General features: G+C 46.1%; 1 protein-coding gene across 1 annotated transcript; it reads right to left on the minus strand.

Moving 5' to 3' along the window:
• Positions 1 to 58,567: 58,567 nt before the first annotated feature.
• LOC119381987 (MAM and LDL-receptor class A domain-containing protein 1-like) lies at positions 58,568 to 87,443 on the minus strand. Its single transcript, XM_037649733.2, has 7 exons — positions 87,362 to 87,443; positions 80,524 to 80,605; positions 76,360 to 76,485; positions 72,762 to 72,909; positions 68,801 to 68,912; positions 63,460 to 63,556; positions 58,568 to 58,644 (listed from the first exon to the last, which is right to left on the minus strand). Exons 2-7 carry the CDS (start codon positions 80,585 to 80,587, stop codon positions 58,568 to 58,570), a joined length of 624 nt encoding a protein of 207 aa, XP_037505661.1. The 5' UTR covers positions 80,588 to 80,605; positions 87,362 to 87,443.
• Positions 87,444 to 103,466: the final 16,023 nt, after the last annotated feature.

Here is a 103,466-nt window from a genome sequence, read left to right on the forward strand (position 1 = left end):
AACTTCGGCGATGGACATTCATGTGACGCGGGCTACAAACTTACTTCAGTCTACATTGGGTGCTACGGGCGCGAGAGCGACGGGGGTGTTTTTGCAAAATCAATTTGGGTAAGCTTGTCGACTGCGGGCAACTTCCCTGCCAGCAGATCTTCCATTGGTGGTCCAGAGCTTCCATATGTATTTGTTGCCGACGACGCGTTTCCCTCAAGCCAAACTTAATGAAGCCGTACGCTGCATGCATGCAGCAGGCACACCAAAAAGAGTTTACAATTACAGGCTTTCTAGAGCACGTCGATGCATTGAGAACACATTGGAATTATGTGTGCCCGTTGGAGAGTCCTGAGAAATAGAATGAGCCTTCTGCCGGATAATGCAGTTGCAGTTGTGTCTGCTTGCTGCTGTCTTCACAATTACCTCATGCAAGAAGGGAGGCATGCTGGCAGTTATTGTCCATGGAACTTTGCAGACACCATTGACAGCTCAGGAGGAATGGTGGCTGGTGATTGGAGAAATAGTGTTGAGGGATTACCTCAAGTTGTTCGGTCAGGGATCAAATATCCATTCCAGAAGAGCAGGCAGATGTGCGGGATAGCTATGCCAGTTATTTCCATGGGCCTGGCGCTGTCGCATGGCAGTGGAAGTGAAATTTCTGTCGTATTCAAACAGTCAGTTTTTTTTCATTAGCAATGCGAACTGAGAAGTTGCGGTTGATGCAATGTTTTGACTTTCCCAGAAAGGAGGAATAAATCTCTTTCCAAGACTTTATTGCACATATTGTCGTGCAAAACCAATAACAGGCCTGTTTTACCTGCCACACTGAGTACACTTGCACACCTAGGAGATCATCATTGATGCCGTAGGCCATGAAGCTCAGGGCATATTATTTGGGCATACAAACCTTTAAAACACCACTAAAAAGCGAGGTGTCTGCCTCATCGAGTACACCAGGTGTAATATCCGCAGCATAGTTGACATTGTAATAATGTAATACAGACTTTGTAAAGGGTACATCTGGTAAAATATCACACAGCATGGCTGACGCTGTAATATAATAATGTCATACAAGCGTTTGGAACGAATACATCTGGTAAAATATCACTCATCATGGTTGACGCAATAATATGATAATGTAATACAACACTTTGTATTGAGTACATCTGGCAAAATATCGCACAGCATGGCTGACGCTGCAATATAATAGTCTAATACAACACTTTGTATCGAGTACATCTGGTAAAATATCACAAAGCGTGGCTGACGCTGTAATATAATAATGCAATACAACACTTTTGCTGGACCTACTTCTGGTTTGTTTCTGCTGCGGCGTGATGCAGTAACGCCGTACGTAGTCCTGTAGTACCAAGGCATTGCAACATTGTACACTTGTTCCGGCTTGCTCGGTCACCCAGCCTAATCGTTTCAGCAGCCTCGCCAGCTTATGCATTAACCTTGCATTGAGCAGCACCTGCATCCTGTGGCAAGCATTTGGTCTGACGAGTGCTTCCACTGCCACCACTCCCAGTTAACAAATGATACAACATGAAAACGTTTTAGTGGGACAGATATTTTTACAGCAAGTCCACATATACATTTAGGAGACTGACCATCATGAATTGATGAAGAGAACAGCTCATTAAGTACCAAATTATGCAACAGCTCGAGTGATATGAAAATGCTTGGGCCTCCCAACACATTTTACTGGTTGTTCAGAGTATAATGCCTAAAACCTTTATTTACAAGAGAAATTAATGTTCAAAACTGGTATATCACTGCCTGTGTGCCTATCTTTAGTGAACACGAAAAAAAAAAGTAAGTGCGAATTCATCCCACATGTTCTGCAACAGGGCCAAAGCAGACCACGTAGGCAGTCCTGCTTGTTGCAGACCATGTAAGCTTACAGGCGCTTTTACTCGGTAGTTGATGGAAATGCAGCCTCAACCAGCATAGCATGCATTTTTAATTTTAAATGCGCTTTGTCTTTTTCATTATCTTAGCGAACAGTGGCTTGAGACCAGAAGAAATGCTTCATCCCCATCGTCAGCTGAAGAAGTCAGGTGCTGCATGTGTTTGCGATTATCCATGAGAGTTTTGACCATCAACTCATCGAGCTCACTCTGCTTATTTCTTTTAGCAGGGCCTCGCTTTGCTTGTTCATGAGGATACGTTCGATCATCGCATGGAGCGCTGTCTGTGTCTTGTTAGAAGGGCAAGCAGGGGTTTCAGCTGTTCATTAGGGACATCATCATTGGGGCTTTCTACACCGACAAAAAATGTGTCACAGATGTCTTGAACTGTCGTGCATGTGTTGTCAGGATCTGATGAGCACGACAAAAGAGCAGGCTGTACAGGGACCGGGCGTGCAGCTGCTTCCATACTAGACACCGTCCTAAATGAAGAAAGTGAGACACACTTTATTAGAAATAGTTGATGTCCCCACGTGGTGAAAAAATTTACATTCCATCAGTTAATGTAATTTCGGAGATATGTGTCCACATACATAACTTGACATTACACAATTTGATCTTTGTGTACTGTGCAGCAGCGACATCGGAATGCCAAAGCAAGTAAACACAATCTCTGCAATGCTTTCACATTAAAGAATCCAAACCATTTAATGCCAGAAGAGTGCATGTTAACTGCTTCAAAGTGATACGCAGCATCAAACGATTATAAAATAACACGTAATGTTTGTTCATTGCTGAATAGTAAAATTCTCAACACACCTACAGCTGGCAAAATTTGTAACTACAGATTCAATAAATCTAGCCTATCATTTTACAGCCTACTAAGTGAATTTTAGTAATAGTATCGTTCCTAAATGAGTGATATGTCACAAAGTAAAATGGCACAAGTGACAGACTAGGTGCAGCATAGGTCGGCAAAAAATGTGGAGCTCCCTCAGACTCACTCACCAAACATATCTTGCCTTTAAGGCTCACTCGGACACGGACACACCAAAAAATAATTCACTCGGACACAAAGAGACTCGGACTCATGACTCAATCTGAGTCTCAGTGAGTGGACTCATGAGTCCGTTATCCTATGATTACCTTTCTGCACCACAGTGTCAATGCTCTTTAACAACATCTTGCATAATCGGTGCTCAACTTAGCTCATTTTGATCTCGTACCTTCAAGTACGAGTTATCAGAGTTAGAACTTCAGTAAGGACATTTTTATTGAAAGAGATGATTACACGAGCTATTTTTATCAACAAATTTCCCGTGAAAGCATTTGCAGGAGGCCTAGGCACCTCCTCCCTCTCTCCCTGCGTAACTCATGCCTCTGATCAATAACCATTGAGCTGACGTTTGAACGATAGCGCGTGGATGTGTGAGCAGACGTAAGTACAATGTGAGCCGACATAAGACTGATAGTAATGCTGAGGTTGAGGTGATAGGACCAAAGGTCGTCAAAAAATGTGGAGCTCACTCAGACTGACTCATGAAATATATTTTGCCCTTAGGGCTCACTCGGACTCAGGCTCACCAATATTTTCTTCAACCGACTCACTCGGACTCAGACTCAATATAATTTTTCTCAACCGCACTCACTCGGACTCAGACTCACAAAAACATTATTCACCCGGACTCACTAAGACTCAGACTCACGTCTCAATATCAGTCTGCGTGAGCCTACTCAAGAGTGAGTTTGCCGACCTCTGGGTTGCAGATCCCTCGTGCACAATCAGAGCCCAGTACAAAACATTCTAGTAGCAGTCCATAAGCAATATCAGTCATAATTTGACAAAAGCATGCACGGGAGGAAACGTACACGTTGAAACAAGAGAGAATAAATACATCTCACGCTCTGCTTTGAATGGCATCCCCCAAGAACATCAGGTGCGGCATCAGGACCCACTGCTTTCCAACTACTTCTGCTCCGCTTCCCGACTTGCTCCGGATTTTTCTTTGCCGCAGAAACTTTTGCCTCAGGTATGTCCATCGATGTTGGATCTCCGCGACTGTGTATAGAAACGCAGCGAACAAAGGATTATATTCACCAACAAACAAATGCAAAACCTACATGAAAGTACTGCATATGTTTCACGCCCTCTTTAGGCTGTCTATATGTATCAGTACCATAAACCAGAGAGCATGTATGAAATAATCACTCGGGTTCGATGCTGCACGAGACACAGTATTCTGTCTTTACGAGTCGAACAGTTAACTATAGGCGGATGTCTCATATGCCATAAACTGTTCCACAGTAACCGAAATGCCGGCGCGCATTATAGTATGAGTGCACCGAATATATCATCCGAACGCTGTTAACACTCAGTCGAAATTCTTTTCATGACACTCCATTTCCACGTTTTTACGTTTGCATTACGTGGCACTCACATCTTGTAGCACGCAGGTGTACCGACGATCGCCCGAACGTCGCCTGTCTTCACCCACTATCTCGTATTTAGCGAACGATACAGTATCAAAACGTTTCGGCGTCAAACACACATTTTTACGTGAAGTCACGTTTGCTGCTGAAGCCTACGTTTCATGTTCCCGTTGCTAATATAAACTGTCTCGCAAAACACGCGCGCAATCACGCTCACGCGAGCACCACCCCGACATAAACTGTAAATGACGAAAAAACTTACCGTCACGCTTGAGAACGCCAGATATTTCAAGCCAGGCGTCATACCGCAGTTGACTGTCACGATACGCCTTGAGGCGTTGGTCATACAGAACAGGTCTCTGGCGCACTTCCTCGATAAGAAGCTCGTCTGCAGAGATGCTCGCCATGTCCACGCCAATTACACAGCACTGGCAGGATGGACAAGAGCGCAGACGTCGTAGCTTGAACACAAAAGGCGCACACACCGCAATCAACACTGCGCACACACGTGGAAACCGTACGAGGGTGCTTCATACGAGCGCCGTCGCAGCTCGAACACGAAACGCGGACACACCACCATTGAGCACAATCTTCCGAGCAAAAGTGAAGGCACATTAGCGCCGTGGCACGTTCAAAACAACTGCACACACGCCACCAACGCGCAGGGAGTCCACGGCGGCGGCCGTTGCTTCTCCCTGGGGATGCCGGACGTTGCATCACCGGAAAAGGACAACCGAAACCGTGGCGCTCATTGGCCGCGTCGTAACTGCCGTAGCCGTACGAGGCGTAAAAGTAGCGGGCCTTTCAACAATTACGTTCGCGTACGTAACGACTGTTGTGCTCTTAATGATTGATACGACTGCAGTGTGAACGATATAGTTGCGTTTCTTGCGCTTGCGCTTGCGCTTCTTGCGGAAGATCGGCACGTTATGCGCGTAGTCTGAACGTACCTTAATCGTGCATGAAAAAATCTGACGTGTGCCCGTTAGATTGGTATTAATACGAGTGAATAAAACACATAATTGCACCGTAGCAACATAATGCACAAAAAAGAATGTAAATAGCAAATGTGTATTAAGAAGACAACAAATCTGCTGAGACTTGAGATCAGTCAACATGTGGCCTTGTATGAGGCAAGCAGTCCAATATGGAAGCACGGGGCCACTGGTTGCTAGCTGCGGTGGTCTCTGCCGAAAGCAGCACTGAAATCTTGCCGCGTATCCGTCTCGCACACGATTATGACTTTCCGCCACTCATGTCCACACACCGACACTTCATGAAGAATCCTGCTGGAGAGAGCGAAAGAACCTGCTCCGGCAACAACGATAATCTATCCGTCGGGGCGGCTACCCTGCCTCGCCTGGTCAAGCGAGACAAATGTGCCTACAAGCGCCATCAAACATTACAAGTAACAAATTTCAAAGAAACTGTTCGCTAAAAGCGTGATAAGTGGGTATATTTCAGAAACAGTGGATACCACCGGCTGGAACTCTGTGTTGTTTTAGAAGTCCTGTACAGGCCCGTACACATCAGCTATTTCTATATCCTGTACATACCCATTACACGAAGCATGTTAACAAGCATATTATGGTATGAGGACAGCTGCCAGAACAATATTTTAGGAACTGAAAGTAACCTGATTTACCGAAATTTTTTTCTTAAATACAAATCATACCTCAAGACCCAAACACAATTTGAATGACGTTGAAAGACATTGGAAAATGCTTACAACTTACGTTCCATAAAGACATTTATGCGGGTCGGGTTGGTGCCATTTGGAATGACCTGAAGACGGAGATTGATCGATCTGAAAAGAAAGCGAATGAGATGTGCCAACATGCGATATTACTTACTGCGTGTACGCACTGATATATATAGATATATATATATATATATATATATATATATATATATATATATATATATATATATATATATATATATATGTGTGACGAACCACATGAGAACGGTGTGGTGCGGTAGTAGTGAGAGAGGAAGACGAAGTGTTTAATAAACATGGATCTTCGTACAGCCATCATGTCTCCTGCGTTACACTAGTCGACAGGATCTACCGTGCCCTTCATCATGGCAACATCCAAGAAAGTCATCAACATCCCAAAGTTCTCTGGAGCACCCGAGGACGTCCCCTTTGACAAGTGGCTCCGGCTCTTCGATATGAAGACTGCGGCCGCTGCATGGACGGAGCGAGACAAGCTGTGCCACTTCTCCGATTACGTTGAAGGTGAGGCTTTCCGCTGGTTCCTCACCGAGGTGTTCGACACTGACGCGTCTTGGGACAGCTTGTCCGAATGCATGAAGCAACGCTTTACAAGCGCCGTAGCGGATCCTTTCCGTCAATTCATTCATTGTCGGCTGAGGCCAGGCCAGAGCCTGAAGGACTGCTATAACGAAAAAACGTGTCTCGGACGCCTTGCCGACCTAAAGGACGCACACCTTATTTCCGGGCTCAATGACGGCCTTCCCGCCGATATGGAAATGGCTCTTGCTGGGCTTAACCCGTCTGCACCAGCGACGTGGCTTTCAGCTGCGCTGCGCGTAGAGTCAACTTTGCAGAGAGTTAAAGTACAGCGCGTTCTTCCCAGTCGAAACACGCAGATCAACGCTGCAAGCGGCAGCGCCCGTCAGCGTTCACCTAATACGCCGTTACGAACACCCGCTTCTGAATGCAGACACTGCGCAATGGATGGCTTACCCAGACAGATGCAATGGCACAATGAAAGCCCACGACGCGCAAGCATTTCCGCCCTCTGCACCGACCAGGGAAACGAGGAGGGCGACCCAAAGCTCATGTAATTCAGTTTGATGCACTCATTAACGGGTACCCTGTCAGCGCTACTCTTGATACTGGAACTACGATCACCTGCATCAACGAAGCAGTGCTGGAGGCTCTTCACCTACAAATAATGAGGAATTCATGCATCTCAGTTCAACAAGTCACATCATCTACCAAAACTTTGGGTCGCGTCAATTTAATGATACAGATAGGAAAAGTCACAAGGGAAATTCAGGCACATGTTCTACAAGACATGAAGAGCAACTTACTTCTTGGCTTGGACAGTGCCTGTCTCTTAACTTGTCCCTGGACCTTGACACCCTGACTCTACGCCAAGAGAATGACATCCTGCATCCTCGTGCACCAAACCATGCCACGGCTAATATGGACGCTTCTTTGCAGGAAGTCGAAGTTTGCGATTTAGTGCATCTAAATGAAACTCAACAGTTCGCATTGAAGCAGCTTGTCCATAAGTACGACGACATTTTTTCCAAGTAACAGACAGACATCGGGTGCATCATCAGCGAAACGCATCACATTCTTCTCACCAACAATGTTCCCATCCGCAGGGCTCCCTATCGATGCTCAGAAGCCGATAGCGTTGAAATGGACAGACAGATGAACGACCTTCTTGCGCAAGGCGTCATACGACTGTCTACATCACCATACGCTGCACCTGCACTTCTGGCAGAGAAAAAAGGGGAAGGACGCACGCGTTTCTGCATCGATTACCGCAAGCTAAACGCAGTGACGGTGCCCGACTATCAACCCATCCCTCGCATCGACGACGTTCTCGATTGTCTCGGGAAATCTACGTATTTCTCGACATTAGACATAACGTCTGGTTACTGGCACGTGAAGATGCATCCCGAAGACATTCCAAAAACGGCATTTGTCACACGTACCGGTCACTACGAGTGGCTTGTTATGCATTTTGGCCTACAGAACGCCCCAGCCACTTTCGAACGGGCTGTCAAGTTCATATTGACAAAACACCGCTTGACGCACGTCACGAATTACTTTGATGACATTGTTGTCTATTCCGACACGTTCCCAGACCACCTGAAGCATCTAGAGGCCGTTTTAAAAGCTTTCAAAAGCGAATTCGTCAAGCTGAAATTGAAGAAATGTCAATTCGCCCGAACCTCCGTTGAGTTCCTGGGACACAGGGTATCGAACGGCACGGTCACTCCGAAACAAAGTAACGTGGATGCAATCCTACGGTTTTCGACACCATCACGCCCTAAAGAGTTACAGCGTTTTCTCGGCACTGTGAATGTTTACCGTCGCTACATCGCCCGCTTCAATGAAATTGCTCACCCACTGACACGCCTGCTCAGCAAAGACGCCACCTGAAACTGGGATTCGGAGTGTGAGCTGGCTTTCACTCAGCTCAAGAAATGCGTAACAGAAGAGCCCATCCTTAAAATCTACGACGCCTCCAAACATTGCGTGCTATACTGCGATGCGTCCAACAAAGGTATCGGCGCCGTCTTGAAGCAAGCGGATGATGAAGGTCGCGAGCATCCCATTGTATACCATTCACGCAAGCTACTCAAACACGAAATCAATTACGCCATCGCAGAACTTGAATGCTTAGCAATTATTGACGCCATTGATAAATGGCACTGCTACCTACACGGGAAACCTTTCACTGTGATCACGGACCACGCGGCGTTGCAGTGGCTTAAAAACATCATAAATCCCCAAGGGCGTCTCTTCCGATGGTCCTTGACGCTCTCCATGTACGACGTGAACATCAAGCACCAAAAGGGCATTGACAACATCGAAGCCGACGCACTGTCTCGAAACCCGATTATTCAACTCCTATCTGCTGAACAACTGCGAGAGCATCCCCACGAAAAACCGCCTGGCAAGCATACCATTGAGAACGGAATGACCATAGTCACGCGCAGAGGGATACGAAAAGTCTACGTCCCCTTTGCTCTCCGATCTTTTCTTCTGCAGAAAGCTCATGGCGCTTTCGGTCCCGTCGGTGTAAAGAAGACATTGCGGCTTCTCTCTCCACAATACTATTCGCCTGACATCGTCAGCGACGTTTCCGAATACATTCGACACTGCGATACTTGCCAGCGCTGCAAGAAGCCGAAGACCGAACGCTTTGGTTCCTTGGAGTCTTTACCACCAGCGGAACAACCATTTGATTTTCTGGCCATGGACACTATCGGAGGTTTTGCCAACTACGGTTCCTCCAAAAGATTTATCCATTTAGCCGTTGATCATGCCACCCGGTATGTGTGGGCTTTTGCACACAAGAATGAGACCTGCGACGCCTAAATCTCTTGCCTGAAGAGTATCTTCGCTGCTGGAAAGCCTCGGAAGTTTCTTTCCGACCGCGGCACAGGATTCACCGCCGGCAAATTCAAGCAGTTCCTCAAGCACAAAAACATTCATCAGTTTTTACGAGCTCACAACGCCCACAGTGTAATGGCCTAAATGAGCGCACCAATCAGTCCATCGTAACTCGCCTTCGCTGCAAGATTAATGACGAACCCGGAAAACCATGGACGCGTCTCCTCTCTGACGTTATCGACGAGTACAATAGAACACCTCACGAGGTCACGGGCTACCCACCCTGTTTCCTTATGTATGGCACACCATCGTACCCTTGTCTCCTCTCCGACATTGCCGAAAACCTGCAGGACGCTCGTGCAAACGCGGTCCGCAATTCACTAGCATATCACGAGAAAAACAAGCTTATATACGACAAGAAATTCATTCCATCGGAGCTTCAAGTGGGAGACTTCGTTCTATACGAAACACCCTGGCACCCAAACCGCGGCAAACTTAGTGCAATAATGGAAGGACCGTATACGATAATACGCAAGATATCCACTGTTAACTACGAGATCGACCACAGCGTGGCTCCACTCGGTCGCCAGACTGACATCGTTCATGTGGGGAGATTAAGACGATATCACCCGCCCCTGCATGACGAACCACACGAGAACGGTGTCGTGCGGTAGTAGTGAGAGAGGAAGACGAAGCGTTTAATAAACGTGGATCTTTGCTTTGTACAGCCATCATGTCTCCTGCGTTATATATATATATATATATATATATATATATATATATATATATATATATATATATACACATATATATATATATATATATATATATATATATATATATATATATATATATATATATATATATATATATATATATTGTGGCGAAGCAATTGGTACTGTTAAACGGTTGCGTTCTCCAGTGGCTCCTAGTGGGTCGTCCTCTTGTATACGCCGCTCGCCCTCGGAGCCCGTGCTTTGGCCTGGACTGTCGCCATAGCGAATTGTCACCGAGTCCCGTCCAATAAACCGCTTAACAAATTGGTGGAGAGTGCTGTGCTCCCATTCGATGCCTCTGGAGCTTCGATCCCGTACCCTACCAGCTACCATGCCTCAAGACGCCGCCCAGCAGACGCCTCCGCCTACACCGACCTCATGCCCCGGTGTCCCTCGTATCCGCGACCCCCCAGTCTTCAGTGGCGCAGATGGGACCGACGTGGAGGACTGGCTCGCGATCTATGAACGCGTGGGTGTCCCCAATAAATGGGACGAGGCGGGAAAATTCACCAACTTGGTTTTCTACCTCGCGGGTGTGGCCGGCCTGTGGTACAACAACCACGCATCCGATTTTACGACGTGGTCCGAATTCAAGACCGCCATCATCAACGTGTTTGGCCGCCCTCCCGTTCGTAAGCTGCAGGCCGAACAGCGTTTGCGAGAACGAGCTCAGCAGGCCGGCGAAACCTTTACCAGCTACATTGAAGACATCCTCGATTTGTGTAAGAAAGCCGACGCCACCATGTCGGAATCTGACAAGATGAGGCACATTATGAAAGGCATCGACGACGATGCCTTCACGATGCTGCTCGCCAAAAACCCCAGCACAGTGGCCGAGGTCATCACGCTCTGCCAGAGCTACGAGGAGCTGCGCAGGCAGCGGTCGATGACCCGTCGCTCTCCATCCCGCGACGCCGAGCTCGCTGGCTTGTCGACCATATCCGACCACTCCTGTTACTGTTACTCCTGTACTGTTAAACGGTTGCGTTCTCCAGCGGCTCCTAGTGGGTCGTCCTCTTGTAAACGCCGCTCGCCCTGTCGCGCTCTCCCTTGCCTGACGACAATGCCCCCTGCTCAGTATCTCACATGGCTGTTGCTTCAATCAACGGTCACACCATCGCTACCGAACAGCGCAAGGATAAATGGATCACCTCGCTGATCGACTTGCTCACTGATCCGTCGGCAACACCATCCACTCGCGCGTTGCGTCGTCAAGCCCACCATTTTGCCGTTCGTGACGACCTCCTGCACCGACGCAATTACAACGCCGACGGCCGCCAGTGGCTACTAGTAATACCCCACAGTCTGCGTTCTGAAATATGCGAAGCCTTCCACTCTGACCTGCAATGCGCGCACTCTGGGGTATCCAAAACTTACCACCGCATAGGACAACGATACTTCTGGCGTGGGATGTACCGCTACGTGCAGAAGTTCGTTCGCTCCTGCCTCGATTGCCAACGCCGAAAACCTGCAACGCACGTGTCGCCAGCAGGTCTACAACCATTACCTTGCCCTAACCGTCCGTTTGGGCACGTGGGAATCGATTTGCATGGACCCATTCCTCTGACTTCGGCTGGTAACCGCTGGGCCATCGTCGCTGTTGACCATCTAACGCGATACGCCGAAACCGCCGCCCTCCCAGCGGCTACAGCGCGCGATGTTGCCTCCTTCCTACTACACAGATTCATACTGCGTCACGGTCCACCCCAAGAGCTTCTCAGCGATCGAGGCCGTGTCTTCTTATCGGAAGTCGTGGAAGCCATTCTGAAAGAGTGTCATGCTGTTCACCGCAAAACTACTGCTTACCACCCGCAGACGAATGGTCTAACTCAAAGCTTTAACCGCACGCTCGGCGACATGCTGTCAATGTACGTCGCCGCTGATCACACCAATTGGGATGCCATTCTGCCCTTCGTCACCTACGCCTGTAATACCGCCCCTCAGAGCACTACTGGTTTTTCACCATTTTTCTTACTGTACGGAAGGCACCCGTCGCACACCATCGACACGATACTTCCATACAAGCCGGATCCATCTGAGTGTGCGCCTATTTCTGACACAGCCAGGCTTGCTGAAGAGTGTCGCGAGCTTGCCAAGACATTTACGACGCAGGAACAAGAGCTGCAGAAGAGCATTCGCGACGGCACCACCACTTCTGAGCCCACGTTCCTCCCTGGAGCGCTCGTATGGCTCTCCGTCCCTACCACTGCAAGTGGCCTCTCTTCAAAACTGCTGCCGAAATACGAAGGCCCATACCGGGTCGTCGAGCGCACATCCCCGGTCAACTACTTGATCGAACCCATCGAACCAGCTTCGGACATGCGCCGTCGAGGACGCGACATAGTCAACGTGGAGCGCCTCAAGGCCTACTATGACCCACTCATAGTGACGAGCTGTTAGGTCACCGGACGGCTCCCTTTTCGTACCCGGGGTAATTGTGGCGAAGCAATTGCTACTGTTAAACGGTTGCATTCTCCAGCGGCTCCTAGTGGGTCGTCCTCTTGTTAACGCCGCTCGCCCTCGGAGCCCGTGCTTTGGCCTGGACTGTCGCCATAGCGAATTGTCGCCGAGTCCCGTCCAATAAACCGCTTAACAATATATATATATATATCTATATATATATATATATATATATATATATATATATATATATATATATATATATATATATATATATATATATATATATATATATGTTGTGATGAGGGAAGAAGAGGCTGAAGTGGGTTGTGGGTTACGGGCTTACGTGGTACCGAATTGTATAAAACAGCCGGCCCAGCGAACTGGTGCTTATTCTGTCGCTCCTTTTCCAATGGCGCAATCGCGAAACGCTGTCATCGGATTACGTCAACCCACCTACGTCCGTGCCACTTCAAAGCGGAAGAGTGCTCCCGGAGTCCAAGCCTCCACGGCGGCTCCATGGCAGTACCGCGACGCCGACATTGCCCGGTCCTCGGGCATTGTGACACAATAACTCATCAATATGGCAAGCTGCTCTCCTTCCGGCATTCGGTGCGCTGCACTTACACTACTCTCTGAGACTGCAATGCCAGAGTGCCATGGTTATAAGGAGGACCGAGTCACCTGGGTCGGCACCGTCGACTCTGTTGTGCTGAAATATTTTTCGCCAGAGTCCACCAAGAAATTCGTCATGGAATGACGTGTCCGAGGAGCTGCCCAAGCCTGGCATCGCTTTCAGGGAAGCACGTATGCCTAGTGGCCCACTTGCACGTATGTCTCGTGGTGTGCCAGTCCCTTTTGGCAACGCTAAGGAGGTCCCTGATGAAAGCGTATGTTTTCACGAGACTATCATTATATTACAATGGCCTTCTGAGTCGATGATATTGCTCGTTTCCACCGCACCTGAACGGCTGTGTGCCGCACGCGGTTTTAACACGGCCGCATCTGCATGACACTCGCTTCATCGAGATGCGGCCGCGCCGGCAAGGCCCAGCAGAAGACATTCCCATCTATTTCTACGATGAATTACGCCTCCTGCAAGCATGTGACATAGCCTGGCCCTCTGCAGCAGCCAGACATCACTTCGTCGATGGCATCTACGGCTCGACGCATGCAGCCATACTGTCTGTATATACAGCAAAAGATGGCTTCGAGAGTTTCACCCGCAGGGCTGCAGAGTCGCAGGAAACAGCCCGACGGCGCGTCCCTGCAGTTTCCGCTCAGACACACCGTACATTGCCACGTGGTTTCTGTTCTGGCAGTAGCTGCGGACATCGATACGAGAGCTACATACAAGCTCCGCACCAAGCAATTCACCACCAAAGGCGCCCTCTCCCGACAGTTTGCGTTCGTGTCGACGGCATCGTGGAGCTGACGGCTCTGGCGAATAATGTCCAAGGCTCAGTCCGGACGAAGAATAGGAGCCTCAGGTTTTGTGTCGATTATCGGGAGTTTAACAAGCACACCATCCCCGATTCACACCCACTTTCCCGCATCAACGATGCCGTTGACACTTTACGACACTCTAAATTGTTTTCATCGCCCCGCCACGGTGGTCTAGTGGTTATGGCGCTCGACTGCAGACCCGAAGGTCGCGGGATCGAATCCCGCCCGCGGCGGCTGCATTTTCGATGGAGGCGAAAATGCTTGAGGCCCGTGTACTTAGATTTAGGTGCACGTTAAAGAACCCCAGGTGGTCGAAATTCCCGGAGCCTCCACTACGGCGTCTCTCATAATCATATCTTGGTTTTGGGACGTTAAACCCCAGATATTATTATTAAATTGTTTTCATCGCTTGATCTTCGTGCTGGATACTGGAAAAGTAACGTCGCTGAAGAAGAAGTGTTCAAAACAGCATACCGGACACCTTCCGATCTCTACGAGTTTAACCGCATGCCTTTTGGGCTGCGAAGAGCGCCAAGCACATTTCAGCGCACGATGAATATTCCCTCGGCGCATTGGAGAGCATGCTTCTGTCGTGTATCTGGACGACTATTGGTCGTGGGGACAACAGAGGAAAAGCACAATCGGAACTTGAAATTCTCTAAATGCTATCCGATTCCGGATCCCGATTGAACCGGAAAAAATGCAAGGTGCTCACAGCTACGATCCCTTACTTGGGACACACCATTTCTGCAGATGGTATTCAACCTTTGCCTGAAAGAGTAGTGTCACGTATCTCGACAGCGCTTGCAATGCGGAGTGGAGTTGGGAGAGAGAGGGAAGAGAGAGACTCGGGAGACACCGTGGTGGCGCGGCAAACCAAACTTTAAAAACACACACCACTGCAAACAAAACTTAACACGCACTCAAAATATACAACCAAAATCTACAAGTGCGGAAATGCAAAGTTAGTGCGCAATCATAACATTACAAAACATTCGAGCTATGTCTAGCTCCTCCCAACTCAAAAGTCTGGCCACTATGGCCTCTCAGTCAGTCGCGATACCGGATCGTGGTGTCCGATGACTCAATTCAGTGCCCAAGTCGACGCGCTGTCCCGTCGTCGAAGCTCTTGTCGACGTTTCATAGTCGCCGTCGTCGATCAGACGCCTCGCTGATCGTCTTCCTCGCCGACGTTTATTTCCTCGTGGAGAACATCGGTGTTTCCCGGCACTGCCTCGAACTGTCGACGTGACTCTCCGGTCATTGTCTGTGGGTTGCGGTCTCGTCGAGCTGGGGTAGTGGCGCAGGTGTCACATGAACTGCGTGATGAGGCTGCCGCAAGCCCGGGAAGCCTCCCTCGGTAGACACCAAGGTCGGCGGCCAAACTCCCGGGACAACGCCACGCTGCCTCCAGAACTCGGCTTTGCTGTTCCCATCGCGGGCGCGACGCTGGCTTGCACCAGCTTGCCTTGCACCACCTCTACCGAACAATGACTGCTTCTTCTTCTGGGTCTCTCCCTTCAGCTCGGGTCGCGTGGCATGCGCCTTTCTCCAGCCAATGGTACTTTTCCATTCCGCGCACATCATCAACGCATTCCGCCGTCCGGCACGCGCCCCGTGCCCCTTGACAAGTAGCAGCGGCAGCAAACTTCCCTACTCCGACTTCTTTCAAACAGCTGCAGGTATTTTTAGGTCTCGCGTCGTACTTGCGCGAGTTTGTTCCCAAAGTCACATCGAGCGCAGCTCCACTCACGAATATTCTTAACAAAGCGTGCACTTTTACGTAGGGCCCTTCACAAGATACCGTCTCTCAAACCCTCAAGCACCGTATGACACAATGCCCCGATTTGAGTCAATTCCAGGACAAATGGGACAATGAGGTTCACATTGACGCAAGCTAGATTTGTCTAGGAGCGCTCCTCCATCAGCGCGATCCAAACGGAGTTGAGCATGTTGTAGGCTACGCCAGCCGTAAGTTTTCAGACGCGGAACTTCATTACCACTTGGAGTTGGAGTGCCTGACTGTTGTCTGGAGCGTGGACGAGAAGTTCCGTCACTACTTGTTGGGCCGCAAGTTCACGGTGGTGACACAACACACTGCGATTGTGTGGATGTTTGCTAAGCAACAACTGAAGCACAAGTTCGCCCGCTGGATGAACCAACTGCAACACTACACTTACGACGTGAAGCATGGAGCAGAGGCGCTAACCAAGGTTGCCGAAGCGTTGTCGCGGAAGGTTTGCGAGGAAAACTTACCAGAAGCCAAAGAAGGCTGTATTTGGTTCTCGCAGCAAAATGTTTCCAACTCTCAACGGTACCATTCAGATTCGGCAGCGACAATAACCTCCCTCGAAGACACGCAGAGGAATTCGAAGTTTGTTTTTCGCGGAAGAAGATTGTATCGACGCCATTGGACCAGCAACCAAGAACGCCACCTTTTATTGATTCCATTGACCATGCTTTCCGAAATCCAGCACATCATCCATGATGCCCGGGAAGGTGGACAGGAAGCAAAGCCTCCCACTAGTCTTCTAATTGTTTCTCTGCATTCACTCCTTCCTCTTCGTTTTCGCTTGGGGGTTATGATGGTACGTCCGGATTGTTCGTGTATCCCAACACCATGTGGCGCAGGGTATTGCGGGTGTCCGGTGGGCAAAACTTGCAGTCCCGCCTGTAGGTCCCTGGATACATTGCGTGCATCAATGTTCCGTGCGGGTAAGTTCCGGCCTGGAGTCTTCTCCAGGTCACTGCTTGCTCCCTACTCAGACTCTTGTGTCCCGGCGGGTACTGCTTCCTCTGCTTCCTGTAATGCGCCAAAATGTCTGAATACTTCTTCGGTATGCGCTCACCGTCGTTGTTACTGCCGTCGGTACGTGTACTCTGCGTGTCGGAGATGGCTCAGCGTGCATGATCTTGAGCCGCAGCGCACGCCGCCTGGTTCCCCGCGAGAGGCTCGTGTCCCGGTGTCCAGAGGATGGTGGTTTCTTCCACCTTCGTGCTCTTTAATACATGAAGTGCTGCCTTTCCGATCCTTCCGTTCATGTACCTTCTGCACGCTTCTTGCGAATCCGCGAGCATGGTAACCCGCGTCTTCTTGCATGTAGCGATGGCCAGGGCTATGTCCAACTCTTCCGCTGTACTTGCGTCCTTAGCACATATGGATGTTGCTGTCAGTTCTTTACAGTTTTCGTCGACCACGCTGATTGCAAAACGGTCATTTGTAATGTAAGTCACTGCGTCCGTGTAGCTCACGTCTTCTTCATTGCTGTTGGTGCGTTTTAGTGTTTCCTTTAGCAGTTGTATCCTAGCGCGCCTTCTTCCCTTGTCGTATTCAGGATGCATGTTTCTTGGTATATTGCTTATGTTTAGGTTCTTTCTGATCTCGTGCGGGATCTCGGAAGTAGGGCTCCACCCGTATTCGTCAGCTTCAGTCTCTCCAGCTGGTTGACATTGTGCGCTTCCACGAGCTCTTCGCATGTGTTGTGCACTCCCATTTTAAGCAACTTTTCCGGGGATGTGGAGGGCGACAGGCCTATGACAGTCTTGTAGGCTTTTCTGATTAGAGTGTTTATTTTAATCCGTTGACTGTTCTTCATGTCTACGTACGGGGTCCCGCACGTGATAATGCTTTTGATTATCCCTTGTATAATTTTCGTGCAATCTTCTTCTTTGGGTCCGTGACTTTTGCTAGTCACTCTTTTGATCACATGACTTACTTGTTGCACGGTTTTCTGAAACCTTTCTATCTCTGCTCCCCAGCCCCGTCCGTTTGAATCAGGAGTCCCAGGATACGAAGCGTTGGAACCTGAAGAATTATGACGCTTTATACCTTCACTTCCAGGTTTCGTGTCTGCTGTGGTTGTCGGCCTCTTGGGCGCTTTCTTAGCACTAGGAGCTCAGACTTTTCGGGTGCGCACGTCAGTCCACATGCTTCCAGGTATCTTTCTGTGTTGTCAACCGCTTGTTGCAGAGCATCTTGCTATTGGCCTGTGGATCCTCCCATAGTCCTGATGGTGAGGTCGTGAGCACATATTTCATGGCCAATCCCTTCTATTTCTTTGAGTTCCTTTGGTAAGGAGCTCATTTCCCGATTGAATAGCATTGGAGAGATAACGAAGCCTTGTGGCGTACCCCTCGGCGGTATTTCAATTTTCTCGGAGCGCAAGTCGCCTATTCCCACTGTCGCTGTCCTCTCTTTCAGAAAAGCTCTCATGTAGTTATACACTTTTTATCCGCAGCTATATACGTTGAGGTGTTGCAGTATGGCTTCGTGCGACACGTTGTCAAAAGCCCCTTTTACGACTAGTGCGACGATGGCTCTCTGTGTGTGCGTGTCCAATTTGTCGATGACTTTTTTTCCTTGATCTGCAGTAAGACGCCTTGGGTGGACAGGTGAGCTCTAAATCCAAACATGGTTTTTGGGACATGTCCGCTGTCCTCGAGGTATTCATCAGGCGGTTGTACACCATGTGCTTGTAGAGTTTTCCAGCACACGAGGTTAGAGATATGTGTTTTAAGTTCTGAACCGTGATGGGCTTGTTGGGTTTAGGAATCATGATTACTTCAGCTTGTTTCCATTCCACCAATCATTGACGTACTTTAAGAGAGCGTCTAGAGATGGTCCATCTATATTCCGGAGTGTCTTATTGTTTATTCTGCCGTTGACCAGTGCCGTGCTGCGGGTGAGCTTACTGGGTACTTCTATATCTCTGTCACCGTGAAGGGTCGATCCAGTTCTGTGTTTGGGTTGCCTGAAAATTCGTCAAAGCGCGAATGTACATTAATGTTCCGCTGCGTACCAAGGAACATCTCCTTCACTTCTTTGATGATGTCTTCCGCTTCCCCCGGGTGGTTGCGTACGAGTCTGTGTGCTTTCTGTTTTGCTGCGCTCTTGGTCCCTTTCTTGCCAAGAAGAGTCTTGAGTATCGCCCAGGTACGCTTGGTGCTTAGGGCTCCTTGAAGCTTATTACATACGTTGTGCCAGTTCTTTCTTTCCAGTTGTACAGAGTACTCTTGTGCCTCCTCGACCAGCTTGGAGATTCGAACCTTGAGTTTACGGTTCCACTTTTCCTGTTGCCAGCGTCTCGTGAGTCCTCTCAGCGCCTCCCACAGGTGCAGTAAGTGGGGGTCGACAACGGGGGTGTCTCTCGACAATTAGATTACCCTCGTGTGCTTCTCCGTGCTTTCCACGACTTTTCGGGTCCACATTTCGATGTTGTCTATCGTAGCATGAACAGCGCTCTCGTCTTTGCGAAAGGCTTGCCAGTACGTTATCATGGCCTTTCCGATCTTTGTCGCCGATTTGTGGTGTGGGATCATCGTTTCTCTTATGAAATGGTCGATGCCCAAATGCTGTTTCATACAGCTCCACTCATAATGTTTGAGGCCTTTTACGAACGCGACGTCAGGACTGGTGTTTCTAGACACACTGTTGCCAATGCGCGTGGGTGTCTGAGGCTCGTTGAGCAAGGTAATATGGTGGTGTTGCGCCACGTTGTGTATATCTACTCATTTTTGCTTTGACGCCGTATAAACCCAGGCTACATGGGGAGCTTTAAATCACAATTTTTCTGGGGCACAATTTCATTGAGGGTGTGCTCGATGCGGTGGTGGATGAAGTGTTGCTGAGCGTTGATTGTCTTTTTCGTCAGGATTGCTGTCCTTTTTTGCTGTCGCTGGCGTGAGTGAGGTAAACATTCACCTTGAAGTCTTCAGCTTCGGTTTCTTGTAGGGCTAGAACGCTGGGTCCAAGTGCATGCATAATTGTGAAAGGTTACGCCTCTTACTCCGTATAGAATGACAGATTCATTGCCAAATTTTAGCTGTCGGTGTTGCTTGTCGTCGACTTTCTTCTTAGTTGGCCTCGCCATCTTTTTTGCTTAAGGTTCGCAGGATCTCAGCTTGACTCACTGAGTACTAAGGCTTCTTTCGGGCATAATCTCTTTCTTCCAGCGTGTCAATGCGCTAACTGAAGCTTTCCCCCGATTGCGTCATTTTATTCTCTAGTGCCCGAATCTGATTCTCCATTTCGCCCTTGAGAGTTTGGAAACCAGTTTGTAGCAGCTGAGTTACCGTGGTCTGTACAACCTGCGATAACTTGCGCATGATGACGTAACTTTCAGGGGTTACCAGGCTAACGCGGCGTCATGGATAACGAGCATGCCGACCATGCGGTTAAGAAAGCTCACGAAAATGGCGTGATTTAACCTATTCTACTGCCAAGGAGGGACGCAGCAGCAAAGATTATTTCCCAAGGTTATGATGTCGCAAGATCTATCTGGAAGACGCCCGGCTTACTAGACACACGAGTTCACGATCTGGAGCCGTGTCGACGACTCAATATTCCTGCTGGGCTACCCCGATCCAAGACGACCGTTTTCTACTGCTTGTGCCTTGGCGTGTCCTTTACGAACGTCCTTGCTTACAGCATCGGAATGGAAGATAGAGAGAGAGAGAATTTGACGAAAAGGAAGATGCAGGGATCGAGGTTAACCTGGTAGTAGTAAGCGGTTTGCTACCCTGCACAGGGGCGGGTAAATAGGGGTCGGATGAGGCCAGAGAGAGAGTGAGATAAAATAACAACCAGACGAAAAATTTACACATGCACACATATGCAGGACGTCGTATCAGAGCCGGTTGAACGCTGAAAGCGCATTAGCACCTGCATAGCCTTCTTCTGTGATGTTATTCCAGTGCGTGGCACAGGATTCTTTCTTCCGGAATGGTTAGGTCGTCCAATTTATCAAGCGCGTTGAAAAGCGACTGTCTGCAAACAGTACTGTAGACAGTCGCACAAAATATGATGAATCATTTCATCACTTCCGCAGTGGTCACAAGTTGCGGTGCCAGCCATTCCTATGCGAAACGTCTACGCATAGGTAAATGCGACACCCAATCATAATATGCACAGAAGGGTAGCGTCACCTCGGCGAAGCCTTGTAAAAATTTGAAGGCTGAAAGTTGGGTCCAGGGCATGTAATCGTGCGTGCTGGAAGTGCGACTCGTCTCACTGCGACGTGCTGCTTTGGCGAGCAAGGAACGAAGCTTCCTAGCAGTGTCAGTTCTGGAGAGCGGTATTAATATTTTATTCTATTCAGTATGGGCGGAACGGGTAGCTTGATCAGCTCTTTAATTGACGATAACCCTACTGTGACTTGGAAGCCATTGAAATGTTATTCCATGACCTTTATAAGTTAAATGGTGCGTCTCTGTATGGCGTGAATGCAGCTGTATGCGACTATTGCGGCAGTGACGAAATCATCGCACACATTCTACGCCATTGCCCTAAGTACAGCTCCCAGAGAAAGTTCCTCTCAACAGTGTTCGTTTTTAAATGCGAAGCATTTCTTAGCGAACTTTTGCGATATTGAGCGTATTTGTCTATCTATCTATCTATCTATCTATCTATCTATCTATCTATCTATCTATCTATCTATCTATCTATCTATCTATCTATCTATCTATCTATCTATCTATCTATCTATCTATCTATCTATCTATCTATCTATCTATCTATCTAGCCGCCTACGACTTTGTGCTTTCCTGGCCGTTTCGTTAATCGGATGTATACCAAAATTGGTTTGCCATAACATGGCCTTATTACGGACGTAAATGACAGGACATATCATGAAAATCATGACACGCATGTCATGAACAGCATGATTTACATTCCACGGCCTTTGGGCTCCCTGGCCGTTCCGTTAATCGGATGTGTACCAAAATTGGTGTGTCATAACATGGCCTTATCACGAACATAAATGACAGGTCACATGATGAAAATTATGACACGCATGTCATGAACAGCATGATTTACATTCAACGACCTTTGGGCTCTTGCGGCCGTTCCGTTAATTTCATATATACCAAAATTGGTACGGCGTGACAAGAGTTCATGACGAACATAATGACAGGTCCTAACAAGCAAATCATGACGCGCAGCATGATTGCAGCATGACTGCAGCATGATCATGATGTGCAGCATGATTTACATGACATGGTCTCGGGGCGCTCGCGGCCTTTAAATGAAGGGATACATAAGAAAACTGGTATGACGAGACATTTCTGTATGACGAACATAACTGACACGTGGTAACATGAAAATCATGAAATGCATGTCATGTATGACATGATTTACATACCACGCTCATGGCGCACTAGCGGCCGTTTCGCTAGATCGATATACACCAAAATTGGTACTGTGCGATGTGACTTTATGAAGAACATGAATAACAGGTGGTAGCGTGAAAACCATGACATCCATGACATGTATGCCATGATTTACATGCCACGCTCATGGTGCGTTCGCGTCAGTTTCGCTTGCGTGATATACACCAAAATTGGTGTTACGCGACACGACAGTATGACGAACGTAAGTGCGACGTGGTAGCATGAAAATCATGACATGCATGTCATGTACGACCTGATTTACATGCCACGCTCATGATGCGCTAGCGGCAGTTTCAGTAGATTGATTACACCAAAATTGGTATTGCGCGATGTGACTGTATGAAGAACACGAATGCCAGTTGGTAAGATGAAAACCATGACATGCATGTCATGTATGTCATGATTTAATTGCCACGGTCATGATGCATTCGCGGCCGCTTCGCTAGCTCGATGTACACCAAGATTGGTATTGCGCGAAGCGACTGTATGACGAAGGTAAATGAGACGTGGTAACATGAAAATCATGACATGCATGACACGCACGACATGATTTACATGTCATGCTCATGACGCGCTCGTGCCGTTTCGCTTGCTTGACATACACCAAAATCGGTATTGCGCGACGCGGCTGCATGACGAACGTAAATGAGAGGTGGTAACATGGAAATCATGACATGCAGGTTATGTATGTCATGATTTACATGCCGCGCTCATTGTGCATTCCCGGCCGTTTTGCTAGCTTGGTATACACCAAAATTGGTATTGCGCGACGCCACTGTATGACGAATGTAAATGAAAGGTGTTAACATGACAATCATGACATGCATGAAATGTACGAGATGATTTACATGCCATGCTCATGGCGCAGTCGTGGCCGTTTCGCTAGATTGATATTCACCAAAATTGGTATTGCGCGATGTGACTGTATGAAGAACATGAATAACATGTGGTAACATGAAAACTATGATATGCATGCCCTGTATGTCATGACTTACATGCCACGCTCATGGTGCATTCACGGACGTTTCGATAGCTTGATATACACCAAACTGGTATTGCGCGATGACACTGCATGATGAACATTAGTGACAGGTGGTAACATGAAAAACCATAATATTCATGTCATGTATGGCATGATTTACATACTCTACTCATGGTAAACTCGCGGCCATTTCGCTCCTTTGATATACACCAAAATTGTTATTGCGCGATGTGACTGTATGACGAACATAAATGAGAGGTCTTAACATGCGAATTATGTTATGCATGTCATGTACGGTATGATTTACATGCCACTGTCATGGTGCTCTTCCGGCCGTTTTCTTAACGTGATATATATCAAAATTGGTATGGCATGACACGAGTGCATGATGAACATAAATGACAGGTCATGCATTTATATACCAGAATATGCGTTTCATTGGCATGGTGTACACTAGATCGTGCATGCATGCGTGCATGGCAAACATGTGATATATGGTGGACTAGATTTCATGGCATGAATGATTTCATTTGGCTCAAGGACAAACAAGGCGATGTATGCAGCTCTTTGCTGGCTGCTTCGCATTACATCGATTCCCACAGTGCGTGGAATCTGCCGAATTTTTATACAATCATTTCACTAATGCATGACGCCTTTTTATGCCACAAGACGTCGTCAACAGTTACGTTCTTTTGAAGACATGCAAATTATTTTTGTCCTACACTAAGAGTCCATTTCAAATAAATAAAATTTATTCTGCAATATCACCGATCGGGTGATACAAGTAATACATCTCGCGCATGTTAAGATCGAAGGAAGCTTGCCTTCTGTATAAAAATTATTAAAAACATGCATAATGGGCTGAACAAAAAAGAACCTTCTACTTGTCAGTGTAGAGCATTGCACGTTCCCGGGCTGACCCGAGAGCCCGAGCCCGGCCCGGCCCGAGGGCTGGGCCGGGCCATCCGAAGCGTTTTACGGCGGGCCCGGGCTCGGCTTGGGCATGAAAGTGTGGGCCTGGGCCGGGCCGGACTCGGGCCCGCTCATTAAAATGCCTAAGTTGGGCCTTCGAGCACACGCGAACGTTATGCATTGCATGGTCTAAGGCATTCTGTGCCAAGCTGAAGTGACACTTGCGAAGAGCTGGCTCTTACTCTTTGTGAAGCTTAGCAAATAAAACAGAAAAACAGGGACTGAATTCACAAAGCTTTCTCTGGGCGACGCGATTTCTTAGCAAAGAATTCTCGTATCTCGAGGGAGTACGACAGCAATGGTACGAATTTAACTTACTCGCCACTTTTGAGCGCAAGGAGGCAACGCGAAAGCCGGTAAAACGACAAGGAAAGAACGAATTGCGCGCAGGTGATAGCAACGTAGCACGCGAAGCGTCTAGCATCGAGTGTATACGATGACAGCGAATGTATTTTCGCTGCATCTCAGCTTCCATTTCTGGGCTCTGCTACAGCGCTTACGCGTTGCCGCGTGGCAGCAGACGTCCTGGGGTCTTGCGCGAAGTCAGGTGCTCGTGTTTCATCGATGACCACAGCTAACAAAAGTCTAGTTGCTCGATGACGTTAATACTCCGTGCGCTATCTCGTCAAGTGCAGGCGAACAACGCTCCAGATGCACCGCATCTATAAAACGCGCATAAATTGAAACATTGAAGGCTTGAAGATGTGACCGAAGCGTCTCCCCCCTGTTTACCACAACCAGCTTAGTTACATTTTCATGAAGCTGCGCTGCCACTCAACTAATTAGGCATGTTCGAGCACGGTATGGTGGTTGCCATAAAAAGGGGGTTTTGTAAATAGCCCTAAAATGTTGCATTTCTTAGAAAGGTTTCAGTACAAGACATAGGAGCGGCTTTTGATCCTACGGAGAAACTGTACAGAAATACATGTATAAAGCAGCAGTAAGAAAGGTATCATGAGCGTAGTGCCACAGGTTCAACTCTCTGCAGCATATTGACAGAACCGGAATGCGAAAGCAATCGTATAGGCTTAGATATGTGAACGCGTAAAACGAGGAAGATTCGTCGGCAGGTTTCAACATATGCTAATGCTTTTCAGAAAACACGGCGCAGTCACTTCTCCCTTGCGGAGTTTGCGTGAGCAAACATAAATGAAGCGGCGCTCAGTTATCTCGGCCTGAAGTGACATGACTGTACGTGCGCCTCGATTCACAGGGCGCGCGTGCTGCGCGTTCGCACAATTCACAAAAAGAAAAAGAAGAGACGGCTTTCGCGTTAGTTACTAACGTCTATGTGAGCGAAAGCCATAAAAAAGCGGGCGAAAGTATGAACAAATTGAACATTCAGTTCGTGAAAGTGACATTAGTGACAGTCAATTAGCGATAGTTGATTAGTGATGTGGCACTCGATAAAAGTGTACGGTAATATAGCCACACTAGATGGCTTTAACCTCCGAGTCACCTTAGGCGAATGCATTGGGATCCCGAGTTGTTGTTTTTTTTTGATCGACTTTCACCGGATGTCTTGCATTAGGTGTCTATCGAGGGAAAGATAATATATATACAATGTGTAAAGGCGTTTATTGACGGCGGGATCGACGGCGACGATGCGCAGCGACGACAGTAACAACAGAGCGCAGACTCGCAGACTCTCACGAGCAAGAGCACGAGGGGCATGCTCTTCGAGAAGAGGCGAAGAGGGCGACCCACTAGAAGGCGCTCAAGAGGACGGCCCATTACAGTGTTCTAATGCTTCTGTACAATTACTCCGGGTGCGCAAAGGGAGCCGCCCGGCGACCTAACAGCTGGTCACTATGAGCGGGTCATGGTAGGGCTTGAGGTGCTCCACGTTCACAATGTCGCGCCCTCGACGGCGCATGTCCGAAGATGGCTCAATGGGTTCAATCAGGTAGTTGACCGGGGACGTGCGTTCGACGACACGGTAGGGGCCTTCGTATTTGGGCAGTAGTTTGGAAGAGAGGCCAGCTGCAGCGGTCGGGACCGAGAGCCACACGAGCGCTCCAGGGAGGAACGTGGACTCAGAAGTGGTGGTGCCACCGCGAATGCTCTTCTGCCGCTCTTGTTCGTGCGTTGTAAAGGTCTTCGCAAGCTCGCGACATTCTTCAGCAAGCCTGGCTGTGTCCGAAATAGGCGCACATTCAGATCGATCCGGCCTGTAGGGAAGGATGGTGTCGATTGTGTGCGACGGGTGCCTGCCCTACAATAAGAAAAATGGCGAGAAACCAGTAGTGATCTGAGAGGCGGTATTGTAAGCGTACGTGACGAAGGGCAGAATGGCATCCCAATTTGTGTGGTCGGCTGCGACGTACATTGAGAGCATGTCGCCGAGCGTGCGGTTAAAGCGTTCGGTGAGGCCATTCGTCTGCGGGTGGTAAGCAGTAGTTTTGTGGTGAACGACTTTGCACTCTTTGAGAATGGCTTCGACGACTTCCGACAGGAAGACACGGCCTCGATCACTGAGCAGCTCCTCGGGCGGACCGTGACTCAGCATGAATCGGTGGAGCAGGAAGGAGGCGACATCGCGCGCTGTAGCCGCTGGGAGGGCGGCGGTTTCGGCGTATCGCGTTAGATGGTCAACAGCGACGATGGCCCAGCGGTTACCAGCCGAAGTCAGAGGAAGTGGTCCATACAAATCGATGCCCACGCGCCCAAACGAACGGTTAGGGCAAGGTAATGGTTGTAGACCTGCTGGTGACACGTGCGTTGCAGGTTTTCGGCGTTGGCAATCGAGGCAGGAGCGAACGAACTTCTGCACGTAGCGGTACATCCCTCGCCAGAAGTATCGTTGTCGAATGCGGTGGTAAGTTTTGCATACCCCAGAGTGCGCGCATTGCGGGTCAGAGTGGAAGGCCTCGCATATTTCAGAACGCAGACTGCGGGGTATCCCTAGTAGCCACTGGCGGCCGTCGGCGTTATAATTGCGTCGGTGCAGTAGGTCGTCACGAATGGCGAAATGGTGGGCTTGACGACGCAACGCGCGAGTAGATGGTGTTGCCGACGGCTCCGTCAGCAAGTCAATCAGCGAGGTGATCCATTTATCCTTGCGCTGTTCGGTAGCGATGGTGTGAACGTCGATTGAAGCAACAGCTATGTGAGATACTGAGCAGGGGGCATTGGCATTGTCGTCAGGCAAGGGAGAGCACGAGAGGGCGTCGGCGTCAGAATGCTGGCGTCCGTTGCGGTAGAGCACGCGGATGTCGTAGTCTTGCAGGCGAAGTGCCCAGCGGGCGAGACGGCCTGAGGGATCCTTCAATGACGACAGCCAGCATAGTGCATGATGGTCGGTGACGACATCAAATGGGCGACCATACAAAAAAGGTCGAAACTTTGTAAGGGCCCAGATGATCGCCAGGCACTCTTTTTCCGTGACTGTGTAATTGGTCTCGGCTCTGGTAAGCGTACGGCTTGCGTATGCCACGACATATTCGGGGAACCCTGGTTTGCGCTGCGCAAGGACAGCGCCGAGGCCTACACCGCTGGCGTCCGTGTGTACCTCCGTCGGGGCCGCAGGATCGTAGTGGCGTAGTATGGGAGGAGACGTCAACAAACGACGGAGCTTTGCGAACGCGTCGTCACAGTCGGACGACCATGAATTAAGGGGTCCATTACTTCCAAGGAGCTTCGTCAGCGGCCATATGATGGTGGCGAAGTTTCGTATGAAGCGTCGAAAGTACGAACACAGTCCTACGAAACTGCGCAGTTCTTTGACGGACGTAGATATGGGAAATTCGGCCACGGTCCGAAGCTTGGCAGGATCGGGAAGGATTCCGTCCTTGGACACGACGTAGCCGAGGATTGTCAGCTGCCGTGCTGCAAATCGACACTTCTTCAGATTCAGTTGGAGGCCTGCGTTGCGCAAACGCGTCAAAACATGCCGCAGACGTTGGAGATGCGTCGAGAAGTCCGGAGCGAAAACGACGACGTCGTCCAGGTAACACAAGCACGTGCGCCATTTCAAGTTGCGCAGAACGGTGTCCATCATGCGCTCAAAGGTCGCGGGCGCATTACACAGACCAAACGGCATGACGTTAAACTCGTACAAGCCGTCGGGTATGACAAAGGCTGTCTTCGGTCGAGCATCATCCGCCATGGGTACTTGCCAGTACCCCGAGCGCAAATCAAGAGATGAAAAGAATTCGGCTCCTTGCAGACTGTCAATCGCGTCGTCGATTCGCGGCAGCGGGTAAACATCCTTGCGAGTGATCTTGTCGAGCCGTCGGTATTCCACACAGAACCGCACGGAACCGTCCTTCTTCGCAACGAGGACAACGGGAGACGCCCATGGGCTGTCCGAGGGCCGAATAACGTCGCGTCGAAGCATATCGTCGACTTGTTCATTAATGACCCGGCGTTCTGCTGGAGACACGCGATAGGGACGTTGCCGCAGTTGTGGTTGGGCGCCAGTGTCGATGCGATGCGTAACAGCGGAAGTGCGGCCGAGAGAAGTTTGCCCGACATCGAAAGAAGAACGAAATTCTTCCAGCAGGCACAGAAGTTGGGAACGCTGGACCGATGTGAGGTTGTCAGCAATGGAGGACCTACACACATCAGCAGGTGACGAATCGGACGTGTAAACAGCACTGAGCGTGCGGGAGCTGGCGCAGTGCGTGTCACCCGGTGCGTCTATAAATCCTGCGTCTTCGAGGGGTTCCGCTCTGCCGAGACATTCCCCTCGCACCAACGTAACAATGAACGGGGATGGGTTTGTCACAAAAATATCCGTGTCGCCCTGAGTGATTTCCACGGTCGCAAATGGCACCAGGGAGCCTATCCTAGCGAAAACGCGGTCACATGGAGAAAGAAGCGCAACGGCGTCGCAGAAACCGGCGCAATAGACTGACACAGCCGTTGACGAATTTGCAGGAACTGCGATGTCGTCTTTGACAAATACCTTGGTCGCAGCCGATGAACTGTCTGCCGGCGTCAAATCTGAGAATGGTGAAAGCTCGATTTCGGCTGGCGCGCAATGAATGACGGCGTCGTGGCGGGAGAGAAAATACCATACCAGGATGACGTCGCGAGAGCATGAGGAAATTATGATGAATGCGACGGCGTACAGAGCGTCCTGAATGATGACACGGGCTGTACATACCGCCGTCGGGTGAATACATTGGGCGCTGGCTGTACGGAGGGAAAGACCGGAAAGTGGCGTCGTCACTTTTCGTAGCAGGCGGCTTAGTTTAGCGTCCATAACGGATACGGCGGCTCCAGTGTCGATAAGGGCAGATGCGCGAACACCGTCCACAAAAACGTCTATCACGTTCGATGGGCTTCGCTGAGGGCTTTCGCAGTTCGATAGCGTCGCAGCCCTTGCCTCGTGGACTGCGACGACTAGTTTTCCTGGTCGCGTGCGACCGAACGTGGCCACATCGGTGACAGGGAGCGGCGTCGTGGTGACGGTGAACGGCGGGTAGGTGCAGCTGGACGAGACGGCGGCGACGGAGGCGTAGGTGGGTCGTAATACGGCCGGTTCGACTGGATGGTGGCAGGCGACACGTCTCTAGGCGGCTGCACGCGATTGCAATAGCGCGCCACGTGGCTGGCGTAACCGCATGCGAAGCATATGGGGCGGTTGTCAGGTGTGCGCCATCGGTTCGCTGGGGCAGGGCCCGCCCAAGGTGCAGGACGGGATTGACGGGGCGGCAACTGATAGGACTGCATGGTGGGCTGCAGTCGTGGCCTGTGCGCGACGTCGGCGTAGGCTACAGGTACATCAGCTTCGAAAGAGTGAGGTCGAGTGGAGGCTTCGGCGTAAATGTGTGGGGCAGCCGTAGCGACTGATGGGGGCGGTCTTGCGACAACTTGGGCGTAACAAAAGGTGCAGGAGCCGGATGATGCTGGTGGTACTCGGGCATGACCTCCGCGATTTCCTGCTCAATTGCTCGACGGAGGGGAGGCAGAAGGGTGGTCGACGGCTGTTGAGCGTACCAAGGGCGAGCAAAGTCCAGCAGAGAGAACTGGCTCGCGATTTCCTCGCGCACGAAGGTCTTGATCTCTGCGAGCAACGCGGAGTGGTCGGATATGGTCGACAAGCTCGGCGTCGCGGGATGGAGAGCGACGGGTCATCGACCGCTGCCGGCGCAGCTCCTCGTAGCTCTGTCAGAGCGTGATGACGTCGGCCACTGTGCTGGGGTTTTTGGCGAGGAGCATCGTGAAGGCATCGTCGTCGATGCCTTTCATAATGTGCCTCATCTTGTCAGATTCCGACATGGTGGCGTCGGCTTTCTTACACAAATCGAGGACGTCTTCAATGTAGCTGGTAAAGGTTTCGCCGGCCTGCTGAGCTCGTTCTCGCAAACGATGTTCGGCCTGCAGCTTACGAACGGCAGGGCGGCCAAACACGTCGACGATGGCGGTCTTGAAAGCGGACCACGTCGGGAAATCGGATGCATGGTTGTTGTACCACATGCCGGCCACACCCGCGAGGTAGAAAACCAAGTTGGTCAGCTTGCCGGCTTCGTCCCATTTATTGGGGACACTCACCCGTTCGTAAATCGTGAGCCAGTCCTCCACTTCGGTGCCATCCGCGCCGGTGAAGATAGGAGGGTCGCGGATACGGGGGACACCGGGACAAGCGGTCGGGGCAAGAGGTGGCGTTTGCTGAGCGGCGTCTTGCGGCATGGTAGATGGCACGGTACGGGATCGAAGCTCCAGGGGCATCGGATGGAGAGCGAAGTTGTGGGGACGGTACAGCACCTCCACCACTTTGTAAAGGCGTTTATTGACGGCGGGATCGACGGCGACGATGCGCAGCGACGACAGTAACAACAGAGCGCAGACTCGCAGACTCTCACGAGCAAGAGCACGAGGGGCGTGCTCTCCGAGAAGAGGCGAAGAGGGCGACCCACTAGAAGGCGCTCAAGAGGACGGCCCATTACAGTGTTCTAATGCTTCTGTACATTGTGTATAACAAAGAAAACGAGCCCTTGAAATTAACACTTCTTTCCTTCATTCATAGCGAGGGTCTCGTTCTGGCAGACTTCATGCTTTCAGGTAGTATGCGAGGGATTATTGGTCAGCTGTCAGCTCGTAATAGGTTCACGTGCTACATGACGCCAACAAGGCAGAAAAAGAGTGTTCCACACTCGCCGTCATGGCTACTGGTGGCACTGACTGACGCTCCCACGTTTAAATGCACACATATACCCTATAAAGTGGACGGGGGGATGGCCGCCGCGGTAGCTCAGTTGGTAGAGCATCGGACGCGTTATTCGAAGGTCGCAGGTTCGGTCCCTGCCCGCGGCAAGCTATCTTTTCGTCCACTTTTCTTTGTTCACAATTACCTTACATTTATTACTAAAAACATCCCCTATACTTTCCTTGGCATTATTGTCTGTTAGTTCTCATTAATATTGTGTATTACAAAGAAAACGAGCCCTTGAAATTAACACTTCTTTCCTTCATTCATAGCGAGGGTCTCGTTCTGGCAGACTTCATGCTTTCAGGTAGTATGCGAGAGATTATTGGTCAGCTGCCAGATCGTAATAAGTTCACGTCCTACGTGACGCCAACAAGGCAGAAAAAGAGTGTTCCACACTCGCCGTCATGGCTACTGGTGGCGCTGACTGACGCTCCCACGTTTAAATGCACACATATACCCTATAAAGTGGACGGGGGGATGGCCGCCGCGGTAGCTCAGTTGGTAGAGCATCGGACGCGTTATTCGAAGGTCGCAGGTTCGGTCCCTGCCCGCGGCAAGCTATCTTTTGGTCCACTTTTCTTTCTTCACAGTTACCTTACATTTATTACTAAAAACATCCCCTATACTTTCCTTGGCATTACTGTCTGTTAGTTCTTATTATTATTGTGTATAACAAAGAAAACGAGCCCTTGAAATTAACACTTCTTTCCTTCATTTTTATATATATATATATATATATATATATATATATATATATATATATATATATATATATATATATATATATAAACGGCATGCGGAATTTCTGCGCACCATTTATACATGGTCAATAGAAAGTTCGCTATTTATTTATTATAAGGCTGCCACAATATATTGCGCTGACTGTATGTATACTAAGACCGCACAAGGTATGCACAATCAATTAAGTTATAGAATAAAGCCACAGAAAAGGTACGCTCAACTTTCAATACATGAGACGGTCAATCCCCCCGTAAAATTATAGTGGTAATGAGAAGTACACATCTTGGGTACAGAAACGCAGAACTGATACTTCTAAGTGTTATGAAGATTTACGTTAATCAGTTGCGCAAGAAATAGTGCAAGACTTGTTGTCCATAATTTTCAGGCGTCGCTTTTTAGACCATAAGAGCACGTACATAAAGAACTCCGACTCGCTGATTTGCTGACACGATATCTGTGTATGAAGAATTAAACATCTCTACTTGCCAACACATCAATATTCACTGCTGATAAAAGGAATTAATATCTCCTGCTCTCACCTGGTAATGCACAGGCGTTGTACTCGATGTCATCCACGGCAAACATTGACTGATCCGGCTGATCGTGAAAACCGCTGTAATATAACTGAAAAATAGCAGTGATACAGATAATTACGATAAATGCGAAGAAAGAACTTTTTCTGTTGAGGTTAAGCGCATCCAAATGCACTCCGTTTATTTTCTCAGAGAACAATATTTTGACGGTAACGCCGTCTAGTATGCCTACAAAGTGACACCTAGACGATGGTGTGTACGTCGACATAACATGGGCTGTCACAACGTTCGAGCACTGACGCCAGTTTCATCGCGAAGAGAGAGAGAGGGTAAAATTATTGGCTCTACAGGTGGTGTTCTGCAGAGCGCCTATGGGTGGCCCTCAGTCTAGGACTCCCCCGGACTTAGCTGCCCGTCTGGCGCGTTCAACAAACCAGCTTCTCTCCCCTTTCTTGCCCGGACATTTGTCTGCTCAGATATGCGTTATCCTCTCCCACATCTTCTCTAGCATCTTCCTCATCCTTCTCTCCTTAGCTTTTCTTTCTCTCTCCTTACTACACTAGGCTTCCCTCCCGCCTATCTTTCGCTTATGCGCTTTCGTTATGCACTTGCCCTTTCCCAGCTGAGCTATGCTGCAAATATCGCTGTGCACAATCTGGAGGTTAGCGGGGTTTGCCCACTTTCTGTGGCACAGACCCGCTAGGCTAGTTATAGGCAGCTTCATCATTTTTCATTATACTGGAGGTGAGTAGTGTGGCTTGCCCAATTTCTGTGGCGCAAAATTTAAGTCCGAACATCGCTCTGTGCAAATCGGTTCGGCTTCATGAGCTTTCAGTTGGCAGCCAAAAATGTCACTTGGAAGTCAATTCCCGTCCTTTTGTAATCTCCCTTCGTCCTGTGTTCGCGGTGTTTTTGCCACATTTGAGTTATAAGCTTCGATGTAAATTTCGTTGGGCTCGCTAACGCGGTTGCCTAAGGAGACGTAATGGCGAAGGCCATTGGCATGCGATCATATTTCTCACCGTCTCTATCGCCTCGGTGTCACGCTTTCGCAAAGGTGAAGTGAGTGCCAACCAAGCGCCGGTTTTTCTTTTCGATGTGAACCAAGCCCAACAAACGAACGACGACCACGTAACCGAAACGTAGCAGGCCACTCTCGCCCTCTATGACCTAGACGACCAGCGACAGCTCATCGCCAGGGCCAAGGGAGCAATGGAAGCCAGAGCGTTTCTTGATAAGGAAGCGCTCTCACCTCAGGATGATACTGGGCATCGTTCGGGGCACTGTTTCGAAAATAAACGTTCATTTCTCCATCTCTCATACACACATGCGGACGCCGCAAAGACCAAGTGAACAAAGTGCACGCGCAGCGCCCGCCATGATAGTTACGTCATACTTTTGATAAAATGTGTGTTGTCACCAACAAGGACACCACCGTATGGTCACATTCCTCCTTCAACCACTTAAGACAATACTAATAACCACTAGCTGACACAGGTGCACAGCGGGCTCTATTCCGGGTGTCAGATGTGCATACAGTAATTGTTAAAGCATTTTATTACGACAGCAATTATATGGACAGCCTCGGCTGGTTTTTGCCGCCGCCGTCATGCACCGTATATATATATATATATATATATATATAGTCAAGTAGATCTTCCGTCAGAAGTCACAACGTTGTTTATTTCGACGTTTCAGCCAGAGTCTGGCCTTCATGAAGGTCAGACTCTGGCTGAAACGTCGAAATAAACAACGTTGTTTCTTCTCACGGAGGATCTACTTGACTACTTGCAACGCTACGGCCACTCCACCACGATGCCTGCCTATATATATATATATATATATATATATATATATAAGTTATAAGTCCCAAAGAAAAATAATGCAGAAAGATGGTTCCGAAGCCCGTAATCGAACCAGCGGCCTCTCACTCCGCAGCGCGTGGCACCAACCACTACGCCACAAAGCGCACATAGCTCAGGGAGCTAACGGCAAGCGTTATATACACACGACTCAGAGACGACAGGCGCTTATAAGCGTTTCTTCATTACCAGCGAGATAGCGCGAGGAGCGCCACCGGCCCACTTAAAATTCGTCGGCCAGCTCGCCCGCTTCTTCTAATATTTGCGCAGGGAGAACCTTGCCCTTCCGCTCTCTGCTCGCTCGGTAGTTGCTGCCGGGGGGGTAGATGTGTTTGCAGCGTAGCAGCGCGTCAATCACGGGCCGATTTTCTTGTTATCGCATTCATTGCTCCGCCCTTGCGGCGAAACTGTGACTTTTTTGCGCCTATTTGATATGTCATCGTGCAAAGTAGACGTCCGGATCTATTCAAAAAGGTTCCGAAAATTATTGATGATTCCAAGATCGCGGTTCAAGCGTTCGAGAGCCCTACCAAACTGGAAGGCATTCGGTATAATTTGAACAAATAATTTGAAAACTTCTGAAAAATTAGAATACACATTTTGTTGCGACTCAATCTGCAACTTAAGGTACGCAGAATCTATTTTTGTTTGCCAAGTAGAAATACCAATATGAAGGCTCCAAAACACATTGAGTCATTTTTGTGGAAGCTTTTTCAATATGACTTGGGCTCGTTCATCGTGAGCGGTTCAACGAAAAAAATAATAAAGGAAAAATTTCGGTTTTCTTTACTTACGCTGATTTCTGACCGATAACGGCCGATTTCCACCTCAGCTAGACCCCAGATTCTTTCTTGGGGCGTCTCGCTCAGCGCACTGAGTGTCCACACGGGGAAGGTGTACCCGTCTGCCTTCATGTTCAGGTCGACGTCTAGAGCCGTTCCTGAACAAGTGGACGAGACAAGTATAAGCGTCAAAAGGCCGTTGATGTCTTCCGAGCATGTCAGTTGTGCTCTACTGTGTGTAACTCAGCTTGAGAGTGAAGAGGAGAAAAAAGACAAGCAAGCAAGCAAACAAGCAAGCAATCTATCTATCTATCTATCTATCTATCTATCTATCTATCTATCTATCTATCTATCTATCTATCTATCTATCTATCTATCTATCTATCTATCTATCTATCTATCTATCTATCTATCTATCTATCTATCTATCTATCTATCTATCTATCTTATAGCTGCCTACGTGTTTGTGCTCTCGCTTTAGTTTCATTAAGTTGATATATGCCAAACTTGGCATGACACCCCATGAGTATATGACGAATGTAAATGAGAGCTCCTGACGTGAATATCATGTCATGCGCCTCGTGACAAGCATGGCATGATATTGGTGCTCTCCTGCCTCTTCTAATGCCTTGATGCATACCAAAACTTATATGACGTGACACGAGTTGAAGACAAACAGAAATGACAGGTGATAGCATTGAAATTATGTAATGCTTGTCATATAGCTCATGGCAAGGTATTGGAAACTCTCGGAGCCACTTCACTGCCTTGATATATACCAAAAATTTCGATCGCATGATGTGATGTTTGAATAAGAACTTAGATGTCGTGACATGGATGCTATGTCATGCATGTCATGTATGTCGTGGCATACATTGTAAGTTGTTGGTGCTCTAGTTGTCGTTTCATTAACTTGGTGTGTGCTAGATGCAAGGTATGTGCCAGATGCAATGTTACTGAGGAGGCAGCAATCGCTAAATGCAGTTGCACCAGTAAACCTTCCATTATTCTAACTGACAAAGAGATAGGTTACCTGAGTTCTTCAACACATGTAACCTAGACATAGGTCCGGTTGAATTTCTTCATAATTTTTTGCTATTATATTGCTCTCTTTTTTTTGCTGTTATCTCGGTTACTGTTTCACTTCCCGAATTAATGCCAAGTGAATAAGCTGTGATCACGTGCGTTATTTTGTTTTCTTTCATGTATTGTGTTAATTAATGTTAGTCGTAAGTCACCGCACGTCGTCGTCGGTTCCTAGTCTGTGTCGCTCCCACGTTGTTGGCGTAGTTGTGTGCCAGAACTGACATAACTTGACGTTAGTGCGTGACAGTCGTGTATTGTAGGTAATGACATGAATAGTATGAGGTGCATGACACGTACACTAGCGTATGCAGCGGCGACTTTTCTGTGTGTCAGCGCGAACGAAGTTGCAAAAAATTATTTTTGGTCGCGTGCTTTGAGGGCATCCTCTTGCCCTCACCCTTTTTGGAACATAATTCCTTCATATGACGAAGTCATACACACTGTTGAAAAAGGTATTAAAATATTAGTAACTGCAGCGCTTACTAACCCCTTGTCAACATTACTGTGTCGCTAACGTCCTACTAATAAATTAATACGTACTACACTTTCAACTGCAATAATTCACCTTGCGTTCCGCTTTTAATTTCAACGCACTGCGCAAAAATTAAATTAAAGTTCAAATATTACTTTATAAGTTATTTTTTGTTCATTCACTAGCCTAAACGCTGCCCTGCCAATATCTGCAGGGACATGAAAGCAGCATAAGAAAATACAGGTAAAAGATTGAATTAAAATTCAATAGATTCAGGTAAAAGATGTCACAGAAAATCCATCGTAGCAATGGAACATAAGGGCTTCACGTTTAGAACCGTATGGTCAGATATTGTTGTAATGTAAGAGTAATATGATGTGGAAAACGAAAAAAAAACATTTCTCTGTTCATCTCAATTTTGCTATATTTTTGTGGATATAGCTTGAGACCAGAAACAACCTTTTTATAGTAATGGAGCAGCCTTTGTGTGTGTTAGACGGCTGTTAATTAATATACTGCTGGAATAATAAAGATTACCACCGATATTTAAAGTTACTGTGTGTTACAGAAAACTGCTATTAGCGGTTTGGTTACTATGAATACAAGCTGCACTGTCCGGACGTCTTTACTCTTAGCCTTAGTTAAATGCGAAATCTGAACGTAGAAGGAGGTACCTGGCGCTCAACCCTTCATTGTCGTGTGTCACTGACTAACTGAAGTTATATGGAGCAAAGCCTACCAGAGGTACACCGAAGATGACAGACCAGGTTTTAGCGATTGGTAGAAACTTATGAGCTCATAAGACTCAAATTTATCCAATGTATAGTTAGCATCAGGAAGCAGGTAGCACTTCCACAAACGCACTCACCATTCGACTTGTAGTTGAACCAAAACGAGAGGGTGCAAAATTTGTGAGTGTTCCGGATGACTGGAGAATCGATCACTGCGCCCACACGTCTTTTACCGGGCCTCGTAGCATTCGAAGAAAAAAGCAGGTAGTATCCTGAAACGCAAAGAAATGCACATTCGTTTATCTATATCTGCGCAGTATTTTTAATTGTTTGCGCCAATTTCAACAGCAGCACGATACCAATCCCTTCAAGTGATTGTGACTGTGTTAGAGGTGATGTGTAATGATCTTGCTGCAGGACGGCATAGCCTCACCGACCCGACTCATGAAGCTATCACTTCAAACCTTGATGCCTTGTTTCCTTTTGTGCATGTTGCGTTGCTGAGCGCGCCAATTTGATGGCCCAGTAGTACGAGAGATGTGGGCAATTTTTCCACGTTTTCAAACTTCTCCATTAAAATTCGATTCTTACGTAATCATTCGTCCGCGAAAATTCAATTTTCGCAGGCGCACGCAAATTCAAATACAAACAGGTCATGCGTACATTTTGGTTCTTCTAAAGAAAAAAAAAGAGATATATTTATAAGTTTTTCTAGCTAGGTCGGAGCATTTCATTAAATTCGAAGGTTCTCCGTTTACAAAACATTATTTCTGTACAGCAGGCTTCAATTGTATTTCTCATACGAAACTTCACATGACTGAAAGTTAATGTTATAATATACTCACTCAGTCACTACTGCAGCTGTCGGGAAGGAACCACATTTACATATGTAATGTAGTGTGGTAGAAGAGCAAAATAACAACCAGGCGTCACACAATGCGAATTGCGCAACAAGGGGGTTTTTGAATGCTTCCAACCCATTACAAAGGACTCTTCCATAATTCTCCATCTCGATCAGCCACAGCGTCAACAAAGTGCACATAATGCCGTAGAGGTGTTTAGCGGGTACCACGGTTCTCCGCAGAATGAAGAAAAATTGCATAGAGGCTGCTTCTCTACATCACAAAAATTATGATTTGTAGCGCAGTGGGTTCCTCGTAAGTGCACTTCTATTGGTTGCCAAGGAAGCCCATAAGGCTCTTATGATCCATTTCCTCAGGGTCTCAATAAAGTTAATTCCCTCTCTCTATCTCTTTCTTACGTTAGCGTATGGTATAGAGCGTGGTGGGAGAGTGAAATAACGACCGGGCGTCACAGAATGCGAATTGCGTAAGTAGTCTGTCGTTTCAAGCTTCCAACCCATTACAAAGGGCTCAGAAATAATTATTCATCGTCATCAATCGTCGCATCAACAAAGCGCACATAATGCCTTACAGATGGTACATCGCTTCTCCGCAGAATGAAGAATAATGTCGTGGTGGGTGCTTCCCAACATTACAAACATTATGATTTGGGGGCGTAGTGGGTACGTTGCTAGTGTCGTTTCCCCATGAGTGCTTATAACGGGCTTAGAAGTGCCGCTCTTCCAGCTTTCGCTGTGACTGTGGTGCGCTTTCCGTGCAGGCCTGGCGTTTTTTTTTAGATACGTACACGACTACTTAGTAGTTATATCAGATTTGAGTTCCACAGATTTTGAGAATATTGTCGGTATGATCACCAGTGTATTTTCCATTGAATCACGTGGTCTAACCTTTACAAGTGAGAGGCCAAGTGACAACAGTACGCAATTTTTAGATCTCAAGCTAACCTTCAACAATCACCATGTTTGCTATATGTATACGTAAACAAGTGCAGTGTGCGCGCTGTCATAAGGCTTTCTGCCTTATGACAGCGCGCACAATAAACTTGTTGAAAGCGTGATTGCGATGTCATGTGCGAAATCAGCACTAGCAAAAAGCTGCCTACACACCACTTCAGATAGTCTGAATAACCAGTTGCAACGTTTAGACGCAGCGGGCTTTCCCTCCTTTCTTGTGAATGCTGTCTGTGAATCAGTTTTACAGGACATAGAGAAAAAGGAACCTGACCTCCAAAAAGAAAAAAGATAGACGAAGACCGCAGGTGATACCATACATCCATAGATTCTCCCACAATCTTAAGAAGATTGCCCACAGGTATGACATCAAAGTTGTGTTTTCTGAGCTATGTAATTTAGGTCAGCTTCGTCTTATGCTCACCAAAGAAAAGAAGAAATCCTGCGCAAAGAAGCATGGTCATCGTTACACCGATTGTGTGACTCACGTGGTATACAGGATACCACTCAGCTGTGGAAAAGAGTACATTAGGCAGACGGGCCGATGTTTCAACTGCAGAGCACGTGAGCATTTTTTAAATGTAAAAAACAGTTCAGGCGGACATCTTACAGACCACTGCAATAAGTGTGAAGGCACACCGCAATTTGATCACGCGACCTCTATCAAACATGCAAAGACAAAAACAGAAATAGAAATAATAGAGGCAGCTCACATTAGGAAATCCGGTATCAAGAGTAAGTGCGCCATGTGTGTATCTAAGTGACAAAAAGATGCAGATATTGTACGCTCCCTCCACGATGCGTTAGAGTTGTTGATAACATTTGCGCATGTATAAAAAAGCGGCATTCGTGCTTTTCAATAAATCAGTTGGAACTCAGCTCCAGTTTATGTCGTTTTGTGTCTTCTCTTGTCTTCGTTTCATTGCGCCGCACATACTCGATATATATCAAGACATGGGCCGACTCGCCCATGAACGGATCCTTCATAATAAATGCCACCGCCGCGGCCGGGATCGAACGCACGACCTTCGGGTCAGCAGCCGAGTACCGTAACCACTGTGCCATCGCGGCGGCTTTGCATGCCACGTGGATTCTGGTGAAACACAATGAATGCTGGGGAGATGGCGACATGAAAACTTCTTTTTGTTCATTGCTGCTACTCTATTCACATTATTCTTCTTTTTGTTTTCATTTTCATTACATATATAATGGATGAGTCGTATGCTGTCTAACGTCAAGACAGCTGTTTGCTTTCCTCCGACGAATGTGACATCGATTATGGACTAGATATCGCAAGAGATAGCGAACACTATGCAATGTATATTCCCTATGGCCACTTTCAAAATTTCGTTAAACAGAGCTCTACGAATAGCACGAACAGTTATATGTACGAAATGTCCCATAGGCAAGTTAAACTTTGCAGGTTTGATTTTATTGGCATATGTTATTGTAGTCTTGTATCATTGACCGTTCAGTTTACCTAAGACGCCGTGCACTGACGAGCATACTTTTAACTGCAACAACACATGCTGTATTCTGTTTCAGTTTCGTGGACATCTGTAGTAAGCAGAAAAAAGCCCTAATACTGAATAGATAGCAAGTTAGAAACAGTATAACCAGAAGATTTGCAAATCGATTTTAACTTTCTGATTGGAATTTTGCTCAGCTTCGTTGCTTCAAAAGTTCATTAATTAATTTTTACTAATTAAGCATTCAATACTACCTCAAAATATACTGTTACTTACTCGATGCAATATTCGGCGAGAGGCATTTCTTCCCATTGTTATATGGTGCGTCGGAACACTTTAAAACTTTGGAGTTAGCTGGGGCGCCCTGTATATGTGCAGCCCTTTCTCCTTCGTGCTTAAGCGGGTAAATGAGTGGATACAGGCAAATACAGTGTTTATAAAAAATTATAAAAATACAATAAGCACATATACAAACGGGCTTTTCATGTTCTTACCCTCATGTGAGAAAAAGCGCACTAAGCTCGCTGTTCTATTTCTGCGCTCTGATTGAAATTTAAGACATAACGCTGCTAAAGGAAGCTGTTTGTGTACTGACAAACAGAAGTCGCCATGCCGAGACGCTGGCTTAAGTCGCACCATTTTGTTAGACAAATTTCAACCGATTCATTTGCTTTGATTCTCAAGGCTTTTGAATACTGTGGAGGAAAGCAAGCAGAGACGTAGGTTTCGCATGTGCGGGGTATGGGGTACAGTGAAGCCGGTATGCGGTGATTGGAATGGGAGTGAAGTACGCAAAATAATTTTGCCACTCCTATTATAAACATTGAAAGTTTGTGCAACGTTCAGTCCGGTATAATAATGAATATCTTGGAAACAATTCAGCCGCTAATGAGGGCTCTTCAGATAAGTGGGCGCGCTGGCGGCTGCAGGAAGAAGAGGACAACGAAGAACGCAGCACTCTGGCTTGGCACGCTCACGCTCGCCGGAACAGCAGGCAGTCGGGGCGCAGAGCTTGGCCGTTAAAGGTGTTTTCTGTGGCTGCGCCCGTGTTCTTGTTCCTCTAATACACTGGCGCCCTACTTGGAGCGCCAAATCAGGGCAGGTGGTCTGCAGGAGCCCTCAGAGAGGACACGGGGGCAGCAAACAACAAAACAATATTTACTCTTCGTAGGCTTGAGCTAGACGGACGTTCTTCGCAGCTGCCCGAGCCACACGCTGCAGGCTGTTCCTCTTTGTGTTTACAGCTCAGTCGGAGCACTGCTCTCTAGAGTAATAGCCACAAGCGAGGTCGGAGGCTCCCCCTGGCAAAGCTCGGGGCAGAGGGAACTGAGTGCCCCTTCTGCCCCAATCCGGTAACACAATCCTCTGAAACCAGGTCACGGCAATGTGCAAACAACAAAACAAAAACAAGGCTGGGAATACAATAGAACACAATCCAATTAGTGTATACGCTATTAAAAATAATTAAGAAGAAGAAACACAAGCATTAGACTGCATGAACAAGAGCACGAGTCTCCGCACTTTCAAAAAGCATCAGGAAGAGCACTTCGAAAACGAGTGGGTTGAATTCTTAGTATGCAACATTCGGAGGAACGCCCGGTTGCGGCCTCTCGCACAATATTGCATAAGAAAGAGCGAACGTGTGTTTTCAATTTTCCAGCTCACCTAGTGTGATATTGTCACCTCGTGCCTAAATTTTTTATGCCCAGATATGATGTGTCTGGTGACGCTCTGACAGTACTGGCCAACTTTCAGGAACTGCACGTGTTCTAGTAATCGCGCTGCAGTTTTCACGAGCACTCACCGGTGGTTTTATCGTCCGCTTTGGTGGTGGGGGAGTTCTCGACTTCACCTATCTCTTGGCGGCGCCATGCTGTCGTGCCGCGGTTCAGAGTACCGTCGGCTTTCCAGCCACATAAGCCATTGCTGAAGTCGCACTGGCCACAGTTCCGCTCGTCGTCGCCGTTAGCACAGTCTTTCACGAAGTCACAGACGTGCTCTATCGTGATAGTCTGGTTGCCGCAATCGAACCTTTTTGTTGACCGCACTGTGTAGCGGGAGAGAGAGGGGAAATAAGATGAGTAATGCGAGGTATATTTACTCCAAACAAAGGATGTCACGGATGAAACCGCTGTTGAGTTTTGAGGAAAACTCAAGCTTGACAAAGTACTTCATATTTCAAACACCCAAACTACAATTTACAAATATCCACTTTAGAAGTCGTGAATCAACTTAAATGTCATAAAAACGGGTGGAGACGGGAAATGTGTACATGTATTTGAAGCTTTGTTTGAGTTTTAAACGAAATCTCTAAAGCTCAGGGATTTACCGGCAGACTTACCAAAATTAGCAAAATGTATTTAGGCACTTTAAAAAACACTACTCATTGCCTGAAAGAACGAATTATGCTTTGATTTATTTGCAGAAGCCTCAATAATCATCATAAGCAGGTTCTACGGCTACTGCAGTATGAAGGACTCTCCCAATGATATCCTATTTACCTTGTCGTTAAAGAGGTCTTTCACTTTAATGACCAAATTTGAAAATGTTATCGCCATACCCAGCCTACTTTCGTCCTGAGCTGCGCTTCTCATCTCTTCGTATCTATTCTGTAACTTTTACTGACCATCCATTATCTATTCTTCGTGTGAAAAGACATGACCAGGCCCCCTATTTGCCCTTATTTCTAACTGGGATATCGTCTACTCGTATTTGTTACATGGTCTACTCTGCTACCTTCTTATCTCTTCATGTTAGGCCTATCATTTTTGTTCTACCGCACTCAGTGTCCCTTTGCCATTTTTTGGGGAGTGTTGGTAAATTGAATATTAAACCATACTCAGCGCTAGCAGATAAGGATGTAGGAGAGAAGACACCACATTGCGCTAGAGTGCGGTTGCGCACCAATGTATGATTCATGCACTGTTCTGGCAAAGCGCAGAGATAAAGATGTTCGATCGATTAGTAGAGCCCAAGCTATCTCTCGCAATAGTGACACGTGTGTAAGTGTCCCATCAATTGACATGTTACATAAGGAGGCGGCATTTCTGATTGGCAAGTGATTGAACGGATGTGGCCCCACTATGCATGGATAAATAGATGGACGTTTCCAGGAAATAAAGTTGTTAAAGTTAGCGCATTGCAGTGTCGTCTCTCCTACGTCCTTGTCTGCTAGCGCTGAGTGTGTTTTCAAATCAAGGGTATTTCTTTATATATATCGAGTTCATTTGTTGTACTCGAAGTTTCTGCCCCAAAAGCTAGTGATCCCAATTGGTGAACGTTTCTAACAAGTTTCGCAATCTCGAAAAAGAAAGCCAGAAGGCCTTATTTTTAGGCCAGGCGGTCGCATGCGGCGAATTTCCTGCAGGGATGGTACGCTTTCAAGCGACTGTGTGCTTAGTTTTTCGCAGTGCCTAGCTGGAAGATCGTTTTTACCTATTTCACCGTTATGTACCCGGCGGGAGCACTTCTACTCTTCACATAGCAGCGGCGGATGCTAGACTATTTCACTGGACTACCACTTTTGTTGGTCGGTGCAATCGCATTCGAAGCAGTCGGTGGCTGAGAAACACCGTTGGTGCATGTGGAAGCTGCACTACATCCGACAATGAGTCGGCACACCCTAACACGAAGCAAAAGGCAAGGAACGGAACTGCATCGGGCGGCTCCCCGATGCCAGCGTGGCCAGTGCTCTACACTGGTATCGAGACGCTTTAATGATGACCTCCAAGATTGAGCGCGATATCGGAGGCCATGCTTTAGCTGCGTTGTCAACGAATCGCTGTCTATCGGTGGTAGTGTCATGACATATTACTTCACTTTGCTCACACACGACGGCACCGCACCGCCCCACCCAGCCCGACCAACAGAGAGCTCAGTGCGAGATAGAGAATGTCAGAGATATACGGCGCGTTTGTGTAGTGTCGTACATATGCCTCGGTGGATTTTTTTTTAAGAAAAAGGGAAAAAAAGTCTCGGTGGTGTATTCGGTATAGCACCGGGCGCTTATTGCTGCGGACCTAGATGCAGTTGTTGTAGTGGTTGTTGGGAAAAAGGAAGAGGCGCTAATTTCTGTCTGCCTATAGGCGACACGGGTAAGCGCCTATTGGGGTAGGGCGATGGGGATAAAAAGAAAAGTAGAAAGAAGAAGGAAAGAAGTAGGGGCATAGCAACGGAGAAGAGAGAAATAGGAAAGATGGGGTTGGAGTCGGTCACAAGAGTTCAGGGACGGGACCACCATCGGCTAGAGGCACCAGCACATCGGTGACGGAGCGGCGAAGCTCCGGTCGGTGAAAGGCACACGGCGTAAAGGACGAGGCAACCGTCACGGGGCGTCGGTCGGCGAGAGGCACGAGTACGTCACGGACGGGCGAACCACGATCGGTGAGTCCAGGGCATCGTGGGCGACGTGACCGTTCTTCATGAAATCCTCCGAGCAACTCCTAGATGTAGTAGGTTCGTTAGTTGATCTCACGTAACTTAGTGATATGCTCTGTTTTACTGCACTGTCTCCGGGAAAGGCAGTCGTTCTTTCTGTTTGCTTGCCTCAAAACTGACAATGCAAATGATAATACCGCCTTATGGAGAATGTGTGGAAGCGGCCTTGGCAGGTGTAGCATTTTGAAAATCGTTCCGCCAATCTGCTATATTTGCGATTCGGGCAGCAAGATGTGCTATATAAACGAGCTTTGCTACAGAAGCATTCCGCAGTGGTTTCACATACTCTTGGCTTTCAACATGAAAGTGTTTTATGCCGAGGTCCACCAAGACTTCAGTGATGTATTTCCGTCACGGATATGACGTTGATAAAATGAATGCTAACGAATTAGAAAGGAAGAAACTTGAAAAAAAGTTGCGTCGCCGGGAATCGAACCTACTAGATGTGGTAGGTTCGATTCCCGGCGGCTCAACATTTTGTAGCACATCTTGCTGCTCGAATCGCAAACATAGCAGAGTGGCGGAACAATTTTCAAAATGCTACATCTGCCAAGGCCGCTTCCACGCATTCTCCGTAATGCGGTATTATCATTTGCATTGACAGTTTTGAGGCAAGCAACAAAAAAAAGAACGACTGCGTTTCCCGAAGACAGTGCAGTCAAACGGAGCATATCACTAAGTTATGTGAGATCAACTAGCGTATTTGCGTGCATAATACGAGCACTCGTTGCATTGGCTAAAGATAGCTGGTGTTCACCTCGTTCGCCTAGCGACGCTTCCCTGCTTTAAAAAATCCTCACGTTTTCAACATAATCCGAAAGCAGGCCATCGGGCGGGGCATCTGTCTCCGTATCTTGCAAAGTTACTTGCAACCCACAGCATTCTCCCCCCCTCCTCCTTCATCAATTATAGCTAATGTGGGACAGTGCAGGTAATGTTGGTTAGTATTGGATGGACTCGCGATATTGTAAGCAAACTGTCTTGATGATTCGCACTGTGTTCAAGTTTTCTATACACAAGGCAGCCTGCCATCGCAAGACTAAATCGGTCATTTTCAACCTCTCTCCTTCTTTTTTGGCTAATGTTGGTTAAATGATTCCTAAGATGTAGGTCTAATAATCATGGTAAGTCAAAACAGTGGAATGGGCACCATTGGGCGGGAATCGCAGCCGAGGACGACAAAGGCCTGACCGGGGTGAGATAATTAAGAAACTTGCAGACGAAAAATGAAACCAGCTAGCGCGAGATATACTTGCGAATGGGAGTGTCCGCAGCGGTGATACAGTTGTTGCGGTGCTTGCTACTGAGCGGAAAAACGCAGATCCGGTCCAGGATGCGACGGTGGCATTTCGATTGAGAGAAACGCTAGAGGCGCGTGTGCTTTGTTAAGGCGCAAGTTGAAAAACCGCAGGTTTGGGAATATTCGGACCTCTCCACTTCAGCGTACCTCATATTCATATCGAGGTATTGGTGCCTAAAACCGCAGTAATTACTACTAATCCTCCTGTACAGGACGTCACTCATTCTTTACTGGTGGAGAGATTGCGGTGACGACTTCCATGATTGCCGATTTTTGAATGTTTTTAGCAAGAAAATGAAGATGATAACTAAGTGTGTAATCGTTATTCGAAGGTAAGGAAGCGTATAAAACTAATGCTTTTTCGCTGATAAGCATAACAACCTCATTATCAACAAATTAATTGACATTTGTGCTCAACGGCGCTAACCGCGTAATATGTAAACCTAATGTATTACTAGTTACTGCAGTCCATACACTAAATTATTTACTTCCAAAATAAATGATAGATGTTATTACACCTTCACTGGACTTTTTTCTACAGTTACTGAGCATACGTCCATTGATTCAGGTGAGCACGTGTATTTATGAACGAATAAAGACGATTTTTTCAGCGGCTCGTTTATATCTTAGACACAACCAAATGCCTCGAACAGATAGTCAGCCTAGAGGAGGCACACAGTGCGTTGATTGTTGTCTTTAACTGTTGTGTACTAATTGTGAGGTAAATTGAAATGTATGCACCCTTTCCATATTTGTAAGGCTAACTTTCCTGTGATGCAGTTAGCCCAACTAATAGCGACAAGTGTAGTTTGCTTGCGCTATGACGCGGTAAATGTAGACTCAGATGTCTTTATATAAACACACATAATAGAGATTCCCCAGCCCGTGCAACCACGACCTTCTCTCAAGTTGAAGCAGAATGTGTGGCGTCATTAGTTCGGCGACTGTGGGGAGCCGGGAAGAGCACTTGCGGATTGTCAAAAGGTTGTATGAAGTGGACGAAAAATGCCCTCTCCGTCAGTGGAATTTGAACGTAACGGGCAAAAACAGCGCGCGGAGGAACGGGACGAAGAAAAGGACGCACCGAACAAGCGCTGACTCTCAACTGTGATTTATTGGCATACGCAGATTATTTGTACACAAACGATAAGCATAAAGAACATGCGCAGAGGAGCTGGCAAGCGACCATAACTAGGAAAATAGAAAAGGCTTTTATACTGTGAAGAGACTGCGCAGATGCGACAAAAGATCAAATCATACAAGCGTTACACCGATTAGATTTACTTCTTTTTCGTGCAATGAAATCGATGTTTGGCTCACGCAGGACTCTCCTTCTTTTTTAAGGCAGAAAGCTTCCACGAGTTTCCGAGTCGCTTGATCACTGTGTCTAAAGAGCACTGTAGTATCACTGAACAGTGGCTTGCACCCACACGTGTTGCAGAGCGAAGGCAGGTTGGCATACGTGCAGGTCTTGAAGGTTCCAGCATGTTCTTTTAGCCACATGGAGGCAGCGCCCCGTTTGCCCGATCTGCACTTTTTTACAGGTTAAGGGTATTTTGTACACTTTCCCTTGTGCATAGGGCACTGCTGCGTCCCTCTGCTTCATGCCTCATTTAATTTCAACCTCGCCAGCGCAACTATACCTGAAAAGCACCTAGAGATCCTCAAGCTCGGTCCAAAATTTTGCGTGCAACCGAGGCTCAGCACCATCAAAAACTGTTTGTAAACACGTGATGGTCGATGAGCGGTCGCTGTGTGTATCTGAATGTGCAGATGTCATTATGCATAGCCTTAAAGAGAAATATAATTATAGGGCCACTTCCTCTTGCTGGTTCCTTGCGAGAAAAGACGTTAAAGCTCATGACAGCGGCAAAGGAAAGGTTTTGTGTGCTCTTGACCGAGGGACAGTTTTAGAAGCCTCTGCAGCGCTCATGAAGACCTTCCGGTTAGTGGCAGGACAGCCGAAAAAGGTTAAGGAAAGAGCAAAGGACTTTTTGCAGGGAATGAACCTGCAACGCCCGTCAAGAAGTGTAGCGAAAGCTCAAAGGTTATGCTGAGAACCGTTCTTCTCGATTAAGACCCACAAAGCGGAGCAGCCTTTTCGCACTATCGTTTATGAGAATGGCACGTGTCAGGTAGCTGTATCAACCTTTCTGCAGAAGCAACTCGAAAAATTAGTAGTGCAAGATCCCTTCATAATAAGGAACTCGGAGGTAATTGTTGAACATTTACGCCGTAGAATGTTTAACGGATGTACTGCATTCGGTGTTGATGTTGTACGTTTATATTGTTCCTTTCCACATCGGGAGCTAATGAATTGCGTGAAGGAATGAATTACAGAAAACAACGATGACCAAAAATTCGAAAATAAATGTGGTTTGAACGTCGATACGTTTTTAGAGTTACTGATGTTTTATTTGCAATCGACCTTCATTGTGTGGGAAGGGAAAACGATGGTCCAAAATGCCGGGTTATGCATTGATACTAGAGTTACTGTATACGCTACCTTTAGGTAGCAGCGTTGCGCATCTGTCTTCCAAACGCCGCTGACAACCATGCATTGCAGAAAAGCTGACGCTTGGGCCAATTTTTGTGTTTCTCTACGCCGCCGCTGCAGCGAATCGGATTGACACCAGACATCGACAGTTAAGTTAATCACAGGTCTTCGACACGCCAAATTTGTCGATCAGCGACACGGTAGGCATGTCACCTGCAAGAAAGAAGAGCGGCTTCTCCGCATAGCTGTCGTTGCTAGCCAGACCTATGCGCAACGCTGCTACCTAAAGGTAGCATATACAGTAACTCTAGCTGGCACCGCTGACATTTTTGTCATTTAGCGACATTTTCCTAGGAAAAGTCGACTCAAGACTAGCAAAGAAACTTGAAGAGGATGTTGTTCGTGTAGCCCGATACGTAGATGATTATTTAATTGTAGTGTCCAAATATGAAGCGTCCCTGAATGTTGATAACATTCTGGAGGTCTTTCGATACACTGGGACGGGGCTCAAGTTCACCAGCGAAAAACCTTCACAACACGCAATATAGTTCCTAGACCTAAAGATAACCTTTTCTAACAACCACCCTTGTTGGGCATATAACCCAGATCTGTAAAACCACTCCTTAATTCTAAGTCGGGGCATTGGAAAATAGGAAAAGGGCATTGCTACGCCGAGCCTCGGGGCAGCGATTAGGAAGTCGTGTAGGCACCAGGGGGAAAAAGCTTTTCTGAGCAGGTGGGTCTCTTCAGGCAGCCGGTTTCCCGACTCCTGTAATCACTTCCGTCTGCGAATGAATAGTGCGTCACATTAAAAATGTACTGAAAAATGTAAAAAAATAGCGGCCCAAAAAAACAAGATGTGCCACCATGCCCTACAAGCACAGAATGGCACATGGGTTAAAAAATGTGGCATCCCTTTACGATGTTTAGGTACTATCTTCAGCCGAAAGCAATTAGGAAAATTGTGCTCAATGGTAAACAAAAAGCCTGAAAAACTGAGGTCCAGCCAAATTAAATGTGGTGTGAAGCATAGGGCCGCAGCAATGCCCTGCGCACAAGGGGTAGCGTACAAAATGCCCTTAACCTGAAAAAAATGCACATTGGTCAGACAGGGCGCTGCCTCTATGTACGGCCAAAAGAACAATCTGGAACCTTCAAGACCTGCACGTATGCCAACCTGCCTTCGCACTGCAACACGTGTGGGTGCAACTCATTGTTCAGTGATACTACAGTGCTCTTTAGACCCAGTGATCAAACCACTCGGGAACTCGTGGAGGCATTCTACAATAAAACAAGAAGGAGAGTCCTGCGTGAGCCAAACATCGGTTTCTTTACACGAAAAAGAAGTAAGCCGAACCAGTGGAATATTTCTATGATTGGATCTTTTGTCTCTCCTGCACAGTCTCTTCATGGTGTAAAAGCCTTTTCTATTTTCCTAGTTATGGCCTCTTGCCAACTCCTCTGCGCATGTCCTTCATGATTTTCGTCTGTTTATAAGTAATCTGCATATGCCAATAAATCACAGTTGAGAGTTAGCGCTTGTTCTGTGTATCCTTTTCTTCGTCCCGTCCGTCTGAGCGCTGTTATTGCCCATTATGTATCAGCAACTAGCCCAACATTCAGTTTTGCTGCGGATTTGAACCTACAACCTTCGAATTAAGTTTTCTGTGTAAAATTTTTACAGTGTTTGTGAACTTGAGTTCATGCCAGCTTGCGTCACAATCAGTTAACTACAGTTAAAGACTAGAATTAAAGAATTTTATAATTTCCCTGACCGAATCTTCTGTTCGGTTCATTCAGGTATAGTTTAGTTTCTTTAAATTTGTATCATAATTACTACACGGCAGTTAAAGACTGAAAATAATGTCCCCTACATTCCTTGGCCTCACTTTCTGTTGATTTGTGCGTCTAAGAACTTGATCAATCAGTTCCCCTTTTTTTCACACACACACACACACACACACACACACACATATATATATATATATATATATATATATATATATATATATATATATATATATAGATATATATATATTATAATATATATATATATATATATATATACAACGGAGGCGTTGTCAACAGTGATATAAATATTTATTTCCCAACAGTTTCGGGAGGGGCCCTCCCTTCTTCGGGGCATGAGTTAAAACTGATGTCGAAGTTCGGTCTTGCTTCTTGCCGCGTTGCTCTCTCGCCTTCAAGGACATTTGAGAAAGTGGGGAAGATAGATGACGAGAAAAAAAAGGGAAAAGAAAAAAAAGGAGAGAGAAGAACACCGACGAAGTCAGAAAACGAGGCGAGGAAAAGAAAGAAAGAAAAAAAAAACGCTAACTGTGTATGGCATGAAGTCGTTGAAGGTGTTTCTCGGTTCGCGTCGGGCGCAGGGCCACCCAAAATTGTTGTCGCGGAGGGCAGAATGAGGCACCTCTTCGGGATAATTTTGTTGTCAGGCCTACCGGTATCGAAGAATATGCACCGATATACATGAATTTGACAAACACGCAGAACACCTAAAGAATTCCCTTCGCAACAAAATTATCCCGAAGACATTATTGACGATGCCATACTACGTGCTCGCAACGTGAACCGTAATGACATAATTAAGGAGCCAAAAACAGTATCCAAAACAACTTCCCAAACAAATCTTGTACTAACTTACTCCTCATCGGTGCCACGAGTTAACAAGATACTTTCCCGCCACTTCAACATAATTAGGCAAAGCAAACGACTGACTTCCATCTTCGCGGAGCCACCTCGCGTGGTGTACCGCAGGGATAAAAACCTGAAGGACATTCTTGTCAGAGCAAAAACAAACCCCTCCAAAATTGAGCCAGGGTGCCGCCCCTGCGGAAAAGCTCGTTGCAAGGTATGCCCACACATGGTCACAACGAGTGAATCAAAGGCAAGCTTCTCAGATTTCAAATTCAACATCACCCAAAACCTAAATTGTGACTCCAGCAATGTGATATACATGTTACATTGTAACGTCTGCAGGCAAGAATACATCGGCCAAACGGACACGCCATTTCGCCTACGGTTTAGTAATCACCGGTACCACGCCACTTCACTGCCGAAGCTACCCTTATCCAGACATCTGCGCTTACCAAACCACAGCTTTGAAAATATCGGCATAACTCTTTTACAGCCCGGTTTCCAAAACACGCACGCGCGCGAACAACGTGAGGCATATTTTATCTTTAAATTTAGAACATTAACAGCCGGCATCAATGAGGACCCTGGAAGACTCTCCTGCCTCCGAGAGATAAGCCAAAATGAATTTGGCAACACTGTTTCTTGACTGGTTCGTACGAGTGCAGTGTCGTTTACTTTCTTGCTTTTCTTTTCTCCCCTTTTTTGTTTATTTTTTGTTCATGTTTTTTTACTACTTGTACAATGTAAAGTGCTTACGCTTCTCTACCACTTGGAGCCAATTCACAGGGAGCGGGCGGAGATGAAAGGTGGTATGCCGACCCATTAAGGGGACGCTCTTCCCCCAGGTGCCTCTTTCTGCCCTCCGCGACAACAATTTTGGGTGGCCCTGCGCCCGACGCGGACCGAGAAACACCTTCAACGACTTCATGCCACACACAGTTAGCGTTTTTTTTTCTTTCTTTTCCTCGCCTCGTTTTCTGACTTCGTCGGTGTTCTTCTCTCTCCTTTTTTTTTCTTTTCCCTTTTCTTTCTTTTTCTCGTCATCTATCTCCCCCACTCTCTCAAATGTCCTTGAAGGCGAGAGAGCGACGCGGCAAGAAGCAAGACCGAACTTCGACATCAGTTTTAACTCATCCCCCGAAGAAGGGAGGGCCCCTCCCGAAACTGTAGGGAATAAATATTTATATCACTGTTGACAACGCCTCCGTTGTATTATACCCAGTACCCGAGAAGAACTGGCCCATTGAACCATATCTACACACACACACACACACACACACACACACATATATATATATATATATATATATATATATATATATATATATATATATATATATATATATATATATATATATATATATATATACACCCTCCGAGGTGGCTTTGAGGAAGTGTACTAGTCCGTAGATATTATAATATTATTATTGTATCCTATTCAAGTTCATCTCTCAGTGATACAGAGTTCCGACAATTTCGGACTACGGCAGAAAATCACGTTTGCCGCAAACCGGACCACCGATCAACATGTGACCTGTTTCTTTCGACTTCGTTGCTTGTTCACAATAATTCAATGAAACGCCCAAACATTTTTTTTTACTGCTTACTGTTTTTAGAGCAGTCCTCGCTGATAAGCACGTCATCGATGGCCACGAAACCGTCACCATCCGTCACAGTTTCAGCTGAAATGGCATCGTCCTGCGGAATGGAAAAACAGGACAGCAAGAAATCATGTAGTGCTCACGTGCCTTGAAGCAAGTTCATCATGGGCAAAGTGGAAAAACATCTTTCGACTCCGATAACCACCATTTGATGTCTTGCCGCATCGCGTTCCCACACTTACGTAGGCATACGTATGCTCGGGAAAGTTTAGGCGTACACCTATGTATTGTTTCCTGCTGCTTGTGTTTTAGCACTCAAAACACTGTCATCTTAAGGATGGGCCCTGCATTCTTTGGGTCACCTAGAAATCGCTACATCGCTACTCATCGAATTATTAAAGCTCCATCTACATATGCTAAAATTTAGACATCGTCTGACAGTAAAGCGTTTTCAACGCCCAGAACTTACGCTTCAAATAACGATTCAACAGTTCCACTATAGATGAATGGTCCCACAAGCTAGACCCGCACCGGCGTCTGTCGCGACGATTCACGCAATGTTAAGCCGCAATAATAGACTAGCAGTGAAAGTGTTTGAGCAAATTGAGATCGGGGGTGTCGATTTGATTCCTATCTAAGGCGGTGTATTTGAAAGAGGGGAAAACAAAAAAAAAGTTGACTAACGATTACGACAATGCCTAACGCTAATTCTGAGTGCAGCTTCATGTTGGGGCAAAACCAAATGTGTGTAAAGTTTTCGGTTTCCGCAACGTATAACTACGCCATAAATCACAATTATAGGGATGTAGGACAGCACCCATTACGCCATTATTCGTCTACCTGCGGATAAGCGAGGTATCCACTGCACATCTGTGAGGTATTATGTGCACTTTGTTGACGTTGCACGTGGCTGATGACGATGAAGGATTATGACCGCAGGTCGGCAAACCTGCTCGTGATTCGACTCACTCAGGCTCCCTCAGACTCAGATCGGGCCGGAAGTCTGAGTCTGAGTGAGTCCGAGTGAATAATATTTTGGTGAGTCTGAGTCCGAGTGAGTCCAGTAGAGAAAAATATTGGTGAGTGTGAGTGCGAATAAGGCATAGGTGCAACAAAGATCTCTCGAGTGAGTCCGACTGAGCTCCACTTTTTGTTGCCGGCTTATGGTCCTATCTACTCATATTCAGCATTACTATCAGCCTTATATCAGCTTACGTTTATACTCAAGTCTATTCACACATCTCTCAGCGCACTGGCATTCATGCGCCACCTCAATATTTATTGATCAGAGGCGTGAGTTAACGGAAATGGTGCCATGACCTCCCCCAAAAACACTTTCATTGGAAGTTCTTGATAAAAACACCTCGTGTGAGACGCGTATTTCATAAAAATGTCCTCACTGGATCGATATACGATAAGGATGATATATGATATATGATGATAACTCGAACTTGAAGGTACAAGATCGAAAGGCGTATCCTAGAGCACTGATTATGTGAGATATTGGCGTTAAAGAGGATAGGCACCATGATCGAAAAAGCTAATTTTATGTCAACGGACTCATGAGTCGACTCACTCAGGCTCACTCATACTCAGGTGAAGCCGTCAGTCTGAGTCTGAGTGAGCCTGGCTGAGTAATATGTTGCTGAGTTTGAGTCTGACTGAGTCCAGCTGAGAAAAAGTTTAGTGAGTCTGAGTCCCAGGGAGTCCGGCTGAGGAAAAAATTGGGGAGTCTGAAACCGGGTGAGTCCTCAGAGCGAAACATGTTTCGTGAGTGAGTCTGAGTGAGCTCCATTTTTTTTTTTTTTGCCGATCTATGATTATGGATGAGCACTTTGGAGTGGGTGCGAAGAATCAGACCACAATGTAGTAGCGCTATTCGCATTGCGTGATGACCGGTTGATATTTTACTTTTCTGCCACGTTATATTACATAGGTTAACGCGATTCCTTGCCCGACGTGACGCCTGTGTAGGGTATTTTTGCTAATGCGTCTCAAGCACCAGCGTGCTTGAACGCAAAGCAAAAAGACATACGGTTGCAGCGCAGCAGAACGGTAACATGAGCTGTAAAGATGTTGCCTGTAAGGTGTTAGTCCTATACTCTTCTTTCACTCAATGACTTCACAATGATGCAGCAATTGGCCGAACAATGAGCGCTTTTTAACATGTCGGTCGTTCTTGTGCGGGCCTGCAGCCTCCACTTGTATTCAGAGTTCCGGTGCTTATCCAACTACCGTATTTTACACGATTGTATGTCGACTTGAATGTAGGTTGACCCCCCAAATTTGCTCGGCAATATTTAGAAGAAAAGCTCGAGCGCATTTCATAAAGAAAATTTCTTTACGCTGTCGCTGAAGAAAACAAACTAGAATTCCGGTGTGCAAAAATATCTTCACGGCAGCGCTCCAGAGCTGTGCAGTAAAAGCTACCGACGCGGCATTTACGGGGATCATTTTCATTCCGCGAATCGTTGCTGTCAGTGCGGGTTACAAACGAGAAAATACGGTATATGTTACAGATAGAGCCCGAATGCAAACATAATGTCCTAACCGTGCTTCAGCAAGCCTGAGTTTATGTTGGTTTCGGTTTCAATTCTGAGTCCACATTATAACCGAAACTAGTTTCAGTTTCAATTGTAAGTCGGCCACCCCAAATTCGGATTTCCAATTGAGATAAAATGGGTCGACCCACAATCGTGTATATACGGTATTTCAACATTGCCATCTCGCCCACCATCATGTGCACTTAGGGTATGTGCAAATTTCCGCCCTGCCGTTCTTGGCAGAGTAAGACAATGTTCACAAAAGATTCACATGTTCTAAATATCAAGACTTGAGAACCAGGCACATCTTGTCAGGTCCCTAAATAAATCTAATATTCTAAATGTGCCCTATCGCAGGGTTGATATGAAGGGTTGGTGAATCAAACAGACCGTGGATGTGGATTCTTATTTCATAGTTTCTGCAAGCATTCCTGTTGCGTCGTGAGTTATTTGGTTTACTTCATACTACAGAAGACCTACTCAATACTTATAGCATCTTCGTGGCTTCAAGAGCCGCTTCCACTACAATCCTTCTTACGCGAGCTCTACAAAAGTATGTATGTTAGAAACCAAAATGAAGATGGAATCTACATTTTTTATTAATTTTTAACTACTCAAAGGCATGTCCGTCTTGTGAATTTGATATTTCTGGAATAGCAAGTGTACTGGCTCCATCACCAAAACATAAAATAGAAGGACGAATGTGTGTGTCCTCTATAAAGATTGGTGATATGTCTGCACAAAGTTGTACTAGTGGCGCAAGAGCCCATGTCCTCACTCACCATTCCCAGTGTTTCATCCCACTGATAGCGCTTCCATACACCCTGTCCTTTGGATATAAGATCAACTTGAGCGTAGAGGGCCACACTCTCTTGGAGTTTGGGCAAGAAATACCAGAATGACACGCACTGGTAGAGCAGAGGCTCAAGCAACGAAAATGATGTTTTGTTTCCTTTTGTGCCAGGAGACTCGAAGAGAAGATAGTAGCCTGCAGCAAATGGAATAAGGACATGGTGCAGCTAATATCAATGGCATTTGTATTATATAGCAAGCATGACGACGTGCTGATGAACCGCAAACCAGGAAAAATTCTTATAAAACTATTTTCCCTAGCACATGAAGAATTTTCCTTTGGCAGAGAATTACAGGAGCTCGTAATCTGAGAATTCAGCTAAAATGAAGCACATAATGCACACTATCGCTTACATACGTACCTTTGTGTCCTGGCAGTTTTAAAGAGAAAATAATTTCATCATTCATCTGCACATGTTCTCGTAGAGGATGCCCTAACTCATGAAATTATAATATTGAATTACTTACGTTATGGATCCCAAGCATCGAAACCTGAAATTTGCTTTTACGCTGCAATTTACACTACATTTGGGTAAATAGATGATCATTGCTTCAAGGCATGAACAGTTCTCTAATTGTGGGGCTTTTGATGTTCCGCAAGAAATTATTTGACCCGCGAGCCGGCGAAGAGGCAAGATCTCGATGTCCCCACCTGGGAGGCCTAGGCCCACTCAACTAAACTGCTGGTTTTCAATAAAAATATATTCCTCCTCCTCGTTCAAGCTGTATTAAGGTTAAGGTTTCACTGTTATTGAATAACGTCCCCATGGTATTGCAGTAGTAAAAGTAGCAGACGTACGTCATAACTTTTTCACGCTTACCATCCTCAGTCTGCGTCGTGTGATCTCGAGGTAATTTGTTGAAGTGTCCAGCTCGTTCCACTTTAAAGGAAGCTCCATTGCCTATGCACATTTCAATGATTGAAAAAAAATATCAGCCAAACATATAGATGCTGTACACATCTTAATAAATATCTACACGGCCATTAAATGTTAGGAAACAGATCGTTTTACAAGTGGCTTCGCAAATAGATATTTAGGTTACGTTCGTTTGAATACTCGTGGGGCGCAGAATTCCTATAGCTTGATTGTAAGTTCAACCGAGATCATATTGATTAGCGATGCCAGAACGTTGCTTTAAGTTGCGCATGCCCCATCAAACTTATTGTTAGGAACAACCAATATTACTTTTACCGTATCAGCATGAAATAGATAAATAACTGAGTAAGCTGCTACACTGAACAATAACGTGAAATAACTAAGTTCTATTGACATTTAAAATAGAGAAACCCGAGTGTACAGCTGTCACTTCACAGTATGTCGGGCTCAGAGAGGGTCAAAATAAGCCATTTCCGAAATTAGAAGTCAATGTTAGAAACAATCTGTGATTTCGACGTGCTGTTGAAACATGCGTAGAATTTCAAAATTATCTTTAATCAATAACAGGCATTGTGTTTTAGGATTCCAGAGCTCAGCCAGAAAGATATTCGGTAAAGTAGCGTTCAGAAAACCAGAGAATGTTTTAAACTGTAAACATAGTACGGTTATTCATAAACTGAAGTGTTTACAAGAAGCATACTTTCTAGCCGCAAACAATGCTTATCAGAGGAATACAAAACTAACAGTTTTACGGCATAGTTCACTGCACCATATGGAGCGACAGGGGGTTTCTTGGCGCTACCTGATATGTTTTCTGGGTAATTTGCCAAATAAATAAGCACCAGTATCGTTCATGTATAAAATACTATCATGGTTATGTTTTCAACGAAGGAACAACGCATGACGGATAATAATTTCTCAACGCAGTAGACGTTACTCTTCACTGAATAAAAAATATCAATATAAAAAATCACAGGGAAAAGCGTCTGCTCTTACCGTTTTCTTTAATTACCCAGGGCAGGCATTCTTCTTCGAATGTGCAGTGTTCTAAGGAGTTTAAAACAAAAATGAGGTGTTATTTACACACACACACTTACACACAATAGTCATGCGGCAAACAACATAACTGATTTATTTCAGTGCGTTGAGTATTGCTGACACACTGAATACCAAATTCCCCTTTCGTCATTGTCTGTCGGTACAAAACGAATAATTTATTTAGAGTGAATGCACAGTCTTTAATATTATTAGCATAAAATTTCTGCATACTAGTTAAGTGTTTACGGCTGAGGTAACTTTTACTCTAAAAATGCTTGTTTTAGCTAACCCGAATGCAATGTTGATGAAAAAGGATAAGGCGCCACAGCACCAGACTGAAAAGATATTTAGGATGAAACGTACATGAGTAAACAGCATACTGTATAGCTGCATTTTTCAAACTTTTTCATAAGTGACAAACGCAGTGCCAAAAGTTACATTTCCGGGGGGTGTTATGACGTCTAGAAAGTGACAGTCAGTTCAGAGTCTCAATACTGAGACCTACAGTCCGAAGGTTATGCTAAGTATGTTCCACGAAATGAAGCCTACAATCTCCTGCGCTGCCTATGCGGGTTAAATGGCGCCAATAGACTTACAAGCATAGTAACTTCTGTGTAAAGGTTTTTTTGTAACTGAACGTTAATGCCATCGAAATCAGTATGCACGTGAGCATGTTGATTGTGAGTAGAATGTACTGTTGCTTTCATGCATTCGATCGAACAATGCTTTCAATCTCGTTCAGAAAGCTGCGAGATGTTCGGAGAACTACCATGATCCCAATAACAGCGAGAAAAACCACAGGTCACACAGGAAGGGAACGCGCACAGTGTTCTGTGTGTGTCCTGTGGTTTTTCGAGCTGTTATTCGGACTTTTAGAATACTACCAGCCGAATCGGGGCCGAAGTGTCGGCACATTAGGTGGGGAATTGATTGTACTTCAGAAGTTGTTAGCGCAAGACGGCGCCTATTCAAACATTATTTCTGTGAGCTCAAGCTGTTCACTAGTATAGTACATTCGGTGATTTTCGGTTCGGGTTTTAAGCATTGGCTCGCGAGGGAGAGAAATTACTGGTATTTTTTCGGCTGCAACGTGTGATTCAGTGTCACGCATGAAATCTACGGAGCTTTGCCGCTGATGTTCACCCGTGATTTGAGGTTGGGACAGACATTCATTTCTGAAACCCATAATGCAGAACTGCGCACCGTTGTTTAGGAAATAAGAGAGAAAAAAATCACAGCATATCCATGGAGTGAATGATGATGAGTGGGCGAAGCTGCGGAGGTTCATCGGTAAACCGTGAATCTTCCGTGAATTCTGCCCAGTACATCATCACCGACGTGAGATCGGGCGCGTTTATACTAAAGGTACGATGAGAGTTATGACTACTTGCAGCTCCCTTTAATTTTATATGTACGCTGTGAATTTTCATTGTTTAGAAAACCATTGCTTTAGAAAACATCTGGCGTCTTTCATTAAGCAGCTGGCGTCTTTTCGTTTTGCTTTAGAAACAGCTGGCGTTCTTTCGTTTGGCTTTTAGAAAACATCTGGCGTCTTTCGTTGGTTTATTTCATCAATCAACGGCGTTTTGAACAAAACTTTTATTGTTTAATCACGCACAGGAGAAATCTCACTAGGCACTACCTTGGAGGTAAACAATGGCTGCTAATGGGAATGAGAGACAGAAGAAGTCGGCTTTTAGCTAACACTTACACTTCTACTTCTACTAACGTTTCCTACTGGAACATGCCAATGGCTGCTAATGCGGAATGAGAGACAGAAGAATTCGGCTTTTAGTTAACGCGCACGCTGCGAATTTTTTATTGTTCAACAACGCACAGGAGAAATCTCCCACCGGCACCACCTTGGAGGTCAAGATCTGGTACTAGCGTTACGACTGGTTACGCACTACTACGACTACGAGGGACAAACGGGTGCCGCCTTAAGGAGCTTCGCCCCTAAAAAAGCCAGCGCCAAGGAGGAGCCAGCTTCTCGAGATATCAGTACGCACCACACCGAGTGCCAGGCCTGGGTATGTCTTTTCTCATTATAAAAACCGGACGATATGCCCGGTGGCAGTTGGAGCCAAATGTCGAACACAGTGGCTCAACAACTCACCGCTTTGGGAATTGAACCCAGTACCCCCCGCAAGTGGAGTCAGTGCTTGTGATTTGCAGTGCCACCGGGCGTCCACCAATTTTGCCTGCTGTGTAGGAGTAAGCCTATTCCATTCAGACAGTGCGGACACCACCTACGGTCACGGCCAACCGATAAGCAGCGTCACGGTACCTCCTGCTACTGGAATTCGGACTCGTATAGATAAAGCAGTGAACTGAGAACTGTGTGATAGGGAAAGCTTGAATTGTGGACCAATGAAAATGCATTCATTGTCTGTTAAGGTAACCAAGAATAAAGCTTAAAGGGGAACCAACAGACAATAATCATAATGAAGGTATAGGGGACATTATTGCAGTACTTGTGATATAAATGCGAAGACATTAAAGTGAACAGAGACAGCTTGGTTCCGGAAGGGACCACACCTGAAATTTACGAATAACACGTCCGATACTCTACCGATTGAGCTACGGAGGCGGTGATCCCCCATCCTCTATATAGGGTATATCCGTGCATTAAACGTGGGAGTGCCATGACGGCGAGTGTGGAACACTTTTGTTTTGCCTGCTGGCCTCACGTGGCGATATCTTGAAAAGCTGGCAGCTGAAGAATAATGCCTCGCATGCCACATGAAGGCATGAAGTCTATCACAACGAAACCCTCGCTATGAAAGAACGAATGAAGGCGTATGTGAGCGAATAACAACTCAGGTGGGTGGAGAAAATATTTTACTAGTTAAATTACCTAGTCTAGTGTCTGACCGCGCAGGAATACACGAACACATCCAACTCAATGACCCAAAACATTTGCTCTCACAATGCTGGGGTCATAGGATAGCGAGTCAGCCCTCTCCCCTCTTGTCTGCCGAGGTCAGCTGCACTACCACCAGAATTATGGCGACGTTTGACTGCAAACGTACGGGTTTCGTCGGAACTGCCACAGGAGGTCAACAGAGCGCCTCCACCTACTAAGACCATACTGCTTGTTAATCTATGGTAACAGCGGTGCTGCCCGACCCCGCATCTGCGTTATGGTGTCGTCTCTCAGTGACAGAGGCTCATTGTTTTGTGTGTGATCGTCTGCGGTATCTGCAATACATCGTTCCCGTCATCAAGGCTCAGGTTCCCATGTTGGAGTGAACGTTTCCCGAGATTGACGTAACAATCTGCAACGTTTGCAGTTCCAACCGAGGCTCGTTTCGGAAAGGTGAGCTCCCGTCTTTCTCACCTTCCAACAAGCACGTGTAATTTGCCCATGCCATCCACTTGCCCAAGTTCTACTCCGCTGCGGAGCGGCTAAAACCCCCTGGCACCATTTATGGAAATTCGGCGGCTTCTCTACAATTTCGGCCACTACGGCAATCGGAAGCCGGTGGTGAGCGTGCCAGTGGAAACTAACACCACGCTGCACGCTTTCCCAATAAACATTCAGGGCGACAATGTCACAATCGTGTACCTAAAGAGACATGCTACGGGCAGCCCACAATGGGACAGCAAAACTATTCACTTATGCCTCGCCCGGGTTCACATAATGAAACTTCATTTTCCGTTGAGCTTTATTGGTATTCATTCCCAATAAAGTCACGTGAAAACTTTTCCTAATCATGTAGCGAACAACATAGGGAATGTGCTATCTCCTTGCCTGACCCCTTTCTCTATCGTAATTGTGCTGCTTTTCATGTGGAGAAGCGAGGTGCCTGTGGAGCCTTTGCAGATGTTTGCTAGGGCATTTAAATGTGTTCCAAGTGCTTCTCGTTGACGTTCTGCTTCCAAGGCTGCATGCTTGTGGCTTTACTGAGCCGAATGCCTTCTTGTAGTCTATGAATACTTCACAAAGAACTAAAAAAAAACTGTATAAACAGTAGCTGAACTTAACATAACGAAAGAAACGGCACGTCGTCCCTAAGAGCTGGTCGGCCTGACTTCCCAGGTGGCTCGATACATTTCGATCTTTCCCGGAGACGACCTCTTCCCAACGTGGACACCCCACAATGGGAAGAGAATGGTGCGAGCTCAGATGAACAGAGGGGCTGTCAAAGCTGGCACCGACTTCACAATGGGCCATTGTGGCTTGTTTGGGATGCTACGGCACCGACCGGGCTTGTGTGCTTTGACCAGAGAAGCTAGGTTGCCGTAAATTCTTTCCTGCCCTACTGGCGAGAGATGGAGGAACTCGCCCGGTCTCCCGTGCTCACAACCTAACCTCCACATAAGTGACATCGAGCGTTGGAACTTTGCTGCATCAAGGGCTGCAACGTTCTACGTGCGACACTGCTGTGTTATTGGCTGGCGTGTGGTTGGTAGTGTCTTTGTGTGCAACTGGCTACCATCAGGGAGGAGGGGCTGGCCTCAGGCTTTATAACGATGGTACTGAATGCGGGTAGCCGCCCTTGGCCCCAGGTTAATGGCTCATCCAGTCGCTCGTCGCTTAACTCTTCAATATTATGTTTTCACTAAGATATTAACTTGGTAAAAAGTGCTACTAAACTTGTTTGTTTTCGTTTTGCCAGCTTCTGTGCATGAGTTCCTCAACTTGAAGACTCAGTGACGCTACGAAATGGAGTCCGGGTCGAACGCAGTCCTGGCGCCACAACTACTGAGAGACGCGAGTACACTTGTAAGCGTTGCCTCCAGCGGCATTCCCTGATCCAGGTGTTTTTTTTTTTTATTTCGTAATATAACATATAATTCATATAGGTCGTAAAATCTTACCGTAGGGTGGACATTCCCCATCGGTGAACTCAACGTCATCTATCATAATTCCAGACTTTATTTTTACTCCTGCTGTAGCCACACCTTCAAAGACGAGCTGGTAATGAAAAAAAAAAACACAGTGTTAAACTCACAGCACTGTTATGGCACTATAATCTGAGTAACAATTTAAAAAACTTTTGATGTTGCTGATCATGAAATAAGCTTCTAATTTGCCGAAACAGTGTTCCCGAGCTCGTAAGCTCGGGGAAGGTACAAATAAATTAAGGTTTGTTTCTTCATTTTGTTACACACGATTAGAATATTTGCAGGTAGATCTGAGCTGTGTTTTTTGTTTACATAAAACTTTCACCTGGAGGTTTGTCGGAAGCGGATCATTATTATTATTGATGTAACCATCCTGATCAAAGCACCGAGAGGAAAGCAACAAGACGGGCTAGCAAATACATCCTGAAATTTATGCCACTCCCACCAGGCAAAGTTAAAATAACGTGAAAAGCATGCAGCGCGACATTTACTGACACCTAATTGTGTAGATCGTTCAAAACAGATAAAAATTACGAGCCTTTTCCCAATCGGGCAAATGTAGCTAAGGGAAGCTTGGCAAGTGCGTGCGTGACCTACTATTTTTTCTTATAACAAAAAAAAGGGGTGACCTTATTTTTAGGTCTGGCGGTCCCATGCCGCCAATTTCCCACAGGGTGGGTGCCCTCCCAAGCGACTGTGAACTTCGTTCTGCCGAGCGCCAGGCCGGAAGTGCGCTTGTCCCTATTTTACCGGTAGGTACCCGGCGGCAGCAATTCTCTGCCTCCCACAGCATAGGCGGATGCTCAACTATTTCCCCAAGGCCGTGGTGGGTTAAGGTGCGCCCAGGGGTCTTTGCAGAACCTTATGGGGCCACCTTTCGAGATGAGTACCCATTAACAACTGAGCGCCAGGTAGGTGTACTCCTCTACCCCTTTGGAAAAACCGGTGGGTTCCAGGTCGGCACTGGGGATCGAACCCGGTACCTCCCGCATTGGAAGCGGACGCTCAACCATGAAGTTACCGCTGCGGTACTGTTTAAGCTCTGGGTTCGGCCGGCTTCATCCTCAAGAACTCGGGCGGGTATGCGCCACACGAATTTGGCAAGCAGGTTGGAGGGAAAGCGAAGACAGTGGAGAGAGAGAGCGGAGAGAAGGAGAGTCATGGAGAGCGGTGGGCAAAGAGATTGGAGCCTAGGGTGGGAGTGAGTAAAGCATAGTAAAACTCGGAGGACGTTCTTCGCTTAGGAGAGAAGAACGCGATAGCGTAATCGGGCCCACTCGCATCGCCTTCTCAATCGCTAGTCTGCCTTCGCTGGTGGACATCGCGCTGCAAGAAAAGGAATGTACGTGCGCAAGACATACAGAATGCCTATTGCAAATACAGTTGTAAAGTGGCCACTTTGTTGATACTGTTGTTGATAATGATGATTATATGCCTAAGCACTTTGTTGTTATTGTACCTTTAGGCCAAGCACTCGCTGCGAAATGCACATGTATTCAAGCCTTATGCAATTCCACGCTCCTGCAGCGCAATATTACATGCGTTAAGAAGGCTCCTCGCTCTACATGAAATTCGTTTAGGTTTTTGTTTTACGAAAGAGCTTCAAGCAGGGGTGTGTCTCTGTGGTATTACACCTCCTTTCCGCGTTGAAGTCCTTGGTTCGATTCTCTCTGAAACCGCAGATTTTTGTAATTTTATTTATTTGCATCTATGTCAAATTCTAGTTCACGTAGAACGCCGATTTTTGGCTCAAAACCAAGATGCCGACACCGAGATTTTTGCGAAACGAGCTCTGAAGTCGATGGGTGGCGCCTTATGTCGTTCACAGATCATTCTGCCGTAGGGGTCGGAGAGTTGGGCTGTGAATTTGTGGACATTTTTTAATATCTTAGCTTTTTAAGCTGGCATCCCTATGTAAATCGTGCTCACAAACTCGTGGACATATGTGCCACAAGAATTGGGCAAGCCCCACTACTGAGTACAGCAGGCGCGAGGGAAAGCAAAGACATTAAGGCTCGTTCACACCGGCGACTAGCAACGGTCGCGCGACTAAGTTGGTCGCAAAGCGACTGGTCGCAAATGGCCGTTTTGGTCACAAAGCGACTGCTTTGGCTCAGTCACTCGCTGCTCGATTTTTCAGTCGCGCGACTGCAGTCGCAAACCTCTGAACCAATCAGATGCGCAGGAACAGGACGTCAGCCTATTTTATGGGGCAACGGCAATGCGAGCTGTATGCGAGCAGACGTGAATTTATGTGGCGACACATATAGGACGCACGCAGGTGTGAACATCGGTCGCTTTGAGTCGCTTTTTGATAGCCAGTCGCAAACGGTCGCGCGACCGTTGCTAGTCGCCGGTGTGAACCAGTCTTTACTCCGAGTGAGCGGAACGAACGAGAGTGACGGAGAGCGGTGGAGAAGGAGGTTGGAGCCTGGCAATGGGAGAGAGTAATGTCTAGTAAAACGAGGAGTGCTTCGGCAAGGAGGCGGAAAGGAGGAGGTAGGCGAGCGTTAGACGAAAACTTTGGTTGGTGAAGTAGAGAGGAGGAAAGAAAGGAACAGAACAAGCATTTACGGCAACCATATAATTGCGTTGCCTTGGGCGAGAGAACGAGAAAAATATTTAGAAAAGGAGACAAAAAGAAACAGAACGAGAGTAAGAAGGCATAGTATAGCCATGTAAAATGTACTATTGCAAAGGGGGAAAGGGACGTGAGTGTGAGGAGGAAGTAAATGAGGAGAGGGAGAATAAACCATAGCATAGCCATGTGTAGCGTAGTATAGGAAGGGGGTGGGACAGGGAAGAGAGGGGGTGAGGAGGAGCATGTGAGGGTGAGGGGAGGGGGAAGGCCACAAGCTCCACCATTTCCCCAGCCTTCGCTCCACAAGTGCGTAGCTGCCCAATTTCTTTCTTTCTTTCTGTCTTTCATTCTATCATATTGGGCCATTTTCCCTCCTAACTTCTTCCTTCCTTCATGCCGGGAATGGGAACTTCACCGATGTGCTTGAATGAATGCAATGAAGCAATGAATGCGCTAGCAACAGACTGTAGTGTTATACGAAGCGAGGCTGGCAGCTGTCTTGTATCCGATATCGCGTAACTACAAAACGCTGGTGTGAGAGAATGCGGCCGCTCCATGCAGAGATGCTCTGTCCGCATAGTCACTTCGCGTTGAGAGCGCAGCACGTAGATGGGTATACCAGCCGCCCGCTGTGATGGCTGCCGAGATAGCGATCGTGGCCGCTCCCTCAGATTGAAAGTTCAATGTTGCTGCTAGCGCAACACACCCCCTCTCCCCCCTCGGGGCTTTTCATGTTTGTTAAAGACGGGCGGGGCTTTTCCTGTCTGCTTCCACGGCAGGCATCCCGAGCGGAGTGATGTTAGTGCGTATACCCTCCGAGCGACAGAAATGAGCCGGCTCGTTTGATCTCTGCTTCGGCCGCGTTTGTCGCCCCCGCTCGCGCGCTTTTACCCGCGGTAGAACATATGATGCGCGGGGTATTCTTATCAATCTGGACATCAAACGGGACATGACGGCGACGGCAAAAACCCGTCCAGACTGTCTATATAACTGCTATCGCAATAAAATGAAATGGAACATGCGATTTGGCAACGTGAAATAAATAGTGACCTTGATAAAATATTATATTGCCATATCAGAAACAGCTGATCGCCGACAAGGCCACGATCAAGAGAGCACCTGCCCCGCCACGGTGGTCTAGTGGTTATGGCGCTCGACTGCTGATCCGAAGGTCGCGCGATGGAATCGCGGCCGCGGCTGCTGCATTTTCGATGGAGGTGAAGATGTTTGAGGCCTGTGTACTTATATTTAGGTGCACGTTAAAGAACCCCAGGTGGTCGAAATTTCCGGAGCCCTGCACTACGGCGTCTCTCATAATCATATCCTGGTTTTGGAATGTTAAACCCCAGATATTATTATTAAGAGAGCATAGGAAAATGGCGCTTAGAAATACACATGTGGCCTGCGTAGCTTCCAGGTCCCCATTTGTGTACAATCGAATTTCTGTACATTGGCCGGCGCCGGGTTGTTCACGCCGGGCCGCCACCACACAAATTTGTAGCGCATAAAAGCTTCCCTTCAAAAAGGTTGCAGTGGCTTAGCTCGGCTGTGCTAGGATAACGCAGCGTTAGCAAAGGTTCAGCTAATTATTCTTAGCTTTCCTGATTGTCTAGGATTAGCTTGATTATCATGCTTACTGCTGCTCCAATGACACACACACGGTATACGTATTATGTGGCACATGTATATTCATTTTCCCAGGCAAAAATAATTCGGGATCCGATGAGTTAAGCTTCTCCGCTCTTCTGTGCCGTTGAACAGCATTTGCGCTCTCCTTCTCCATTGCTATACCACGCTGGCAAACGCCAGTCAGAGGCGCTATCATGCGGCTCCAGCGCTGTGTCAGACGGCAACTGCACAGCGAAGGCGAGTAGCTGCGCGCGCGCCGGCGCTAATACGTCTGCCAAGGCTACGACGCCACTGCTCTGCAAAGCGCAGACCGGAGGCGGCGAGTCGCGCGCGGCGACGGGGGAGTGCGCGGGACTGGCCGCCGCCGGTGCGTGACATCACTGATCCTCGCACATATGCAACACGGCTCTTGAGGATCCACGCGAAACTGGCTCGGCAAGGCCAGTGGATCTAACGCTACAAAAGCTGAGTGCTTGCTTTTGGGCGTCACAAATACTCTCGCAACGTACACCACATCAGCATGTGATGTGCGTGGTAGTTCAACCGCCAAACTGCAGTTAGCGCCGAAACTCAAGCGCATGGAGAAGTCCACATCGTCAGCCTGACTACGCCCACTGTCCGAGAAAGGCCTCTCCCGTGTTTATCCAGTTAACCCAGTCCTGTATTTGCTGCGGTCAAGTTATCCCTGCAATCTGAATCTCACCTGCCTACCTTTCTGTCTCCCCCTGGTGCGCTTGGCTTCTCTTGAAATGGTCTTGCCTTCTCGTTACACTGCCTGCCCATGCCCATATCTTCTTCCTAATTTTGTCTAAAGTGTCATTAACACCCTATTGTTCCCAGGCCCACTATCCTCTCTTTTTGTCACTTCACGTTGCTTTAACAATTTTTTTTTACATGGCTCGCTGCGTCACCCTCAATTTAAGTTGAACTCTTTTCGTGAGCTTCCAGGTTCCTTCTCCGTAGGTAAGTATTGGTAAAATGTATCTGCTATGTGCTTTTTTCCTGAGGTATCTTGAGAAAAGAATATAACAGCTGCATGTTCACGGTCATTACTAATGTGCACCCGCTGCATGCTGTTAAGGCATAATACACTCTCCAACTTACGTTCCACCTATTTCTTGAAGAGATGGGCACCCTTCGTGCAATCCATTCTCCTGCTTTTATTGGCGTAGGTACCGAAACCAGCGGGTCCCGCAGAGCCGTTTCTTTCGTAAATCTGTAACCACAATAAATCCCCCAAATACATGTGAAGCAACAACATATAAATATTGAATGCATTTTGAATTTATAACAGTTGTTCCCACTAAGACACAAAGTTATCATAAAAAATACATGAATCATTCAAATCCGACATCAATATGTTATGATCATATTGCTACGAAGCACTACCGAACATGAAGAGGGAGACCGCACGAAGGAAGACGACGGTCACTGATTTCGCGCGGACTTGTCTCCATCTTGTATGCGTGGCTCCGAGTGCTCCTCTCTATATTACTTTATAAATATAATATGCAACACCTTTCTACCCGTAACAATATGCGTGATCATTGTAAATGCACCCTCCACTATATACTTATTATTCCGCGTTTAACTGCCGAATTTATAAAATTTCCGGAGCTTTCTGAGGGCTGGTACCTGTTTGCACTCTTGTACTTGCTAAACAATACGTTTCCATATGTATGTATGTATGTATGTATGTATGTATGTATGTATGTATGTATGTATGTATGTATGTATGTATGTATGTATGTATGTATGTATGTATGTATGTGTGTGTGTGTGTGTGTGTGTGTGTGTGTGTGTGTGTGTGTGTGTGTGTGTGTGTGTGTGTGTGTGTGTGTGTGTATGTATGATTTTACCCCAGCCGCGGGTACCGCATTTCGATGGAGGTGACATGCTAGAGGCCCATGTACTGTGAAATGTCAGCGCACGTTGAAGAACACCAGATGGTCGAAATTTTCGGGGCCCTCAATGACGGCGTTCCTTACAGTCATATCGTCGTCTTGGCACATAAAACCCCCAATACAATTATGTATGTGTGTGTGTGTGTGTGTGTGTGTGTGTGTGTGTGTGTGTGTGTGTGTGTGTGTGTGTGTGTGTGTGTGTGTGTGTGTGTGTGTGTGTGTGTGTGGCCGGACAACTTAGAGTTGGTCCTTTAAGTGCGCCAGCGAACGCCGGTTGTTGTCCAAAGACCGAGTCAGAGCCGAGAGTCGATAACACAAACGAAATATATTCTCGGTTAAGGCAGTACAAACATCACAAACACATGCACACGCGGCTGGTACCATTTACACCTTCACAATATAATTCAGATGGTGTTAACCTAACGGGAACTAAACGAACAGATCACGCACTACAAATGCAATCTCATGCATTACAACTGTTCAAGAACAGTTAAAGTACTGAATATTCAACGGCGTATCCAGTCCACAATTCCCGGACGGTACTTGAATGCTTCTCTTCAAGGAAACACTCACGCCAACTCCAGCGGTGATCGTCGTAGTTCAACCGTCGTCGTAAGTTGTCACGGCTCACAGGGCGTCGTCATCCCATTCTTCCAGATCGACCATCGACTGACCGCACACCATGATAAACACTTCTTTGGCTGACGGAGCCACACAGCCTAACTTCACTATCTCCGGGCCGACTGACTCACTCACTCACAGACTGCCTGACTGGTCGTCGTGGCACGCTTTTATCTCCTCTCCTCAGGGTTCTAGAAGCGTCGGGAGGGTTATTCGGTGTGCAGTACAGCCAAGGCTAGGAAAAGGGCGACATCTTTCTCGTAGGTTCGAATCACCGTGGCGTCGCTCGTCGATGCGTCATCCCTTCTCTCTAGAAAAACCCAGGCTTTGCCGGGCGTTTGATCTGAGACTCCTAGTAGGCGAGGAGGATGCGGCGCGTCGGCGTCTTTTGATACTTGTTTTTTCGTCGTTCGCGCTTCTTGGGTGAGCAGTTCGCACCGTTTTATCCCGCTGCTCTTTGAAAGTGGCCGCGCGCGCGCTTTATGGACGCGCTCGTTTGTGACAGTATGTATGTATGTATGTATGTATGTATGTATGTATGTATGTATGTATGTATGTATGTATGTATGTATGTATGTATGTATGTATGTATGTATGTATGTATGTATGTATGTATGTATGTATGTATGTATGTATGTATGTAAGGATGTATGTATGTACGTTACCAGGAAATTTACAGTACGTGGGGAAAAGATGAAGAATAATGTGGTTAAGCAATGCTAAAGTCCCTGAATCTTGATACTAAACTAACGTTAGATTTCTCGCAACTGCGTTAAATTGTGCACTAGTTTTTGAATGCCTTCAAGAACGTGTATTGTGATAGTTCATAGTTCACTAGGCTAAGACCCATTTGCATTGGTAAGGCGTTGGCTCCTTGGTTTTGGGAATAGCCGTTATTTCACGTCGTCTAGCTTTCGTCTCCCGTGAATTTTACTGCGCACCACAGAGGCACCCGTCGGCAGATTTTGCTCCCTAAAAGGGCCCTAACATGACACATTACACTGATTTGCACTTGCGAAATGTAATTTTAGAAATATACCGTCGTTAATTTCCGGATCCAGGGATAATTATTGCAAACAAACTAGAGGTCAAAGCTTCGTTTCTTGAATTCCGCGCCAGAACTCCCACAGGTGAGTTTCAGCTTGATGTGAGAGGTTTCAAATACTATTTATCTTAATAATGTTGATGTGTTCACTGAACAGAATTTCTTTGCAGCTGCCACGTTAAGCCTGTTGTCCTTGTAGAACACAACCTATATTATTTCTACCAATAAGCTATTAAGTAGGTCATATAGGAGACGCCGTCAAACTCTATGAAGTCTCGGCCAGTTGGTGCGGGAACCTAGAGGTGGCGCCACCGCATGTATTTTCTTCTAACACAAAAGTGTTTTATGGCGAAGTCCACCAAGACTTGATGGTAAAATGCACACTAGTGGAAGACAAAAGAAAACTAGAACAAAAATTCTATTGACGCGAGCCACCTGGGAATCTAGCCCACAACATCTCGATCCGCGACGATAGTTGCCAGGAGCTCTAACCACTGCACTACCGACGCTCATGTACGAGGCTCTACAAACGCGCCTTATACCTCTCACACACACATTTTTACTTGCATGTGCTCTTGATTGGCGGGGCGGTGTCGCCGTCTGGGCGCGGTGAAGTGAAGCACTCCGTCATGACACTAACGAGCGCCAACAGGGAGCCATTCGGTGAAGACGCAGTTCACGCGCATCGATGCCAGCTAAGGAACGCTGGTCGCGCTGGGATCGAGGTGTCGCTCTAGACGACGTTACATGCTTTGCCTTTGGCGTCGTGTTAGCGTCTGACGGCACGTTGTCAGAGTAGTGCAGGTACCACATGCACCAATGGTGTTTCTCTGCCGCTTATGAATTCGAGTGCGGTATCACAGACTAATAAAACTGCTGTAATAAGCGCCGCATAAAGGAAACGACATTGACGGGCGAATGTCGAACTTTAACGGAGCGAAACATACGCTAGAAGGAAGCGCAACGCCTTCGCACGTTCACGGCTCAAGCGATGAACCTGTCACGCGTTCCTGACGCGCAGTGTTTTAGTGTATGCATGATAATATATGTAGGTCCAGATATATTTCACCAAATTCAGCTACCACAAGAGTTCATTCCTGACCATGGGCGTTAGTCGCGGGATACAGATGTGCCACTAGGTCTCAACCGGGTGCATCTACGTCAAAGGGTTCTAGAGCTGCCGAAAGCCAGTAGCCGGTGTACAAGCGCTCATGTGTCAATGCGCAATAAACAATGAACTGCCTCTGTGAAGGCACGTTTCCTATGAAGGCAAGAACTCCTATGATGGAGAGATCGACAACGTTTGTTTTAGGTTTTTCTGGCTAACAAAAGCGCCTTCTGGCAGGAAGACTAGTGAGTATGGTGCTGTAAAGTACTAAGTTCGTGTAGTGTCGCTTCAATGAAGATGTAACACAATATCAACTTCATAAAGCGAGATATGAGCACATACTTCAAGGGGGCGACTTCCTTTGTTGTATTGAACACTCTAACTCACCTGTACACGTTGAGCTTGCCGACGAATCCGCGTCCGCTGAACCAAAAGGTGACGCACGTGGCCTCGGTTGGTGGGCGAGACCGCATGAACACGCGGGATACTGGATGGTGAGAGTCAACCGCAGTAGTGTCCAGGTACAAGTAGCGGCCTGCAATAAAATAGGTCTAAAATGTTTTTTTAAAGCAGCTCCAGCCGCAGTACCTGACAGGAACATAACAATTGAAAGAAGTAACCGAATGCTGAGAATGGAGGTCGCTGTTTTGTCCCTCGCGTTTCGGCAATACAACACCAAAAAAAAGAGAGCTTGCAGACACAAAACTGTATATGGGTCATTCCATGCCAACTGTCCCAGTCGGGGCGCTCGACAAAAATTAATTTCTTTGAAAAAATTTGAGAAAATTACACACATATGGACATTAGCTCTACAGTATTTTCCCAAAATATTTTGAGCGGCAAAAATTTTTCGGGCACGTGAGCGCCATTTGAACTTCTCGATATGATGGAAAACCAGGTACGAAAGAAAAATTCGCTATAAATGGACCGTTTCACGCATTCATTCGAAACTTGCTTTTTTGTATTTTTAGAGCATCGCGATTTCATTATAGGACGGTTGCTTAGAGCAGCTTTACATTTTTCACTCCTTGGCGCGCAGGTAAAATTGAGCAAATCGCAGCGTTTTCGGAAATTTTTTTACAAAAGACGGTTGTAGACCAAATACATCAGTTATTTTTATAAAACTCTCCATAAAACGTACTATCTTCTAAAGTTATTTTTTTGCCTGTGTGTGGCGCACAGGCTCTAAAATAAAACCGTGAACTTGAAAAAAACACTACATTGGCCTATGTTCAGACGTCTGTAGCACCCTAAGGTGGTCCAAGAAAAAATAAGCAGAAAAGCGCGTACGATTGAGAATCCTAACAACTTCATCCACAGAAAGTTTAATCGAAGTAGTTTTTGTTTTAGTCAAGAAAAAAAATTTTGAAGTTTAGTCCCACCATTGCATTGTTTTCCTATGGGGGCAGTACAAACCGACTGAATTTACTGCATAAGAAAAAAGAGGTAGTGTATTCGTAGCACATGGTTTTCAGCTCCTTTTGTTAGTGCTTTGTAATGTATAATACATGTCAAGGAGATGATAAGCAGAGGTAAAAATATAACAGTACCATTGCCTTAGATGCCGAAATTCCCCAATAATGCATCGCGTTACTCATTGCATTGTTTACGCGCACCGGAGGCGGCGGAGGCGGCGGCGGCGGCGCCGGACAACTACGCCACAAAATAGGCTGCTGTGGTCTTAAAAGAGATGTAAAACAATGCACGTTACCAGACAGACAAATTCTACTTTAACCAAAATCTGCTGCTTGCAACCATCCCAATAAGGATGTGAAAAATAGCTTGGCATATCCCGTCCGTAGTGTCGCGGGCGACGGACGGAATGCGTGAATACGCGGCGCGTTGTCGCATCATGTGCCGTTCCTTGCGGAATACTTAAATGAACTCCGTTTGGATCCGCTATAAATGGCCACGCTCACGCCTCCTTTCTCCGGTTTATATGAACTTTGAGACAACTTATTTTGACGCCAACTGATTCTCAGAGCCGCATGCAATAAGTAGTGCGATTCATTATTGGGGAATTTCGGCATCTAAGCCAATGGTACTGTTATATTTTTACCTCTGTTTATCATCTCCTTGATATGTATTATACATTACAAAGCACTAACAAAAGGAGCTCAAAACCATGTGCTACGAATACACTACCTCTTTTTTTATGCAGTAAATTCAGTCGGTTAGTACTGCCCCGATGGCAAAACAGTGCAATGGTGGAACTAAACTTCAAAAATTTTTTTCTTGACTAAAACGAAAACTACTTCGATTAAACTTTCTGTGGATGAAGTTGTTACGATTCTCAATCGTACGCGCTTTTCTGCTTATTTTTTCTTGGACCACCTTAGGGTGCTACAGACGTCTGAACATAGGCCAATGTAGCGTTTTTTTCAAGTTCACGGTTTTATTTCAGAGCCTGTGCGCCACACACAGGCAAAACAAAAACTTCAGAAGATAGTACGTTTTATGGAGAGTTCTATAAAATTAATTGATGTATTTGGTCTACAATCGTGTTTTGTAAAAAAATTATCGAAAACGCTGCAATTTACTCCATTTTACCTACGCGCCAAGGAGTGAAAAATGTAAAGCTGCTCTAAGCAACCGTCCTATAATGAAATCGCGATGCTCTAAAAATACAAAAAAGCAAGTTTCGAATGAATGCGTGAAACGGTCCATTTATAGCGAATTTTTCTTTCGTACCTGGTTTTCCACCATATCGAGAAGTTCAAATGGCGCTAACCTGCCCGAAAAATTTTTGCCGCTCAAAATATTTTGGGAAAGTACTCTAGAACTAATGTCTATATGTGTGTAATTTTCTCAGATTTTTTCAGAGAAATTGATTTTTGTCGAGCGCCCCGACTGGGAGAGTTGGCATGGAATGACCCATATATAATATACCCAGGAGGTGCCTCACCACTAAAAATAATCGCGATCTACTGAAATGCTCAAATGTCAATTACTCCATCCAGAATGTCGTCTGCATCTGTTATATTGCATGCTAATCTTCGTCAAAAAAAAGAAACGCAAGGTTAGTGTGCACACTGGCTATAGAAGTTCAGCATTTCAGTGCTTCAACAGGCGGAATATGCACATGTCCAAATACCATTCAACACAGAGTGTTGCAACTAGAACACTGCTACTACACAACAATCGTGATTAACAAAAAAATTTTGGCGAAAAAGGCATAGAGAAGAAGGTATTACGCTGGAATAGCGTAGGCGAATGCTGAGTTTTGACAGCGGACTGTCTATTCGCCCCTCACACTGAGGTCGCGCAATGCATTGCCCATGTGCTTGCAAGCCCTATGCGCGTGATTTCACCTCGGTTGCAGACTGACTTGCGCCATTGTCATAGTTTCTGAGTCATTCTAGGTCCATTTTAATTGCCAGTATCAGTTTTACCGCATTCACTACAAGTAAATTGAAACTCTTCGTTGTCTACTCACAGATGTGTTAATCCTAGCCAATCTCATTTCTGCTTAGTCGTTCTCTATGCAGCTGAGCTATTCCTAATCGGCCCCATCACCGTTAGTTGTAGCCAATTTTCTATACAATTTTTCTACATAGGGCAATGAAATCACAATCCCTGATTAACCATTTGCAATACACTGCCTTGTCGCTCTCAATATAATTCCATACGACGCTGTACAGCCCTATCCATCTCTAAATATTTTAATATTTACCCCCTTAGTCACGGAGTATAACGTACAATACTGCCTATTTCATTATACCGCAATTATTTGCGATGTCATATAATGATATTATTAACCATATCAATTTCAATATATTTGATAACTCCACGGACATGAGTATTTATTCTCAGCTGGCCGAACAATGCACGCAGCGTCGCAGGGACGACACTTTTCGAGCACAATTCTACTTGTAATGTCTAAGCCATCAGACTCGTTTTTGTAGGCTGCTGAAAGGCCCTCTCGCCAGCAATTGCTCCTCGTTTAGCTTGCACTTGATGCGCAAGTTTCTGCCTACTCACGGACCTGTAAGATTCTTCGTCGTGTGGTCTGGGAGGCCAATTTCTGAGCCATTGCGGACATTCCAGTCGGCAAAACTGCCCGGAGCAGTGTACGCTTGGCACGGGGAGCCTATCTCCCAAGAGCAAAAGTCTAGGGGAAGAAAAAAGAAGAAAGAAACACCGTGATTTTCAGTAAACCATGCTCGACAATAATATTCAAGAAATCATTGCGGTATATTCAACGCGCTGTTGAATCGATGTTCTGCGAATCATATAGAAACAATCTGAAAATAGGCTTTTTTTCAAGCAATCCCAGAGCGCACCGTAGTGCGCGGAGCACTACGCGAAAATTGTGTACGCCGAGCGAGCCGGCTGTTCGGTCGCCCGCTGCTTGTTGGAGTCGTAAATGCACGAAACGAAGGAAAGACTATTCTTACATCGTAAGTATTACGCACATCCTAAAGCATCTGCATGAAACGGCTTCACGCTGAAACGTGAAAGGAACAGCTCAGTCAGTGAACGCATGACCGAGCGACCATACTGTCGCAGAGAGCTGCGCTCGGCTGTAAACATGTCGCCTTTATGGTTTAAAATTTCCCCTAACAGGATGCCTCGTTGTAGGACAGATTCCATAAAAACCAAACAGACGCCGGTTTGCGAAAAGCGGTGTTTATAGCTCTTCCTGCGCCAGCGCCGGTTTTATAAGAGAAGCTGTTCTTCGTTGTGGCTTTCATAGATGGCCTAGGTGTACGGCGGATGGTTGCTCGCAGGTAGGGCGCTCCGTGTGCAGTTATTTCTTAGTAAAATCCGCAAAAAAAAGCAGTTCTGCCTGTGCTTACATATATTATGTGAGGGAAGTGCACGAGAATCGTGTTTATGGACCGGGTGCAGCTTAAGCGCTATGGTTAAAGCAGCATGCCTTGATTAATTGCTCAAAATACATCTTGCCAAACCTATGATACTACATGCCTGCTTTGCCATCAGCAACCTACATATCACATGCGATATTACACTTCCCTTATATCATACTTTACTGAATTCGTGATTTCTCCTTTCGCTCGTTCTCACTCTCCCCAATAATATTTTTACTGTATTCACCTCCAGGCTTAGGAATCTTTACTTACCTTGGACACAAGCGTATATCTGCACCTGTCAGTACACGGAGACATTTCAAGGCAACTAAAATATTCCGCGCCTTTAGCCATGCAAGTATTTTTGGTATGTATACTCACGCTTGAACACGGTTATAAACATGAAAGTGGCAGTAGATTTCGATGTCGAGATGTTCTTGGTGCCTGACACGTTAGTCGTCTCAGCTTTGAAATCGACAAGGGCTAAGCACTGAAGGAAATAGCGTCACCAATAAAGAAGCTGTGTGCTTGCACCCTCGCATACCGTATTAGGAGCCGGGCCAATTTTCAATACTACTCGCTAGGTGGTCCTTACGCACAATGATGAATATTTTCATTTGTTGTGCACTATTCATCGTGTCGCTGGTTTGCTCGCAACCTTTTCCTCAATGAATGGCCTCGGTGCACGACACTTCTCACGTGTATCGACTAACGATTGGTAAGCTTCTGTGCACTTCCTGTGCATTTATGAAAAACGCGTCACTTTTACTGCGATAACATTTATGGCGACACTCGAAGCAACAATTTCCCTTGACCGTCACCGCTATGCATTGTAGAGAGTACGAATGCGATGAGATACTAGCGTTCCCCGCGCTTGGCACGCTTTCAAATAAAAGGAACGCTTAAACGCTTGTGAAGGATCGCGCCGTCTACGCGCCCCGGCCAAAACGGAGATGGGATTGAGGTGAATGCGACGTGCGGGTAGATGATGAACAGCATGAGCGGCTAGGGGTGTGTGTTTGCGCTGTAGAGAGGTATTAATAATAATAATACTTCTTGGGGTTTAACGTCCCAAAACCACGATATGATTAGGAACGCCGTTGTGGAGGGCTCCGGAAATTTCGACCATCTAGTGTTCTTTAACATGCACCTAAATCTAAGTACACGGGCCTCAAGCACTTTCGCCTCCATCGAAAATGCGGCAACTGCGGCCGGGATTCGATCCCGTGACCTCCGGGTCAGCAATCGAGCACCATACCCACTAGACCACCGTGGCGGGTTCGCTGTAGAGGGGTGGGGAAGCAGGTGCGCGAAGAAAGAGGAATTGTGATCAGACGCGTGCGTATCCTCCTTCACCGGACTACGAAGGAGTGAGAGAGAGACAACTTTATTTAATGAAAATTGATTTTCCATGGAGAGGTGACGTTCAGGCTATGTCTGATTGTCACCTCTTTAGTTCCTATGACTGCCCGGAGTTGTGTCTCCAGCCTAACGTGGCTGAGGATCTCGCCTTCCAAGGCGTAGCGTGAGGGAGGGGTTCGCAGATTATTGAGTATGGGGGAGGGTGGTATTGCTTATAGTCCCTCTGGGTTTATACGAGGTCTAAATTTGCGCCGCATCTCGTGCAGTGTTGAAAAACCTAATGCGGAACGCGCCACTTTCCTCTCCATCAAGGAACACCAAACAGCTTACGGCCCTCCTTTTCAGGTGCTGTTTGATTCATGACATTTGACGTTCCAAAGCTGATCAGGCTGTGAGGGACGCGCTCCTTTTCTGCAATAAAGCTCTCGTTTTCAAACGCAATTAGGTAAAATTGTGCGCCAACAAACTTCATTTGAGTATTGTACTTGATGACCACGTATGCCGTTTCTTCATTCTGTCCATGTCTCCTCATTAAAAAAAGTGAAATAAAACGTTCTAATCAGATATACGGGAGATGCAGGAAAAGTGAGTTGGCGCGATAATGTGTCGGCTCGCTGTTGACTCAGTAGAATGTAAACACCAAAAGAGAAAAAAATGTTGCTATATAATCAGCAGTCGCCTGCACTGAAGGAGGAACGCTGAGCCCAGCAACTCACGACTGATACCGGTCTCACTATGTAATTTGTTGCAGATAAACCACGAGGGAGCTCTGAGTCACGTGCAGCGTGTCGGGTCGTTTGTACGTGGTCCCCGACAAATGAAGGTAACCACTGAACGGGAAATTGCTACCAAACATTAGGGCTCTAGGTGGTTTTGATTCTGTCTTTGTGAAAGTGTCAATCATAGGATTTTTAATAGAAATTACAGTAAAGGAAATGCCAGGAATATGGTACCCTATAGTATCTTTAAATATGACCGTCAAACCAACCCTTGAAGGAATGGTTATTGTACACGGAGCAGCTCTGACGTTGCACTTATGGTTTGAAATGCTTTGCGACTGTGTATGCAACAATTTCGTAAAATATGCGGGTAATCTCATTCGCACAATGCCTAGAAAACTCAATGCCTGCAAAACCTGAGCCAATCAACGCGCCTAACTTAATGTATAAAATGCGGAATGAACTTGAGGTGAAAGCACAGTGATACGGGCAATTCTTGCATTGTTCAGTCATACCATGCGAAGTGCACCACCCAGCACTCGTAATGCCACGGTACTGTGTTCCGAATACAACACGTTATCATAGCGGTCTTTCGTTGATTCACGCTGTTTGTGATATTAAGGGTGGTTTGTGGTGACGTGCATTCATGTGATGCATATATCGCAATGTTCTTTCCGAAATAAAAATTTTCGCATGCCAGTAAGCGTTCCGTCCTGTGTCTTTTCTAAGTCTTCTTGCATATTGCGCTTGTTTCATCACGAACCTTTACCAATATGCCCAACTGGCAGTCATCCTAAGTACAAAATTATATGGTATGTCAGCAGATTGGGCTTCACATGACGTTTTTTTACTATACAATTTAAAAGACCCCTATTATCCATGTGCAAATGCCTTGGCAAAACGGTTAGGCGTTGACGAGGCACCAGCAAGTTGTGTCGTACGTAGTAATTTTACGTTTTTATGCTTCGCACAACAATTTTTTCCCACAGTAATTCGGATCTTCGAACTCTTTAGAAGATGGGAACGCCAATGCAAGCCGTCACCGAAGCACTAAGCGGCCACAGGCGTACGCATAGGGGAAAAAGGGGTGGCATGGGGGTAGACGCTCCCCCCTCCCTACGTAAGGGCCTCAGTGAGAGGGTGTCGCGAATAGCGGTGGGGGACGCTGCGGTGAAAGTTCGCCCTCCTCTCCCCTCAAAGATAACTTTGAACACGCCTATGAAGAGAGCCATCTGTTTATTACACACACATACTCACCTCTTAGTTCGCAATATCCACTGCTCACTTCAATGTCGTCCAGTGCCACGAGGGCTCGTGCCATGAAGAATGAAATCCAAAGCTGAAATGTCCGTAGTGAAAAGAGGTGTTAGTATATAGAAAAAAATATAGTTGATCCCTCCATCATAGGAATCGGAATAACACGACAGTAAATCGTGCCCTAACAGAAGTAACTGAATGTTTACTGTACATTTATATAAGAGAGTTTGTACAATGTATATTGATGTCTGGCAGCTATATCACCGTTCAACGTGGATGCACCCACTTTGATGATTGGTGGTACATCTCCATCCCGACGACTAACGTCCATGTTAAATGATTAAACAAACCCTTGTGGTAGCTGCAGTAGTTAACGGTGAAAGCGTAATCAGAGAACGAGGTATGATAGCCAGAAGAGCGTCGCATATTGGACGCAGAACTTGGTCGCCATCCCGCGGCATGTTAAAATGTGTTTGAACACCACGGCCGGACTAGAGGGAAACGCTGAGCGCGTCGTGCCGCCCCGGTAGCCCAGCCGCGATTTCTCTCGGGGCGAGCGCCTGAGTGGTGAACGCGGGGTTACAGCGAGGTGAAGCAGGCGCGCTTCGCAGAGATATTTTTGGCTTCGATTTGCGTGATGGTATGAGCGAGGCCGACGCTTTTACGATGCTTGAGCTAAGATCGCCACTTCGCGGTGTGCTAACGCATTGACAAAATTGAACTTCTGTTGAAAACGCGCCGAATGGGACGGACGTGTAACGTCCGACCCATTCGTAACGTGTAATCGCGAATGGGACGGACGTGTAACGTCCGTCCCATTCACGATCACCACCTTGCAGGTGGTAATCGCGGAGGCCACAGCAATGACGAACTACTTTACTTTACCGCTCCCAGAGGACACCACCACCCCGCCGACCGGGAGAGTGGTAGATATAACAGGCGCGTTCGTAAAGCTTCTAGAGTCTGTGACCGTGGCGCAGTGGATAGCGTGCCCGCCATCTGTTGTTGCGGACCGAGCGCTCGTGGGTTCGATACCCGTTGGCTTTTTTTTCTTTGCCATCTGAGCGTGTAAATTTTTTCGACGTCATTTCTGTGACTGAAATACATCACTGAAGTCTTGGTGGACCCCGGCATAAAGCACTTTCATGTTAAAAATTGTCTCACTACCACGCTATGACATATACCCCAATTTCCTCGAAGTAGTTTTAGAAAGACTGCAAACAACGGCAGCAGCAAATGCTAGGATAGAGCGAGCAAATATACTTAAAGCGGTCATGAAGCACCCCTTGGCATTGTTGAAAAAACACATCCTGCGGAAAGCTGACACAGCTATGAACTGCTCTGCCAAATATTACAGTCGTGCGCGCCGCGTAAAGGCCACAAGCGGAGCACGAATTTGCCGTTTCCTCAGGCGCCCTCTATTTAAACAGAGGCCGGTTCTCACTCTCATCGGTGGGCGGGGCGTCTGCCCGTTGACGTCGCAAGAGACATAGCATGCTTATTGGCCGATAGCCGACGTAAATCGAGAGCGGCTTTCGGATCAGATGCGCTTCTTGCCACGGGGTGCCGCCACTTGCCGGCGCCGCACTCCTCAGTACACGGTAGCCGCGCTCGCGCACGCGAATCACAGCGGGAGAGCGATCGCGTTTCATGACGCGCGCTGACGTAACTTCTTTCCCCCGTGCCATCACTCCCTGTGTAGCTTCCAGTGCGCTCGTCGGCACGAGAAAAGAGAGAAAGCGCTCAAAGCGTGCGCCAAACCCCCGTAACTCCGCTCATTCTTGACGGATTCGAGAAATTTTTGCAGCAATCGATTCGGGAGGCAGTAAACTACGATACTGAAGTCATTAGATTATTACTTGGAAAAGTAGTTCATGACCCCTTCAAAAATAAGCCAACACATTTGAGTTTGCCTTAAAGCATAAGCCACTTTTGCACAGCTAAATTCGATTTTTTAACATATTGGCTCCTGCGATGGTTCTTCTTCTATCACTGTTAATCACTTGAGCCCTCTATCTTCAAGCGGACTCTCCTCATGTTATGCAGTAACGAGCCTCTAGCACCAATTAAAATAGATGTCCTGATAGTACTCGAGGTCACTCTGAGCAAAACAAAATGGTCAGTTTCGTAATTTTGTTTAGAAAATAAATGTTCGTTGCTGTAATCACTGAAATTGCCCTCGGAAGCAGGAGCCCATGATATGAATCTTGCAGCATCTGTAAGCTATTGTGTCATTATGCAGCTTTTGTAGGTAACTGCGCCTTTTCGAACACAAATGATATGACATGTATGTAGGGACCTTGCTATAGTGTCACCAGCAGTCATCAGGGCAGGGATTCGTAGATTAGTGCATAACACTCCGATACTACCAAGAGCTGTTCTAGCTGTTCGCAGGCATAACGCAGATATATATGACGCATAACCTTGCAGCTCACATAACGGCAGATATATACGGCGCATAACCTTTATTCGTTCGGCATTTTCACATTATTTCGAGTGTTTGGCTTATTGCGTGTTACATAAGTTTCCAGCTTTATTCTTGCTAGATTTTTTTTTATTTCGATCATGGTGGGCTGCCTGATCATGATATATTTCTCAACTAACTTGACAAACAATACAATCGGGCGGCATAATCAGAAGTGTCACTCGCAAAATATAAAAGGAGCATCGGATATGTTAGACAATGGCTACAAAGCAAAATCATGTTACCTCCCATATTTCAATGTATCCAAACTTTGGAAGCATTGTTAGCGTTGTACACGATGATGAAAATACGCAGCTCTGTTCAAGGAGATAACTCAATGTAAGAGCTTGAGTTTTTTACTTGCCAATATCAATACAGAATTGCGAGGCACACTGTAGGTGAGATTCCTTAATGACCTTACCACTTATTATCCAGAGAACATCAATGCAGAAGAGCAGTTGAACGTTTTTCTATTGCGATAGTAGAACCCGCGCCCTCTCGCTTGGCGGCGCATACAATAACTGCTAAGCCGCCACCGCGGTTAAGAAGCCCCGTTATCCAGGTTCCACATTGAGAAGAGAAAAATTTGCTTCTATGTTCGCATAGCCTGTGAGCCGTAGGAGCTATTTATTGTACCGAAATGGGGGGGGGGGGGATGAATACTCACCACAGGTGCCACCTTATTCTATATTCTCATTTTCATGCGCATAAAAAACGAAACAAATTTAAGGCACGAGCTCATAGCTTTGAAATGTAGCCATGACACAAGACACATTCAAGCTCAGCAAAGCGGCAGTCCCTTCGCCTTTCCGTTCGCTTAGGAGGGCTCACGTCACGTAGCATTAGTTATCTGACATCATAAACAAAGTGGTTTTACAGAGTGTCTCAGTGGACACTTTCGAAAATTCATAATCATAAGTTCTTTTGAAGAAAAAAAGGCAATCCTCTTAGGCGCAACCAGCGAGGTTCGGTGGACGTCATTATTAGAGAGAAACATACTAATCGAATAGTTAACTAAAATTGTGCAAAGCACTTTTTAATTAGCGGTATTTGGCGGGTATGTAGCCGCCGACGAGTGTGTAGGCGCTGAGTCAAAAATGTCGTATCAGATTTTAAAGCAACGAAAAAGACCTGCTGCCAGCGAAAATCTTTTTTTTTTCGCAGGAACCCGAAACGGGGCAAGAGAAGCGCCAAAAGTAATGAGCATACACAACGTCCGTTGGTGACGTGTTGCAGTGACTGCGGTGGTGAATTCGAAATATACTTGTTGTTTTCCCCAGCAAACTCGACATTTCTGCCCACGGTAAACTTCTTGTGCCCTGCCAGATCACGACGAACGCATTTTTTAAACTAGCATTTCCTGCAAATTAATGTAGCATAGATTATACTCAAAATTTTATACCTTTCATGAAAGGAAGGGTTTTTTTCGCATCTTCACAGCACGGCTTCCGACTCTTGTTCTTTCGCGAAACGCAACTACTTCTTTTCACGCGTTCATTGAATGGCATTCTAGAACAGGATTCTCGTGCCGATAGCGTTTTCCGCGATTTTTAAGGCGTTAGAGAAAGTTAACCGTAAACTCTTATAATATAAGCTGTTTTTATTAAAGCTGGGTCCTAATCTGCTACAACGGCTCGAACGGTTCCTTACTAAGCGCTTACAGTATGTTACTGCTAACGACCAGGAGTTTCCATTAAATCGGATAACATGTGGTGTTCCTCAATATTCTGTTATAGGCCTGTTAGTTTTTTTTTTAATTTATATTATTGATTTGCTTAACCGAGTGTCTTCATTTATGGACTTTTTGGACCGTAAATTTCGTAATTTTAGTTACGAGCACACTTACAAAGTGACATTCATGCTGTTCTAATTTGGTACAAAACTTGAAAAACAGAGCGCAACGTAAGCAAATAAAAACTAATGCACGTTACATTTCAGGACATTTGTCCCTCGCCTTACAATTTAAACAATATCTCACTAGAACGTGAAAATTCCTATAAATACTTAGGTGCTATCATAATTTCTACTCTTGCTTGGAAACCCCACACTGATTCAATAATGTGCAGTGCTAACCGGATGTTAGGGTACCTCCGATGCAAATACTGTAAGGCATCGGTCTCTCTAAAATTACTTGCTTAGAAGACACTTGTTGGACCTAAATTAGAGCAAGCTAACTAGTCTATAGCCCTCGTCAAAAAACAAACAAACAACAAAACAAGCAAATTGCTTCATCCTTTCCAATTAGAGCCGCACAGCCCGCATAACACTTATGAAAAATAAATTGTCATTGCCTTCGCTTTCACTACACCAAAAGTTTTTCCGTCTTTGTCATTTCCATAAAAACACCATCACACCTCTTTAGGTAACCAGCCTATTTCTACAACCACTGAGTATTCTTCTCAAGTTGACCACAAAGATAAAGTTGGATGCATCCGCTACAATACGCAGACCTTTTATAATTCCTTCATACCACGCAGAACCGACTGCTGGAACCACCTACCGGCTTCTACTGCATCTATTATTGGCAGCACGCTTTTTTGAAAATTACTATCTAACTCGGTTCTTGTGACACAGCTGCCTGGTTTTATTTTTCTTACTGCACAGCATTTCTTAGCGAACCTCTGGCACATTGAGCGTTTCTATCTATCTATCTATCTATCTATCTATCTATCTAGCTAGCTAGCCGCCTACGTCTTGGTGCTCTCATGACCGCCTCCTTAACTTGGTGTAGACCGAAATTGGTATGGGAGAGTAAGATGATTTGACGAATATGACTGTCGGGTGATGACATGAATAACGCGAATATTCTGTCGCGTACGTCGTGAAACATTTCCCTCCAGACACGTGTGGCACATACCCGTTTACCACGGACCGCGGAGTACGGGTATGCGCCACAGATATTTGACAGTTTTATCTACCCGGGAACTGCGAGAACAGACTCTCTCTCTCTATCTATGTCTATATCTCCCCCATCCCTTCCCCCAGTATAAGGTACCATACCGGTCCTTCTAGACTGGTTAACATCCCTGACTTTACTTTCTCTCCTTCTCCTTTCCTTCCTTGGTATATTAAATGTGAGAGCGTTAAGAAAAACCGGCATCGGCAGTGTTGACCCGACGAAGGCAAAGAATAAAAATCAGGATCCCAGCAGGAATTGAACCCAAGCATTCTGCGTGGCAGCCAGGTATTCTACCACAGAGCCATGCCACGTCTTTTAACTGCTTTGGAAAAAGACCATATGTAGGCGTTATGTCGGTGCAACCTCAATTGCGGTTGTGGTGCTAGCTATCTAATTTTACAAGAAAGCAATAAACACTAGATATGTATTCGTAAGATAGAGGCGGCATATCGGATTAACGTCTGTGGTTCCAGTGTTGAATCCGCTTTGATAGCAGTCTCATAAACATTACATTTGTATTTCTATGATTCAGCAAGCTATGTTGAAACACTGCTCGACCGCGGAGGAATATATTAACGAAAGTTATGTATGATATTCATATGAATGCACCATAAAGTGCACTTAGTTTCGATAATACTGAAGTATATACTCTAACGTGAGGGCTCACGTTACGTCGCACCTTAACTTACACTTTAAACGCCAGCGTTGTCGACGTGCCTCGTAAGCCCATGATGTGTACGCAGCTACTACACATACAAAAACACGTCGATCCACCTCGTAACGTTTTGCACAAAGCCATAAACTAGAGAATAGAAGTACTCGCTCACTGCTTCCAAGAAACCGATTCCCACAACGCGTGGGATCTGGAGAATTTTATCATGTTCATCTGCATAAAGGCGTAATTGTATTCGTGTAGTACGCGTTCGGGTCTGTTCGTCTTACAGGACACTATGGTTTAGTGGCATGCCACTTTTTTGCTTGTATAGCTGTTTGTATTATAACTTGCGTAACTAATGTTTTTAGACATTCAAGAAACTTGGCGCTACTTGGCATTCCCTAATTCCCGCACACATTAACACAGGCATGCATGCGAAAACACACACCACAAAACTGTATACGTGTGTGAATGTGTGCGTGAATGAGATAATGCCAAGTTGTGCCAAGGTTCTTCAATATGACGAGTTTGCCAACTAGCCCAACAGCAAGTTGTAATAATAATTCTTGATGTTCTTGTAGTGTAAAAATCGTGTAATGATGCCACTGTCTTCGGAAACTTAATTGAATTGCTTTTTGCTTGTAGCCCACTCCCCTCAATAAAGATTTCACGCCGGATAGTACTCATTATAAATAACTGAATAAATAAATAAATAAATAAATAAATAAATAAATAAATAATAAATAAATAAATAAATAAATAAATAGAAATGCTAGAAATCCATACATTCTAGTTTCAATAGCACAGTCACGCCACATACCTGGAATTTCCCTTCGGGCCTCTTGAAGTTCACCACTACGTGTTCCCAATGATGGCTAGAGCGGACACTGGTAGTGTACAACTTATCAGTCCCCGACCACACGTTGAGGCTGCAGTGCAGGTTATAGCATTATGCACTTGCGCGAAATTTCTCAGATATTTTCTGCAGCAGTTTATCTCATTTTTATACGTTTCTACACGTCCTTGTGTCGCTTGGTACTGCATTCTTGGGACACGAATCAAAGCAGGACTTCAACATTTATTTTACAATTTAATGTATTTCGAACAATCCTATATCAATATGCCGCTACAGTACTTCTGCGACGTTTTATCGCATCCAGGTAATCAGAGAATATTGATGGTTTCATCTAAAATTGCCAGAGGAGCTTGTTATCTTTCTTGTTTGTCGTACTCTTTCCAAAGAAATAAAGATGCTAGTAGAATCACCATGCAGCCAACGTGTTTCTTTACGGATGAAGGTTTCTTAAAGAGACACTAAAGAGAAACAGTGAATCGGTTTAGATCGATAAATTGGGCTCTGAGAACTCTAATGTCGTTATTTCGCCATTCTAGGTTTATTAATAGAGGAAGAAATCAAGTTCGAAATTTCGCGCTGAGATCTCCCCGCGTGACGTCACGAATTTCAAAGTGTATTTGTCGTATTTTGGTGCCATTGGCTCAACGAAATTCCCCAAGCTTGGTATGTGAAGTCTACGGCCCCCTCAGAGGACAGTGTACTTCATCTTTACCGATTAGGAACTACGTAGTCCCTCGTAGGAGCCATCAAAACATGTGACGTCACGGCGAATTGCGCGGAAACTTCAAGGTGGCGTAGCCACCAACATTTAGTTTTTGCGCGTTTTCTCGCTTGCTAAGCGTCTTCTCGCAGCAAGAGTGGTGTTTTTGGTATCGTGAAAGAGTACATTACTAACATGAGAAAAATCGTTGTGCTCTTTCCCTTCAAAACGGTTCTGACATATTTTATACTAATAGCTGCGCGTCTGGCCGACAATCTACCCTGCGCATTCATGTTTCGCTTGTTGGTGTTGCCTATTGGAACATTGGAGGTTTACAAACTGCAACTCATAATGAAGAGAATGTTTCTTGAATTATGTTAAGCTTGTTGTTATATTCAATTCTCTGTCTAGCTGTTCACATCTTAGGAATGCTCACCTGACGTGACTTGAATGGGCTGCAAACACCCAGAAGCTGAGGCAGGCGCCACCAGTGGCGTTAACGTCCAGCTCAGGACTCTTGAACACTGCAGTTTCCCAGACGTAGTCGATGTCATGCTTCGCATATACGAAACGTCCTGAAAGAAACAGAGTAGAGTCATTATTATGGCAAGCGTATATTAGCTACCACAAAGCAAAACAGAAAGAAAGAGGCAGGCACATTGCGCCATTGAAACGAGAGGCTTAGATTTAGAAACCCTAACTCCATTACAGACACAAGGACACTGCTCACATACGCAATTTTATTTGAAACAAAAACACTAATACCTCAGAAAACTTGCGCCTTCTATTAGTTGCGGCTGTACAGTAGAAAATTCCAAGCGCATTAGAGAAGGATGGCGCAAAAGAGACGCGCACCTATTGTGTACGCGCCATTTTCCGAAGGAGATTACCTCAAGACTCATAGCGAAGCTAGAGAAGGAAGCCAAAAAAGACTAATTTAAAGGACGCCGGCAGATTGATGTCATTAATAATTGCACTTTAATAGGCACCGTAAGCGCTTCAGAATTCTATCCACTATTTGCACAGCTAACTTCACATTTCAAATCCACAAGATGCTTCTGCAAAAAACATGGCGTTCTTCAGTTTGTCGCAACCTCAGTTTGTCAGAATACTATGTGTTGTAGTGCGTGAGGCCCTCGTAGGTATTATATTGTTTCAAATATCATAGGAAAAGATCAATAAAGTATCTTCTAGATCACCTCTGTAAGCTTTGAGGGTATGGTCGAATCGTGGAAACTCTGGAGGCTTCTTGGCAGGATCGTTGAGAGACCACTGATTGGACAATCCTCCAGGATTCCAACCACACATTGTGCCATCTTCGAATGTGCACCGAGCTGTGAGAAAGCAGTACTGCATTACAATATGAACTCCGGCACAAAAAATGGGTAGGAGCCACATCATAATGACATTTGAAGGCATATGCGGGGCTCAAATGTGGCGTGTGGGATGCATCAGCAAAACTTCACTGCTGTGGCTGACCTTAGGAGACACATCTTAATTGTCATTACAGAGGAGGGAGGGGTGCGCTATTTTAATTCTTGTGTTTTGCTACAAACACGAGCATCTAGGCACGAGTTGAAATTTAACTAGGAATAATAACAATACCAACAACAACAACAACAATAATAATAATAATAATAATAATAATAATAATAATAATAATATCTGAAGTTTAACGTCCCAAAACCACGATATGATCATGAGGGATATCGTAGGGCTCGCAAAATTTCGCCCACCTGGGGTTCTTTAATGTGCACCTAAATCTAAGTGCATGGGCCTCAAACATTTCCGCCTCTATAGAAAATGCAGCCGCCACGGCTGGCAATCTAACTAGGAATGCTTTCCCGTGAGGGTGAAAAGTATATCTAGCGGATGGTTATACTTCTTTAGAGCCAGAAATTTTCTTAACTCTTCGTTCATAGGTGCTGCCGGTCGCGTTGAGTGCTTATGCTCCCATTTACGACTTAGCTGAAGCTGCTGTTAGGAAGAGTAATGGTGTAGCAGCACTTCTGATACAATCTGATTCATTACTTACACAGCGGCTTGATCATGCTTTAACCCGGAACGGACGTCAGAATAAGATGTATGATAGACGTGCTCATGTATCCATGAGCACGTAGGCTAACATTTTCAGAGAATCTCAAGGAGCCGCCATTCTTGGCCGACGAGTTCAGAAATTTAGGGACAAAAGGGAGTTAATACTCCGGCTTATCTTATCGTATGCTTGCTGGCAGTATTGAGACGGCCTGGTTTTCTAGACAGGTGCGTCGCATTCAACTGACTATCTGCAAGGACAGCACCGCCAGCTTTCCAAAAGGTTGGAGAGTAGAAGTAGGTGCTTAAATGAGCTTGCCTAAGTAAGAAATCCTGCCATAAGTAAGAAAATGAAGATCGGTTAAGATTTCAGGGCGAACAGTGCTAACCTATACAATTTTTAGCACTAGCAATTGGTGACAAAAAGCTCACAGTCCCTTCTTCTAGCCACGTTAGCGCTGCGCTATTTTCTGTGTAGCGCACTTGCTTCCTATCTAAAAGTGCAATGAAGGCTCTCAAATTTCCCAGGGCACTAGAATGCGCGCACCGTCGACTGCGTTTGTGATTTTTGTCTCTCACACTATTTCGAAAAAAATTATGAAGGATGAAATTTCTAGCCACTATTACAGCAATGCATACAGGACGCAAGAGCTTGACGAGGAAGTTAGCATTGTGGGTAGCCAAACGTGGTCTATCCGTTAGGTTGAAGAAATATACATAAAAGCACTAGTATAATTATTTGCCGAGTAAGGCCATATTTTGTTTTGACAGTGAACGTAAGCGGCAATCTTGCATCCTTTCCTTTCGATAACCGTATTTGATTTTAAAAAATGCGCTGCACAGTGAGCGTAGTGAATTGCGGAACAAAATATTGTTTACTTGCAAGGTAGTTTGCTCCCGGCAGTAATGAAGCTTATTTCATCGAAAATGGCATTCATCGCGATGTATAAAATAAAAAATATTATGATTTGAATAATTTGTAAGCTTCGCCTGTATACTCACTGGGAGAGTCAGTAGTTTCTCCTGGCCTGACGGCTGGAATGGACAATGCCAAATAATTAGTTCCAATGCTGCACCAGTAATAATATTAATAATATCTGGGGTTTACCGTCCCGAAACCACGACGTGTGCCGCCATGTCGATGGCGTGTAACTAAACAGAAATCTATTTTGTGCTTGACTTGCCCGATAGTAGATTACATGATCCGTTGTCGTGGAGAAACATCGCGAAATATTGCGTACACACCTAGTAACATGCGGAACATGTTACTAGGTGTGTAACATGTGTTATCGAAATCATGTTCCTATACCTATATATATACACACAGACATACTTGCATATATATATATATATATATATATATATATATATATATATATATATATATATATATATATATATATATATATATATATATATATATATATATATATATATATATATGCAAGTATGTGCGTAGGTATGCATATGATTGAAACAACACTCATGCGTCATTAGTTATTTGTGCAATAGCACACTCCGCATTCACTTCATTGCTGCAGGATTATTGTTATTGTCATGCCTGCGTCATTTCACGTAAGACCACTGAAATCCGGACAAACTTAACTATCATTATAAATAACATAATTATAATGTAACCATTCGCAATTGCTTCTGACATGTTTTATTGAATCTTCTTTGGCAATGTTTGTAATAGCCAGTTTCTTCATGTATTTAATATGTTTATCCTGCGTATACCTAAAAACTGCCTTTAAACATACCTGTGGAGAATAAATAGCACACAGCAGACTTGCGTAAAAGAAAAGTGAAACAAAAAATATGGAGTTGTAATATATATATATATATATATATATATATATATATATATATATATATATATATATATATATATATATGTGTGTTTTTTTCTAGATTTTCAAGCGACCCTCCCCTATACAATATAACATCGTTGTTTTCTTTGTATTATGTCTTGTTTATTTTTCGTGATATGACTTCTTCTCATCTATTGCTACAAAATTGCTGTAAGCTGCCTACCCTTCTCTGTATGGAAATTAATTTAATATCTGGGGTTTAACGTCCCAAAACTACGACATGATTATGAGAGATGCCGTAGTGGAGGGCTCCGGAAATGTTGACCACCTGGGGTTCTTTAACGTGCACTTTAATCTAAGTACACGGGCCTCAAACATTTTCGCCCCCATCTCTGTATGGAGACCACTTGAAGCTCAAGGATGGTAGAACAGGGTGTATTAGGGGCGAAGCGCCTTAGGGTCTCGGTGTACCGGCGTGCATCGTGTTCTACTGTCGGGACGGTCCATTTGCTTGAGCGCAAGAGAGGGCGCCACCGCCTTAGCGCTCGCCGTGTGGCGAAAGAGAGCGAACGGCGCTCGTTGACTATAGAAACCCTCTGTCTGCGATGAACGCTGAACTACCAGCTCGCAAGGACGAGAACGCGCCCTCACCCGCTAGAGACAATGCCGACGCAGGCAGCGTCTGCTAGAGAGTTTCGTGTCTGAAAAAACCGCACTGCACAACCCTTCACCGGCCACCCCGTATATATAGGCACTGGATCTTGACCTGCAAAGTAGTGCCGATGGGTGTAAAACTTTTGTTGGGCCTAGTTGGTACATAGCATTTAAGAAGAGATGATCAGTGCAGATCAAGACAGACCACAAAGAATAGAAGAGACAAGCACAAAGCGCCAGTGCTTGTCTCTTCTATTCTTTGTGGTCCGTCTTGATTTGCGCTGAACATCTCTTCTTAAAAGTATTAACTAAAGGAGGACTGCGGGTCTCTGTCCCTAATCTTTCTTCTGTCTCTCATTGCCCATGAGCAATGATTTTGCTGTGGGAAACACCGGCGCACACTTCATGCTTCGCCACTCCACAAGTTTCACGTTAGTTGAGCTGAAACACCCTTCCCTACATGCTTCGCCCCTCTCCAATTTTTGTCCACGACAGACGGACATACACTAGACTTCAACACCTCCGCATTAAGATAACTTCTATCAACCGTTGCTTCAAGGAATTCCACAAGCAATGCCGATGGCACAGAACTGGCTTCATAACACCCGAACGCCGACGTCAATTCAAGCTGAAGTATTTTGTATCACGTAAGAGCTCATGTTCGAAGGCATGATGTGCGCACTTCTGTATCAACACGATTGATCGCCCTCATTTCCTTAGTACGACAAGGTCATGGTTCATGCTCCTGCTTATTCCACCAATATCAAACGTCTTTCATTAGTTTTTATTGCCTACCAAATATTTGTTGTCTTTATAGTGCTTCCCCTTTCGCTGTCTAAGCTATGAAACTTACCTGGCGCCGAGGATGCGACCTTTACGGATGAGATGGCCATCGTGCCGTTAGTGCCTTGGCCTCGAGTCACAATCAGTGCTAGCTGACAACCAGAGCCCTGCTTGACTGGGACTTTCAGTGTTGTCCACTGTGACACTTCGCCCATTTCAGTGGAGGACTGCACCTGAGGTTGGGTCTTGTCGGAGGCTTTTCCGTAACAGGTGACTGAGGCATTGGCCGTCATTACATCTGTGTGATATGAAGCACGTATGAGTACGTCAATTCATCAGAATCAAAACCTCGGCACTTTTTAACATCATCTGATGATGATGTTAATGATGATGATGATGATTGGCATCGGCCTGACTATACGCCCACTTCAGGGCAATGGCCTCTCCCATGTTCCACCAATTAACCCGGTCCTGTGCTTGCTGCTGCCGCGTTATACACGCAAACGTCTTAATCTCATCTGCCCACCTGACTTTCTGTCTCCCCCTCGCGCATTTGCCTTCTCGTGGAATCCAGTCAGTTACGCTTAATGACCAGCGGTTATTTTGCGTATATACGCGCTACATGCCCTGTACATTTCCATTTATTCTTCATTTCGAATAAGATGTCCTTAACAAACGTTTGTTCCCTGACCCTCTCTGCTCTCTTCTTGTCCCTTAAGATTACATCTATCATTTCCTTTTCCATTGCTCGCTACGTCGTCCTCAGTTTAAGTTGATCCCTCTTTGTAAGCCTCCAGGTTTCTACTGCTCCGTAGGCAAGATGCAGCTGTTATATACCTTCCTCTTGAGTGATAGTGGTAAACTGCCAAAGTAGCTGATTGGGCTAGTTGGTTCTGCATATTTCAGGTAAACTACCATTCGTGATTTGAGAATGCTTGCCGAATGTGCTCCAACCAATCTTTATTCTTCTATAGTTAGGGTAGTTCAGTCTCATCCTTCGGCTCCGCGGTTACTACCGGTCCTATGTAGACATATTCCTTTACAAATTCCAGTGCCTCCCTACATATTGCAAAGCACTGTTCTCTTCTGATACTGTTGCACATTACTTTAGTTTTCTGCATATTAATTTTCAGAGCGACCGTTCTGCTTTCCTTGTGCGATTCGGTAATCATGAGTTGCAAATTCGTCCCCTGAGTTACTCATCAATGCAATGTCATCACCGAATCGCAGGTTACTAAGGTACTCTCCATTAGCTCGTATCCCCAACTCCTTCCAATGTAGTGCCCTGAAAACCTCCTGTAAGCACGCGGGGATTAGCACTGGGGAGATCATGTCTACCTGCCTTACCCCCTACTTTATTGGGATATTGTCGCTTTCTTTATTGATGACTATGCATTTTGTCGCTTTCTTTATGGAGGCTGTGGAGCCACTGTAGATTTCTTACAGTATGTTTACATATGGTTCATTGACGCCCTGATTCCGCATTGCATCCATTACTCCCGATATCTCGAACGGATAAAATGCAGGCTATACCGGGTGTCCCAGCTATCTTTAGTTAAGGGTTAAAAAATACAATATTAAACGCAGGCGAGTGAAATCAGTCGCATGTTGCTGAAAGCCACCTTGCGCATTAAAGAAGATTTCCTTGTTTTATAATTAATTAACTTGTTGATTAAGATTATTTAACTAAATTGGTAGATAATCACTTTAGAAAAGAAATGGGATTTCGAAGTTCGAAAGCGTCTTCAGAAACCCCCCTTGCATTATTTGCGATAAAGAAAGTATCACGTGAACCATTTTGTTTTAAAGCTGCAAAGAAAGGACGCGATATACAAAAACAAAAAGAACACGTGACTAGCTCGTTCGCGCGGCGCGATCGTGCTGCTCCCAACCGTGATTTGAGCGAACGAAATTAGATGCGGCTGCGACTCGCCCGCTCCGCTGTAGCGGTAGGCCGAAAAGTTGGCTGTGATTTCTTGGCCCGCGTCAGCCAGTTGGCGCGCGTGACGGTGCAAGTTGTAGCGAGCGTGGGCCAAAAAAAACCACAGCCAACTTATCGGCCTACCGGTTTAACGGAGCCCGCGAGCCGCTGCCGCAGCTGAGTTCGATCGCTCAAACCAAGTGCTTTCATCAAACTTCCAACGAATAGTCTTTCCAGAACACTATGACACGTAACTTATTTTTTAAGGAATAGATCATACTTAAGATACCATACATAGCCACCACCACAATGAGTACCGTTACCTGCTAATTGACTTTTTTTTAATTTTACAGAGCTAATAATATTACTGCCGAAAAAACACTAAACATGGCATTACAAAACCACTGCGGTTGGTTTGTAGTGAAGTCAGTCAAGGCAGCGAGCCTTGTTGCCGGTTGCCTATTAGAGAGTATGTTAAGTGTGCCATGCTTGACCACTCCCGCCACTTTCGAACGCTTACTGTCTGCGCTTCTTTTCCTGTCCTAATTCCCCTTTTGGCTTCCCCGTAGTGTACAGTAGCTGAAGACGAGTTTCGCTTCCGTTGAACCTTCTAGCTTTTTCCTCATTTTGCCCTCTCTCTGTGTCTCTGTTTTCTTGTGCCTAGAAGGCCGTTCGCAAGCAAACGGGAGAAATGCACACCCCTAACGCGCCGCACTCTCGGTAAAGTTGCATAGTTTTCTCCAAATGCCTGCTAAATAGTTATATTATGAATGTCCAAGTCAGTCTCGCTGTCAGCACGCGCGACCACTACCGGAGCCCGCAGAGTGTAAGACGAGCCGGAGTGAGGATGATGCTTGGGTTAAAGACGTGAAGTGCGCAGTGGTATCTCTTTACAGTTATTTCGGAGCATGTCTTTGAGCGGTGATGCTGCTAGAAACATCTTGGTAATTTTCTATTCCTGCCATTCGTTTTCAAGGGCAAAAACAGACCTGCGTTTGATGTTTTACTAATCACGGTTGCAGCGCTAAGGATGTGTTTGCCATAAAATATGTTATTGAACCGCAGTTTAAAATGCTTGTGACGAGGCAGCCCTGCTTTGAGCAATTATAATATTACTCTTGGTTGCTAAGGCTTCAAAAGGAACTTCTCTCGAAAAATCATAAACGTATAGACTGGGATAGCCATTTGATGTGCGTCGATTTATGGCGCGTACTTGTGAGAAAGCTTGCGTTCTACGCAGGCAGGGTTCTATTACTCTCGCTCTTTAAGCCGGCGGAACGCAGCTATATAGTATGCGTACCGATCATTATACTCTCACATTCAGCTTTTCAGAAAGAAGAGGCAATGCACTGTCACTTACCTGGCCCTCGTCTGTAGTACCGTATGGCCAGCTGGGTGTTGTCATTCGTGACGTCAAACAGAGGGCTACGAAGCCGGACAGTATTGGGATCCCCTTTCATGCTGCTTATAAGCGGACTAAACGTGTCCGATGTGCTCGTGGTCAAGTCAAGGTAGGCAAATGGAGGTGTATCTGCGGGTTTCCAAAAGAGCAGCAGTAAGCCAATGTTGCCAAGGAAGAAAATATCCCGCACTTAAAAGAATAAACGCGAGTAGCAAATCAATATACCTATCTAAAAATAGGAATAGTAAGCGAATGACAGCAGGCACAAAAAGCTAAGTAGAAGCACAAAAGGCAATTATCTGCAAAGTGGATGAGGAGTCAGTTTCGCAAAGAAAAGTTAGCCGGGAACAATGGTGCTGTTCCCGCCGAGAAGCTCATGCTTTTGGAAATAGGCAACTCTCAAGTGTCGTGCCTACCCTGTAAACCAAGAAGTCTATACTCCTTCAATAATGATGCACCCTACTCGCCTAGCTAATCTGTCATGCTAGCGATCCGAATGGCTCCTTTATGAGCGCCTTCCGATGCTAATATTACCGATGACATCAAAGTGCATGATGAGAGCTAATGGACAGAACACGATGTCGAGAAGAATATTGCTGAATTTTCATAACCGTAAGCATGCAGCATTGTGCTTATGATAATGTATCATTTCGTGAACTAAGAATGCTTACGATCTGTACAATTTTTACTGGGCGTTCTTTGCTGCGAACTCCGGAAGACTTTTGAAAAGCTTTGTTTTTCTACTGCACATGACGGCTTCAGAGGGAAGTAATATGAACGGAAAAACATATTGCAGCTGTTTTTGTACAGACAGACGTGACACATTCGATGTTTAGGAGCCCTCAGAAGCGCACTGGAAGAGTTTCATGGTACGTCTGCTGTAAGTTTGTTAAAGGATCTCACAACATTGTAGTCACAGTGACAAAGGGTGGTGGTCTAAAGGATAATTAATATTACAGGTCAATATCAACTGCACTATAAGATTACTAAGTCCAAATAAAAGCAAAGCCCAATAAGGTTTACAGAAAGAAAAATGCAAAAAATTGACCTTATCAAATATAAGGGAAAAAATACTAAAGATTATCCAGAGAGAAAGAGAGCGAAGGGAGAACAGATATGGAGGTTAGTGAGACGCACATCCGGTTTGCTACCCTGCACTAGGAGATCTGATTAGAGGGGCGAAAACAGCGATAAAATAGAGATAGAGAAAATCGCGCAAACTCTTGGGAGAGCATATCAAATCTACAGGAAGTCGCAGAGACCGGTCGACTTTGCATGTCTAGTTCGCGTGGACATTTGAGATGCTATTTCAGAAACCCCGTCGTGCTAGTTTTATTCCACTGTGTCAGGAAAGTGCGCGTACACCAATTGCGTGCCACCAATGCAACGAGCCAGTATCAATTTTCAACCGCTGGCCGTGAGATACCTCGTCAAGGACAAATCCCGCGTGCTTCGAACCACGCGGGCGCGATACACCGAGGTCACTTGAGACCCCGCAACAAAACGCCACCGACGCAGGACGCCGGAGCCGGCCGTCGCAACCAACTCCATGAGAAGGTAGTAGAAATTTTTCTCTATTTCGCAGACTTCCCATGTACTGTGGTCGATCGAAATTTCCTGAACGTATTCGGAAGCCGATATAAGCCAGCGGAGACGAAGACAGCCAATGAGTCGATCAGAACAGCCCAGGGGTGGAAGCAAAGTCTCAGCGCCACAATCGACAAAGGACAAAAAGAATTTCGTCAAAGGTGGGGACTGCTGACTCGGAGCAACGTTGGGGAATATAAAGGGCATTTCGACCTTTAGGATATTCGCGTATGTGTGTGTTTGTACTTTAGCACTCGTTAATTATTTTAACCTATCTAAGACTTCCCGGCGTCATATACACCCAAGTGCGCATTTATAGTGCAACGATTGCAAACCATTCTGCCCACCTTCCGTCTGGTTTCAGCCCCACATCTAAGACAGCGATACCTTCTTGGTGCTTCATTCGACCTGAAGTGCACCTCAGCGTACCGGGAATCAGAAAAAAATTTGACCTCTCATCTACAGTGCTGAAACAGCCATCTCCGATTCTTTTGCACGAGAAGTACGCTGATCACGTGCATTTTTATACCGATGGTTCAACTACCCTCCAGTGTTCTTCCGGAGCAGTGGTCGTCCCAGCGAAAGCTATTACCATCAGTTTCAAGACAGACCACCCAACGACATCGACGGCAGCAGAACTTGCCGCTCTTCGCACTGCACTTTGTGTGGTCAACCGCGAACAGCCTCAACGATTGTCAATATTCTGCGATTCGAAGACAGCCCTGCAATATTTGCTATCAGCCCTGCGGCACGGACCATACGAGCAGTTCGTCTTCGAGGTTGGGTATCACCTACATACTTCGTTAGAGAATGGACACCACGTGACATTTCAGTGGCTGCCAAGTCACTGCGGCCTGATAGGCAAGGAACACGCCGACAATGCTGCTCGATCGGCTCCTCAAGGTGACAGGCTCGAGACAATACCCCTATCAAGGACCGATGCTGCTAGCCAACTTCGAGTGGCCGCACAAGAAATGACTTCCTGCACTTGTAACACAGCAAGCAGACTGCACAACCACCACCGCCACTGCCCGACCACTTTACTTCTTCAGACCCCTACGGGACTACGCCGAAGTGATGCCACTCTGCTTTACCGTTTATGGCTAAGAGTGGCTTTCACAGTCATTCTCCTTTCGAATCGAAATGGCTGACAACCCGTTTTGTGACAACTGTGGTAGCGAAGAGACACTACAGCACATCTTCTGCGACTGTCTGCACTATAATGCGCAGAGAAAATCACTCGCAGTCGCTCTTGCTCGTATAGATCCCAGACCGATGACGGCAGAAACCATTCTGGAATGTCGTCCTGAGAGGTCATCGCGGGTGAAGGCGACGAAGGCAGTGCTCAATTTCTTGAAGGCATCAGACCTTCACCGGCGGTTATAGACTAACGACGTTAGTATGACTGTAAGATGTGTGTGACTTTTTGTGTGTGCGTGCTCTACTTCTCTCTCTCTCCCTTTCTCTATCTTTATATCTCCCCCGTCCCTTTCCCCAGTGCAGGGTAGCATATCGGTCCCTCTAGACTGGTTAACACCCCTGCCTTTTCCTTCTCTCTTGTTCGTTCCTATAAAATACACGTTTTGTGTGTTTTGACAACTCGGTCTTTCGGCCGCAACATGCTTCTGCTGGCGCGCCAAAATGTCCTACCCTTAACTAGTGCGCACGGTCGTGAGGTGCTACGGGCGACTAAAACGACGGCCCTTAGTGCGCTTCCGGCGAATACATCCCATCGCGAGGGTGTGACAAAGCTCATGAGAGAAAAAAAATGCGATTTTGATGCTTTTACAAGGCACATTCTTTATTTTAGTAAGAGACACGTACTCTTGAAGTACGGCAGATTAATTCTGAACGACTGTTTCTGCAAGGCGCTACGACATCAATATAAAAGAGAATAATTTGAACTGCCACTCCACTAAAACGCGCTCGCCTTGGCTAGAATAGCACTTGAAGCCTGGTGCGTAGCAGTGCAACACCATACCAGCTCACCTCTCGCGCTGGTTGCACGATAGGTGGCTAGGCCAGCATGCAGAGAGAAAAAATGGTTTTGGTCAAATATAAGTTACCTAAAAGCACATAAATACTGGCCACTGCTTCCGAGCATCACTGACTACGGCCTAGCAGGGAGTAAGCACTCGTTAGTTGATGATGTTTTATTGCGGCTGCGTCTTTTTGTTATTAGCGACTGTATCTTTCTGGAAGCCTCGGTAGACGTCGACACCGCCACTTCTCGTTACATCGTTCTCGCAGGAGATACACGGGAAGCTGTAAACTGATACACACCGTGTCTTAGCTTCGCAATCGCTTCAGTGAGGCGTACACGTTAGCAAACACTCAAGAGACAACTAATGTCTTTAAGGACTCCTCCTGCGCGAGATTATCCTTTCGGTCCGAGGAAACAAATTTGTAACCTTCCACCCCGGAATTGTTTTTTTTTATTGCATCCCCTGCAACAGACTTTTCCAAGCAATCCCAGAGCGCACCGCGGGCGTGCTCTGCCCTATGGGAAAAGCGTGTGCGTCGAACAAAGCGGCTGTTCGGTCGCCCACTGCTCGTTGGCGCATGCGGGAGCACGAAATCAAAAGAACACGTCACCACTTTTTGACTATTATAAAATCGTAAATACTACACATATCCGAACGCATCTGCATGTATCTCTAGCATGAAATGTGAAATGCATAAAGAAGTCATTGCAGGTATTACCGAGCGGTTATATATCCGACGCAGCAGCTAAGCGGCATCCGCTTTACCGCGTGCTGATGCCGTTAAGACGTAATATCGTGAGAAATATGAGCTGGATCACCGAATGCATCGTCATCATCATCATCATCATCAGCCTGTCTACGCCTACTGCAGCGCAAAGGCCTCTCCCATGTTCCGCCAATCAACCCGGTCCTGTGCTTTCTGCTGCCACGTTATACCTACAAACTTCTTAATCTCATCTACCCACCTAATTTTCTGTCTTCCCCTCACGCGTTTGCCATATCTTGTAATCCAGTCAGTTACCCTTAATGACCACCGGTTATCCTGCCGACGTGCTACGTGCCCGGCCCATATCCATTTCTTCTTCTTAATTTCAACTATGATATCCCTAACCCCCATTTGTTCCCTGACCCACTCTGCTCTCTTCCTGTCCCTTAAGGTTAAACCTATCATTTTCCTTTCCATCGCTCGCTGCGTCGTCCTCAATTTAAGTTGAACCCTCTTTGTAAGTCTCCAGGTTTCTGCTCCGTAGGTAATACCGGTAAGATGCAGCTGTTATATACCTTCCTCTTGAGGGATAGTGGTAGACTACCATTCATGATTTGATAATGCTTGCCGAATGAACCCCATCCCATCCTTATTCTTCTAGTTATTTCACTCTCATGGTTCGGCTCCGCGGTTGCATCGCGGAATGCATCGTATCCATCGATTACTTGTAATGTACCGATATGAATGCGACGTACTGAACTGCCATAAATATCTTTGCGCTAATTATCTGTCGTGCACACTTTTGCGCTTTCCAAATGTGCTTAGCCGCTATGGCCCTAAAAGGTAATATGCAGTTTCAGAACAGACTACGCATAGATACCGTTCGCTGGGTACTTACGCTATTTTCGTCACCTAACGCGGGTGCCCAAGAGGATAGCGTATGACGCATGCGCAGTGTCGTCAGCTTTGTGTACTCTCTTCTACAACTGCCTAATTTCAGCGTTCCATCTCACACTGCTCGCGACTATACATATCCACGGCATGGTCCCCAGGTGCGAGCCAGCACGTAAATCCACAACCAGCGTTTGTAAAACGCGACACCAGCATTTACTGTCAACGAACGGTCATAGAAGCTTATCGTTTTTTACATATGGTGCTAGCGACCTGCATAATTTCTAATCAGCGTAAACCTTGTTTTAGTGAAATGCGACTGTATACTTTCTCGCGCACTCATTGGATATCACCACCTCATCTTGCGCTCGTCGACGGTGTCGGTGGACGTTTCTAGCAAATGCATGCGCAAATTGCATAGACCGCTCCTAGACTTCACCTAAGAAACCTAGTTGTATTTTTTTTTGTTTTATTTATGCGGTAGGGACTACCAGCGCGAAAACGAATTTTGTTTACGCTTCTGAGCCGCTCAGCTGGTCCAACAGTGCCACGCGAAAACGCTCTACCTCTACAGATGGAAACGTATAAAGGCAGTGGGGGCTAAGCACAGAAGTTCACGGTTTAATTATGCAGTAATATGTTGCACCCTTCAATATTCGCTTGATTTAAGAAGTTCTGGCATGACGAAAGTGAAAAACTAAAGCTGCGAGATCCGCGCGCTTGTGGTGAAGGCGCACACATTTCCCATGAGCGGTTGCGCGCCCGTTGGTGGCGCTCGTGTGCTTGGAGAACATCTACATAACGATCCCGCTCTTGCTAACATTGATAGCAGCTACAGCCGCAACGGAAACTGCCGAACCATCATTCGTAATTCGGACACTTCGCGTAAAAAAGGTCGTACGTACCCTTTTCGCGAGGAACTGCTGGTTGAAGTTTAGGATGCTCATACCGTCCGGTTCCTACGAGCCACCGGAAGTTCCCTAGAAATTGGTTCACGTAGCCGCAGAGGCCTTCGTTGAAGTCGCACTCGGCGGGGTGGATGCAAGGCTCCGGCCGCAGGACGACATTGTCCAGGCCGACAAATTGATCAAGATCCTTTCCAAATTTCGCTCGGAATGTCACCTTCCGAAATGAGGGAGGAACGTGGACACACATATGAATATAACAACACTGATAGCTGAATATTTTCGTTACACTCTAAGAACTGTGACTCTTCCTTTATACATGTGAGAGTCACATGCGTAGCACTCGCTTTAGAGAGGCACGCTGATACTCCTTAAATAGTCACATTGACTCTCTTTAGTACAGTCAATGTGACGAAAAGAGAGTCAATGTGACAATCTAAAGAGAGTGCTACACATGTGAGTCTCACATGTGTAAAAGAGTCAAAGGACACCTTTTAAATGCGAAGCATTTCTTAGCGAACCTCAGGCACTTTGGCCGTTTCTATCTACGTATCTATCTATCTAGCCGCCTACATCTGGCCGCTCTCCTGGTCGTCTCCGTAACTTGCAATATACCAAAATTGGCATAGCAGGGGATCAGTGTAGGAATTACACGATTCACTGGTTATGACATGAATAATGCAAATACCT

This window comes from Rhipicephalus sanguineus, chromosome 2, assembly GCF_013339695.2.
Source record: "Rhipicephalus sanguineus isolate Rsan-2018 chromosome 2, BIME_Rsan_1.4, whole genome shotgun sequence".
Lineage (NCBI taxonomy): Eukaryota > Metazoa > Arthropoda > Arachnida > Ixodida > Ixodidae > Rhipicephalus > Rhipicephalus sanguineus.

Excerpts from the sequence above, each read along its gene's own strand:
- LOC119381987 (XM_037649733.2), bottom strand. The coding sequence starts at position 80,587 with ATGGCACGAGCCCTCGTGGCACTGGACGACATTGAAGTGAGCAGTGGA. Across the intron at positions 76,486-80,523 it reads TGGATATTGCGAACTAAGAG|ACTTTTGCTCTTGGGAGATA; the intron begins GTGAGTATGTGT and ends TTCTTCCCCTAG. Across the intron at positions 63,557-68,800 it reads CTTCAAGAAATAGGTGGAAC|CTCGTCTTTGAAGGTGTGGC; the intron begins GTAAGTTGGAGA and ends TTTCATTACCAG.